The 123,711-nt window shown below is 32.6% G+C and overlaps 6 protein-coding genes and 1 long non-coding RNA gene across 13 annotated transcripts in view; 4 read left to right on the forward strand and 3 right to left on the reverse strand.

The window, feature by feature from the left end:
* The window catches only part of LOC139498315 (heat shock 70 kDa protein 12A-like), a 7,584-nt gene extending 6,760 nt beyond the window's left edge, over positions 1–824 (forward strand). For 2 of the 3 annotated variants that reach the window (XM_071286686.1, XM_071286685.1), the window contains exon 6: positions 1–824. This exon is cut by the window's left edge and continues 452 nt beyond it. In XM_071286686.1, coding sequence (XP_071142787.1) covers positions 1–603 — 603 coding nt within the window. In that variant the 3' untranslated portion in view covers positions 604–824. The other variant, XM_071286684.1, reaches the window with a different exon arrangement.
* Positions 825–6,574: 5,750 nt separating this feature from the next.
* LOC139499546 (heat shock 70 kDa protein 12B-like) lies at positions 6,575–42,088 on the reverse strand. Its single transcript, XM_071288269.1, has 5 exons — positions 42,011–42,088; positions 13,136–13,469; positions 11,083–11,301; positions 8,083–8,236; positions 6,575–7,741 (listed from the first exon to the last, which is right to left on the reverse strand). The coding sequence occupies exons 2-5, from the start codon at positions 13,448–13,450 to the stop codon at positions 6,687–6,689; spliced, it is 1,743 nt and encodes a 580-aa protein (XP_071144370.1). The 5' UTR covers positions 13,451–13,469; positions 42,011–42,088; the 3' UTR covers positions 6,575–6,686.
* A 3,674-nt stretch (positions 42,089–45,762) lies between these two features.
* Positions 45,763–65,924, reverse strand: LOC139498318 (ER membrane protein complex subunit 2-like). The gene is made up of 10 exons (XM_071286687.1): positions 65,834–65,924; positions 61,011–61,124; positions 60,101–60,165; positions 51,507–51,592; positions 51,107–51,164; positions 50,295–50,380; positions 49,426–49,567; positions 48,803–48,913; positions 47,242–47,352; positions 45,763–46,275 (listed from the first exon to the last, which is right to left on the reverse strand). The coding sequence occupies exons 1-10, from the start codon at positions 65,856–65,858 to the stop codon at positions 46,183–46,185; spliced, it is 891 nt and encodes a 296-aa protein (XP_071142788.1). The 5' UTR covers positions 65,859–65,924; the 3' UTR covers positions 45,763–46,182.
* A 22-nt stretch (positions 65,925–65,946) lies between these two features.
* Positions 65,947–77,910, forward strand: LOC139498319 (33 kDa inner dynein arm light chain, axonemal-like). Its single transcript, XM_071286688.1, has 6 exons — positions 65,947–66,111; positions 71,766–71,908; positions 72,668–72,837; positions 73,411–73,589; positions 74,812–74,976; positions 77,696–77,910. Exons 1-6 carry the CDS (start codon positions 66,031–66,033, stop codon positions 77,732–77,734), a joined length of 777 nt encoding a protein of 258 aa, XP_071142789.1. The 5' UTR covers positions 65,947–66,030; the 3' UTR covers positions 77,735–77,910.
* LOC139498317 (uncharacterized) lies at positions 66,716–68,299 on the forward strand. The gene is made up of 2 exons (XR_011657883.1): positions 66,716–67,248; positions 68,065–68,299. It is a non-coding gene; the product is annotated as an uncharacterized lncRNA (long non-coding RNA).
* A 4,014-nt stretch (positions 77,911–81,924) lies between the features above and the next one.
* LOC139498320 (methenyltetrahydrofolate synthase domain-containing protein-like) lies at positions 81,925–103,428 on the reverse strand. Of its 3 annotated transcripts, none has more exons than XR_011657885.1 (8): positions 103,293–103,428; positions 100,984–101,056; positions 98,801–98,904; positions 98,143–98,256; positions 95,296–95,409; positions 88,819–88,909; positions 83,699–87,147; positions 81,925–83,538 (listed from the first exon to the last, which is right to left on the reverse strand). XR_011657885.1 is itself a non-coding variant. In XM_071286690.1 (7 exons), the coding sequence occupies exons 2-7, from the start codon at positions 101,027–101,029 to the stop codon at positions 85,988–85,990; spliced, it is 1,629 nt and encodes a 542-aa protein (XP_071142791.1). In that variant the 5' UTR covers positions 101,030–101,056; positions 103,293–103,428; the 3' UTR covers positions 81,925–85,987. The 3 variants fall into 3 exon arrangements, 1 of the variants encoding a protein (XP_071142791.1); XR_011657884.1 differs by having other exon boundaries at positions 81,925–83,553; positions 83,683–87,147; XM_071286690.1 differs by having other exon boundaries at positions 81,925–87,147.
* A 75-nt stretch (positions 103,429–103,503) lies between these two features.
* On the forward strand, positions 103,504–116,489 carry LOC139498321 (hydroxymethylglutaryl-CoA lyase, mitochondrial-like). Of its 3 annotated transcripts, none has more exons than XR_011657887.1 (11): positions 103,504–103,610; positions 107,551–107,619; positions 108,667–108,774; positions 109,738–109,833; positions 110,813–110,871; positions 111,809–111,898; positions 112,391–112,454; positions 112,681–112,869; positions 113,696–113,821; positions 115,046–115,638; positions 115,779–116,489. XR_011657887.1 is itself a non-coding variant. In XM_071286691.1 (10 exons), exons 1-10 carry the CDS (start codon positions 103,542–103,544, stop codon positions 115,148–115,150), a joined length of 975 nt encoding a protein of 324 aa, XP_071142792.1. In that variant the 5' UTR covers positions 103,504–103,541; the 3' UTR covers positions 115,151–116,489. The 3 variants fall into 3 exon arrangements, 1 of the variants encoding a protein (XP_071142792.1); XR_011657886.1 differs by having other exon boundaries at positions 115,046–115,288; positions 115,569–116,489; XM_071286691.1 differs by having other exon boundaries at positions 115,046–116,489.
* Positions 116,490–123,711: the final 7,222 nt, after the last annotated feature.

A 123,711-nucleotide genomic window follows, 5' to 3' on the forward strand; every position in this document is an offset into this window, starting at 1 on the left:
AAGGTAAATTACAAAAAAGTCGGAGTGATTCTGTTAGTCGGGGGTTTTTCGGAGAGTAAAATTATTCAAGACAGTATTAAAGCAACCTTTCCAGACAAACGTGTGATAGTACCAGACGATGCCGGATTAGCAGTCTTAAAAGGAGCTGTGATATTTGGACACAGACCAGAGTACATAGTATCAAGAATTGTAAGGTATACATACGGCGTATCAATCACCAGCCCTTTTGATCCGGATATCCACGATCCAGCGCGACGAACTATGGTGCGCGGAAAAGAAAAATGTTCGAACCTTTTTAAACTGTACGTTACAATTGGTTCCGTGGTAGAGCTAGGGTCCCAGATAGAAGGACGACATAAAACCATAAATGAAAATCAACGTTTTGTTAATTTTCCCGTGTACCAGTCTACAAGTGAAAACCCTAAGTATACAAATGAAGAAGGTTGTACACTTTTGGGAACCTTAAGGATTGAAATCCCCGATCCATCAAAAGAAATCCGTAGTCTACGCGTCAATCTTATTTTTGGTCACACCGAACTAAAGGTTCGAGCGTATGATGTCCAGTCTGGTGCAGAATGTGAAACAGTGCTTGATCTGATCTAGCGGATAAAAAATAGCAAAATCTGTAGAAATTAAGTTGAACAATTGTTGTCTGGCAGACTGGAACCACATTTTACAAATCAATTAATTTAAGAATTCTACGAAAAATAGTAGTTTTATAGAAACATATGTTGATATTAAATTGTGCTGAAAAGTTTCATGTTCATCGAAGCATTTCCATTAATATAAATGGTATGCTATTTTTTTTTGATAAACTCATCATAGATTAAATTTTGTAAATCATTCAATAACCTTCATTTTGTGATTTGTTTTACTCACTCATTATACCTTACGTTTGTATATTTTATCTGAATATACAGGTTACATTTTACTCGTAGTTCGAAGAGATACAGACAAAATCATAGCCAAAAAAAAGAAAACCGACGAAAAGACAAACAATAGTTTACCAAATCTTACATTAAAGATAATGACTAAACAACACCAACCTATACTACAAATAACTATTCAGAAAGGATGAGTAAATCCTGTTTGACAAGAGACAACCAGAATGTTACTCATGGTAAAGACACATTCAGTAACAATCGAGGAAAAGAGGCGAATGATATGTCAAAAATTTAACTCATCAAACAAACGAACAACAACTGACTTGGTAAAGCATTACCTTATGTAGAAACTGAAATGGTGGATTTAGCCTGGTTTTATAGCTAGCTAAACCTCTCATTTGTATGACAATGGCATCAACATTTATTGTGTGAACAAAAAACAGACATAATAGAGGTACACATTTCAGTAATATGGAAACTGTCGTCAACATTGTGTTATAATCCCAATAACTATAAAAACAAAGAAATATGTCAACAAAGAAATACACAAAGGCATATTGACAAAACACATTATTAAGTAAAAACACAAGACAAGAATACAAAAAATTACCAGGATAGCACAATTAACATTGCTGTGAAGCGCGAGGTTTGGCTAGCGACAAAACCAGCTTTTATCCACCATTTTGCCTTAACTGTGTCAGGTCAGGGAGATGGCAGTTGTTATTTAATAGTTCATGTCTATGTATGTTTGATTGCCGTTTGTATTTTGTTGCACCTCAGTGTTCTATTTTTTCGTTGTTTTCCTCTTATAGTTGATCTGTTTTCCCTCAATCGATTTATGGCCTTTGAACAGCAGTATTCTACTGTTGCCTTTATATCTGTGACCGTACCACAAACAACAATGAGAAAAACCTGTATCGTATAGTCAATTTTATCTGTCTAATCATAGTAATTAAAAATGTGACACATTATGTTCTTCACCGACCCTCATTATAAATGTGTATGTACAAACTATTAAGCAGGCTAAAAAAAGAATTATTTATGGTTAAGACATTTTGTACTTCTTTGTTTCATATTTGATTGTTTTTAAGAGATTAAGATGGTAACACAATATTGACTGCGGCTGTCATCCAAGTGAGAGGTTTACCTAGCTTTAAAACCCGGTTTGATCCGCTATATTCTACATTAAAAAAAAGACTGTACCAGGTCAGGAATATGACAGTTGTTGTCCATTCGTTTGATGTGTTTGATCTTTTGATTTTGTCATTTGATTAGCGACTTTCCTCGGAGTTTCGTTTTTTTGTGATTTAATTTTTTTCTTATTGTAATATAAATAAATACATTTATTTTCAAAATTTGCCCAAGATATTGTCTCTTGATCATGATATAAACAAAAACGATGTGGTATAATAGCCAACTTGCGACAAGGGACCAAATGATACAGAAATTAACAACTCTAGGTCACCGTTCGACCTTCAACAATCATGAGCAAAGCCCATACCGCATAGTCAGCTTATAACGACCCCGAAATGACAATGTAAAACAATTCAAACGAGAAAACTAGCTGCCTAATTTATGTACAAAAATTGAACGAAAAACAAATATGTAACACATAAACAAACGCCAACTCTCCTGACTTGGGACAGACACATACATACAGAATAAACCTGGGACAGTGGTGTAACAGTTCAACATAATAACGAACTATAAAAACCAGTTGAAAAAGGCTTAACTCATGAGATGGATGCACATGTACATACTACATAGGGGGTACGTGGCTGGGTACTTGTATATCGTTACAATAAAAAGACACTAAGTACAGACCTGAGAGCAATCACGTTACTGTGTCTAGATAGGCATATGCAAATAGCAAATTAAAGAATAATCGACCGAAACAATTTTGAATAGCCTTGGTGTTTTTTAATAAATGGACGTAATGAATAATAGTGGGAAAAACCGCCACGTTATTTCATTATTTCGTCACTTTGTCTCTGGTAGAGAGTAATTTCATTGGCAAGATTAATAGAAACTATAGCAATTAAAACTGTTTGATTTATTTTTATCTAGTTTACTTCTTAATGAACTAATGTACCGTTCTGATGTAGAAACGTACAGTACCCACTATTGCTGGAATGACATGACGTATTATAAGAGATTTAGCATAAAGCGGGAACAAAAGTATCAATTTAACACTAGTATATGATATGATGAAAAACAAAGTAGATGTACTGCAGTTTATATTTATAATTTTAGTATATCAGTGTCTGTCTTTAAAACAAAGAAATGTAAATTACGCTTTCTACAGTCCTTGAACCAATCGGTTAACAAGAAAGTTACATAGCTACATGATTTGCACTTACTTTTACTAGAGTATTGTAAAAAATTCTAGGAAATATTGTTGGGGAATTTTTACAAGTGAGTGCCTCATTGAATCTGTATTCATATTACCTTCAATAAACCCCCTCTTAGATGGAATGGAGATTGGTTCAGCAAGTATTATGCGTCTTTAGCTATTAAAAGGAAAGGATGTCAACATTAAAAGTGAAAAATAGTTTTGACAATTTCGTAGACTGATTCGATCTACAAAAGCGCATTCTTTTACATGCAAAAACGATGATTTAAATATTTTTCAACCTATGATATGAACAGACCAAGTTAAAATAAAAAAAGCAATTGTTCGCTATCTACATATCTGTATTTATGTTTAAATCGGGTTATATGACCTTCGGAGGTCACGTTGATTGTTAACAAGATGACGTCTAGACTAAAATACACCCCAAAGGTACTTTATATTATCTATTCCATGATTCGTAAATTGTTTATTTTAGACTTCTTATAACTTGGATATACGTTTTAGTATTTTATAAATCAAATACTAGTTTGAGAATTTGAGTCAATAAGTGAAAATAAATTAGATTGTCTTAGTATACTTTTGCAAATTTAACGTGCATCAACAATCCACATGTAATGGTTACTTACGACGACGCAACAAGAGGCTGTATGTCCAATCCTTAACTGTGAGTACGCCAGACGCGCGTTTCGTCCATAAAAGACGTATGAGTGAATTAGTTTGAAAGGCCACATAAAGTACAGTCTTAAAGAGCGTTATCTCGGGTTGTGTATTGTCTACTCTCTGTGTCGAGCAAGGGCATGGTACAAGTGTGATTTTGAAATCCCACTGATACAGTCACTTACTATTTATTTTTTGCTGGATAGTTGTTTCATTTGTAGTCATACCACATCAGTATCATAGGTTTTCACTTTGATAACATATTTGCAACATATCTGCAATGATTCATACGAATTTGCACCAATCATATTAGAACCAATTATTTCCACTTCTGGGCTTCTTGCTTTTGTACTTGAAGGAAAATAGGTCAAGGAAGTCTTTAAACTCACAGAACATCGTATAAACTAAATCAAGATAAAACTGAACTTATCATATTCACACCGAAACATCTGAAGGCAAGTGCAAATCTCCAACTCAAAGTCGGCGATACAGTGATAAGTAGTCTATCCTGCGTGAAAAACCTAGGTGTAAACTTTGATCAACACCTTACGATGGAACGGCAAGTTTCTGCCATACTAAAATCTTGTCATTTTCACATCAGTAACATTGGACGTATTCGCAGCTTTATAACAACATCCGCTTGCAAGATACTAGTGAACAGTCTAGTAACATTCTGACTTGATTATGGGAATATGCTGCTGAACGGTATTAATAATATTAATAATTCTTAATAATAAGACTACGATGAACAGATTACAAAAAGTACAAAATACAGCAGCTCGTCTTATCACCAGGACAAGAAAACATTAACATATTACGCCGATACTTGCCGATTTACATTGGTCACCCGTCCAATACAGACCACAATTCAAAATACTTACTTATGTGTACTGTGCTTTGAATGGCATTGGTCCTGCTTACATTCGGGAACTGGTCAATTTTCACGTACCAAGCCGATCTCTGCGTTCAAGTTCAACTAAACTACTTACCGTTCCAAAACTGCGGACAAGGACGTACGGTGAAAAACAATTCGATTGAGCAGCGACATCTCTTTGGAATAATCTCCCGAACAGTTTAAGACAATGCAAGTCATTAGAGTGTTTTAAATCTAAGCTAAAACCCATTTCTATCGCATTGTTTTTTTTAATCAGACTTTTTCCTTTCTCTTTTACGGTTTTTCTTACTAGTTCATGTAGTTTTGTATAAGCTTTTAATGCATTTTGTTTGTATACCTCTTTTAGGATTTGTGCTTGTTTGGCATGCTTTTAACCTAGATTGATATTTATTTTTTAATTTGTTGTTTAACAATGTGTTTTTGTATCGACCTTTTATATTATGGTAGGCATTTTTGTTTTATATTTTGTGTTAGTACTTGAATCTAACACAGTGTATGTTTTATGTTTTTGTCTTTGATTCGTTTTAATTACCATGCTGAATGTACAGCGCCTAAGAGTAATTTTTATTTTTTATATAGGGCGCTTTATAAATTTTCATTATTATTATTATTATTATTATTATTATTATTATTATTATTATTATTATTATTATTATTATTATTATTATTAGAAAAAGATGTGTGAGTATTATTGTGCTCACAGTTCCCTATTACAATCTGTATCATAGCCGTGCCCCCCCCCCCACACCACCACCATTACCAGAAATAAGATATATAAACAATATATACCTACAATGAAATTATAACAATAACATGAATAATAGCCAACTCCACGGTCAATTTAAAAAGGGGAAGTCCATGTAAACTGACAAAATCAAATACTTTTAACTACCTAAACGAGTGGAAAACAACTATCATATTCCTGACTTCGCACAGCAATTTACCGAAGAAAATAGTATGTCAAACCTTGTCGATTAGATATATTTTATCTCCAACCTACATGACATATGTTTACGATCCTGTTATATTGACAAAACTGAGTGATTAACAACCCAAACAGGCAACATAGGTTAATATGAAAATAATTTGGACCCAACAGGCAAAACTAAACACTTAACTGAAATCACATATCTAGGTTTTTAAAGCTCCAAATGTATTCATTCTAATTTCTTTGGAAAACCCGGTCAGTTTAAAAAAAAAATAGTATTAATCACCTTTATTGTGTGAATGTATTATATATCTTTTACTGTTTTCGTATATGTTTGTCGCAAATAAAGTTATGCGAAAGTCAATGTTTTTGGTTTAATCGCTTGAAAGTACATAAACCTATTTGGTAAAAACACTTCTCAGAAGAAGTGACTAATAGTATTATTCATCGTTATTAGGAGAATGGTACAATGAGTAATAATTGATGTGTGGTCCTTTCATGTGAAGTTGTCATTTAAGTGTTATATTTAACATTGCCATGAAAGTGGGAGGGTTTGCTAGCTATAGCCACAGTCATACTTTTAAACCAACCATTTTTTCTTAAAATGTCAATTCTTATCTTAAAGTTCGTTTCTGTGTGTGTTGCATTGTCGTCTGTTTTATGTTGCACTTTGGTATTTCTGTTGTGTCGTAACGGTTGTTTTCCTCCTATATTTGACGTCTCTCCCTCAGTTTAAGTTTGTAACCCGGATTTGTTTTCTCTCAATCGATTTATGACTTTCGAACAGCGGTATACTACTGTTGCCTTCATTTATTGTATTCAATACTGAAAAAAAACAGCATTATCCTGTTTATAAGAAATTTTATGTAATTTATATATAGATATGGATCATTTGAGTCTGATATAAAGATTAGTTTATCTAATGTTATGTATAAACATACAAAAGTACTTCTGTCTTTTCCTGACACTCTAGATCAGATCCAAGACAGTTTCACATTTTGTTTCAGATTGAACGTCGTAAGCTGTTACTTTGAGTTCAGTGAGACCAAAAATAAGGCTGACACGCAAACTACGGATTTCTTCTGAGGGATCGGGGATGTTAATTGTGAAGCAACCCAACTCTGTGCAGCCTTCTTCGTCTGTGTATTTTGGACATTCACTTGTTGATTGAAATACCGTAAATTTAACATTCTTCTGGAATGCCTTAGTGGTTTTGTGTCCTCCTGTTATCTGAGAACCTAATTCTACCACTGATCCAACCTTCACATATAGTTTAAAAATGTTTTTGCACTTTTCCTTTCCATCTATAATAGTACGCCGAGCAAGCTCATGAACTTCTCGATCAAAAAGGTCATTGACACGAATCCCATATGTATATCTGACAATTCGGGATGCAATGTACTCAGGTTTGTGTCCAAATAGCACAGCCCCTTTCAAAACGGCTAATCCAGCGTCTTCTGGCACTATAACGCGCTTTTCTGGAAACCTTGCTTTTATGATTTCTTGAACTATTTTACACTCGGAGAAACCGCCAACTAAAAGAAGTACCGAAACATCGCTAGATTTTACTCCAGCTAAAGCGTTAGCAATTAGTTGTATGATTTTGTCTGCTGCCTGTTTAAAGAGATCAGTAATCAGGTCTGTATCAACACGCATTTTGTCGTACCGAATGACGATTCGATCTTTATATGGAGTCGTCTCAATAACTCCTGCGAAATCCTTACCCAAATGAGTTTTGCATATATCATCGAGAGCTGCTCTTGGGAAGGACATTGTAACCTTCCCTTGTGTTTTTTCATCTATCGTTCTTTTGACAGCTTCTAATTCTCTAAAGATATCCAGATGGGCAGATGGGTCTGCTCTTTTTAACGCACTTAAATTTGCATCTCCGAGAAGTTTGACGAAGATTTCATAAAAGGATTTATCTACCGATGTACCACCACAGTCCCCACCGGAAGCTCGACATACCTCCCTTAGTTGGCCTTGGCATATTTTAGCATGAACCGTTATATCTGCAGTTCCACCTTAAATTGAAATGAAATATATTCATAAAAGTTTTAAAATAAAATCCTTATAGATACCAGGCTTTTATACGCCTGACAAGCGTTTAAAAATCTAAAAATCTCTCAAACGTTATAAGGCCAAACGGAGTACAAAATTTTTGAACATAAAGGATCAAAGATTCGAGCATATTTTTTTTTAAATATAAACACAGGTAATCTATTCCTAGGTTAGAAAATCCTAAATATTTCAAACAATTAAAAATTTTACAATCTGACTTTTTGGAGAACATTGACACGATTTGTAATTCGATGCAAAATATTGTAAATCATTCACCTACATCTGGGTAAATTAAAACGCATACCTCCATTATCTACTACCATGTAATTTGTCCCATCCTCAGTCATTGAGAAACCTTTTTCTGCACCTTGAAGTTTTTTTATTGGTAGGTACTGGCAGTAAATAGAAGCGGCCTCTGGCTCTAGTGCAATCAATAGTTGGTTGTCTTTTATTCCAGCCTGCAAAAAAATCAGTTTAATCAATACGTTTATATCGCCTGAATTACAATGTTATATAACGATATTATGTATGCTGAACAGATATATCATGTTAAGGAGGGGTATTTGCGAAAAATACCAGTCGAAAGAATGTTAAATTTCACGAGCCGTAAGGCGAGGGAAATTCATTCTCAAGTCTGGTATTTTTCGCAAATACCCCTCAAGAACATGATATATCTGTTTAATTACACCGAATGTTAATGTACTAAAACGCATTGATGATCGTTACGTTACAAGCGTCCAGTCGGATAGAGTATATTTTGGCAAATACCACGGCATAGAGGGTAAAAAAGGCATATCCTTTTAACAAATACCCCGACGGCGTTAAAAATGAACGATATCATTTGATAACAGTAAATTTGTGAAAAATACACTGGCTATCAACCAATCAAAACCCCAGATTCTTACATAAGGTGTAATTATGCATATGACGGACGAGTAAGAGCTAGAAATAATAAAGTAAAACGACGTCGATTGTATTTGTCTGTGTAATCTCAACTCAATATTGAGACGTTTTAAATATTTTACAAAATAAAAAGTGACATTAACAATGGGGAATTGGAAAACAATGTCTAACGTCACAATAACGTTTGAAGTTATTATACTGTCTCTTAATCATTGACATTGTCATCCTTATTGGGACTTCGGCATAATTAAGATCATCCCGTTTATAGGTTAGATAATACGTGCTCCTGTTATATATTTCCAATGAACACAAAAGTCGGAGAACGTGTATGGCACGCCGTTTTTATATTTATTCAAATTTGAAGATATCTTATTTATTTAACAAGATATCTTATTAAGTATTAAGATATCTTTAATTTTTATAAGATATCTTATTTAATTTGAAAGTAAATAAGATATCTTATTTAATTTGAAAGTAAATAAGATATCTCTATTAGTTTATAAGATATCTCTATTAGTTTATAATATATCTCTATAAGTTAATAAGATATCTCTATTAATTAATAAGATATCTTATAAAGTATATAAGATATCTTACTTCTTTATAAAGATATCTTTTAAATACATACTTTATAAGATATCTTATTAATTAATAGAGATATCTTATAAACTAATAGAGATATCTTATTAACTTGTGGAGGTATCTTATATATTAAATAAGATATCTTTATAACCAGTTAAACAAGATATCTCTATAAGTTAATAAGATATCTCTAAAAGTTTATAAGATATCTCTATTAGTTTATAAGATATCTCTATAAGTTAATAAGATATCTCTATAAGTTAATAAGATATCTCTAAAAGTTTATAAGATATCTCTATTAGTTTATAAGATACCTCTATAAGTTAATAAGATATCTCTATTAATTAATACGATATCTTATAAAGTATATAAGATATCTTACTTCTTTATAAAGATATCTTTTAAATACATACTTTATAAGATATCTTATTAATTAATAGAGATATCTTATAAACTAATTGAGATATCTTATTAACTTATGGAGATATCTTATTAAGTAAATAAGATATCTCTATTATTAACTATATAAAAGATATCTTATATAGTTAATAAGATATCTTATAAAGTTAATAAGATATCTTATAAAGTTAATAAGATATCTTATAAATTAATAGAGATATCTTATATTTTAAATAAGATATCTTATATATTTAATAAGATATCTTTATAAACATTTTAATAAGATATCTTATTTAATATATAAGATATCTTATTTTATATAAGATATCTTATTTTATATAAGATATCTTATTTAATATATAAGATATCTTATTTAATAAATCAGATATCTCAATTAATATATAAGATATCTCATTTTGTTATTAAGATATCTCAATTAGTTTATAAGATATCTTATTTAACTAAATAAGATATCTCGAAATTGAATAAATATAATAACGGCGTGCCATAGTTACGTTTCAACTGATGAATTATGAGTGTCTCCACCAAATTTTATCAAGTCCATTTTTTATTTATCAAACCTAACTCCACACTTGATTTGGTTACTGTAATAGATGAAATGAAAAAAGTTAAAAGCTTAACATGCCAGATTATTTCATATTTTGTTCACATTGAAAGAATTACTGGTATTCCTAGAGAAATTAACATATTTAAAAAAAAAATGACTAATGAAAAGACTTACTGACAAGGGAATATATTTAAGGTGATATGGGTGTCTTTCGCCATCTTGGATTGTAAAAATCAGAGAACCTTAGGTCCACACTTTCAATCAAGTTACCAAAATTTGATACAGGAATGCAGATGTGATTTTCATTTAAAAGAACATATGTAATTGATTATAACTTATAAATATTAATATTTGTACAAGTGTAGATTATTTTAAATTGATTATTATTTTTTTTTAAATTGGCATCTTAAGGGGTCTTAAATGGTGCGTTTCCTGAAGGAATCTACATGGATTTTTTCTATTTTTCGCATAATGATGTTTAATCCTGTTTAATCCATACAAATGTGTCATTTTGTCAAAACCTGTAGCTTGAGAAAATGCGCGGTGATCTTTCATTTTTATTATATTTTTGAACATATATATCAATAAAAACTACAGTTTGGCAAAGTATGAACACATTCTATCATTTTTAATTTAGACAACCATACCACCTTAAACCCGTTAAAGTGAATAGTTGAGCTCATCATGGGTATCCGGCCTAAGGCAGCAACGAATAAAAACTTTAAAAAGATGATATTAAGTTGTTTATTTTACAATGACTACCATACAGATTTATTATGTATTAACATAAATTTTAGACAAATGCATTTGTATATCAAAATATCAAAAATAATATGTTTTTCAAATCCCTACCGTTTCAGCACTTTTTCTCATGAACTGTTTAGCCGCATCAGACCAAATAGCTGGCACTGTCAGGACCCATCGAATTTCCTTCTTTTCTATTTCTATCCCTCTTTGATCGAAGATACCAAACAAATGCTGCATTAATGCTTTGATAGATAACGCAAAGACCTTCATCGCTGTGACCGATTTCCCCGTCACGTCTTCCATTATCATTTCCCCCTTGATCTTCTGAAATTATACTTATCATTTTATTCGCAAAAAGACATGTTAACTCATGATTATCATGATGATATATGAAATATTCATAAATAGTTTTGTCACTTAAATCAAAAGCCAAGTGTGTTACCTTTGAATTTATAATTATATATATCTGATAAAGATTATTAAAGCAAAGGGACATTCAAACTCGACAATACCATGGCAAAAAAAAAAACCAAAAGACAACAGTATACAAAACACAACAGAGAAACTTATGACCGTGCAATGTTAACCCCACCAAAAACCGCAATACATCTCAGGTGTTCTACCGTATATCTATCGTAAGCGGTAGTTTGGTTTAAGTCTAACAACATAATGGTTTCATCAATGATTCATTTACGATATCCGAAATTAATGTCATGAAAACATAAGAACACCGTTCCCTAGGGTTGACGGAATGGATCTAGCTCGTAAGTCTTATTAAGTGCCTTTTGATGATAGTTTGTATCTCTGGTTGCCTCATGAGTGGCTGTGTGTTTAAACGCCAACAAAGGTGTGCCAGTGAATTCAAGATCAGCATCGTAACAATTTTATCGACGAAACAAGAATGTGTCCCTAATAAACGGATTCCCAGTCCGCACTATCATTTTCTATGTTCAGTGGACCGTGAAAAGGGTGTAAGAACTCTAATTTGGCATTACAATTAGAAAGACAATATCATATGGAACATGTGTAATAAGTTTCAAGTTGATTGGACTTCAACTTCATCAAAAACTACCTCGACCAAAAACTTTAACATGAAGCGGGACAGACGGACGAACGGATAACGAATGAACGGACGGACGGACGCACAGACCAGAAAACATAATGCCCAGAAATGGGGCATAAACAGCAAATAAGTTTGACAGTTTAATATCCGAGGACGAACTTGGCGGAGAACTTTGTTGTTTTTCCCATTATATGTTTTCTTAGTTTAAATAACTATTTGTAGTCGTTTTACACTTTCGCAATTTTAGTAGAGCTGTTAGTTTCCTTGTCAATATACAAGTTCACAGTTCTACAAATTTCCTTAAAGATTCGTCGATGGACTTTTAACCTCCAATCCCGCAATTTTCTTTCTGCTTTAATATCATTTGATTAATTATTTATCATTCTCTATTAAATTTTTTTAAAGTAGGAATGACTTTTGTGTGACGGCAAAACGAGGGCGGGGTTAAACATATTTTGTGAGATCTCAACCCTCCCTTTTACATCTACACTGTAGCCAATGTTGGGTATTCAAACACACAGAAACACGTACAGTAAAACTTAAGTTTAGAAGAAATCAAGTCCAATGTGAGAGTATATTACTAATAGTGCACAATGGTTATTTAAAATAAAAGGATTATCAAGCTCCACCAACTGTACATTGTTTGTTTTTTTTTTAATTTTGATATGCAATCAAATGATGCCCAAAATCTGGATAGAGTTTTTATAATAAAATAGTGCAATAATGGGCAAAGGGTACGTGAAAAAAGGACTAGAATAATACAGAATATAGAATGTTAAAATATAAGTAACAGATACAAGAGATAATAATGAGCAAAAATGATATGAATGAATAAAAATTACAGACCCTCGTTAATGTTCAGTGCAATATTTTTTTACTACAATCAATATATATATAACGCACTTGACAAAATCAAAAAGTCCTTATATATGTATATGAAAGTAAAAAGCAGTTTAAATGTATGATATATAATACTAAATCTTTCAAATTTTCTTCACGCGTTTAAGTTGCTTATATTATCATAAACTATTTAAATTGTTTTGAAAACTATTATGGTTTATGGACGTTTTGTTTGTATTCTTTATCATATCTTACTTGATTTTTATAGAGCTGCATTTTAAATCGTTGGAAAAACAGGTATTTGTTTTGTTCACGATCCATGACAATGTCAGTATATCTATTTTCTGCCTCGTACCCAAATGATACCAGTTCTTCGTTGTCATCTAAAAGTAAACATGTAGGTGTCTTCAATGAAAAGTGTCTTTGGCTTCCAGCATTCCAAGCCTGATTTGAAATAATTTTCAGTGGCTCTTTTTTGAAGTCGTCTCTTGATGAAAAGGCATAGCCAGAATATGTTGTACCGAAGTCTATCGCCACTACAAACCAGTAGTCATCCGATAATGTCGACATTTCTATGCAACTCTTTGATCTGAAAAAGGAGAGACGGATTAATCATACTCAGTTCCATTGTAATAATTCATGAATAAAATATGGAAGCGCATATGGTACACCCCTTGTAAAGTTATTTTGTTGCTAGTAAGTCGGAATTATTAGTTATGTTGTGTGTTATAAGCTGGAATCTAATCATCAAGTGGAGTCAACTTGTCGGAATGATGAAGAAATAATTGCATTACAATGTCGACTTGCTAATATAGATGTAATGACATAGTAACAAGAAGTCGACATGATGAATTCAACTTGTTAATTGATTGTTTATTTGAAGATGAGGTAAAACCACATGACTATTTTGGAAAAACATAGGTCTACTTTTAAATCGATTTCCATATTTCGTTTGTTTAATGTGCTTCGGTTGTGCGAGTTATTTTGAATGAAAAGGGGGAACGGCAGTCAAATATCAGAAAAAAGTACTAAAAAATAACAATATTTCGGACATAAGGGGGATATACCCCACCATTCAGTCAGACCGTTTATTTTCCTTAGTTATCACTGAGACTACTAAAGTAGTCTGAGACTACTATAGTAGTCTCAGGTTATCAAATGAAATCATTATAATGATAACTCCGTGAAGGATTCAACGGAACCTTCTGTTGTATAAGATTGCTGCTGGCAGTGTAAAATTTTTATGTAAAAGTCAATTGTTTTGTAACATACAAGATTTGAAAATAAAAAATATTTCTGTAGTGCTTTATTTTGATCTATTACACCAAAGCTTCTACAAAAAATTAACATTATTTTTAATCTTGTATGATCTCAAATATTAACTTCTATAACAATTCATGGGGATTTACAAAACAGTTTTACTTTTTGCAAAACAAAATGTGTCCTGATCTCTAGTATCTATGTAGAATCGCAGTGAATTATATCGAAGGAAGCGCACGGGGAGAGATCCGCTAGCTAAATAAAATAAGAAGATCAGCAAAACCTTTACCGCATAGTAAGCTATGAAAGAATCCGAAATGACATGTCAAACTACAAAGGCGGGAAACCTAACAATATAATGACGAAGACGCCGACGCCCCTACTCAATAGAGTTGTAAGATGTGGTGTGATAGCCAATGAGACAACTAGCTACCAGAGTTTAAATGCAGAGGATGTCAGCAGTCATAGGCAGTCGTACGGCCTTTAACAAATCGTATAGTCGGCTATAAAAGACCACCACGTGAAAATGTGAAACAATTCTAATGAAAAATGTATCGGTCTTAATTATAACAAAACAATTTACAAAAAAACAAATATGAAACATTTGAACCAAAGGCAACAATTGAATTACAGGCTCTTAACTTGTGACTGGCATATGAAGAATGTGGCGGAGTTAAACATGTCTGTGAGCGCTCAACCCTAACTCAAACCTGGGATCGCCGTGTCACAGCACAATAAAAACCATAAAAAAACAGTTGCAGCTGGATAACTCAATAGATCGATATTACTGGTCAATATAAATTCATCAAAATCCGGCGAAAATCTCGAAGAAAGCGCTGATCCTGCTCAACGTAAGTCGCCTGTTGTGTTATATTACAAACCCAGTGGTTTGGTCGAATGCGGAAGGAATTATGGTTACGACAATTGGAACATATATTATCCGTTGTTTCCCTGTAATTGAGTGCATGTGAGATGATTAAAAGTGTTTCATTTGTTGACAATAACGTACTAGTCATTTGATTTGTGTCGAGCCTGTGACATTAATGTCACGGACATGAGACAAAGCAAATTTTTATTCAGTTCTCGGTATCAATGGCGTCGGCGTATTCGTGTTTTAGATTGTTATGTTTCTCATTTTTTTCACATTTATCATTTCGGGATCGTGCAAAGCTTACTATGCGGTAGTTTTCTTTTTCATTGTTAAAGAACATAAAGTGACATATCGCTGTTTACTTCTCAGTGATTTGGTATGTTTTGGAGAGATGTCTTATTGGCTATCATACGGTACCATATCTTCTTATTTTTATAGAACTTAGTATAAAGAAAGAAGACGTGGTATAATTGCCAATGAGATAAATCTCCATAAGAGACCAAATGACACAGTAATTTACAATTATAGGTTACCGTACGGCTTTCAACAATGAGCAAAGCCCATACTGGCTAGTCCACTATAAAAGACCCCGAAATGATAAATGAAAACAATTCAAACGAGAAAACTAACGAACTTATTAATGAACAAAAAGTGAACGAAAAACAAAAATGTATCGAACGACAACCACTGAATAACAGGCTCCTGACAGTGGACAGGCACATACATATAGAATGTGACGGGGTTAAACATGTTAGCGGGATCCTAACCCTCTCCTAACCAGGGACAGTGGTGTAACATTACAACATAAGAATGAACTTTAAAAATCAATTGAAAAAAAACTCATCAGATGGATGCAAATAGAAATAATACACAGAGTGGACATGGCCGGGAACTTGTATATCTCAACAACAAAAAGACACGAAGAAAAATTCTGAGAGTTTTGTTTTGCATTTAATAAAACTTTTCTGTCCTGATTAATGTGTAAATCTCCATTTATGTTATTAACCGTGTATCGTTGTATAGGAGTTTATCTTTTAGATCAAGATAAACCATCTACAGAAAAAATCTATTTTTAAATCTTGTATATTACAGCAAAAATGAACTGTTTAGAGTCAACAGCAATCTCAGCCGAGACAGAGGGTTCCGTTGAATCCTTCACGAATTTAGTATAGTACTGATTCCATTTGAGAACTAAGGAAATTAAACTGCCTCACTAAATGGTGGGTGTATATCCCCCTTATGTCCGAATTATTGTTATTTTAGGTACTTTTTTCAGATATTTGACTGCCGTTCCCCCTTTTCATACAAAATAACTCGCACAACCGAATCATTAAACAAACGAAATATGGAAATCGATTTAAAAAAAGAGACCTGGTTTTTTTTTCAAAATAGGCACGTGGTTTTACCTCATCTTTAAATAAACACTAGAACACACCCGTGATATCGCGGGTCCGTGACTGAATTAAAGTATATAACTATGCGCAAGCCTTATTTTAGTATTACTTTTTATCTTATAAAGTCATGCCGATTATAAGATGCACAGTTTTCTCTGCTTTCAAATCTTTCTGTTTGAACCCGTCGAACTGGAACTTATCAATTATTGTAAGTATTTTTTAATCAACAGCATTGTCCTATGTTAGTTATAAATAAAGTTGAATTCTTTGATTCACTGTTTTATGACAAGCCCGCTAACAAATTGAAAACGGTTCCTATATACACCTTATTTTTAGTCCAGATTTTTAGTATTCGTATTGTTATCTTAGAAAGTCTTACTGATTAAAATACTACAATAGGTAACAATTTGACAATGATTGAATTTAGTAGTGTCAACCCTGTGATTATGATCAGTGTATATAGCATAATCCTAAATACACCGTTTGGTGGTGCACCTGTTAGATGCGGAACGTACAGATAAGGTAATAGGTAACAGGTGAATATACTTTTGGTATCGGTATCGGACCTGACCCGGAACTTCTTAATTATTGGCAATATTAATTACGTGGAAAACAAAAGGGCCTGGAGTGGTGTAATTTTTAATCTACACCTTTGTACTATATTAGTTATATATAAAGCTGAATTCTTTGATTCGTCGTTTTTACGTGATGACGGCTGACAAATTGGACCTCGTAATTTTAGTATTATAGAAGTTGTCGACTTAATCAATTAACAAGTTGAATTCATCATGTCGACATCTTATTACTATGTCATTACATTTATATTAGCAAGACGACATTGTAATGCAATTATTTCTTCTTCATTCCGACAAGTTGACTCCACTTGATGATTAGATTCCAGCTTATAACACAACATAACTAATAATTCCGACTTATTAGCAACAAAATAACTTCACAAGGGGTGTACCATATGCGCTTCCATAATAAAGGGAAAAATATTGTAATAAAATTGAGAATGAAAACGGGGGAATGTGTCATTTATATGAAACAACAACCCGACCAAAGAGCAGAAAACTATGGAAGCGCATATGGTACACCCCATCCACGTGACTACTTTGGAAATACATAGGTCTATTTTTAAATCGATTTCCATATTTCGTACATTTAAAGTGCTTCCATTGTGTGAGTTATTTTGTATGAAAGGGGGAACGGCAGTCAAATATAAAAAAAAAAGGTACTAAAAAAATAACAATATTTCGGACATAAGGGGGATATACCCCCACCATTTAGTCAGGCCGTTTATTTTCCTTAGTTCTCAAATGGAATCAGTATTATACTAAACTCGTGAAGGATTCCACGGAACCCTCTGTATCGCCTGAGATTGCTGCTGACTCTCAACATTTTCTTCTGCAACATAATAAAAATAGATTTTTTTCTGTAGATGCTTTATCTTGATCTAAAAGATTAACTCCTATACAACGATACACGGTTTATAACATAAATGAAGATTTATAAATTTATCAGGACAAAAAAGTTTTGTTAACTTCAAAACAAAACTCCCAGAATTGTACTTCGTGTCTTTTTGATGTTGGGATATACAAGTTCCCGGCCATGTCCACTCTGTGTGTTATTTCTATTTGTATCCATCTGATGAGTTAAGTCTGTTTTAATTGATTTTTATATGTCATTCTTATGTTGTAATTTTACACCACTGTCCCAGGTTAGAGGAGGGTGAGGATCCCGCTAACATGTTTAACCCCACCACATTCTATATTTTTGTGCCTACCCACTGTCAGGAGCCTGTTATTCAGTGGTTGTCGTTTGATGTGTTACATATTTATTTTTTCGTTTGCTTTTTGTTTAATAATAAGTTCGTTAGTTTTCTCGTTTGAATTGTTTTCATTTATCACTTCGGGGTCTTTTATGGTGGACTGGCCAGTATGGGCTTTGCTCATTGTTGAAGGCCATACGGTAACCTATAATTGTAGATTTCTGTGTCATTTAATCTCTTATGGAGAGTTGTCTCATTGGCTATTATACCACGTCTTCTTTCTTTATACTTATATAAAAATAAGAAGATGTGGTATGATAGCCAATAAGAATCTCTCCAAAACATACCAAATCACTGAGAATTAAACAGCTATATGTCTTTAACAATGAGCAAAACCCCATCCACATAGTAAGCTATGAAAGATCTCGGAATTATAAATGTGAGAGAAAAAAAATGAAAAACAAAACAATCTGAAAGACAAAGACGCAATTAATACCGACGACTGAATAAAGATTTGCTTTGTCTCGCTTCCGCGACACTAATGTCGCAGGCTCGACAAAAATCAAATGACTAATACTTTATTGTCAACAAATGAAACACTTTTAATCATCTCACACTCAATTACAGGGAAACAACAGATAATATATGTTCCAATTATCAGAGGATGACCTACCGCATTCTACCAAATCACTGGGTTTGTAATTTCACAAATAATACGGCAGGTGACTCACATTGAGCAGGATCCGCTCACTCTTCGATTGATGAATTTACATTGGCCAGTAATACCGATCTTCAACTGATTTTTTATGATTTTTGTTGTGCTGTGACACGGCGGTTCCAGGTTTGGGTTAGTGTTGAGCGCTCACAGACATGTTTGACTCCGCCACATTCTTCATATGCCTGTCACAAGTCAAGATCATGTAGTTCAATGGTTGCCGTTGGTTCATGTGTTTCATATTTGTTTTTTTGTAAATTGTTATGTTATAAATAAGACTGAAACATTTTTCGTTTGATTTGTTTCACATTTCCACGTTTTCCGTACGAATGCCTAAGATTGCTGACATCCTCTTCATTTACACTCAGGTAGCTACATTGTAGTTGTCTCATTGGCAATCACACCACATCTCACAACTTTATTGAGTAGTGGCGTCGGCGTCTTCGTCATTTGGATTGTTAAGTTTCTCGTCTGTGTAGTTTTACATGTCATTTCGGATTCTTTCATAGCTTACTATGCGGTAAAGGTTTTGCTGATCTTCTTATTTTTATTTAGGTAGCGCATCCCTCCACGTGCGCTTCCTTTGATATAATTCACTGCGATTCTACATATATACTAGGTAACAGGTCGACTTTTTATAGTCAACATTACAATTGTACACTGACAGCAGCAATCTCATACAACAGAAGGTTCCGTAGAATACTTCACGAATTTATCATTATACCGATTCCATTTGAGAACTAAGAAAACATAAACGGCCTGACTAAATGATGGGGGTATATCACCCTTATGTTCGTAATATTGTTATTTTTTAGTGGTTTTTTTTTCTGATATTTGACTGCCGTTCCCCCTTTCATACAAAATAACTCACACAACCGAAGCACATTAAACAAACGAAATATGGAAATCGATTTAAAAATAGACCTATGTTTTTCCAAAGAAGTCACGTGGTTCTACCTCATCTTCAAATAAACAAGTTGTCGACTTAAATAATCAACAAGTTGTATTCATCATGTCGATTTCTTATTACTATGTCATTACATTTATATTAGCAAGTCGACATTGTAATGCAATTATTTTTTCATCATTCCAACAAGTTAACCATGTTAACTCCACATAATGATTAGATTCTAGCTTATATAACACACAACATAACTAATAATTCCGACTTATTAGCAACAAAATAACTTTACAAGGGGTGTACCATATGCGCTTCCATAGAAAACAGCCAAAGGCCACCATTATAGATAGTGTGATTAGCAGATGGCAGTTAGGTCCGCTGCTGTATGCCCTGAGGTAATCGGTGCCCTCAGGTAATCGTGGCAATAGTGCCCATATGCGTAGTAATAACATGATCTAAAAATAGAATAAACTAAAAATACATCATTGTACTTTCTATTTCGACTGACAGTATATGTGCGAAAAATAGGAGAAAACAGGAACACATACAATTTTTTACAATTATAAGTTACGACAAATAATTCACGAAAAAAATCCAAATATTTGGTTAATTTGTGATCATTGCAACGTGAACAGATAGTTATTTAGTGAAACGTAAATGACTTAAAATAATTAAAATGAAAACACTTTTTGAATGGCGATTTAAACTTTTATAATGATAGTTGTCAAAAACTGGTTTCATAGAGATTTATGTAAATAAATGTATACAATTATTTTAACTAACTATTAAAGAATGAAAGTTATCCACACATGCCTAAGGCAGCAAACATTTGATTTTCGGGGGGGGGGGGGGGGGGTCTATGGATTTTTTTCCTTCGGCTAAAGACAATTTTTTTGGAGACAGGTCGAAAACATTTTTTTCTTTCATTTCAATTTTAGCATTACGTATAGTGGCAGCTGAGGGTGAAACAAACAATTTTTTTTCTCAGGGTCAAAAACAAGTTATTTGTTTCTCAAACAATGAGAAACAAACTTTAAAAAAAAACCATAGCCACCACCCCCCCTGAAAATGAAATGATTGCTGCCTAAGTTTCGTGAATGTCCTGTTGGAACTTTGACTATCATTGTGTTTGGTAATATATGACACTTACATATGGACAGATTACGCATATATTGATTTTGGTTACTTCTTTTAAAGTAACATAAGTAGAAAATGATAACATTTAATAGATAGGTTATTAAAATCAGTCCATCTTGTCCGACTGCATGAGGGGCAGTGGCGGATCCAACTATTTTTTTTTTAAAAAGGGGGAGTTCCCAATCCAGGACACAAGGAGGGGGTTCCAACTATATGTTCCCATTCAAATGCATTGATCTCCAAAAAAAGGGTTCCTATCCCCAGAACACCCCATGACCCGCCTCTGAGCTGTTACAAAAAATATCGCTATAAACTGTCACGGCAATATTTGAATTTAAGTGTACTGCATGCATCTTGCACTGTAAGATTAGTTAGCATTAACACTAATGCAAAATTGTTAAATAATAACCACTTTCGTTGGTTTTTTCTTATCTTTGTTTGAAATGTATTTTATTTAAAGCTTCTTTGTGTACCATTCTTTGTTTATTCGAAAGGGGTAGTAGATATATATATATATATATGTATATATATATACAATTAAAATAGAAGAACCTAGATAACGATATGTATGCGTTCAATAATGATACATATAAAAAAGAAGCTGTGGTATAAATCCCAATGAGACAACTGGCCACAAAAGGACACAGAAATTAACAATTGTAGGTCACCGTACGGCCTTCAACTATGAGCAAAGTCCATACCGCATTGTCATCTATAAAAGGTTCAGAAATAACAATGAAAAACAATTCAAACGAGAAAACTAACGGCCTTAATTATATAAAACAAATGAACAAAAACAAATATGTAGCACATACTAGTAAACAAACGACAACCACTGAATTACAGGCTCCTGACTTGGGGCAGGCACATACGTTTTTTTTTCATAAAAGTTGTACAAACAATCGATATGTGAAAAGTATTCCATCAATTATATCAAAGTATAAATAATCATAAATCTTTATCATTTAAGCAAAGCATACATTTATAGATCCGTATTTTACTCGATTGGCTTTAAAATAGTTAATAATATATGACACTAACATATGGACAGATAACGCATATATTGATTTTGGTTACTTTTTTTAAAGTAACATAAGTAGAAAATGATAACACTTAATAGATAGGTTATTGAAAATCAGTCCATCTTGTCCGACTACACGAGGGGCAGTGGCGGATCCATCCATTTAAAAATAAAGGGGGGTTCCCAATCCAGGACACAAGGAGGGGGTTCCAACTATATGTTTCCATTCAAATGCATTGATCTCCAAAAAAAGGGTTCCTACTTAGAACACCCCTGGACCCGCCACTGTCCATTGTTCAACTACTAAATTGTCTGTTTTACTTACTAGTACACTTGGTACAATAAAAAACCTGATAATAAATTGTTCAAATAAGTCCTTTGAAAATAGTGGAATTAATTACTTTTGGAGTGTCAAAAACTCGTTGGAAGTACTTGATAAATTGCATGCATATATTGGTGATTTTAAATCTGTTCAAAGTTTTGATTTTTCTACCCTATATACCACTTTGCCTCATATTCTAACTAAGAAAAAATTCACATCCCTAATTAACTGGGCATTTAAAAAGTCGGAATGCGAGTACATATGTTCAAACTCTTTGCGCTCATTTTTTAGTAGCAATAAACAAAAGAACTATGTCAATTGGACATGCTTTGATACTATTTATGCGCTTGAATTTTAACTTGATAACATTTTTGTTCGCTTTGGAGATTCCGTATATCGTCAAGTTATTGGAATTCCAATGGGGACTAACTGTGCACCACTTATTGCGGACCTGTTTTTGTATTGTTATGAGTTACAATTTATGACTTAAATTAGCAAAGACCCATCAAAACAACATTTGATACAAAAATTTAACAATACTTTTAGATATTTGGATGATATATTGGCTCTCAATAATGACGACTTCCGTATGTATACTAAAGAAATTTATCCTGTAGAACTTACTTTAAATAAAGCTAATGATAACAATGACCACTGCCCTTTCCTCGATCTTGATATCTATATCATAAACGGGAAGCTTAATACAAAAATGTATGATAAGAGAGATAATTTTTCATTTCCTATTGTTAATTATCCATTTGTAGATGGTGACGTTCCCTTGTCATCATCTTATGGTGTTTATATATCTCAACTTGTACGATTCTCTCGTGTATGTAACAACGTATTAGATTTTAGCGAGAGAAATATATGTATTACTGAAAAATTATTACACCAGGGTTTTCGATATCACAAACTGGTCAAAACATTTACTAAATTTTATCATCGGTATAAGGAAATAATTCGTAAATATAACTCAACATGCAGACAGCTTATACGTTCAGGTATTTCACATCCAATTTTTTATGGAAATATTCTTTATAAAGAACAAAAATGTCAGTATTCTCCTCAGAAACTAACAAAACCTTTAAATAGACTTATTAAAAAGGGATATAGTTACGATACTGTTGTCAGGTCATTAAAGATTGCATATTTTGGCTTTAATATTGATTCACTGATAGAGTCTTTGAATCGGAACTAAACACATCTATTTCTTAAAAACAGTTGTTGGCATGACACGGGTTATGTTCTTCTCATATACTTTATGATAGTATGATACTAAACCCCTAACGGGAGGGATTGTGCCTGATATTCATATGATGAACACATAATCTTTCAATCAGTTTAATTGAGGTCTGGAGCTGGCATGTCAGTTAACTGCTAGTAGTCTGTTGTTATTTATGTACTATTGTCATTTTATTTATTTTCTTTTGTTACATCTTTTGACATCGGACTCCGACTTTTCTTGAACTGAATTATAATGTGCGTATTGTTATGCTTATACTTTTCTACACTGGCTAGATGTATAGGGGGAGGGTTGAGATCTCATAAACATGTTTAACCCCGCCGCAATTTTGCGCATGTCCCAAGTCAGGAGCCTCTGGCCGTTGTTAGGCTTGTATGATTTTATATTTTAGTTTCTTGTGTATAATTCGGAGTTTAGTATGACGTCCATTATCACTGAACTATTATGCATATTTTTAGGGGCCAGCTGAAGGACACCTACAGCTGCGGGAATTCTCGCTACATTGGAGACCCATTGGTTGCCTTCGGCTGTTGTCTGCTCTATGGTCGGGTGGTTGTCGCTTTGACATATTCACCATTTCCTTTCTCAATTTTAATAACTATGTTTCTGATCTAATTTTGTATTCTATAAACGGCATCTATATATTTACACTACAAATCTACAACTCTCAGTCTATGGCTACACGTGCTGATCTTATCTATATTCATGCATAATATTCATTAGCTGTGTATGAGTATCAAAATCGTATCATACGCGATGATGACCAGCCAGTACACACTGTAAGGATTTTATTTACCAGTATTAAAAAAGAGAAACATTGCAGTACGAACAGTAATCTATTTTTTTTTCATTTGACATTACTTTGAAAGTAAGTAGTTACAAGCACAGGTTATATAGTATATAACTGCTTTTTTAAAATGTTAATTGTCTTAATTAATCTTATTTGAGAGATGTTGGATATTTTCAAGGAAAAACCTCACATCTCCAGTGTACTTTTGTACATGGCCAGATAACCTTAGGTCATCTCTAAATTACTGTGTATTTCCTGTATCTCAGATCATATCTATGATTGCTCACATGGTGAGGTTACCTCAGTTCACCTCTGTATGATGGAACATTGTGAGGTTACCTAATATTACCTCTGTATTGCTGTACATGGTGAGGTTACTCTGTATTACTGCACATATTCGTATTACCACAGTTTGTATAAACTTTACAAAACACTATTTTTTTAGTTTTCCTCAGGGCACTTCTGCATTTCTATACATGGCCAAGTGCACATGTTAACTAATGTCATTTCTTAACTACTGTATATAAATATGTAACCTCTGTATGTTAGAATATGGTGAGGTTACCTAAGGTCACAACTTCATGGTCATTGTACCAGCTGCATGTTACCACAGATAAACTTTGCAAAACGCTAATTTTCTACAAACCTCAGGTTACCACAATTGAATGTTCATAACTCCCTTCGTCAGCTTAGTCCAGATTACATCTATGTTCTTTTTTTTTTCACGGACAGGCTACCTCAGGTCATCTGTAAATTACTGTACATGACCAGATTACCTCAGGTCATCTGTAAATTACTGTACATGACAAGGTTACCTCAGGTCATATGTAAATTACTATACATGACCAGGTTACCTCAGGGAACCATTGTACTACTGTACATGGTCAGGTTATCTCAGGGAATCATTGTACTGCTTTGCATGGTGAGGTTACCGCAGGGAACCATTGTACTGCTGTGCATGGTGAGGTTTCCTCAGTGAACCATTGTATTACTGTGCATGGTCAGGTTACCTCAGATAACCATTGTACCCGGTGCATGGTCAGTTTATCTAAGATCACCACTGTACATGGTCCTTGTACCAGCTGCATGTTATCATAAATAAGCTTGACAAAACGCATATTTTCTGAAAACCTCAGGTAATCACGATTGATTTACATGGTCATAACTCCCTTCGGCAGCTTAATCCAGATCACATGTATGTGATTTTGTGAACGGAGAGGTTACCTCAGGTCAACTGTAAATTACTGTACATGACCAGGTTTTCTCAGGTCATCTGTAAATTACTATACATGATCAGGTTACCTCAGGGAACCATTATACTACTGTACATGGTCAGGTTACCTCAGGGAACCACTGTACTACTGTGTATGGTCAGGTTATCTCAGGGAACCATTGTACTACTGTGCATTGTCATGTAACCTAAGGGAACCATTGTACTACTGTACATGGTCAGGTTACTTCAGGGAACTATTGTATTACTGTGCATGGTCAGGTTACCTCAGGGAACCATTGTACTACTGTGCATGGTCAGTTTATCTCAGGGAATCATTGTACTACTGTGCATGGTCAGGTAACCTCAGGAAACCATTGTACAACTGTGCATGGTCAGGTTACCTCAGGGAACCACTGTACTACTGTGTATTGTCAGGTTACCTCAGGGAACCATTGTACTACTGTGTATTGTCATGTTACCTCAGGGATCTTTTGTACTACTGTGCATGGTCAGGTTCGCTCAGGAAACCATTGTAATACTATGCATTGTCAGGTTACTCAGGGAACCACTGTACAACTATGCATGGTCAGATAACCTCAGGAAAGCATTGTACTACTGTGCATTGCCAGGTTACCTGAGGGAACCATTGTACTACTGTGCATGGTAAGTTTATCTCAGGGAACCATTGTACTACTGTGCATGGTCAGGTTACTACAAGGAACCACTGTACTACTGTGCATGGTCTTGTTACCTCAGGGAACCACTGTACAACTGGGCATGGTCAGGTAACCTCAGGAAAGCATTGTACTACTGTGCATCGAACCTTTGTACTACTAGTATTGTGCATGGTCAAGTCTCCTCAGGGAATCATTGTTCTACTGTGCATGGTCATGGTCCCTCAGGGAACCATTGTACTGCTGTGTATTTTGAGGTTACCTCAGGGAACCATTGAACTACTGTGCATGGTCAGGTTACCTCAGGGAACCATTGCACTACTGTGCATGGCCATGTTACCTCAGGGAACCACTGTACAACTGGACATGGTCAGGTAACCTCAGGGAACCATTGTACTAATCTGCAGGGAACCATTGTTCTATTGTGCATGGTCAAGTCTCCTGAGGAAATCATTGTTCTACTGTGCATGGTCATGGTACCGCAGGGAACCATTGTACTGCTGTGTATTTTGAGGTTACTTCAGGGAACCATTGAACTACTGTGCAGGGTCAGGTTACCTCAGGGAAACATTGCACTACTGTGCATGATCAGGTTACTTAAGTGAACCATTGAACTACTGTGCATGGCAGGTAACCTCAGGGAATCATTGTACTACTGTGCATGGTCATGTTACACCAGGTAACCACTATACAACTGGGCATTGTCAGGTAACCCCAGGGAACCATTGTACTACTGTGCAGGGAACCATTGTACTATTGTGCATGTTCAAGTCTCCTCAGGGAATCGTTGTTCTACTGTGCATGGTCATGGTACCTCATGGAACCATTGTACTGTTGTGTATAGTGAGTTTACCTCAAGGAATCATTGTACTACTGTGTATGGTCAGGTTACCTCAGGGAACCATTGCACTTCTGTGCATGGTCAGGTTTCTTCAGGGAACCATTGTACTACTGTGCATGGTAGGAAACCTCAGGGAATTATTGTACTACTCTGCATGGTCAGGTTACTTCAGGGAACAATTGTACTACTGTGCTTGGTAAGTAATTAGGGAATCATTGCACTACCGTGCATGGTCAGGTTACTTCAGAAAACCATTGCACTACTGTGCATGATCAGGTTACTTCAGGGAACCACTGTACAACTGGGCATGGTCAGGTAACCTCAGGAAAGCATTGTACTACTGTGCATCGAACCTTTGTACTATTGTGCATGGTCAAGTCTCCTCAGGGAATCATTGTTCTACTGTGCATGGTCATGGTCCCTCAGGGAACCATTGTACTGCTGTGTATTTTGAGGTTACCTCAGGGAACCATTGAACTACTGTGCATGGTCAGGTTACCTCAGGGAACCATTGCACTACTGTGCATGGCCATGTTACCTCAGGGAACCACTGTACAACTGGACATGGTCAGGTAACCTCAGGGAACCATTGTACTACTGTGCAGGGAACCATTGTACTATTGTGCATGTTCAAGTCTCCTCAGGGAATCGTTGTTCTACTGTGCATGGTCATGGTACCTCATGGAACCATTGTACTGTTGTGTATTGTGAGTTTACCTCAAGGAATCATTGTACTACTGTGTATGGTCAGGTTACCTCAGGGAACCATTGCACTTCTGTGCATGGTCAGGTTTCTTCAGGGAACCATTGTACTACTGTGCATGGTAGGAAACCCCAGGGAATTATTGTACTACTCTGCATGGTCAGGTTACTTCAGGGAACAATTGTACTACTGTGCTTGGTAAGTAATTAGGGAATCATTGCACTACCGTGCATGGTCAGGTTACTTCAGAAAACCATTGCACTACTGTGCATGATCAGGTTACTTGAGGGAACCATTGTACTACTGTACATGGTCATGTTACCTCAGGGAACAATTGTACTACTGTGCATGGTCAGTTTATCTCAGGGAACCATTGTACTACTTTGCATGGTCAGGTTACCTCAGGGAACCATTGTGCTTCTGTGCATTGTCAGGTTTCCTCAGGGAACCATTGTACTACTGTACATGGTCATGTTACCTCGGTGAACCACAGTACTACTGTTCATGGTCAGATTACCTCAGGGAACCATTGTACTACTGTGCATTGTCATGTTACCTCAGGTGACCATTGTACTACTGTGCATGGTCAGGTTTCCCAAGGGAATCATTGTACTACTGTACATGGTCAGGTTACTGCAGGGAACCATTGTACTTATGTGCATTGTCAGGTTACCTCAGGGAACATTTGTACTACTGTGCATGGTAAGTTTATCTCAGGGAACCATTGTACTACTGTGCATGGTCAAGCTACCTCAGGGAACCATTGCACTTCTGTACATGGTCATGTTACCTCAGGGAACCCCTGTACTACTGTGCATGGTTAGGTTACCTCAGGGAACCATTGTAATACTGTGCATTGTCATGTTACCTCAGGGAACCATTGTACTACTGTTCATGGTCAGGTTTCCCCAGGGAACCATTGTTCTACTGTGCATGGTCAAGTTTCCTCAGGGAACCATTGTACTACTGTGCATGGTCAGGTTTCCCCAGGGAACCATTGTACTACTGTGCATGGTCAAGTTTCCTTAGGGAACCATTGTACTACTGTGCATGGTCAGGTTTCCCCAGGGAACCATTGTACTACTGTGCATGGTCAAGTTTCCTCAGGGAACCATTGTACTACTGTGCATGGTCAGGTTACCTCAGGGAACAATTGCACTACTGTGCCTGGTCAGATTACTTCAGGAACCATTGTACTACTGTGCATGGTAGGTTTCCTCAGGGAACCATTGTACTAATGTGCATGATCAGGTTACTTCAGGGAACCATTGTACTACTGTGCATGGTCAGATTACCTCAGGGAACCACTGTACAACTGTGCTTGGTCAGGTTATTTCAGGGAACCATTGTGCTTCTGTGCATTGTCAGGTTTCCTCAGGGAACCATTGTACTACTGTACATGGTCATGTTACCTCAGTGAACCACAGTACTACTGTTCATGGTCAGATTACCTCAGGGAACATTTGTACTACTGTGCATGGTAAGTTTATCTCAGGGAACCATTGTACTACTGTGCATGGTCAAGCTACCTCAGGGAACCATTGCACTTCTGTACATGGTCATGTTACCTCAGGGAACCCCTGTACTACTGTGCATGGTCAGGTTACCTCAGGGAACCATTGTAATACTGTGCATTGTCATGTTACCTCAGGGAACCATTGTACTACTGTTCATGGTCAGGTTTCCCCAGGGAACCATTGTACTACTGTGCATGGTCAAGTTTCCTCAGGGAACCATTGTACTACTGTGCATGGTCAGGTTTCCCCAGGGAACCATTGTACTACTGTGCATGGTCAAGTTTTCTCAGGGAACCATTGTACTACTGTGCATGGTCAGGTTTCCCCAGGGAACCATTGTACTACTGTGCATGGTCAAGTTTCCTCAGGGAACCATTGTACTACTGTGCATGGTCAGGTTACCTCAGGGAACAATTGCACTACTGTGCCTGGTCAGATTACTTCAGGAACCATTGTACTACTGTGCATGGTAGGTTTCCTCAGGGAACCATTGTACTAATGTGCATGATCAGGTTACTTTAGGGAACCATTGTACTACTGTGCATGGTCAGATTACCTCAGGGAACCACTGTACAACTGTGCTTGGTCAGGTTATTTCAGGGAACCATTGTGCTTCTGTGCATTGTCAGGTTTCCTCAGGGAACCATTGTACTACTGTACATGGTCATGTTACCTCAGTGAACCACAGTACTACTGTTCATGGTCAGATTACCTCAGGGAACCATTGTACTACTGTGCATTGTCATGTTACCTCAGGTGACCATTGTACTACTGTGCATGGTCAGGTTTCCCAAGGGAATCATTGTACTACTGTACATGGTCAGGTTACTGCAGGGAACCATTGTACTTATGTGCATTGTCAGGTTACCTCAGGGAACATTTGTACTACTGTGCATGGTAAGTTTATCTCAGGGAACCATTGTACTACTGTGCATGGTCAAGCTACCTCAGGGAACCATTGCACTTCTGTACATGGTCATGTTACCTCAGGGAACCCCTGTACTACTGTGCATGGTCAGGTTACCTCAGGGAACCATTGTAATACTGTGCATTGTCATGTTACCTCAGGGAACCATTGTACTACTGTTCATGGTCAGGTTCCCCAGGGAACCATTGTACTACTGTGCATGGTCAAGTTTCCTCAGGGAACCATTGTACTACTGTGCATGGTCAGGTTTCCCCCAGGGAACCATTGTACTACTGTGCATGGTCAAGTTTCCTCAGGGAACCATTGTACTACTGTGCATGGTCAGGTTTCCCCAGGGAACCATTGTACTACTGTGCATGGTCAAGTTTCCTCAGGGAACCATTGTACTACTGTGCATGGTCAGGTTACCTCAGGGAACAATTGTACTACTGTGCCTGGTCAGATTACTTCAGGAACCATTGTACTACTGTGCATGGTAGGTTTCCTCAGGGAACCATTGTACTAATGTGCATGATCAGGTTACTTCAGGGAACCATTGTACTACTGTGCATGGTCAGATTACCTCAGGGAACCACTGTACAACTGTGCATGGTCAGGTTACCTCAGGGAACCATTGTACTCTTGTGCATGGTCAGGTTACCTCAGTGAACCACTGTACAACTGTGCATGGTCAGGTTATTCATAAAGATAGACAAGAATGAGATTTACAATTAATTAAGAAGACTGAATTTTTTTCTGAACTCATTTTTTTCTGTTTGTTTATAGGTTTATGGTGAATGGAAACATAAATATAGACTTTTTAAAAGATCTTGCATCTTTTGGGGATATCATCCAGGAAAGTGAAAGGATATCATGTTTACTTGAAGGGTGAGGTCTAGTAAAAATAGCAAACAGAAAGTAGAAAAAAAATTAGTTGACTTCAGGATTGCGTAACTTTTTATTTTTCGTGGCAAGACCCCCTTTTTTTCAATTAAATCACAATTTCACTTTGGTACATACATGATATGAACATGAATTTTTTTTTCTAAGTTCAGCTGTTTTGCATGTAAGCCTATGGAGCAGTCAATAACAAGAGTGCAACCTTATGTTAATTTGATTTGAATCGATTATATTTGTTGTTATTTTTTGGGTTACCTGAGGTAATCCTGTTATGAAAGAATACTTCGTAGATACTTAGCTGGTATATGCATTTATGCTGTAATTACACAATTTCTTAATTTAAAATGTAGGACTTCATAGATTTGTATTGTTTATGCGATTATATGTAAATGTTACCTGAGTTCACTTGAGTTAAATGGGTTGTATTTGGTGTTATAATTGGGGTTACCTGAGGTAACCCTGTCATGAATGAATACTTCGTAGATACTTTGCTAGTCTTTACATTAATTGTAATAAACCAACTTATTCATTTTGAATGTAGGACTTCAATGAAGTTATATTGTTTATGGGATATATATGTAAAGGTGATCTCAAATAACTTCAGTTAAGTGGGTTATATTTGTATTATATTTGGGATTACCTCAGGTACCCCTGTTATGAAAGAATGATTTTTAGATAGTTTGCTAGTGTAAACATTTATGTTGTAATCAAACAATTTCTTTATTTTACATGTAGGACTTCACAGATGTAAATTGCTTTTGCGATATTTAGAAAATGCGATCTGTCTTAACTCGATTTAAATGGATTATACTTGTAGCTATTTGATGGGTTACCTGAGGTAACCCTTTCATGACAGAATACTTAGTAGATACTTTGCTAGTATCTGTATTTATGCTGAAATAAACCAACCTCTACATTTTCAATGTAGGAATTCATTGAAGTTATATTGTTTGTGTGATGTATATGTAAAAGGTGATCTGAATTAACTTGAGTTAAATAGGTTGTAATTGCTGTTATTGTTTGGGTTACCTCAGGTATTCTTAGTAGATACTTTGCTAGTGTATACATTTGTATTTTAGTTACACAATTTCTTAATTTAGAAATGTAGGACTTCATAGATTTGTATTGTTTATTTGATGCATATATATTTAAAGGTGCCTGAGTTAACTTGAAATAAAAAGGTTATCTTTGTTGTTATTGTTATGGTTACCCGAGGTTATCCTGTCATGTAAGAATACTTCGTAGATAGTTTTCCAGAATATACATTTAAGTTGTAATAAACCATTTACTTTTTTATAAATTTGAACTTAATAGATGTGTATTTTTTATATGATATTTAGGAAAGGCGACTTAAGTTAACTTGATTTTAATTGGTTATATTTACTGTTATTTTTGGGGTTACCTCAGCTGTTATGAAAGAATACTTCGTAGATACTTTGCTGGTATATGCATAGATGTTGTAATTACACAATTTCTTAAATTTAAAATGTAGGAATTCATACATTTGTATTGTTTATGGGATGTATAGATATATGTTACCTGAGTTAACTTGAGTTAAATAGGTTGTATTTGTTGTTATTATTGGGTTACCTGAGGTAACCCTGTAATCAATGAATTCTTCGTAGATACTTTGCTAGTGTTTACATTAATTGTAATAAACAAACTTCTTTATTTCAAATGTAGGACTTCATGAAAGTTGTATTGTTTATGTGATGCACATGTAAAGGTGACCTCAGTTAACTTCAGTTAAGTGGGTTATATTTGTAATTATGTCTGGGGTTACCTCAGGTACCCATGTTATGAAGAATGCTTTTTAGATAGTTTGCTAGAGAAAACATTTATGTTGTAATCGAACAATGTCTTTGTTTAAATGTAGGATTTCATAGATGTGTAATATTTATGTGATATTTAGAAAATGCGATTTGTCTTAACTCGAATGGATTATACTTGTTATTATTTTATTGGTTACCTGAGGTAACCCGGTAATGGCAGAATACATTGTAGATACTTTGCTAGTATATGCATTTATGGTGTAATAAACCAATTTCTTCATTTTCAATGTAGGAATTCATTGAAGTTATATTGTTTATGTGATGTATATGTAAAGGTGATCTGAATTAACTTCAGTTAAATTGGTTGTAATTGCTGTTATTGCTTGGGTTACCTCAGGTAACCCTGTTATGAAAAAAATATTAATAGATACTTTGCTAGTGTAAACATTTGTATTTTAATCACACAAATTCTTAATTTAAAAATGTAGGACTTCATAGATTTGTATTGTTTATTTGATGTTATTGTTATGGTTACCCGAGGTTATCCTGTCATGTAAGAATACTTTGTAGATAGTTTTCCAGAATATACATTTAAGTTGTAATAAACGATTTACTTTTTTATAAATTTGAACTTTATAGATGTGAATTGTTTATATGATATTTCGGAAAGGCGATTTAAGTTAACTTTATTTGAATTGATTATATTTACTGTTATTTTTGGGGTTACCTGAGGTAACCCTGTTATGAAAGAATACTTCGTAGATACTTTGCTGGTATATGCATTGATGTTGTAATTACACAATTTCTTAATTTAAAATGTAGTACTTCGTAGATTTGTATTGTTTATGCGATGTATAGATATATGTTACCTGAGTAAACTTGAGTTAAATGGGTTGTATTTGATGTTATTATTAGGTTACCTGAGGTAACCCTGTCTCAAGTAACCCTGTAATGAATGAATTCTTCGTAGATACTTTGCTAGTGTTTACATTTATTGTAATAAACAAACTTCTTTATTTCAAATGTAGGACTTCATGAAAGTTGTATTGTTTATGTGATGTACATGTAAAGGTGAACTCAGTTAACTTCAGTTAAGTGGGTTATATTTGTAATTATGTCTGAGGTTACCTCAGGTACCCATGACATGAAGAATGCTTTTTAAATAGTTTGCTATTGTAAACATTTATATTTCTTTGTTTTAAATGTAGCACTTCATATATGTGTATTGTTTATGTGATAAACCGGAAAGGCGACTTAAGTTAACTTGATATGAATGGATAATACTTGTTGCTATTTTATGGATTACCTGAGGTAACCATGTCATGACAGCATACTTAGTAGATACTTTGCTAGTATATGCATTTATGGTGTAATAAACCAACTTCTTAATTTTTAATGTAGAAATTCATTGAAGTTATATTGTTTATGTGATGTATATGTAAAGGTGATCTGAATTAACTTGAGTTAAATAAGTTTTATTTGTTGTTTTTGTATTGGTTACCTCAGGTAACCCTGCTATGAAAGAATTCTTAGTATATACTTTGTAAGTGTATACATTTATATTTTAATTACACAATTTCTTAATTTAAAAATGTAGGACTTCATAGATTTGTATTGTTTATGTGATGCATATATACAAATGTATTTAAAGGTGATACCTGAGTTAACTTGAGTTATATGGGTTGTATTTTTTGTTATTATTGGGTTACCTGATGTAACCCTGTAATGAATGAATTCTTTGTAGATACTTTGCTATTGTTTACATTAATTGTAATTTACAAACTTCTTTATTTCAAATGTAGGACTTCATGAAAGTTGTATTGTTTATGTGATGCACATGTTAAGGTGACCTCAGTTAACTTCAGTTGGGTGGGTTATCTTTGTAATTATGTCTGGGGTTACCTCAGGTACCCATGTTATTAAGAATGCTTTTGAGATAGTTTGCTAGTGTAAACATTTATGTTGTAATCGGACAATTTCTTTATTTTAAATGTAGGACTTCATAGATGTGTATTGTTTATGTGATATATCTGAAAGGCGACTTAAGTTAACTTGATATGAATGGATACTACTTGTTGCTATTTCTTGGGTTACCTGAGGTAACCCTGTCATGACAGAATATTTAGTAGATACTTTGCTGGTATATGCATTTATGGTGTAATAAATCAACTTCTTCATTTTCAATGTAGGAATTCTTTGAAGTTATATTGTTTTTGTGATGTATATGTAAAGGTGATATGAATTTACTTGAGTTAAATAGGTTGTATTTGTTGTTATTGTATTGGTTACCTCAGGTAACCCTGCTATGAAAGAATTCTTAGTAGATACTTTGCATTTGTATACATTTATATTGTAATTCGACAATTTTTTAATTTGAAATGTAGGACTTCATAGATTTGTATTGTTTATGTGATGTATATATATAAAGGTGACCTCAGTTAACTTGAGTTAGATTGGTTATCTTTGTTATTATTGTTATGGTTACCTGAGGTAACCCTGTAATGAATGAATCCTTCGTAGACACTTTGCTAGTGTTTACATTAATTGTAATAAACAAACTTCTTTATTTTAAATGTAGGACTTCATGAAAGTTGTATTGTTTATGTGATGCACATGTAAAGGTGACCTCAGTTAACTTCAGTTAAGTGGGTTATATTTGTAATTATGTCTGGGGTTACCTCAGGTACCCATGTTATGAAGAATGCTTTTGAGATAGTTTGCTAGTGTAAACATTTATTTTGTAATCGGACAATTTCTTTATTTTAAATGTAGGACTTCATAGATGTGTATTGTTTATTTGATATTTCTGAAAGGCGACTTAAGTTAACTTGATATGAATGGATAATACTTGTTTCTATTTCATGGGTTACCTGAGGTAACCCTGTCATGACAGAATATTTAGTAGATACTTTGCTAGTATATGCATTTATGGTGTAATAAACCAACTTCTTCATTTTAAATGTAGGAATTCATTAAAGTTATATTGTTTATGTGATGTATATGTAAAGGTGATTTGAATTAACTTGAGTTAAATAGGTTGTATTTGTTGTTATTGTATTGGCTACCTCAGGTAACCCTGCTATGAAAGAATTCTTAGCAGATACTTTGCTTGTTTATACATTTGTATTGTAATTCCACAATTTTTTAATTTGAAATGTAGGACTTCATAGATTTGTATTGTTTATGTGATGTATATATATTTAAAGGTGACCTCAGTTAACTTGAGTTAGATGGGTTATCTTTGTTGTTATTGTTATGGTTACCTGAGGTAACCCTGTAATGAATGAATATTTCGTAGATACTTTTGGTAGTGTTTACATTTATTGTAATAAACAAACGTCTTTATTTTAAATGCAGGACTGCATGAAAGTTGTATTGTTTATGTGATGCACATGTAAAGGTGACCTCAGTTTACTTCAGTTAAGTTAAGTGGGTTATATTTGTTATTATGTCTGGGGTTACCTCAGGTACCCATGTTATAAAGAATGCCTATAAGATAGTTTGCTAGTGAAAACATTTATGTTGTAATCAAACAATTTCTTTATTTTACATGTAGGCCTCATAGATGTGTATTGTTTATGTGATATATCGGAAAAACGACTTTAGTTAACTTGATATCAATGGATAATACTTGTTGCTATTTTATGGGTTACCTGAGGTAACCCTGTCATAACAAAATATTTAGTAGATACTTTGCTAGTATATGAATTTATGCTGTAATAAACCACTTTCTTCTTTTGTTATGTAGGAATTCGTTGAAATTATATTGTTTATGTGATGTATATGTAAAGGTGATTTGAATTAACTTGAGTTAAATAGGTTGTATTTGCTGTTATTGTTTGGGTTACCGCAGGTTACCCTGTTATGAAAGAATGTTTAGTACATACTGTGCTTGTGTATACATTAATATTTTAATTACACAATTTTTTAATTTAGAATGTAGGACTTCATAGATTTGTATTGTTTATGCGATGTATATATAAAGTTACCTCAGTTGACTTGAGTTTAATGGTTGTATTTGTTGTTATTATTGGGGTTACCTCAGGTAACCCTATCATGAATGAATACTTCAGATCATTAATTGAACTTTTATAAAAAAAAAAGTTTATAATTTTACCAGCCATCCCCACCCTACACGTACATACGAAATGAATGATCGGTGAATACAAATAATAAAATCATTTGGGAAGTTTGTTGACCTCTTTGGTATTTGGTCACATTAAAATTTGGTATTAAGATCTATCTAAATAAGAACTATATTTTCGTGCGTATTTAATCAATGACGCATTACCACGATTACCTCAGGGCATACAGCAGCGGACCTAACTTCCACCTGTGTGTGATTATCAGTCAAACAAGGATCATGGGAAGCAATTACTATATTTAATTGCTTCTTCTGTAGAACTTTTTATTTCCATATGCGGATTTAGGGGGGGGCAGGGGGCCCGGGCCCCCCTTTTTGGGAAAAAACTTGGTTGCTTATATATGGAATCACTGAAGCGTGACTGGAGCGGGCCCCCTCTTAGGTCAGTCAGTGGGCCCCCACTTATGAAAATTTCTGGATCCGCCACTGATTTCATCGCAATAATGCAGATTTGATTCGATTCAGCAACATTGAAAACTATATTCGTTTTTGCTTTAAATAATTGGTTAGTGGGTTGTATTGTAAATTTGTTATTATAATTATCCTATTCATCGTGTTATAAAGATTTGTTCATACGATGCAGATACATCGTACGAACGATAGTTTTTCGATGTGTCAATGTTCCTGAAATAGTCAAATCAACAAATTGACTAATTATTATTATTATAATCCAAACAACGCAACTAGCAATATGAATGTGTGTCTTAAAATCAATATGTGCAGTACTTTACGAATGTATGGTTATAAGATACGCTGCATTAAAAAGTATATCACAAAAATACTGAACTCTACGGAAGCCTATTAGGGTCCCCTTTTTATTTTTTATTTATGTCGTCATTACGCAATAGATATCTCGTAATTACGAGATAATCATTGTTTTATCTCGTAATTACGACATACTAATCGTGTAATTACGAGTTAAATATAGCGTAATAACGAAAAAATTATCGCATAATTTCTTGAAAAATATCTCGTAATTATGAGATAAAAATTCATTTTGGCAAGTAGATTAAGAGGAGATTTTTGAAAAAGATTGCAAAAATTTACGAGAAATAGTGAAAATTTACTTAATTGCAGAAATAACTTTAAAGGGCAATGACTCCTTAAGGGCTTAATTGACAATTTTGGTTATTTGACTTATTTGTAGATCTTACTTGGCTGAACCTTTTTACTGCTACAGTTTATATTTATCTATTATAATATTCAAGAAAATAACCAAAAACTGTAAAAAAAAAAATCATTAAAATTACCAATTCAGGGACAGCATCTTAACAACGGGAAGTCTGAAAATGTTTACCCTGTCCTATTTGCTCTAAACGCTTTAGTTTCAGAGATATCAACCATAAACTACATTTTAACCCCCCCACCCCACCCCACCCCACCCCCCATGTTCTATTGTAATCCATGGTGGCCATCTTGGTTGGTGGGCGGGGTCTTTGGATACATTTGTTAAACTAGAAACACTAAGGATGATTAAGGCCAAGTTTGGTTATATTATGCCCAGTGGTTTCAGAGGAGAAGATTTTTGTAAAAGTTAACGGACGACGACGGACGCCAAGTGATGGGAAAAGATCACTTGACTTTTTAGGTCAGGTGAGCTAATAAAAACGGGCGTTTCATTTGGTGCCCCGGAAGGGTAATCATGATCTGTATATCTATATATATATATATGTAATTTTATCTCTTAATTATGAGATAGTTTTCTCGTAATTATGCAATAATTATCCCGTAATTACGAGATAAAAAAAAGTCTTAATAAATAGTTATTATCTCGTAATTACGCGATAGTTTTTCGTAATTACGAGATAAATAAAACAAGTTGCTTTCTTAAAAAAAAAAAGAAAAGCAATACATGAACCTAACACCGCTGACTGCCGGGTCACCAAATTTAAAGATTGTTGCTGAATTTGTGTTTGCTTTTGAATTGAAATAATTGACTGTGAATAGAAGAAGCCAGTTGAACGTACTTATTTACAGCTTCTATTTGAATAGTTATTTTAAAGCTCGACTATTTTATATATTACTTGGGAATGTACATATTTTCATTGGCAAATCCTAATTTCTACTAACCGGATGACTTATGCAAATTACACAAACCTATCGCAATATAAATTTATGCACTCAGTTTGCTTTATAATCTGGAATTTTGGATGCATTTATTTTATCTATCATATCTTTATATTTTGTGTCCTAAATGAATGCCTTTATATTCTCAACTCGTATTTGAAGCTGTCTTTACTCATGGTAGATGTTGTATTTGGTTAAACCTGTGGCATGCAATTGATTGGGACGCTTATGAAGAGACTTATTTTGGTCTCATAAAACATCTCAGATTTTAAGGATTTCCTGGTTTTACTTAAATCCATTCAAACATTATACAGAGAAACTTAGTTTTGCCAAAGAATTTTTAATTCAGAAGTTTATGAATACCTGTACACACTTTCAAAATAACCAATTTATATAAAAAGGTATGTAGATATAAAAAACGCAAGACACGAGTTAAGTCTTCAAAAAAAAAGCATCAGTGACGCTCGACTGATGAAAAAAATTAAAAGGCTAAATACATTACAAAGTTAAAAAATCTATTCCTTGGGTAGACAATCCTCGGCTTTTTGAAAAGGTCAAAGTTTATAATAGGACAGTGACTCAAAAAAGAAACAAAAGAGAAACAACTCGAGGTCAGAATACCGTTAGAAATGATGACCGTGCTTGAAAGTCACATGTAAAGCTCTTTCTGTCGTGTCCTGAATCAGATAACGAAAACGAAAAAATCAGCTTCCACGAGTGAATTTAATAGTATTGCATGCAAGTATTATTTTAGCGCACGAAATAGTAAATAAAAAAGCATCTCACTGATACTCAGGAAAAGAATACGCATTTGCATCATCACAGATCTTAATCTAATAGTTGAAATCGAATGCATGCCAAACGGCCTACATTAAATGTTTTGACTCCGGATTAATTGACATTTTATCCGGAATTTTTGAGAACGCAAACCGATATATATAGTGAGCTTTTGAAATGTGAATGAAGCAAGACGTGTAGGATAGTTGGTCAATACTAACAGTATAAAATAATCAACATTGGGGTTGTAATTAAATTTTGTTGTAATTATTGTAAATTATTTGTACGGTTCAGTGTTGTGAGCTGCAAGGATTTAAAATCATGCTTTATGAATTGAAAACACACAAGTATTTTTATTCACGACTGTTTAAAATTTAAATATTTAATAAATTGATCTAACTTTCCGTTTTATGGATATATTACAATACAAAAAATAAATAATATTTACTCATAAAAAATAAAAACAAATATGGTATGAAATAATTAATGTAGAAATATAATGATTATAATTGTTTATACACATTTTTTTTTGTAGGATGCAAGAATTTATTTAGATTTAATTCTTATGTTTCCTTTACAAATGAATATTTGTACCCTCAGGGGGTTCATGCAAAAAATTGTGAGCCTAATAGTCTTTCGTGGAACTCCGAGAAAAATTCAAAACGGAAAGTCCCTAATCAAATGGCAAAATCAAATTATTAAAGTTTATCGTGACATCCATTCTTACATCATTTTGTACATCATTCTATTGGGTTCAAACTGCGTGTTAATGGTAAGATCACAATTTAAACAACGTACTACTTAACAATAGTGTGTTTGTTCTAAAAAAATCGTTTATTGTTCCGTCTAGTTTGTTTTACATTTGTCATTTCGGATCATTTTATAACTTGCTATGCGGTATGGGTTTTGTTCATTGTCGAAGGACTTACGGTGGCCTATATTTTCTACCTTCTTCGTCAGCTCTGGTGGAGTGTTGTCTCATTAGCAATTATGCTACACCTTCTCAATTTCATATAAATTCCTCTGAATGTACAAAGATACAATAGATATAGGAAGATGTGGTGTGAGTGCCAATGAGACAACTCTCCATCCAAATAACAATTTAAAAAAAGTAAAACATTATAGGTCAATGTACGGCCTTCAACACGGAGCCTTGGCTCACACCGAACAACAAGCTATAAAGGGCCCCAAAATTACTAGTGTTGAAATATTCAAACGGGAAAACCAACGGTCTACATACTTTAGTATCACCCAATCTGTACAAATCATTTTAGACGTGGCCATGGTTCTGTCAGTTTTTATCTGGACATTTCTGTCTCATTAGGACATCATAACCTAATGTAAGTTACTTGATGTACCCGTGCATATACCATGCCATATCTAACAGTTAAACTCATGCCGTCTGTTTGACTGTGCGTGATTTATAAAATACGTACCAACATACAGTCGAATTAGGAACATTACAAAAAATGCTTCTGATGGAAAATTGTTAAATTATTTGAAATTTAAACAAAATGTTGTTTATGGAAACGTATATATCTGATCATTCGCTTCTAATTGAATTAGAAATGAAATAATTTGCCAAAAATGCTCATATGGCCTTGTTGGAGATGTTTTGTTTTAACATCATGTGAAAAATTTAACTCTGATAGAGATGATCTTAATGACTTTGTTTACCAAAAAAATCCAATTTTTCTATACCGTACAAATAGCAAAATAATCGTTCATCTATAAACCTAGCTGTTGAGACAATAATACTTCACGGATATAAAGGGGGGGGTCCTACGGCTGCATGGGGTACCGTCCCTTTTTTCATCGGAAAATTTGGTTGAGTATATAGGGAAAAGCTGAAGCATGACTGTAGCGGGCACTCTCTTATGGAATTCAGTACCCCACCCACTTATAGAAAAAGTTCTGAATCCGCCACGGTTTGTTTACATCCACGAAATTTGGTCAGTGGTAGATAGTTGTCAAATTGGGAGTCATACCATATCCCTTTATTTTTATGTTGGACAATATTTTTTTCCTAAAAATTGTATGAGTTTAATATTGATACGTGTCATCACAACGAGGTCATAACAGAAACGAAACTGAAAGTCACAGTTTCGACCTGTTCAAATTTTAATTGATTTTTTTTATCCATTGCAAAAAAAAATACCGCATCGAAAAACATATTTTAAATATTCAAACCTTTCAATCTGTTCTCAATATGTCAAAACTTACATCCAGGCTAGGACGTTATATATTACTTTTCCAGGAACCAGGATGTTTATTTCACTGTAACCTGTAGAAACGACCTTACTGTCGAATACCTTTTTTAAGCTATTGTTTCAAGCTAGTCTTAATATAAATACGTTTGTATATTACTAAAAGCAGGACAAAAAAATATATATCAGCAGCTTTTCTTCATCAAGTTCAATGCGTTATTGGTATGTTAATGACTTATGTATGTTTACCAAAGAAAACTTTAATTAATGCAGTTGTAAAAACAGACAAGGTGTTCTGGTTTAAATGGCATGTACGAGTGAAAAGGTAAAGTTTCAATCCATGCAGCAGTCTCGATCTTTTTTTTCCTTCTTTTATACTAAATGGCATCCCCCCTTTTTTTTCTATCGGCTCTATCAAGTATAAAATTTGTTTTTTTTAACGCGGAGTGTACTTCTAACCTTATGAATCAAGTTTATAAATTATGTTCCAATTAAATACAAAATTGAGGCTCTAAAGTTTGTTTAATCGTTGGTTGCTCAACTTCCAGTGGTAAATATTTCATGCACGTTCAGGACGATAAAGGAGCATAGTAATGGGCCGGGGTACCTTCATGACGGTTGAATAACGGGAAAAAAAATTGCCAAATGACGTTAACGGTAATTTTTGGTGCATGACGATAAGATATATATACACTTTCTTTTAGACGTTAAACAAATCGACTGATTTTGACTAATCCCGTTAATTTTTTTCTCCAAAAATGACGATAACGATAGTTATTTGAGACCTCTGACGATTCACGATAAGGATATATTGACGAATCACGGCAAAAAATTAACCAATTTGACGCTAACGGTAGTCGAAAATGACCGTCTGACGCCTGACGGTAAAGGGCATTACTACCCTCATAATTAAAGGCTTAGAGCCGGCTGTGTCGATCACCTAGTTATATGTGCATCTACAAAAATAAACATACTCATAAATTGAAACTAGATTAGATTTTATGACACAAATCTCTTATGGTTTATGTATTATTATTCATATTATATATTGAAAACCTACCTGAGACCGCTTAAATGAGGATGAGACCCTTCTGGTCTTTTAAAGAAAAAAAAATTAGGTAAATACAAACCCGACTAAAAGGAATTTGGGTACACTTCCTGTCTTTTATGTTAAGACCAGGGGGGTCTCACCCTCATTTAAGCGGTCTCATGTAGATTTTCACTATATATTTCTTTTTTTGGGCTTTCCATAAATATTTTTATTTTTATATAGCGTGATCGGTTTTACTTTTTGTTTTAAGAAATATCATATATAAAAGTACATCTTTGAGGTTCCATTTTTGACAAAAATCTATATTACATAAAGACAAATATGCCAGTTAGAAAAGGGTTTATATTCGAGATTTTCAACTAAATTTTGAATATCCAACCGACTGCTAGCAGCCGGTTGGCTATTGAATATCGAATATCGCCGAATAACGAACCGGCTGCTAACTTCACATACATTCATTTTTGCTATTTAAAAAGGTATTCTATCTGTAACATGGTAAAAAGATTTGAAGAAAAAGGCAAAAATACTAAATATGGGTAAAAATGGTGAATCAAGAGCAACAGCTCCAAAAAAGGAGTCAACTGACGATTACAACTCAACTTTTTGATCAATTTTGCAATTTTAAGTTTTTAACTATCTAGTATATTAAGACAAAAGCGCATTAAAAATATTGTATAATTTTCAATAACCCCAATAAGGAGCTGGTTGGCAATTATGGTCATGGTGGTTTATTTGTAGACTTTGTCTTGCTTATCATTTTTGCTATTTAAAAAGTGTCTCTCTATCTATAATAGTTTTCAAGATGATTGGAAAAACAGTAAGTTTGGTGAAAACGTTTACTACAAAAAGGAGTTGACATACGATTTCGAGAATGTAGACTTATTTGTAGATCATGACTTGCTGATCATTTTTGCTTATTTATGTTACACTATCTATCTAAATGTAGTTCTTAAGATATGAGGCAAAATCACAAGAAATTTGTATATAAATCACAAAATTTTGAATGTTAAAATAGAGAAAGGAAATGGGGAATATGTCAAAGCGACAACAACCCGACCATAGAGCAGACAACAGCTGAAGGCCATACATGGGTTTTCAATATAAGAGAAACTCCCGCACCCGGAGACGTCCTTCAGCAGGCATATAATTTAAACAAATATGTATACTAGTTCAGTAATTATGGAATTTGATCCTGCCAGAATTTCTTTATTCATAGGGATTTTCAAGATAAAAGACAACTATTTTAGCCAAGTCAGCTATGTTGACTGACAGGCTAAATCATATATGACACTTTTTCAAACTAGATACTCCAATGATAATTTTGGCCAACTGTGGTTAAATCAAGTCGTTTCAGAAAAAGAAGTATTTGAAAGTTAAAGAACGCAGGGTGCCAAGTAATGAGAACAGCTCACTTGGCCCTGAGGGCTAGGTGAACTAAAAAAATAAAGTTTATTTTTCCAGGTGATACCTCAAAAGTTTTCACATTTGATGTATTCATATCTGTTATCATAAATATCTGCCTGCATCTAACTGTACTGCTTTAAAAGACCAAACTTCGCGAATGGAAAACCATGTGCCAGCAAAATATTCAATATTTTATTTCACTGTGGTCAGATTATAAAAGAATAATAGAATTCATTGTGCAAAAACAGCTAGATATATGCATAAAGATGATAAATTTGAACTTATATAACATTCAAAGTTTGAAAATTAGTTCCAATTAAACTGACCCAATCACAAACTTTTTAAAACAAATCCCAAAAACCTGAAAAATACACAACTAAGTGTTGCCTCCTAACACAAAAATAAATGGGTTTATAATGGATAGATACTTGTAAAGACAATTGTTTACATTTGACCTCAGCACTGTATGAAAAGATACTTTTTTTACACTAGTCATTTTGGCGCTCTATAGCTTGCTGTTCAGTGCATGCCAAGGCTTCGTGTTGAAGGCCTTACAAATCATTGTTAACTTTTTATAGATTTTGACTTGGATAGAGAGTTGTCTCATACCACATTTTATTTATATTGAAACTACTTATAGTGTATGTCAAAAGTCAGACGTACTTAATATATGAATATTCTGCAGTTATACTGTATGAAATCTGGTGTGCACTATTTCTTAGACATATCAGGACAAGGGGCTTTAATAGCTGTTCTACATATTGCAATCAACAAAGGAATGCAGTGCACAATACTTACAGCCAGAGCCAGACATAGATAATCCATAGCCTTCAGCAGTCCTTTCTTCTATGAATAATTTAAGTTGGGGGGGAGTATGTCAATATGATAAATATCCAATGACACCAATACCCATAAACGGGTGTATAAAAAGCAGACACAAAAAAAAAGAAATATGACATTAACAACATTTATTTTTAATATATTTACGTAACTGACTTGCAGTTAAGTATAAATTCAAATTTGCAGATTAACATTGCTAATATAATTTAAAATGGTTCTGTTGTAATTGGTTGAACATATGAACAATTATAAATAATATCAGTAACAAAGAAATGATAAATATATGTTAGAGCTGTTTAAAAAAGTAAATGTTATTATTTAAACTTATAATAATTTAAGCATGGTGCTTTTGGAATGATAAATAAAATATAAAAACAGAAGTTAATTGATGGTGATTTTTTTGCTTATAAGAATTCCCTTTCATTAATTCATTTTTAGATCAGCTCTCACACATAATAATCAGAATACATTAGAATTTTCTATTATCTTACTTTGGAGTAACACAAAATGAAGCATGATTTTCAAAGATTGAATTTTACCAATTATCTATCTGTAGGATTTACAAAGTATATGATGTTTAAGACTAACTGACTTAGAATATGATAACATGTTCAATGGTAATTTTTTCATATGTTACTTTATGCATTAAATCGTTTAATATCAGTTGGATCTTGATCCCAATAAGATAAAATATTCCAAAGAAGATTTTTCGATTTGACCAAATCTCTTTAATATCGAAACAACTCAATGTTTACAAAGATCCACAATCATTCTATTTATAGAATAAATGCCCAGAATTTGAACACTGTTTATTTGCAGTTTATATATTATAATCTCTGAATATATCTCTTTAGTTATGATCAACTAGAAGTCTTTTCTGTTAAAGATTCCAAGACTTTCTCAATGGCTTCTACAACCCTTGTTTCTTCTGTCATTTCTTTTGGCTGGTCAGTCTGAAAAAAATGAAACAGTGTATCACTAACAGAACAATTTTTGGTAATTTGCAATTGTTTTCAAAGAATTGTACATACAAGATGTCTTCCTCATTTTAAAGATATGGTAAAGTCAATATTTTGTGAACAAAAAATGGGACCAAAATGGACAAAATATTCACGCTTGATACAGATCTGAAAATGGATTGTAAATATTAAATATAATACAATTATTACCCAATGTATTTATCCTTGTTAGACCCCATACATGATGAGGCTGATTAAGGGGGGCCTAGCCAGGGTTTTTGATGGGAAAATTTAGTTGATTATATTGAGAATCACTACGACATGACTGGAGCAGGCCCCCTCTTATGTAAATTTCTGGATCCTCAACTGACAAGGGCTAAAATGATTATATAACAATGGTCCATAGGCTAGAAATAGAGATGAATTCACTTGATTGGTTGATGTGATTGCATCACATAGTATTTTGATTTCTATATTTGTTATTTTTTAGATATTTATAAACAAACGTGCAATATCACTTTACTATCTAGTGTTTTAGTCTAGCTTTGAAAATACAGTTGAGGTGTAACTTTTTCTGATATCAATCAAATAAATAAAAATGTTTAATCCCGCTGCAATTATTTGCACCTGTCCTAAGTCAGGAATCTGATGTTCAGTGGTTGTCGTTTGTTTATGTGGTTCATAAGTGTTTCTCGTTTCTTAAATAGATTAGACCGTTGGTTTGCCTGTTTGAATAGTTTTACACTAGTAATTTTTTGGGCCCTTTATAGCTTGCTGTTCGGTGTGAGCCTTGGCTCTGTGTTACAGACCGTACCTTGACCTATAATGGTTTACTTTTATAAATTGTGACTTGGATGGAGAGTTGTCTCATTGGCACTCATACCAAATCTTCCTATATCTATAGAATATAGAAACTTATAATAGTATACCCCTTTATTCCAGAATGCCAAGTTAACATACCTGATATCTCTCATTGAGCTGTTGTGCTGCCCATGCAGCATTTTTGATATTGTTTTGTTTCTCTTTGCCACCTCCTCCTTTGGATGCTGTAAGTGCTAGATTACTAGAGGACTACAAAATACAAATACAATTATTTTATAAAAGTGGTTTGGTCTAAAAAAAAATTAGATCGTATTATTTATAGAAAAACAGACTTGGAACTACTGTAAATTCAGCATGCATTTATTATTGCAATTTTTTCATTTAAGACCAAAATGTAATTCTAATATTTTGCGATATTGAGAATAATCCTGTTAAATTCATATAAACCAGAATCAGTCCCCAGAACGGACGAACAGACAGACTAATGGACCCACAGACCAGAAAACATAATGCCCCTCTACTATCATAGGTGGGGCATAAAAATTTCAAAACCTGAGTTTAAATTATTGCGATAATAACCATGTCCCTTTTTTTGCAATAATAAAAACATCGCCACAAGTTCTGAATTTACAGTAATTTAACAATTTTTGAAATTACTAATTTTGTTAAAATCAAATATAATGATAAATATACCATGTTAAAAAAAAACTGGTGCTATCATAGTGTTGATCTACTTTACTTAGTAGATACTAATTAAATTATTTGAGAAAAAGATAGTTTCTGTCATATAGAAATGCATGATTTACATGTGACGATGATGTGTCAACACTTTTTTTTATCAAAGAAACTCAAAATCATTGTTTTATACAACACTTCAATCAGTGATTTGGAACTATAATGAAAATACTACAAATCTTAGAATTTCTTAATGTAACCTTGGTATTAAACATCACACAATAAATAAATTTTGTGTTTTTACTGTCTTCTGATTGGTTAAATTATTAGTTTTATTTTCAATGTTGTCAATTTTGATGGCGACACGCCCACTTTGACGTTGTGTATTCATACGCCAACATGTGTGTACGTTGTTATTGTTAATATAAATAATATTAAAAGTTCTTTGAGCCTTAGTTTTGATAGAAATCTATTTATAATGAATGGCAATAATTTATTTTGATTTTATTGAACCATAAAACTAATTTTTTACTCTTCACATTTTACATAATCCGCTTCGCAGATTATTCAATGTGAAGAGTCAAAAATTAGTTTTATGGTTCAATAAATTCAAAATAGATAATAGCCATTCATTAATTGATATTGGAAATACTGTAAAAAAAAAAACTACCTAGGTTTAGTCAAGCAAAGAAAATAATCATTTATGGGGCAGTTCGTGAAAATAGAAAAAATAGAAAGTGGATTGTTGTTTGAACACAGAGAAATAATATCAATTCCATAAATTCATCAAGTACATGTGAGGAGCATGACCTGCTCAATCTTAAAAGCACCGGAGAACAACCACTGGTTTTTGTAGGGTTCATGTTGGCTCAGTTTTTAATTTTTTATGTTGTCTGTGTACAATATTGTTTGTCTCTCAGTCTGTACATTTTTGTTTTTGGCATGGTGTTCTCAGTTTCTCTCTGTCAGATTAATAAAGTAAAACATTTCTTCAGTATCTTCTGCTTATCTTCTATAAACTTACAAGAAATAATCCATATAAAGCTCTAACATTTTTAGGATTCAGTTTTATGGCCTGTGCATAATATGATCTTGCCATGGCCATACTCTCTGGATCTCCCATGGTGTATTTTATCTGTAAACAAATAACAACTATTATCATTTTATGCATAGGGTGAAAATTTCAGGTCAGTCCTGAAACCCAAAACACACATTTTTTTTAGCCAAACAACTACTCTTATGTAAATGATGTTGTACAGTCTAGGCATGCTCATAATTGATAAATGGTGATAGAACACCAAAAAGAGCAATCAATAACATTCCTAAGATACAATTCTATTTTAAGATATGCTGTATTGCTATGTCTTTAGCAGAGGGTGTAGTTATTCGTAGACTTGTTAGTTTTTTCATTGCTTTCTACTTGACAATGTGATTGACAGTTTTTCTTTACTTTATAAATTATAGTTAAGGATTTATATCTTCTCCTTCTGTTGTTTTTTTTATTTGCCAACTGCACAACAGGATCTGATTTTTGGCTGAAATTCCAAGCTCTTGTAAATTGTTCTTGAAAAGTTACAGGGCTCATACTTATATAAACCAGAGGGTATATTTCCAAAGATTTACAGAACAAATCTAATATTGACATACCTCAGCAAACTTCTGATAAAACAAGTGGTTGTGTGGATTTGACATGATTAATTCTTCCATACAATAACAAGCTTTTGAGTAGTCCAACTGTGACAAATACAGATCACACAACTCCAACCAACCTTCAAAATCAGTCATAAATCTGAAAAAAACATAAAAAAAATCCAATAGTTTAGAACTTGTAAGTACAAAATTTAAATTAAGACAGCAAAGGTTATTCCATTTAAAAAAAAACTCATTACAGACACATGACCGAGGACCAAAATTAAAACCGTATAAACTTTTCAGTTGCAATTTAAAGGCAGTCATGCAGGAACAAAATTGTTATGGTTTGAAACCCAGTGTCTCACCTACTTTTGCTGTTAGTCGCAGGACCAATAAAAATGGAGAACAAATTATTAAAATGTTTCCTCAAGATACTACCTTTTGATTGTAAGAAGCTTCTGTCCAAGTTTGGTGAAAATCCATGATGGTTTATGAATCTAATAAATGTTTTAAAAAAGTCCATTCATATGTAATATATGGAAAAACAGGGAATATTTTTTTACAAGATTTCTAGATAATAGCTTTTGATAATGAACAAGCTTCTTACCAAGTTTGGTATAAATCCAGGATAGTTAAAGAAAGTTATTAAAATTTTAAAAACTTTAACCACAGAGAGAATGTAATGTCACTGAATGGTAACTGGCCAAAATAAGTAAAACTCAGAAAAAATGGATTTTTCTGTACAAAATTTACTTCTAGATACTATCTTATGATCATAAATAAGCTTCTGTCTAAGTTTGGTTGAAATTCATAAACAAAAATCTTAGTACTATTCTAGGAAGTGGCAAGGGTGTCCTTGAATGAAACTATGCTAATTTACTTACTGTTCTAAATATTTATTTAACAGTTCAATAGCTTTAGTTACTTCATTCTGTTCCTTAGCTATAGTCACCAGTCTTTTCCTTACAAACTGAAAGTAAAAATTCCAGATCTCTCAAACAAAAAAATTATTTACATTTAAGTTTCTCAGGCAGGAAAACTACAATTAGTTTCAACAAGTCTATATCATTTTATTTAATATAGAAATTAAGCTTAGAATTGATGTAAGATTTTTTTTTATGTCATCTATCCTTTCTCCTTATTCTTGTTTTTTTTTTAAAGCTAATTACATGAAATATAATTCAAAATGCCAATTACTGAGGTTGTTGGTCAATAACCCTATTTACACTCTTGGTATTTAGCTGTATTTTTCCTCCAAATGACCTTAAATCTAAGGCAGCATTCACTTATTAATTGTGATGTCATATGTTTTGAATTATGAGGTCAAAGTTTATTTTTTATTGATACATACTGCATATTCTGTATTCACATATATATAAAGTTACAAACCTCATGATCAAAACATTTTTGATGAGTATCTGGATGGGATTTACAGAATAGAGGGCGAATCGATTTTACAGAAAAAGAGCCAAAAGTATATTTTGAATACAGAAAAATAGGCCAAAAGAAATAAAGAATAGAGAATGATGGTTTTAAAATAGGAGGAATAGAGCATAAGAGGCCAAAAAAAGAATAAAGAATAGAGAAATTGGACTATAAATGTAATGAATACAATACTGGGGACCCCCCTCCAGACCCTCATGCATTATGTATAACAGTAAGTAGAAGTCCATAGAATCAGAAATATATCTCTTACCATGTTAGATTCATCTTTGTCAATAATTGCCTGGTATACTTCTTCAGCTTTCACAAATCTGAAAAATAAGTCCAGTGAAAAGTCAAAGTTATGATATTCTTTTGATCTGGTTTATTGCAAGGACAGAAAGACATTTGAATACATACATGACATAGGATGATAATGTTTCGAGGATGTACTCATGTCAGGTTAAGGAATTTTGTCAAGTGTTTGGACTCCTTGATTTTTTTGTTGCTATGAAACAGGGTAATATATTTTGCCTCATTAAACCCATCATTCATCCCTCATAAAAGGTCATATATTATTATATACCAAAATTTAAGCAGATTCTATGTAATTACAGGGAAATTTATTTACCAAAAAAAAATTAAAATTAAAAGCATCATTTATAATTTCTTACTTTTTTTCTGCTTCATATCTCATTCCTAATAATCTTTTAACTCTGACTGAATCTGGAAATTTGTTGTGTAGTAATTCTAAACAGATCTACAAATAAAAATAATAATCGTCAAATGCATTATTAAAAAAATACTCAATAAAATATTGTAAGTAAACAGACGGTAATTATGATGCAATCTTTAATAATAATATTTCCTAAAGCAGTTGTTATGCACGTGTTGATCACATTTAAGCTTGAAAAAACAGAAATTTTAAGTTTTAGTTGCTCAATACACAATCCTGACTCAACAAGTTAGCAAAATTGACCTGGTGGAAAATGACCATAACAGTTTAACCCTTTCGCCGATGAGTCCCGGTTTACCGGGATTCACGCTTCAGACAACTGACGATGAGTCCCGTTTTACCGGGATCGGAATACATCTTTTATGTTTCCCGCTCAAAATAATGCAAACAAGCATGATAAAATACTAAGACAATTTACTGGAGATGTAAACTTAACTACTGGTGTTGAAATAGAAAATACCCATACCTTTTTTCATCATGCTGGAAATTCATCCTCACAAATAGATTATATACTTGTACAAGACAAAAACTTAGTTGCAGAGTATACAATTGAGGACAAATCAAGTGCAAATACATCCGCACATACAATTGTAAAGATGGAAATAACCTGCCAGATGACAAATACCAGATATTCTAGTAAGAAAAACAATAAAGCAAAATTCAAAATGCTTTGGGAGCAAATAGACAAAGAAAGCTATAACAACGCTATACAGCAGGATATCAATTTAATTGAACAGGAAAAAGATGTCAATATTCAATTAAAAGTATTAAAGGGATAATTCGCGATTTTTCACTTTTCATCTTATTATGTTCATAATACCATAAAAAACATATTCACCAAGTTTTATTTTGATATGAAATCTAATAAAGAAGAAAATTGGGAATTATTAATTTTATTTTTTGAAACTTCCTGACTTATGTGACGTAGTTTAAGTCTTTGATGCATGCCGGGAGTGAAAATATCTCATTTAAGTCTTGTTCGTTAACCATCTAATAACGCGATTTAAAGCGCATCGACGACTTTTGGTGTAGCTATTAACCAACGAAAAATAAGTGATAGCCATGCAACTTTTAAAATAAGATCGTGTGGATTTTTTAAAACGAATTTTAATAAAAAAAAGTAAATCATACAATAGAACATTTTTATGATTTTTTTTTCTAAAAATACTTTAAACAAACATACGAAACTGACATGATCGATAGTGTATTAAAAATACATGTTTGTATTCTGACCTTTTTGCTTCATTCCAGCAATCATTTTCACTTGCTTGTACGGTGGAAACAATAAAATGTGTATTGTTTTGTGACACCTAAAGAATGTGGAATGCGTAGTTTAACTCAAGGTAATTAAAAGATTAGCATTATGTAATTCTAATCTTTTGATCCTCATTCAGTGAATTCTAGGCGTCACGGTTCACTGGCATTTCAGGTGTGAACAACATTTCGTATCAATTGTAAACGGGAGTCAGACAAAGTTTCAGACACATGAATGTAAAAAAAATTAATTAAAAATAATTAACGGGAATAATAAGATCGCACAATAACTGGATAGCTGTATATTTTTATATTTTGCATAAGATCACTTTTAATGAATTATGACTTTTGATTACTTTAGTAACGATAAAATACTGAATTATTTTAATTGAAGAATTTATAAATAAAAATAGCCTTCTAAACACGAGTTTATGAACTAAAAATTGTACTATTTCAAATTAGGAACGGCAGCCTTAAATGTTTCAAACAGATCATTAACAATTGCAATTATATAATTTAGTCCATCCAAAGTGATCTTTAATTACCTATTTAGAAATTAAACTGCTCATCAAAATATTTTAAATCTCACAACACATGAATACTTCAGATATTTGAAAAAAGATATTTTAAAAGATTGACAGGAAATTAAAGGATCTAATTGGAATGGAATCAACAAATTACGAACAGATATGCTTTTCTAGTGTGAAAAACATCAACAAAATTTATACATAATCGGGAATGTCCTTCTTAAAATACTCTTTGTCTCACACCGTAACTATATATAATACTTTAGCTATTTGACCAACGATGTATTAAAAAAAAATGAACGAATTAAATGTCATCTTTCCCTATTTTTTAATGTAATTATAAGTCTGTTTCAACTGGCAAGAATACCACTAAAACGGACAAGCAGTTTATTCTTTAAATTGCTGTCATTGAATATCAAGAGAGAAAATAAATCCCGAAATTGATTTGAAACTTTGATACTCTATAGTTTTCCTGGAAAATATTCACATCCCTCGGTATTAGTGTACTTCCAGTTGCGTATATATTACATGCATGTCGGAACAATTGTGATGATGGCGAATTTCTTCCTTTTTTCGAGAACAATCTAATTGATATATATAAATGTCCATAACTTCGATGAGCCAAATAAAGTTATATATCGACCTGTATTTAAATCTCTTCTTCTTCTTCTTTTGGTATACTATAGTCTATCGTCATTTGATGATTGCATACTGTTGGCATACGTGGACTTGTCATTTTACAAAACTTTTACCCCAATTTACGCAAAATGTATGTTTCTTTCTTATGTTCTATGTATACATGTATATGTTTTAATTTGCTCTATAGGTCCGTAACTTATAATCCAGGCGTATATACGAATGGTCGACAAGTGCGTACATTTTTTTAAATCAATATTTCTGGCCTTCACCATTGACAGGTAAACGGACAGAAAGTCACAGGACAAAAAGTCACAGGACATAAAGTCACAAATTTGATAGGACAAAAAGTCACAGGACAAAAAGTCACAAATAATTTTTTGACAATTGTTGGAATATATAAGAAAAATATCTTGAAAATATTTACTTTTTAATACATTTATTCATATTAAAGTTAATGGAATTTATCATTCTACTTGAAAAATGAAGATTTATTTTATTGTAATCATGCAAAGGACATATTTCTTGGCACCACGAAGCCATTTGAGTGCCAATCTACTTTGACATTTTGTTTTCTTAACAATAATTTGATCATCTTTGCTATTTTTTTGATAAATTTTGCTTACAAAGTTGGTTAATATACAATACATCAAGAAAAACACTAAAATATTTTTGTAAAAATAAGCATTTTTTATTCAAAGAAAATAATCAGAAAAAATGAATTGTGACTTTTTGTCCTGTGACTTTTTGTCCGTGACTTTTTGTCTGTGACTTTTTGTCCTGTGACTTTCTGTCCTACATTCCATTGACAACGGGTATATATTACATTTTACCAAATTTTTCCTTGGAAAAAATACGTATATAGATTTTTATTTCATCAAATCTGTTTGGTTTTTTTTTTGGTATTATTTATATTTTTATAAACAATTTTCTTTTCACCAGAAATGTTATTCATAAACAAGCGTATGAGTTTAGTAATATCACTTTCGGACACGCAAGATAGAGATGTATATTATACACCTAATAGTTCAAAATGGAAAGTTATAAGTAATACACTAAGAAGTGAAACGATGCATGAATTTGCAAACTCGACAGGAAATCGCTTGAATACCTGGACGTGTCACCTCACACCCCCTACAATATCTTTGGAGTAATACCTTTAGCCATGCGGGTGATCAGTGGAGCGAAGATCCTAATTTATTTGAATAAAGTTTATTACATAAAAGAATTATGAACTAATTAGATTTCCGAAAACAATTCAAGTTTCACGGAAGAATTATTTATGATTTGAAATTTTGACTTTTTCACTATTAAATTCCTGATTATCAGTCTAAAAATAACAGATCATGGTTATTTAAAAAGAAAAGAAGAAAATTTTCCGTATCAAGTTAGTTAACTAGTTAACTAGTCGGATAAAACAACCGTACGATTGACGAGATATCGACACGCAATTACGACTACATCGGGTTACTGTAGTTTTGGTCCTTAGACATATCGTGACTGCAAATCGGAGAAGGTGACAAAATGGCTGACAGCAGAGAATTGATACTCTAAATTTAAAATCGATGGTGATCTCTTATCTAGCAGAATAAAACTTTAATGTCTATGAATTTGAGCATTTTTATACAGAATAAACATAATATCAATTTTTGATTTTTTTGCGAAGTTTCCCTTTAATGGAAACACTAAATAAGGCAGGAAAAAGATCAGTTCCAACTAAGCTATTACAAACCAAGGGACCAAAATGGAAAGCCTCGCCAGAAGTACTTATAATTCTGAAATCATGTAGGGAAATATATAAGAAATGGCAAGACATAGGGAAACCAAAAGAACACCACCTAGCAATTGAATTAAGAAATGAGAAAAAGAAATTAAGAAGTAAGCAAAGAGCAGAACATGCAATAGATAGACAAACATTTTACCAACAAATAATGGATAACCCTAATACTCAGCTTTTTTATAGACTGATAAAAAGAGGCAGAAGCAACAGCCGAACTACAACCAATTGTCTGAAAATAGATGGAGAGTATATATTTTGTCATGAAGATCAAAGGAAAAGATTTGCACAATATTATGAAGACCTCAGTGTCCCAAAAGAAGAAATATATGACAATTCCTACCTAAATCTATGCAAAATTCGACAAAACTATGTACAAGAGGCCTTAGAAGAGTACGAACACAATCCTGAACTCTTTACAGACACAGACATAGAGAAAGCAATAGATTGTCTCAACACCAAAAAAAGTCCGGATGAATTTGGACTTACAGCTGAGCATCTTAAATATGCCAAGAGCACAATAGCACCAGCGATGAAGACAATATTTAATAACATTCTGATACACAGAAAGGTACCATTATTTTTCAAATCTGGTATACTCACACCAGTACTTAAGAAAGAAAAAGACCCAACAAAGACCAGTAACTATAGAGGCATAACAGTAACACCAATAACTGGGAAAACCTTTGAATACTCATTTCTAAACAAACTGATGATAGAGCCAAAAACAGACCTCCAATTTGGATTCACCAAAGGTCTATCGCCAATCATGGCAAGCTTAATTATTTCAGAAGCTAGATATGAGAAGAAAAAGGGGAATGACAATTTTTATATAAATATTCTGGATGTAAAATCAGCATTTGATGTAGTCCAACACACTATACTGATGGATAAAATGCTCAATCAAGAAATCCATCCAATATATTGGAAAATATTAACAGAATTATATTCTGATCTAACTACAAAAGTTAAATGGCTTGATGGTATAAGTAAACCCTTCCAAATTAAACAAGGTGTAAGACAGGGAGGAATATTATCAACCCATCTATACAAAATCTTTGTCCAAGATCTCCTAGTAGAATTAGAACAAAATTCAATAGGATACCAATTAGGAAATATATATGTAGGATCACCAACTTGCGCCGACGATATAGCCTTTATATCGAATGACAAGCATGAACTACAACTAATGCTAAATGTGCTTGGAAGATATGCAAATGAACACCACTACAGCATACATCCAACAAAAACCCAAATCATAGATTGTTCAAAAACAAAAAGTGATTACAAATGGACACTTGATGGAAATGATGTAACAATTGCTAAATCAGGGGTACACCTTGGATTAACAAGAGCTGAAAACAACGAAAGTCATATAAATGTACAAGAGAGAATAAAATTAGCAAGAAGAACTAAATATGCTCTTATGGGATCAGGGTGTCATGGTACAAATGGTCTAGACCCACCAACCTCATTTCAAATCTACAAAACTTATGTCATTCCAAGGTTAATTTATGGATTAGAAGTGTTACCTCTAACCAGATCTGATATAACAGTTGGAAAGATTTCATAGAAAAAATCTTCGCCAGTTACAATCTCTTCCAGAAAGAACTGCCAATTCTGCAGTGTTACTACTGTTAGGAGCACTACCAATAGAAGCAGAAATTCATAAAAGAGTATTGTCTCTCCTACTTGCACTACTAACATGTGAAAATGAAAAAATACATCAGCTTATAGAAAGACAAATAACAACAAATTTTGATAACAAAAATAGCTTCTTTTCTAGAGTTATGGATATCTTAGATCTGTATGAACTTCCAACCATTATACAACTCAAAAGCAATGTTCCAAAGAAAGAACAATGGAAAAGAACTATCAAACTGAAAGTAGACAAATTTTGGAAGGACAAGACCTTAATAGAATCTGAAAGAAAAACTAGCTTAAAATTCATGAATACGGAAAACTTCGAGATCAATAAACATCACCAAGTCTGGAAAATAAAGCATTTGCCTCGTTTTGAACTTAGAAAAGCAATAATCAAGACTAGAATGATAACTGGAACATACATACTTCAGGCAGATCAACATAAATTCACTCCATATACAGTAGATCCAACTTGCCAATTATGTAAAACTGCCAATGAAGACATAACTCATTTCCTGACAACATGTCCCATACTCAGTACTATGAGAGAAAAATATTTCCTTGATATAAGAAAAGAGATCACTAATAAAATCACTCCAGCAAAATGGAACTGCACCTTCATGAGCAAAACTGCAATAGTACAATTGCTAATAGACTGTTCAAAATACAAGGAGGTGTTTGATAGCTGTGAAAAATTCATGGAAAACATTGAAAACAAAACTAGAAACATGCTATTTCAAATGCACATAGAGAGACTGAAAATTTTAGACAACAAATAGAAACACATAATGTGCATATATATATATATATAGTTATATAAAGATACATATATCATAAAGTGGAAGAACTGACAACCAAATGAGAACAATGATTATCATAAGTAACATATATATAGTACCAACACAGAGTCTGTCATTTAATTTAATAATAATTGTAAGAATCTTAAATATTTAAAGATCACTCCTATCCTCAACAGCCTTATACATCTATTATATGGTGCTTATCATTTATATAACCTTTTAAAATCTATTGATGGTGACAAAACAAGTTTTTATAACTTTTTAAAAATTTTAATATACAATTGATCATGAAGTACATATAACATTCCACTGAGAAAATCTGCCTTTTTAGATTTTATTAAATTCTTACATCTTAAACTATTATTATTTTAATACATAGATCTTATTAAATGAAACCTCCTTTTAATGTACATTTTATGCATATTAAAAAGCAAATTCAAATGAAACATAATTTTAAATATAAATAAAACTAAGTCACATACTTAAGTGAATATACTTGTATGGTTTGTAATAAAAAGGTCCATGTAAATATGCCTTGCATGACATTTCTATTGTTTATTGTTTATTTATATGTGCTGAACATATGTTGGAAATTTTGTTTTATCATTTTAAAAAAATTTTAAGTTAAGGGAAAACTCCATATATATTTGGAGGTGCTCCTAATTAAAGGAGGCTTATACCAAGAAGAAGAAGAAGAAGCAAACATGAGTTATCTTTCTTTGATGAATACCCGGATGAAAGTGTAAACATGGTGCTTCCGTTTGTTGAAAACCGTGTCAAAATCAGACTAAATTTACGGAATTTACGAGAATTTGAAATGAGGGAACATTTTTTTTGAAAGAATATGGAAGAATTGAAGCCAAACTAGTATACTTTTTTGACATAAAATGTCGTTTTACGTACAAAACACTTGGAATGGACATCGTTCAGTGTGAGGAATTTGTACAGCCTCATAAAAATTTTCAAAAGTTTGCCGTTTTGGGTTAAAAAATTACGATTTGGGGTCAAAGAGCAGAATTTTGAGAATTTCACCTAGAAAATGCCGAAAATTTGAAAATTTGAATATTTTATGAGGAAAAAATTATCAAAACATGAATAAAACTGTGAACATGGTGTTAGTGAATGAAATAAATACATAAATAACTACAAACAAGTTTTTATTGACATTTATTATGAAGATCTCCCACTTGAGCAATAGTAGCCAGGGAAGCCATCGTCTCAGAGTAGCTTCTGTCTGGGCAGCAATCGGTGAAAGGGTTAACTGAGAACTTTGCTTCTTTTGGTTATTTATTAAAATTGGAAAATGATTGTCAACTATACATATAACCAAAATGTACAATTCAATGTACAATCAACTTTCATTTTTAAAATTCCAAAGTTATATATATAGCATTATAAACCCCATGATCAATCAGACATGTGCACACAATTAGAATACAGCCCCATCATTTCCCATGTTTGGAATCATAGATGAATCAAAAAGTAGGGGACTTTGAAACCCTGTTTAAAAATGTCCATATTTGTGTAAAGAAATTTTCATTGTTGCATAATAAAATATCAGTCTTTGGCACTATTAATGTTGTTCAAACTTATTAATTTTTCTGCTTCATGTTATGTGAACTGTTTGATTTGGTTTAATTGTTAACACCATACTAACAGCCTTATCAAGTTAATTTTTTTTATGTCGAATATGTTTGTTAGAGTTAGACATCACTTTTATACATTTATACATTTTCATGCAGTTTTGTCAAAGATTACTTGTAATGAATGTAAACCAAAAAGGAGTGCTGTGAACTATAAAATATTCTGACCCATTGTGGTATTTTATGTTCTCTATCATGTCTATATATTTCATGGTCTAAAATATGTTTAATATGCTTTTACTAGGTTTTACCTCAGATAAATCTAATCTTTGACAATCCAGGGCAGCAATACAAACTTGTTCATATACAGTCCATACTGAAATAAAAGTACATTAAATAATTATTTCCACTATTCAGGCATAATGTAGGTCTGGTTTTATTAAATCATTGGTCTTTGTATATGTAAACTTAATAAAAAAATTCAAGTCACTAAACAATAAATTTTTGTTTATTATATAAAAGAAAATTCTAGTGACAAAAGATTTCTTTGTTTGCATCCATTTTAGTATGGAGATATTTTTATTTTATCCTGATTTAGAATACAGTAAATTTTTACAATTTCATTGGTTTCTCCTCTCCCGATATGAATTTTATTGACCCGATAAACATTATAAATTCTCTTATCATGCTTATTATGACAATTGCAAACTGTGTAACTATTATCATGAACATATTACAACAGTTACTATACATATATGGCATGTATGGAAAAAATAATAATCTAGGAATTGCTGGTGTTTGACTTCATAGGCCAGACATAAATTAGGCCTTTTTCATGTTTGAATTGTTTTACATTTGTCACTCAGGGCCTATTATAGCTGACTTTGTGGTATGGGCCTTACTCATGTTACTCATTGTTGTTAATTGTTGTATGGCGACCATCACTGACCTATGGTTGACACTTTCTGTTACATTTGGTTGCTTGTGAAGAGTTATCTCATTGGCAATTATACCAAACTTTCTTTATTCTATATTTGGACTTTCTTAATTCATTTTTTACTTTTATAAATTTTAAAGTCCCATGCATGTATGTGATCAACAAAGATTTGGTATGGTACATCATTTGTCATGTTTGTAATACAGTTAGATTCAACATAACTTTGGAAATCTATATTTGTATGTTTATTATGCTTATCATCATGATCATGTTTATAGTATTACATTCATCTCCTAGCTTTTCTCTGTGATTCATCAAACATTCTTCCCAAAGTCGTACTACCAGTTCACTGTCTCGAACATGATCCTCTCTCAATCGTCTCAGGCAATCTCTGGAACCTAAAAACAAAAGTTAATAAGTTACAAAGTCGTACTACCAGTTCACAGCTGTCTCTAACATGATCCTCTCAGACAATCTCTGGAACCTAAAATCAAAAGTTAATTAGAAACAAAGTCGTACTACCAGTTCACTGTCTCTAACATGATCCTCTCTCAATCGTCTCAGACAATCTCTGGAACCTAAAAACAAAAGTTAATAAGTTACAAAGTCGTACTACCAGTTCACTGTCTCTAACATGATCCTCTCTTAATCCTCTCAGACAATCTCTGGAACCTAAAAACAAAAGTTAATTAGTTACAAAGTCGTACTACCAGTTCACTGTCTCTAACATGATCCTCTCTCAATCGTCTCAGACAATCTCTGGAACCGTAAAACAAAAGTTAATAAGTTACAAAGTCGTACTACCAGTTCACTGTCTCTAACATGATCCTCTCTTAATCCTCTCAGACAATCTCTGGAACCTAAAAACAAAAGTTAATTAGTTACAACAGTAAATATTTTGTCAATTTGATGTATTAAAGAGTCCATTTTCTCATTTCTCGATCGGTGTGAGAAAAAATATTTCTTCTCATTAGTAAAAATTTTGCATAATTGGGCGGAATTTATTTATGAGGTAAAACTGTCCAGGTTTCTTCTGAATTTCCTACTGTGATGAAATGAAAAAAAGGCGACCATGTCTGATGGTGTGACGTGTCACGTAAAGAGAACACAACTTTCTGAAAATCTTTGAAAACGAAGGAAACAAATCATTAGAGAAACAGATTCCAACACTTATCATGCTTATAACTCATGTTTTATTATAACTCTCAATGTTCAGTTAAATTTTAATTATTTGAAAAGCTTGGCAAGCCCTGCACTTTAAATATTAAAACTGTCTTGAGTGGAGAAATATGATCACACACTTGTTGCAGTGGTTGAATACTCTATATCTTCCTCTCTTCCTGACTTTGCACAAAGATGAGTGATATTCAGGATTTACTACTAATGAAGCTATGAATATGCAATCCTAACTATAAAGTAATAAATAAATACACCTTTAATCGATATTTGGATGCCATTACTAGACACCAGGTTCCTGTAAAATTTGGACGTCACAATAGAAAAGTTATATTGTTGTATAATGTCAATAGTTTGTGTAGGTTATTTTCTGGTCGAGTACATGTATCAGATTCCCCAAAATTTGGCACATTTCCACCTACAAAATGTCATGCCTTCATGTAGTCCAAATAATTATGACGTCTTGAAAGGCTATTATAATTTTTTTCTTTGACGCCTTACTTCAATGTCATAACGCCAAACTCATATTTTCAGTTGGACTTTGAGAGGGAATTTACTGCTTTATTTAAACGTTTAGCTGATTTCTCCTCAAGATGCTTCATTTTAGGAGTATAAAATATATTTTTGAACCAAACTCGGTACATTTTGACGGACCTGAATTTCCGGATAATGTAAAAAAAGGTTCTGGAAATTCGGGTCTGTCAAATTTTACCGAGTTTGGTGTAAAAATTATTTTATAATCTCCTAAAGAGAAATCAGATAAACGTTTTAAAAAATGCAGTCGACATGTTCCCGCCTCAGATGGAATTGTTACTTATATTATTATTTCTGTAGGGATTAATTGGAAATTTTTTGCACAAACAAACACATAAAAGGTAAGAATTTTTATATATATGCAATTTTTTTAGCTTCAATGAAAATTTAATGGCTAAATTGGGTGTCGAAGTTGAGAGCAAAATATGCTCTCAAAGTCCAACAGAAAATGGCGACTTCAGCATTATGACGACGAAGTCAGGCATCAAAGAAAAAATTATAATAGCCTTTCAAGACGTCATAATTATTTGGACTAGCCTTTGTGTAGCTGCGGAACTGTCCGCAAATAGTCAAAAAATAACATTAGGACCTAAGAGGTCCGGTTCCGCAGCTAGCCTTCATGCAGCTGTAGCCCCACAGGACGCAATTACGACTGGACACAATTACGAACGATTTCAAATGTTTGCCCTCTAAGATCATATTTATTTATATTTATCAATAAATGTTTTTATAAATAAAAACCCTATTAAAATTCCCTTGTTTTCATGATAATACAATTTATGTGCCATTTGTGAATGTTGAAGACGATGACAAAATCATTCCGAAAATATTATAAGAACGGCAATCTGGCCTGCAAGTTATATATAAAAAAACATAAAGGTTTAAGTGCATATTGCCTTCTTTTGTTAATATATAGAAAGAAAAATATCTGCTGATTCTGTTCAGTGTTCTCCCCAGGATTTTTGGATAGCACCAGGGTAACGCGTGACGAAATGAATTTTACAATATTGTGTGTCGCGTTGTGTCGCTTCTTTTTTTCTTGTTAGTTTTTGTCATTGCCTTTTTGACTTTGTTTTGTTTACTATGGTACTGTGTTGTATGGACTTTGGGTCAGAACATTATTGGTAGAAAAAGTAAATCAATAAAACAGTTTGTATACTTTAATATCTTTGAAAAAGAAAAGAAAGCACAATTAGTCTTTAAACTAAAGTCACTTCTTATATTTTGATCAAGCCATTTTGTCCCAATACTTGTAGTTACACTACACATTCCCCATGTTAGATTTGACCATAACAATGAACTTTGAACAAGATTAATTTTTGATACAGAATCTTCAGTAAATTAAAAACTTTCTTTTCTTTTTAACAACAACAAATTTATTTCTTTTCTTATGCATATTAGTTTTTACATTAAATTATTTATATATAGTTAAAATATTTTATTTCAAATATGAAAGTAATTTTAAAATTTATATTCCTATTAAATTTAGGCATTAAGCTTTATAACCATTACAATTGGAAAATTACTACCAATTTGATATAAAAGTCTGTGTATCAATAAAGGTATGATTCTCTAAAATAATTTGCAAAACATTTTTGTTGGTATGTTCTACGAAAGTTGTTATCCTTAATGTAACATTCTAATATAATTTTGCATTCAATTTGTACTTTATTTTAATTTTCAATGAGAAATTATATGTGAGGAGCATTTATTTGTAATAAGCAAAATCAGGGGAAGTAACTCCACAATTAATTTCTAACAGGCAAATTATTTTGACTAAAGACTGGCGTAATAGAGTTCATTAACAAATGTCTGCTTGTCCCCTATTACAAGTCTGTTATTAAAAATATGATCTCTTAATTAATTAAAACACAAGAGAATCATGTACATCGATTAAATCCAATCATCAAGGTTAACCTCAACAGGTAAATCGATCACGTGGTGTAAACAATCTACTTGTCAATACTGGATTAAACTGGTTAGAACTGGTCAATTTTCATGTAAAATTTTAATCCTCACTGAAAGTTGAAGTCATCTGAAACTTTACCGATTTTGATACGATTTTTTTACCGAAAACTTTAGCACCACGGAGAAAAATTATACATCGCGGCAAGAACGATACCACCGCGGTAGAAAATTATACATCGCGGGCCCGTGGTCCTTTAAGGGCCTGGGGAGAACACTGCTGTTCATATGCGTGATGCCTTTTATCTTGCCCAAATCACCCCACAATTGACGTTTTTTAGACTCTTATGACCCTATTTATGGTAAAAAGCAAATATGTTAATTTTATTGAAAAGTCCAGAGAACTCCGAAAAAAATGTTGACCTATATAAAAAAAAAATCAATAGATGAATAAGTACACAATCGAGATGGATAAACTTTAATTTAGTGCTCCTTTAAACATTTTAAAGGAGGAACTTACACAAAAACAAAAAAAATCAGAAATCTTTCCTTTCCACATGACCGACATTTCGTCTGCAACCACTGCTGAAGTAATTGAAGGAAAAAACAAACTTGTGAATGTTATTTTCCTATGAAAATGTGTTTGAGATAAAGATTAATGTATGCTTTATCAATCTAGACTGTTGTCATCATGGTCATTGATTTCTTCTGCAAGATATATCAATATAGTGCTGTTCGGAATTGCATCCATGTGTGGCTCTCTTGACCCGTAAAACGAGGTCACGCAAATCTTACTAAAGTATCCTAACGTGAATAAAAAATTATGTGGGATATGATGCAGAATGGAAAGCCTTCATATATCTTAAATTCAATGGTATAAACAATTCAAGCAAAGTAGTCTACATAAAAAAATATTAATCACAGTTCAAAAATCATTCGTAATTATGTCCGGTGAGGCCAAGAGATTTGGAAAACTTTATTGATCTCAACTCAAGATGCATTTGTTTTGTTCTTCTTCTTCTTCCAGTTAGCGGCCACCGTCAACTGGTTGACTATTCTGCCACATTTATGGAGTGTGCGCATGTATAAAAAAAAAAAATAATTTAACAAAAACAAAAACTAGGTGAATTTTATATACAAGTGCAAATAAAAACATGTCAATTGTTGACCGTCATGACTGAACATTGTTGATTTGTGGACTCCTTTACATAAAAAAAATGTATATCTAACAGGGACTTGTTTCTATCGATTGGAAGGTCGACTATCCATTTATATAGCAGTTATGGATAGATCTTACCAGGCAATAATAGAAACAAGTGCCCGTGGCTGTGGACCGGAGTGTGGTACACCATCTCGGTCCCGTTTTTTAAGTTCGAACGAAAACAAATGCGGATTTGGAAAATCTTAGATTTCCAACAGACAATATATTTAAAAGGAGAGCTTTATCTTAGCAACGTAGGATGGACAGTTAACAGTAAAATGTAAATAATACCTTCCCAGTTTAACCGGCGAGCCATCGAATCAGAAAATAAATTAAATTATCTCCCTTCCGGAAATCTCGCAAATCGTCCGAGAGAGAGCGAGATATTTTTTGACGCATGAGCAAACGTTTATCTCCTTGGCGACAGGTAAACCGAATAGATTGTCGAAAGTTTCTGTTTCATTTCAACGGTGTGGTAAACAAACAAAATGATTCCTCCAAACGCTTCTCTTGTAAAATACGACAACCCTGTACTGGTTAGTCGAAACACAGACAAGAAAACACCGAGGGTAAGTATTTTTTTTCAACAGAAAACGATATATTTTGCACAGACGACAACATTGTCAACATCCAATAATACTGTTTGGTTTTTTATATCATCGGTTAAAAAAAAGAAATATGTCAAGCAATATGAGGGAAGTCTCGTAACTGTCAGCTATTCATGTTCACACTTAGTCCAAATAATTATGACGTCTGGCAAGGCTATTTTATTTTTTTTCTGGGACGTAGGAACCCAGTCAGCAGACTAACAGTGGGCCAACGTTGGCAAATGGTCGGCCCGTTGGTCGACCGTTGGTGTTGGCTTCACAACATTGGCCCAACGTTGGCAAATTGTCGGTCCGTTGGTCGCAAGTTTATGTTGGCTGCACAACATTGGCCCAACGTTGGCAAATTGTCGGTACAGTACATTGGTCGCACGTTGGTGTCGGCTGCACAACATTGGCCCAACGTTGGTCTGTTGTTGTAAATTCATATTATTATCTCATGTTGGTTATAAATAATCGGGCAAATGTTGGCATTATGTTAGTAGCAACATAGGGCCGATATGAAATTTTATTAATAGAATTAATAATATAATATTTTACGCTTTATTTCTCTTGGGAGGCGGATAATTTCGATTGCAGCAGGCTTTATGAAAAGTTAATGTTATACCGAAAGTGTTTATCAACTGAAATTACATTTACAACTTTATGTTGGGCCAATGCTGGCCCAACGTTGCGTGATTATATATTATACTCTATATATAAGTCAGGTAAAATTTATACTGGAATATCATTACTGTAATAAAAAAAATGTATATCGTAAACATAGATTGCCTGGTTAAAAATTAAAATTTATTGCAATCATTATTTATAATAACTTTATTCATTAAACTTTGTGAAACATAATAATAGCAATTATATGCAGAGTGATATTTGATACAGCCAGTCTGTTAATCAAGCCCATTCTGATAGAAGGTTGACCATATGTTCGACAAATTTCAAAGATAGTTGCTATGGTAATTAAGTTTATAGGAAATCTGAATGTAATGGGATGGTCACTTTTGTGATTATTTCCTGTTGTGTATTTGTAAGAGAGCAGCGATACGAAGAAAACAAAAAGAGAAAATCATGTCATCTGAGATTCAAAGAGAAAGATAGTAACATGTAAGTTGTAACTTTAAAAAATCTGATATGTATATACGATTCAGAATGACAAATACAATATGATTTTTTAATCTGAGGGATGTTGTTAAAAATCAAAACATATATTAATTTCTATCATTTTATAATGCTGATCTTGAAGTTTATACGTTTCGGGCGAAATATTTTCTAGATTTTAAATCATTTCAATCCTATTAATTATCATGAAATATTTGCCACTGAACATTAGTATCTTCAAACAAATGGTAAAATATATAAATCTATAACCACAACATGTATGATCATTACTGAAGTTAATGGAATAAAATTGTCTTAAGATGTACCTTATTCCGTAATTTTTTCAAAAATGTGGTATAATGATTTCTACTTCATTAAAATATAAATGAATTTGTTAGTTTTATTGTATTTCTAAATCGCATGCAAACAGGTACGATATATTTGTGAAACCTAATCATATACACACTTGAATGTGTAACAGTGTTTTTATATATCAAATATATAACTGTTCATTAATACACATCTAAATTATTCTTTATATATCATGTATATTACGAATATATAAAGCATGATACTGAATTCTGAAATAATAGTAATAAGGGTTTGTTATACCTACAAATCCGTCTAATACTAATGAATTTCTGACCATTAGACAAATAACCAATATAAAACAAAATGGTTATTTAAGATTTTATTTTGTATTAAATAGTGTTTAAACTATTTAGAATATACATTAATTCATATTACATATCTAGAAGGGAGATTACGCACGCATGCATTAGGCAAATACGCAATTCAAGTTTACTTATAACTTTATTACAGAGTCGGTTAGAAAAAAAACATAGCTGTAAAGAGTCTTCGGATAAGGAAATAGATGATGCAGCTAAAGATTGGCGGCGCTTAAGCCTTGACAGAGAAGGTGGCAAGAAACAGAGAAGAGAAAAAAAGAATAACAATTATAAATAATAATGACACTGTTGAAGTTCAAATTGAGGAGGACACTAATAGTGGTGACGACCAATGATATTAAATTTAAAATAAATAAAGTTTCATCTTCTGAATTATTTAATTTTCATTCTGGATCTGGAACCAATACAACTAAAATTACATCTCCGAAAAAACTATTTGTTTGATCGCCTAACCATAAGCCATACGTCATTTGTTCTGTTAAAGAAATAAATGAAATTGATATGAAAAAAGAAGATGTGGTATGATTGCTAATGAGACAACTCTTTACAAGACACCAAATGACACAGAGTTTATCTGGTCGATCCATCAAACAGTGCCAAAGAAATATCTTAGCGTCACACAATAAATAAAATTAAAGAGGCAAAGTTCATGAAAAAAACAAGGACAGTAACAACAATGGGTAATACAAAAATACAGAATTGCTACCTTAAACTTTGGCAGTTTGGAATACAAAAAAAGATCAAATGCGCTCCGGGGTATTTATCATATACAGCTCCTCATGCAGCATCCGTTGTAATTTGGTTGAAACAATAGACCAACGTATTGCCAACATAAAAATGAGAAATACCTACCTTGGACCAACATAGTGCCAACATAAGAAAAGATATTTCTACGTTGGTCCAACGTTGTGCCAACATGGATTTCGTTTTTCATACAATGGGCCAACGTTGGCTCTATGTATTGCATATAACCGTACAACGTTGGGCCAACATGAAGCCATCATGTTGGGCCAACGTAGGCCCACTTTGCACTTATACGTTGGGCCAACGTTAAAATACAACGATGGGCCAATGCAATGATATACGTTGTGCCAATGTTGGGCCAACATACTCATGTTGTCTGGGAAGGCGTCCCAGAAAAAAAATAAAATAGCCTTGCCAGACGTCATAATTATTTGGACAAGTTCACACTTAGCGTCAAATTGGTTAAAATTTTACTGTGATTTGTAAAATATCCTCATTAATTATGATTAGGAAGATGTTTCAAAGATAAAATTATTGTCATCTTGTCATATATGTTTTCGTATCATCTTTAGTCTTTAGAAAATAAATTAAATTATCTCCCTTCCGGTCTCACTAATTAGCGACAACAAGAATTTTAGCGTCAACAAGCGACAACAAGAATTATTTTAGCGACAACAAGCGACAAGAAACTATTTAGCGACAAGAAAACATTTTTTTTAATTAAAATTAATTATTGCAATAAATATTAAAAGAATATGCAAAAGAAAATAATTTTAGCGACAAGAAAGTTAAAATTGATAGAAAAAAATGAAACATTATTTACATAATATTTTATCATCTATTATGAATAACAGCCAGTATTACGTTTAATTATTGTATTATGAGATGACTTTTCCTTGTGTTTTAGAACATATTATTTATCTTATAATTTGTATTTTAAAACTCTTTTCGTGCAATATGTATTAAGCTCGCAAAATGAATTACTTGTGCATCATTGTCCTGAAAATATTGACACAAATTGTGAAATACAAAGAACTGAAACCAAACAGGAGGAAAAGAAAATTGAAATGTGAATGTTTTCATCTTTTTATTTGTTTATTGCCTCATTAAACGATATTTATCATGTTTATTCATATTGATTGAAGATAAAAGGAAATTAATGACAATCTTGAGTTTTCAACAGGTGTTCACTATTTACTATGATTGTATAGTCTGGCGTGCGCCGTGTAATTGTATAGTCTGACGCGTGTACAAAGTTGAAGGTGTTAATTGGATGTTATTGTAGCAATAAAACAGGGGACACGCGACTTGTTAATCTCATTTGATGTTCCACATTGTGTGTACTGTTATTACCTTAAGGTGAAGCCACATCTAATGTTGTTCCTATCAAGAACAATGAATTATACTGTTAGAAAGGAAATAATATTTCATGTTTTTGTTTCAATAAATCCTTCAAAGGAACGTTGACCTTTTTTTTTTTTTTTTTTCCGGCAAAAGTACGTGATCTGTATATGGACCCCAAGGTAGAACCACGTCCTCGTTGTGGGGTCTGGAAACACGCTTAAATAATAAAGATGGCAAAGCGTGGCTGAGAGTTTTACAAATAAAGCATCGAATTGACATAACAAGATAACACTTAGAGCATAGTATTAAGCAAATGAATCAAAATATTATATTCCATTATGCCCGCTCCATATATATCTCCTTCCATTTATTCATACTTTGACTTTGATGAAAACAGATACATACATTATCTTATACATATTCTTCATATTTAAAAATAAAAAAAAGAAGCTCAATCTCTTTCTTTTTCACAAATGTTAAATTTCTTCATCTACCAATATACTAATATAAACTTCACAATCTCTTTCTTTCTCACAAATGTTTCATTTCTTCGTCTATCTATATATAAAACATTTAAATTAGACATATCTGCTCGTATATTTAAAAAAAAACCATTACATACAAATTTCTTTATATCTAATAAAAAAAAAAAAAAGTTTTCTTGTCGTTAAATAGTCTTCTTGTCGCTTGTTGTCGCTAAAATAATTTTTGTTGACGCTTGTTGTCGCTAATTAGTGAGACCTTATCATCCATATTTCATTTGAAACAACAACATAAAATATTGCAAAAAGAGGGGAAAAGATGTCGCATATTTCCCAAATTTGGCTAAAAGTAAAAGTAGAATTTCAATTGCTTGAAGTAATACCTGAAACTGTTTTAAATTTACATATATCTTTCAGTAAATCCAATGAAAATCATATGTCTTTCGTCTCATTTTTTGTAAAACTGCGTCAAAAACTTTGTGTAGAAAAAAAGTGTTTGTATTTAACATAACATTAATTTCTGTAACGATGGCCGGTCTACATGTAGCTATGAAAATACAGAGGGTCAAACAGAAAATAGTAGTGAGCCTTGACAAAAAAATCTAAATACCAAAAAACATTTGACAGAACATGCTTTTAAAATTTGAGTACACGTCAAGTCAATAAAAACTCAACATTGAAAACCATATATATATTATATATATAAGATGTGAAAATTGTTATTAGTACGAAAACACATCACACAAGGATAATTTAGTACTTACCGTTTTTTTAATTTTATATATATTAGAAGTACAATGTAATTCGCCAAAGTCAGTTGTTTTTTTATTGACGAAAAGAAAGTGCACATGCATGTTATTGTCTAGTTCCGCAGCTTGTTATTGTCATGCACCAAAAATTACTGTTTAGTGTTAATGTCATTTCGCAAGGTTTTTCTTTATTTGTCGTGAAGGTATAATGTACCCCATGCACCTTTTCACTAGTTGTCCGCAATTACTGGACATCACACAGGTTCTTTTAAAATTTTGACGTCATAATACAAAATATCTGATATGCCACAATGGAAAAGTGATTGTTGTATGACGTCAATAGTTCAAGGGGAACAGATTCTCAGGTCAGCTGGGATTAGCTATAAGGTGTATTACTCTTGCCACAAAATTTGTTTTTTTATCATTTAAATTTTATTTAAACAAAAAAATGTGATGGCAAACAAAACCCCTTCATTTTAGCAGCTTTTCATGTAACTTACATATATATATTTCAGGCAAGAGCACTAAAAGTGACACCAGCACCACCTGCAGGGTCTGGACCAGTACCTAGTCCCCCAGGCAAACAGAAGCTTGCTCCAGTTGATGCCAAGGCTGCACAGCAGACTGATGAAATTCTTAATTCTATTTTACCACCAAGGTTAGTCACTGACATTAGCTTTATGCTATGGCAGCTATAGGGAGATCAAGCTCTGCATCCTCTAAAATCTTTGTTGGTAAATTAATCAATTGTACAAATACATGTAGTTGACCCACACACATACATGTACAAACCTTTTTATTGCTTGGGTTAGCTGGTGTCAGTGAGTGATTCCATGTTTTTTTTCAATTTTAAAAAAAGATTTTGCGTCAGACTACCAAAGAGACAAATTGCCACCACAGACCAACTGACATAAATCTAAGAAACTGGTCACAGTGTAATTAAGCCATTAAAGGCCCAGACATATAATCATAAAAGGTAAAACGCTTGAAATGAGAAAACCATACCTGTTTATGCCAGTAAATTACTTCTCATGTATGTACATTTGTCGTATTTAGATCTCTTTCTAAGAGTCTTATCATAATCATAAAAGGATTCAACTTCAAGTAGTAGTAATTACTAAGCATACATGATATTACTTTGTTCCAGATTATTTCAAAAGATCGGAAATGATACAACACATACCAACTATGTAACTTACAAGTTACAATAACAGTGAAACAATTATTGATTTTATGTGTAAGGTTCAGACAAAAAAGATCACAAAATTAAAACCTCATCAAATTTTGATTTGGTCTTTAATCTGTAGTACTGTGTGGTGGATTGTCTCTGTTAATTTGACAGTCTCTATTCAAATTAATATAATGCTCTTGCTGTTGTGATTTATAAATTGATTATAATGTACCACTTAAATTTCAGGGAATGGACTGAAGGAGGACAGTTGTGGGTACAACAGGTCTCCAGTACACCAGCAACCAGACTAGATGTAGTGAACCTACAGGAAGAATTAGATAGACGATTACAACAGAGACAGGCAAGAGAGACTGGAATTTGTCCTGTCAGGAGAGAACTTTACTCACAATGTTTTGGTAGGTCTGAAAAGAAATTTAATCGGTTCATGATCAGTCATAGCATATAAGTATATTCAACAGGGTATAGTACATTCATTATAACCATGTTAATACAGTAATGTTTCAACATACATGTAGATACAATGTATAAGAAGATGTGGTAAGAGTGTCAATGAGACAACTCTACATCCAAGTCACAGTTCATAAAAGTAAACCATTTTAGGTTAAAGTATAGCCTACAACACAGTCTTGGCCCACACTGAGCATCAAGCTATTAAGGGCTACAAAAAGACTTGTGTAAAACCATTCAAACAGGAAAAACAATGGTCTAATCTATATATAAAAAACGAGAAATGAGAAACAATGTAAATATGCTAGCTAGAATGATCATCCTTTTAAACTGCAATTTGACTATTCTTTTTTAATTGATTTGTATTGTTCAACCAAGTTGTAAATATTTATTAACATAAAAAACATTTTAAGTTTCTTGTTCAGAGCAAGGGTAGATAATCCAGAATTAGAAATGAAATTTCCAATTTATTTTATCCTATAATATATGGTGTATCTAACCCTTTTTTAACCTTTTTTCAGATGAATTAATTCGTCAAGTTACAATCAACTGTGCAGAGAGAGGTTTGTTATTACTCCGTGTTCGTGATGAAATCAGAATGACCATTGCAGCTTATCAAACATTATATGAAAGCAGTGTAGCATTTGGTATGAGAAAAGCTCTCCAGGCTGAACAAGGCAAAACAGACATGGAAAAGAAGGTGGGTTAAAAAAAATTAATTATTCAAAGCATGCTGTACAGCTGTAGAATGGAAGACCCTCGATATTGATTTAGAAATATATTGAATGTCAACAAAAAATCTCATGAATTAATTCTTTTGAAAGTTTTTTTTTTTAAACTCTTAAAAGTCTCTTTAAATTTTTCTCTGTTATAATTTTTTATATCAAGCTTCTTGACTAAAAAGTAATATAACAAAAATACCAAACTCTAAACAGAAATTTCCTTAGTAAATGTCAAAATCAAAAGCTCAAACACATCAAACTAATGGATAACAACTGTCATTCCGTAAAATTGATTCTCAAAGGAGTTTCACAGGATCATGGATCTCATCTCAAGGCTGATTGTCCATCAATAAGATAGTAGCCTAGAACTACTTTTTAATGTTTTCAAAACTATAGATATTCTTTAAATGCAAAAGCAAATGCTATTTAAAAATATTTTCATACATGTGGAAAATTGTACCAAAAGTTACAAAAATTGACACAGTTATTATTCTGAGTCTCAGGATACATGTATTGTGATCAATTTATCTCAATAAACAAATGGTTTGCTAACTGGTACTTATACATATAATTTGAAACGAGGCAAAACATTGACTTACAAAAAAAAGTCTCATGCATTTTGGCAAGTAAGTTAGAAAAGATACCAGTTTGTTATCATTGAACTGTTTTAATATTTGTTTTGTTTAGTTGATTCTTGACAAAGAAAAACTGAAAGTCAAGGTAAAACAAATGTGACAATGTTGTCAATGACACAAGTAGAAAGTCGTCAATCACATTGCATGATTGTCTGGGTTCAACACAGAAGATTTTTATTACAGATGATCTTAAATGATCAGGAAAACATTTGTAATAAACTTGAAGTACTTTGTTTTGTATGTGTACAATTTGTTTATTATATGTCTACATGAATGTAACATTTGGAAGTCAATGCACACAGTCACAGCATTGCCGCTTAATGAGATGCCTGCCAATTGTTTTACCTAAAGTACTTTCCTAAAAAAGTCTGTCAAAATCAGAGCCAAATCATTGTATGTTATATATACAGGCACCATTTCCACTTCTAATTACAGATACAAAATTCTAATGTTTAGAATAAATTATGTAGTTTATCAAATCAATACCTGGATTTTTTTTTTAAAGTAAGAAATAGAATTATACACTTAAACATGTAGTAGTAAAATATGTGTTATATTATTTCAGATTACAGAATTGGAACAAGAAAAGAGAGATTTAGAAAAACAAGTAAATGAATGGAAAATGAAATGTGAACAGACAGAAAAGAGAGCAGCTGAACAGAGACAAGTGGAAGAAAAGAAACACACAGAAGAAATCCAGTTCTTGAAACGAACAACACAACAACTGAAGGTACAAGAATATTGAGATCGGAAATTGTGAATGTGTCAAAATGATAACAAAAGAGGGACGAAAGATACCAAAGGGACAGTCAAACTCATAAATCTAAAACAAACTGACAACGACATGGCTGAAAATGAAAAAGACAAACAAACAACAGCACACACGACACAACATAGAAAACTAAAGAATAAACAACATGAACCCCACAACCTGTTCATAGAACAGAAACAGCATAAGGCCATTAAATAGCTGCTTTAAAAAAAGGAGATATTGTATAATTGACAATGGTACAACTATCCTCCAGGGTTCAATTGAAGTGGAAGTAAGCAATTAAAGGCCACCATACTGTCTTCAACAATGAGAAAACCCAAGTCAAAGTGAACTGCAGTTATTTAGCAGTTTATTAGCATTCACAGTTCCCACTTGACAGCAGTTATTTGGCAGTTTATTAGCATTCACAGTTACCAAATATAAGGCAATGATTAATTTGCATAAAGGCATTCCAATAGCATTCCGTAGCTGTTTCTTAGCAGTTTATTTAGCCTTCACAGTTCTTTGGCAGTTATTTTTAACGAAAAATTTAAATGAGATCTGAATATTCATGAGAACTGCTATAATAACAGCTATCAAATAATGAATATTCATGAGAACTGCTATAATAACAGCTGTCAATAATGAATATTCATGGCAACTGCTAAGTTATACATCCTTATATGGTTTTATAAACTGCTAATAACTGCTGTGGAATGCTATCAGATCTGCCAAAAGTTGCAATACAAAAAGGTGACACATGAATACCGGTTATCAATATACAGTGTACAAGGTACAAAAGCAAAAATATTAAAATTCTAATATTTTACTGTTAGTCTTTGTGAAATTTCAAAAAGTTGTACTTAAACTTATATTTGTAATTAGAGCAGTAACTATCCAATCTAATAACAGACTTAATTTTAAGGGAATGTAAACAAAAATGTGAGAAGCACTTACTTTAGCTGGTCTTAGATTCCTAATTAATTATGTTAGACTATAGTGGCCGTAATGATATAGGAACAATTAAAAAAGCACTTTGATTATCAAGACATTTAAAAAAGCAACTTAATATTGAAGAGATATCACTGCTAAGAGGCTAATTTCTACCTTGACTAAGTGATTTTCAAATTAGAAGTTATTTCATTTATCATTATTTTATTACCAAACATGCCAAATGTACTGTTTTTATTCTATTAAATGTGGATAAAAAGACAACAGTTATATCCTCTTTCTCTTTTGGAATTTTAAACAAATAAATTCTTGATACATGTAATACATATTATGTTTCTTTTTCTGAAACAAACTAAAGTAAAATTATATATTATAAATTAATTTCATTAAATGGATTGTTTGGACAATTTTAACCAATCAGCTATTCACAGTCTACTAGTTTACCTCCCCCTTTTTTCAACTCTTGAATATGATAAGATTGTTTTTTTTACAAAATAATAGATGAAAATAATATTCATATCTATTTTTTTCAAATAACATCTTGAGCTGTAAGTATATATATATGATTACATTCTATTACAATCCTGTCAACATCAGAAATTCTATTTAAATAAACTACAATCCCCCTTTTTTGGGCTTTCTGTATGATTTCTGTTTCCCCCTTCAAAGTTATGTCAGAATTGAGAATATACACAAGCATTAACTATAACTTTCAACTTACTGTACTGCAGGTGTGTAAAAGTATTAAATTCATCCAAAATTAAGCTTATATTGATAAAAATACACTTTTTCACTACCAAGTATTTCCACACAACATGGAGCCAAAATGCACATTTGAAAATGATCAAATTATCTTCAAATAAATGTTTAACTTCAAGCTGAAAACATAGCCAGATCCAAGCATTTTTATAACAAAGATTAATAGGTCAACTGCTATCGAACTGCTGTCATAACTGTTGTCCCGACTGCTAAGAGGAATGCTAAGATGAATGCTAAGACGAATGCTAAGCCGAATGCTAAGACGAATGCTAAGCCGAATGCTAAGAAATGGTGAAATGTGGCAGTTTTTCAAACTGCTATTAGATTGAATGCTTAGAACAGCTAAAGGACTGCTAAAAATATGAAAAACTGGCAAATAACAGCTAAAAAACAGCTAATAATAGCAGTTCAGTTTGACTTGGGAACCCATAATGCTAAGTCAGCTTTAAAAGGCCCAGAAAAATGGGGAAAAGTTTAAATTTTAAATATAATGCCATAATTTATATCGAAACTTATATAAAAACAAAACAAAAATGAAAAACATGATCCAAACTATTACAGGCTCCTGACATGGGTAAACAGCAGGTCTTAACATGTTAATGAGCACCCAACCCTCCCCTTACCTGAAACTGGGGTGCGACAACACAACATAAATCACAAAAAGTACTGTTAAACTTGAACTGAATAGCGCTGTGCTAAAACGGCCTGGGGAGAACACTGGTTAAAGAAAAAAATGTTATAAATTATAAATTGAAAAAGTTATATAAGTCAGTCTGCTAAAAAAAGGCATTTCAGACATCTTTTAAACCATGCAAAGGTTAAATCAGATCATTTAGATCTTGCAAAATAAGACTAACTATAAGTTTGTCCCTTTTTGACAGAAATGGTTGTAATACAACCCTCATTAGAATGAATATGCTTAGATTTTTAAGGCAGAAAGATATTGAATTAAAAAGATAACTCAGAAATAAAACATCTTTTTTTTCAGGGTCAATTGGAAGGACTTATTACTCCAAAGAAGGCATAGTGAAATGTGATACAAACTCGTCAAAACGCATTTTATTGGACCACTTGACTTTCATTCCATTTTCGTTGAAGGACTTTATGGTGAACATAAAATTGAAGATGTTCAGGAAAATCTAAACCATTATTGTATTGTAAATTATAATGTTGACTATTTTATTTAAGAAAAATAATCGTATACATCTTTTTGTTTATTTTTTAATTTACAAGGGTCTGTCCCTCTTGATTTCATGTAATTAACAAAATATTGTATTTTTGGGATTATATATTTATGAATTTGCCTAATAGACTGAAATGGTTGTGGTACACACCTCATTAGAATGAAAATGTTTGGATTTTAAGGAAAATGAAATAGATTAAAAAATGGGAGATAACTAAGAAAATTTGAACTTCATAGAACATTTGATTTACCTTTACCAAAACAAATTGATGGACATTGGTATCCCAACAGTTATTATGAGTACACAATAATCAGTATAAAAGTTGAGGTTTCAGAGTAAGATACTGACCCCTGCTTAATTAATGCTTAAACAGGAACCACCAATTATAACACAAAATCTGTCATCAACTACCTAAAATAAACATTCAACAAATATCAACTAATAACACATATTCCAGATAGCCTGACTATAGGCAATACTGTGGTCAGCTTGAATTAGTTTTATATGAGGCGGTACCTATATGAATAAGAAGTTGTGGTAAGAGTGCCAATGAGACAACTACTCATCTGTGTCACAATGTATAACCAGATGCTTTGAAGGGTGCAGCTTTAAACGACCGCAGAGGTCCAACCCTGAACAGTTGGGGCAAGTAAAAGGACTTAAAAAATTTAAATTGGACATTTACCTATTATGGTCCATTATTCAAAATCTAAATACATGGTTAGATTCAGCATATCAGAACCCCAAGAATTCAATTTTTGATGAAATCAAATAATGTTCAATTTTAGACCCTTTAGACCAATTTGATAACCATGCCCAAATATTAAAAATCTAAATACATGGTTAGATTCAGCATATTGAAGAACCCCATATATTCAATTTTTGTTGAATTCAAACAAAGTTTTTTGACCCTTTGGACCTTAATCTAGACCAATTTTTGCTATTGCCAAATACTGTGCATTTTAAAATTTATAGCTAATGCACAATACTTATTATAATAATTTTGGACCAACATGAAAACTGGGCCCATAATCAAAAATCTAAGTACATGTTTAGATTCAGCATATCAAAGAAGCCCAAGAATTCAATTTTTGTTAAAATCAAGCTAAGTTTAATTTTGGACCCTTTTGACCTTTTGATGTAGACCAATTTGAAAACAGGACCAAAAATTAAGAATCTGAATACACGGTAAATAGATTTGGCATATCAAAAAACCCCAATAATTCATTTTTAGATGAAATCAAACAAAGTTTAGTTTTGGACCCTAATTCGTTGGGACCAAATTAAACTCCCAAAATCAATCCAAACCTTCCTTTTGTTGTCATAAACCTTGTGTTAAAATTTTATAGATTTCTATTAACTTATACTAAAGTTATTGTGCAAAAACCAAGAAAAATGCTTATTTGGGACCTTTTTTTTGGCCCCTAATTCCTAAACTGATGGGACTAAAACTCCCAAAATCAATCCCAACCTTCCCCTTGTGGTCACAGGCCTTATGTTAAAATTTCATAAATTTTTTTTCTTATACTAAAGTTATCGTGCGAAAACCAAGAAAAATGCTTATTTGGGCCCTTTTTGGACCCCAATTCCTAAACTGTTGGGACCAAAACACCCAAAATCAATCCCAACCTTCCTTTTATGGTCATAAACCTTGTGTTTAAATTTCATAGATTTCTATTTACTTTAAACTAAAGTTAGAGTGCAAAAACCAAATGTCTTCGACGACAACGACCACACTTACGCGATACCAATATACGACCAAAAGTTTCAATTTTTGCGTCGTATAAAAAGTAAACAATTATAGGCCTTCAACACAGAGCCTTGGTTCACATTGAAAAGCACGTCATAACACGCCTTAAAAAGACTAAATGTCATGAAAAAAACACAATAAATCAAACTTGTACACTTCTTTAAACCATAATAAGGTTAGATGGTTGGTGCTTTCCATACAAACCTTGACAAATTTGAACTGGACTTGAAATTTGGTATTTGCTGCTTCTCTCCTTGTCGCACTGCATTTAAAAAAGCAAAGATTGTTCAGTTTGGAATCAGAGAAAATTCAGTTTGGAATCTAGGATTACGCCTTTCCCCAGTTATTTTAAATTGTGAACTATTGAGTTAAATTTCTAGCTCATTCAAATGGTCTGTTACTAAGAAGGCTTTATCTTCATATCACAAAAGATGCATGGGATATTTGTTACTGGCTAGACATTTTTAACCCTTCTCCATCCATCCTTCAATTTCCTACCATTATTTGGCTTGTAATAACTCAACTTGGAGATGCAGCAGCAAACACTTTTAAACCCTGCTGCATTCTGTATGTGCCTGTCCAATTCAGTTTTTGTTGAGTCTGCAACTTTTGTTGCAGAAAGCTCGACAGGGATAGTGACCCGGCGGCGTTAGCTCACTTCTTAAAAGCTTTATATTTTAGAAGGTGGAAGACCTGGATGCTTCATACTTTGTATATAGATGCTTCATGTTACGAAGTTTCAGTCAGTCACATGTCCAATGTCCTTGACCTCATTTTCATGGTTCAGTGACCACTTGGAAAAAAAGTTCAAATTTTTTGTAATGTTGTATTCTCTCTTATTATAAGTAATAGAATAACTATATTTGATGTGTGCGTACCTTGCAAGGTCCTCATGTCTGTCAGACAGTTTTCACTTGACCTCGACCTCATTTCATGGATCAGTGAACAAGGTTAAGTTTTGGTGGTCAAGTCCATATCTCAGATACTATAAGCAATAGGGCTAGTATATTCGGTGTATGGAAGGACTGTAAGGTGTACATGTCCAACTGGCAGGTGTCATCTGACCTTGACCTCATTTTCATGGTTCAGTGGTTATAGTTCAATTTTTGTGTTTTGGTCTGTTTTTCTCATACTATATGCAATAGGTCTACTATATTTGTTGTATGGAATGATTGTAAGACGTACATGTCTAGCGGGCAGATGTCATGTGACCATGACCTCATTTTCATGGTTCAGTGGTCAAAGTTAAGTTTTTGAGTTTTAGTCTTTTTATCTAATACTATATGCCATAGGTCAACTATATTTGGTGTATGGAAATATTTTATGATCTTTATGTCAGTTGCCCAGGTTTTATTTGACCGTGACCTCATTTTCACGGTTCATTGCACAGTGTTAAGTTTTTGTGTTTTGGGCTATTTTTCTTAAACTGTAAGTAATGGGTCAACTATATATGTTGTATAGAAGCATTGTTAGCTGTACATGTCAGCTGCCTGGCATGGTTCATCTGACCTTGACCTCATTTTGAAGGTTCATTGGTCTTTGTTTAGTTATCTTGGTTAATGTTAAGTTTATGTGACAGTTGTAATAAAGCTTAGCTTTATACTTAGGACTATCAACATAATATCAATGATTAGTATAAAAGGCGAGACATTTCAGCCTGTGCACTCTTGTTAATCTAGTTATTGCACTGCATTCATCCTGTTATAGGATTTGACACTCACTACTGGATCAGAGTGGATTCGACTGCTCACAATCTAAAGACCTGGCTGGTCTTTCTCTTTTATTCATGCAAATCCCTTTCTTCATTTGTAATCAAGATTTCTTTTGATAAGCTTGTAAAACAAAGAATAATAAGTGGAACCTGAGATCTATATGACTTGCCTGTTGGCATAAAATTCAGAATAGGCAATCTTAGGGACAGCCATATTGCTCAATTATTAAAAGTTACTGGACAAATGTTCGTGAACTAGTGGACACTGAGACAGGGTCTCAAAATGGCAAACAAACTGAGATGTACAGACAGTAATATTACAGAACCACTGAAAAACATTTAAAGGTCATTTAGTAGTCTGGTACATAGTGAAGCTGTATCAAGCGTAGCCTTTTTTCAGTGGTAGATCAAATTTGCAGAAACCTCCCCATCACATGTAATGTTAAACTTTTCTAGTTCAGAATTCAAATTATTCTTAAGCAATATGATAATGATCATGTCAGAAACTTCTGCAAAAGCTAGAAAATTTTGTTGTGATTCATAGCTAGAGAAATGGCAATGAAAAACACAAATTTCAACATCACAACTGTTTTAATTAAATAGAATTATAACAAGAGCAAGTCTCCCAATGTATGACTATCTTAAGTAATACAATTCTGAGCAAAGACTATCAACCATAACACCAACGGTTCAAATTATAAGCACTAAATGCACAGCTGTATTATTGGGTAATAAATAAATTATGAATCTACACATGGTTCAATTAATATTGCAAAAAAATGTCAATCACATGTGATTTAAATTGTCAAAAAATTGTAATTTATTTCACAGTATTAAAAATGGAACACCAAATTAAATAATTATTTCATTTTTTAAACTCAGATTGCTTTCTTCTCTCTCAAATCAATCCAAACTTAACCTCACTTGTTAATAAGAAATGTCTAACCTCTTTTTTATGCTTTTATAGAAAGCTGAAATTAACAATATTAATGACAAAACAAATTCAAACAGTGATGGTATATTTTACAGTATTTTTAAACCATGTATAAGTTGAATTGGTATAATGTATAGATAACAATAATATCAGAGGCTATTAAGTCCCATATGTAATCAATATAATAGTGATATGAATTAATAAGATGAAAATGACCTTGACATAATGAAAATAAATTGCATTTATAATTATTTTCCTGGGACTCTAATATCAAAATTTGATTTTTGTCTGCATTAAACATTAAGAAATTTGTTATTTATTTCATCTATTTAAGTAAAATGTTTAAAAAGGATTACAGGATTTAACAAAACTATTGGATAGTACAACCACCATAAAATGCCTCCTCCAAGGAAATAGGGATCACGCATACATATAAATCTTTTTAAAATTCCTAAGACTTAATCTTCTAGACTGTGCTTCACAAAAAATCTCAAATAACAATTAATTGTACACATAATTTATTATTCATGAATACAATCAATACAAGATTTTTTGAGAAACAAAAGTTCTGAAATGTAAATATTTGATATTTTCCTCACATTCCCCAAGTTTCAAAAAGTATTTGGAACAGAATCATTATTCTTCAAACTCAATTATATTTTTTTTCTCAGTCTGGGTAAAAAATATGCCTTTAATATTTTATATCTCAATTGTTTTCATTTACACAATGTCCATTACCATTTGGACAGGAAAGTTTGGATGACAAATTAAGCCCATTAAAGAGAAAAGGTCAATCTTATCAAATTTATAAAAGTCTAAAACAGCAATATCCCTTCTATAAAAGTTCTTATAGTTAACACCTGATCTATTCAACACCTATTGAGGATATACTTTTGGTTGCCAAGAATGAAAAAAATTGGCAAATAGAAGGGTAGAAAGAGCCCACCCATAATGCATCTGTTCTTTAAATTAATTTCATTCCTAAAACTTTTTAACCTTCCTTCGAAAGTGTCTTTACATAAAATATCAAACTTTTAGATTACAGATTACATTTTTAGTACATTTCTAGTATATAGTCCTTTAAAAAGTAGTTGGCACTGAAATCAAATTTTATAAAGCAAGTTGAATGAAAATGAAAATAAACAGTAGAGTGAAAAATTCTGAAAATTAAGTACCTGAGTCTAAGATTAAGCTATTTAATATTTGTTATATAAAAAAATTGCATAAATTTGTTGCAAAGATATTCTTACGGCTGTTCCAGAAAATACTATGTCCCCCCTAGGGATGGCATTTTTTTTTTAATGTGGATGGCTGTATTTGAAGTAACAAAATTCAAAGGGAGTGTTGTTCTTATTTAGTTTTATTTCTGTTGGTGGTGGGGGTTAAAAAATAGAGCCGTCAATGGGGGGGACATAGTATTTTCTGGAACTGCCTTATAATAAAATATCTTCACCCTGTACTGACCGATATGTCTTCATTAATTTTTAACTACTTAGCTGCAGAATTCAGAAGATATAATATATCATATTACATTAATTTCATATACATTATAACTACAACTCAAGAGGATTTGTGCTTTTTCCGCTAATCCAGAGTGGATTAAATAATAAACTACTAAACAATACACAAATCTTTGCTCAGATAAATGTCTATAAATTTACTTGTTTTTCTTGCCTCTCTGGCGTTTGAGTGATACAAAAATATACTTTAATTATTTCACTCATACTTAATTTTCACAAATATCACACATAAAATATAATGGTCTATTTACAATATTACACACAATCATTTCTCAAATTAAATATTTGTAAATGTATTTTTCAATTAAAACAAAATGCCCAATAACCATGGTTATTTCTTAAGTTTAATAATTCATTAATGTTTCTACTGATTTCCATAATTTATCTAAAGGCACTTAATCCAAAATCACAATTTTTGTTTATGTTGCAGACGCTATTTACATCAAGAAATGTTCCCCACCTTTCAAACACCCAAAACCCATATCTGGTAAGCATCTATAACTAAATTCTATATACTGAACTAAGGAGAATTTTACAACAGAGATCATTGATTGAAATATTAATTTTTTGCAATGTTTGCAAAATTTTCTTCCTTTTTTTATGAAAAGAAAATATATTGAACAAAAACAATAACAAAACCTGCAAGGTCATCCAAAAGACTTGACAGAAATCTATATTTTTTTCAATCTCTGTAAAAATGTTTGCCAGTTTAGAAGGTATTTTTTTTTTTTTTAAATAAAAACATTGAAGTGTAAAACAATTTTTTTTTCAAAGTGTTCAATTAAAAAAAAAAAAGAAGACAAAGGCTGACTGCCTGAACCAAATTTTAACTAAAATGAAAAGATTATTTTTAACAGATTGAACAAATGATAAATAAATTGCTTAGACACACACATATTGTGAAATTTGATTTAATGAAATGGTAAGTTTTAAAATTCATGAAATTATGAATGAAAGCAATGTGATATGAAATTTACATACACAATCAAAATGAGACATATACAACAAAACAGAAAATATACAAAGGACACATTTTACGTAAAATAAAACAATAGTGAAGAGAGAGAAAAATTGAAGAAGAAAAATTACTCCTTTTTAACAATACTGCTTTGGCACCAGTAAAATCAAATTTCAATTATAAATTAGTTCAAATAAAAAATTCATTCAAATAATCTCAATTCTCTAATTTCCATAATAAATTGTTTAAACACATAAATATTTTGATTATTTAATAACAATATTCTTTCATTTCATAGTTGCAGTTTTAGAGTCACTTAAAAGAAAGTCAATATCTTTTTGTTTCCAATTCAAATCAAGCTCGAAATTGCACACTAATTAAAACACTAAACACTTGATGGAAAACTGGACAAACCTTCACCATATTTAAAATGGGTGATCAATTCTAAAGGCAGTGTGTGGATGTTACAGAAATGAACAAAATAATTTGGCCTCAAATAATTATTTCTTAAATAATACAAGCTATTAACAAATTATGCTTTATGGATACAAAACTTGGCTAAAAATGGAATGAAATTAAGACTTTTAAGTCAGCTTTTTAGCATATGCTCTGCTAGGGTTCATTCTGGCAACATATTAAAAATACACTTTAAACATGTAGTTGAGAATTATAGTTATTTAAATATTTGTCATTTTCTGATTAACTTCACTAATTATCTAACTAATGCTCAATGAAAAAAAAAAATCAAATATATAAGTTAGCAGGAATAGTTTTTAAATAAAATTGATACTAAGTCAATTTTTTTTTTTGTGTATGAAAATAAATATGTAAATTCATTGTTTTAAATGTAACAAGATTATCTCCCTTTGAACTGACAAGGGAGATAATATATAGTATTCATAAGAACTTTTCACAATTCAACAATAATCAATATTGCAAAAGAATAAAATTCATTATCTCAAATATATCAATGAACAAATTTAATTAAACTTTAACATCAGTTCTTAAACAATGAACAAATACTGTGTTTCCTACCCATACCAGATTACAAAAGTTCAAAGTTCAATCTGATATGCTACAACCCTTTATATATATAACCAACATTAGATATGTGGCTTGAAACAATGCCAAATACATCATTCACACAAAACATGACAAATAATTAGCTTCTTGACAGTTATCTTCTCAAGACATCTGCTGTTATTCATAGGGGTAATGCATGTCTAGTTTTCTGGCTGATCTTCAACAGCAACTTGGGCTTCTCCGTCTCCTTTGTTTTGCTCCTCGTCGATGTATTGTTTGACTCGATTTGAGATCTCAATTTTCAGTTTCTTGCCGTTCATTTCAAAGTCTTGTAGTGTGTCAAATGCAACCTCCATCTCATTCATCTTTGGAAACTGTAGCAGAGCATAGCATTTAGCTCCATTCCAGATAACTCTTAATGGATTCACATTTTTCTCACGGATTTTGGATTTCAGTTCACTAACACGGACAGACCTTTGAACACTACCAACAAAGATAGTAGGTATTGGTGTTCTTGGGGGTCCACGTCTACGTCTTGGAGACTGACCTTGTTGGTCCTCATTCTCGTCTCCCTCACTGCGTCTGTTGTTAGGTCTGAATCTCCTCCTTTGTGGCTGGGGTCTACGTCTCCTTGGTTTTCCCTCGTCACCACTTTTACCCTCGTCATTATCAGCACCGTCAGACTCACCAACACTTCTACGATTTCTTCTCTCATCACCACTTCTAGGTTCTTCATTCTCCTTATTTTCACTTGTATTTCTCCTCCTCCTATTAAATCTACGTCTTCTTGGCTGTTGTTGACGCCTTGGACGCTGATTTTCTTCATCGCCACTCTTGGCCTCTCTTTCACTCTCGTCTCTTATGTCACCTTTTCCATCTGTATCATTTTCACTATTACGATCTCTTCTAGGTCTTCTGTTGTATGGACGTCTTGGACCACCCCTAGTTCTACGATAGAATGGGCGTCTTTGATAATTTCTGTCTGATTCTTCTCCTTCATCTTCAGTTCTTATCTCAGGAGGTGGAGCACCTTCTTTAAGGGTAACATCTTTCCCTTCTGCTTCTTCACGCTTGAGTAACTTCCTGAGAATTGGAACACGACGGAGTTTCTCAGGTGTAATCTTAGACCAGATAATACCAGAAGGGTTCTTTCTCGTCCTATTACATTTAATGATTTCTGTTGGTGTTATGATGTAATCAACAACTACATCATGATCTTCAATCAGACTCTCAGGGAAGTCAACTACCTGAGTGTCGTGGACTGTGGTGATGATGACGGTGTTCTCATCCACAGCTTCCATGCTTCTCATCATAGCATACTCCATATCAGCATATCCCTCTCCTTTCCCTATTCTCAAACCTGCAAATATATAAGTTTATTTTTCTGATTAGTAGATATTCCACTTATACAACTTATTTGAAAACTGAACAATATTAATTTGTGTAGAGGCCCATAATTAAATTCATCACTATTTAACGAAATTTTCCTTTGATCTTACTGACTGATAATTTCTTTTCTCGGCACAGTAGTGTGATATGGAAATGTCAATTGAATTAACAACATCGTCCAAAACAGATTATCAATGGTCATCTCAACTCAATTGCTTTCTCTCTTTTGCCCTACAGCCTCAACAGAGAAAATCATGTCATTAATATGATCAACTATAACTATCAGTGTAATATGTTTCTGTAATCCATTCAACTTGAAACTAGAGGCTCTAAAGAGCCTGTGTCGCTCACCTTGGTCTATAGGAATAACAAAGGACACAGATGGATTCATGACAACATTGAGTTTTGGTGATGGTGATGTGTTTGTAGATCTTACTTTACTGATTATTCTTGCTGCTTACAATTATCTCTATCTATAAGGAACTTGGCCAAGAAGCTACAGTGGAAAATGCTAGTAAAAATTTACATATATTTTATGAAAATTGTTAAAAATTGATTATAGAGGGCAATAACTCCTTAGGTGGTCAATTGACCATTTTGGTCATGTTGACTTATTTTTAGGTCTTAGTTTGCTGTACATTATTGCTGTTTACAGTTTATCTCTATCTTTAATAATATTCAAGATAATAACCAATAAAAACGGCAAAAATTCCTTAAAATTACCAATTCAGGGGCAGCAACCTAACAACGGGTTGTCCGATTCATCTAAAAATTCCAGGGCAGATAGATCTGGACCTGATAAACATTTTGCCCTTTGTCAGATTTGCTCTAAATGTTTTCGTTTTGAGATATAAGCCAAAAACTGCATTTTACCCATATGTTCTATTTTTAGCCATGGTGGCCATCTTGGTTGGTTGGCCGGGTCACCAGACCCCTTTTTATAAACTAGATACCCCAATGATGATTGTGGTCAAGTTTGGTTGAATTTTGCCTCGTAGTTTCAGAGGAGAAGATTTTCGTAAAAAATTACTAAGATTTATGAAAATGGTTTAACATTGACTATAAAGGTAAATAACTCCTTAATAATAAGTCAACATGACCATTTTATTCGTAAATCTTACTTTGTTGAACATTATTGCTGTTCACAGTTTACCTCTATCTATAATAATATTCAAGATAATAACCAAAAACAGCAAAATTTCCTTAAAATTACCAATTCAGGGGCAGTAACCCAACAACGGGTTGTCCGATTCATCTGAAAATTTCAGGGCAGATAGATCTTGACCTGATAAACATTTTTACCCCATGTCAGATTTGCTCTAAATGCTTTGGTTTTTGAGGTATAAGCCAAAAACTGCATTTTACCCCATTAGTTTCAGAGGAGAAGATTTTTGTAAAAGTTAACGACGGACAATGGATGCCAAGTGATGAGAAAAGCTCACTTGGCCCTTTGGGCCAGGTGAGCTAAAAATAAAGATAAGATAAAGATAACCTTGACATTGTTTGGTCTCTAAATCTGACAATCATACCACATCTTCTTATTCTTAAAGCATGCAGAAATATGACCCTTCCCTTACATTTTTTCCTGGAAAAGTCTATTTCATGAAGATTTCATCTATGTCCTCCAAGACAAAGCCCTTACCTGTTTTTGTGACTGCTACTGATCCAATAACAACTAAATCTACTTTGATTTTTGTTTCCAGTCCAATAGGTTCACTGTGTTCTCTAACACCCTGAAAATATACAATGATCACTTAGTGTATAATCAAAGTACTCAGCTGTATTCATGGAAAGATGTTTACACCATGAAAACATACAATAAAGAGGGGGCTTGAAAGGCACATTATATTAATTAATAATACATGGGTGATGGGTATCAGAGCAACTTTTCACACTATAATGCACTATAATTCTCAATTACAATTGTCTGGGTGGCGAGTGCTGACAAAAACTGCCTTCCAACCCCCCATACATTTTTTCCGGAATAGCCCTTAGTTTAATTGTGTGTTTTGATGTGTGTTTGTTTTTTCTACATTGGCTAGAGGTTTAGTGTGTTTGTGTGTGTGGGAGGGGGAGATCTCACATAACATGTTTAACCCGTCCACATTTTTAACCAAGTCTGGCCTTCACTAGTCTTGTATGATTTTTAATTTTAGTTCATTTATATGTTGTGGAGTTAAGTGTGACGTCCATTTTCAATGAACTAGTACATATTTTATGCTAAGGGATCCACTGAATACCGTGCGGAGTTAAGTGTGACGTCCATTTTCACTGAACTAGTACATATTTTATGATAAGGGATCCACTGAAGCACTCCTCTTGGTGTAGAATTATCTCACTGGGTTGAAAGACCTATTTGTGGCCTTTGGTTGTTTTCTGCTCTTCGGTCAGGTTGTCGTCTCTTTGACTCATTCCCTTATTTCCATTCTCAATTTCATTTGGCTGTACCGTTACCTATAGTTTGTTTTTTGTTTTTGTGTCTGTTTAGTTTTATTGCACTTTCGTTTAAATTTACAACAACATTCTTTAATTGTTTGAGGAGAAATGTCCAGGTAAATTTTGGTACTTCATGTATAAATCTGAATATTCTTTAGTGGCCTAGCCAAGATCAAATGTGCATTTCATATTGGGTCTATGTTATAGGCTTGTAAAGACAAGAAGATAAACTTTACATAAGTAATACATCTTTGAACTGAAGAAGAGAATGAATATCAAATATCATGTATAGGTGTTACCGTTTTGAAAAAAAACACTAAAATACACGCTGAAAATGGGCAAAATTACACGTTATGTTGTTTCATTTAAAATTTACCTGTTTTTATCAATTGATAGTTAATAAGTGAACTTAATTTGAACTACATTATTGGTTCACTGTTATAGACAATTTATTCTTCTTTCTTTTACTGGTTGTTGCAACAAAAAATCTTCAGTGGTTACAAAGTTATGATAAAAAGTTGAATACTATGCGCTTGTTATGAAATTTTGTACTTTTGTTTTTAGCTTGCTCAGTGTAGTGATAAAAGAGAAAAATAAATCAAATTTATGCTAATATGTGTTTTGTTTTCCCTTCTAGTATATACATTATCAATTAAAGAACCTTAGTGAGCACGCTCACATACCCCACGTCCCCACATTGTCATTGGAGAAATTAAATAAGTATAAGAAAAAAAAATTGTATAAGAAAAAATATTGAATAATAATTTCCTGTCAATATACATAGTATGTCCTTATTATCTACAAAATTTCATGAAATTCTGTTGTGTGTTTTCAGAGGAGTTGAGATGACAAACTGTTGCAGAAGTACATTGAAGCAAATAAGTTCAAAGGGGCATAACTCCTAGAAAAAAAATTGATCCGTAATTTCCTGTTGATATGCACATCTACATAGTATGTCCTTATTATCTACAAAGTTTCATGAAATTCTGTTGTGTGGTTTGAGAGGAGTTGCGATGACAAACTGTTGCAGTAGTACATTAAAGTAAATAAGTTCAAAGGGGCGTAACTCCTAGAAAAAAAATTGAATCACAATTTCCCGTCGATATGCACAACTACATAGTATGTCCTTATTATCTGAAAAGGTTTCGTGAAATTCTGTTGTGTGGTTTGAGAGGAGTTGCGATGACAAACTGTTGCAGTAGTACATTAAAGTAAATAAGTTCAAAGGGGCGTAACTCCTAGAAAAAATATTGAATCGCAATTTCCCGTCGATATGCACAACTACATAGTATGTCCTTATTATCTGAAAAGGTTTCGTGAAATTCTGTTGTGTGGTTTGAGAGGAGTTGCGATGACAAACTGTTGCAGTAGTACATTAAAGTAAATAAGTTCAAAGGGGCGTAACTCCTAGAAAAAAAATTGAATCACAATTTCCCGTCGATATGCACAACTACATAGTATGTCCTTATTATCTGAAAAGGTTTCGTGAAATTCTGTTGTGTGGTTTGAGAGGAGTTGTGATGACAAACTGTTGCAGTAGTACATTAAAGTAAATAAGTTCAAAGGGGCGTAACTCCTACAAAAAAAATTGAATCGCAATTTCCCGTCGATATGCACAACTACATAGTATGTCCTTATTATCTGAAAAGGTTTCGTGAAATTCTGTTGTGTGGTTTGAGAGGAGTTGCGATGACAAGAAACAGGACTGACGGACTGACGGACGGACGGACTAAAGGACGGACGGACTGACGGACGGACGGACGGACGGACGGACGGGTCAAAAACATTATACCCTCCGCAACTTCGTTGCGTGGGGTATAAAAACTACCTCATTTATCAAAATTGCAGTACCATAGCTGGAGATATATGCCATCAAAGTTGGATATACAAATAAAGTGAAAAAATGTCTTGTACGTCGACATGCATTCCCTAGCAAACTGGAAGCATAATTACATTAATGTTGCATTGCTAAGTTCCTGTTCTTTTGTAGATATGAAAACACTACTAACATTTTTTTCTACCATCTATTAAGGGGTCATCCATAATTGTCAACCATTTTCCAAAGTGTACAAAACGTACACTTGGGGGGAGGGGGTTAAAAAATCAACATTTTTACCGTACGCTTTTTTTTCTATTTCCGGAATTTATATCGTTTCCGTAGGGAAAGTCGATTTATAAAATCGAGAATTGGCTTGGGTGTGTTTCTCTTCTTATTTCTTCTTTATTATTTTCACTTTGATGATATTGATTTCGATATCGTAGTTCTACTCAATCGGGATTGAACGATAAAAAAAGATCAAATCATATGAAAACGAAATTATTCAAAAAGGTGAACTAGTAAAATTATTTTAACAAAAAGTTTGCAAGAATTTCTCAGTACCCCCGATTTTCAATTTCACCTGCTTTATTATTGATCGATATCGTTTTACTCTGTTTAATAAACAAAATTGATTGAAACACTAAATTCTTTGAATGTTTTGATTTTGACAAGACCCCATTTTGTGAAAAGATTTTGAACTGGTCCTTCCATTAATTTCCTTGTAATGCATTCCAAAATAGTAAACCAGTAAACCGGAAGTAAACTTATTTTTCTTAGTAAAAGCCTCCTTCAATTAGGAGGACCTCCATATGAAGTTTAACCTTAACTTAGAAAATATCCAATATATGTACACGTTACAGTATATATACATAAACGATAATAGTGCCATGAATGGCATATTTACAGGGACCATTTAAATAGAAATACAGGCGGGAAATTTAAAAACTCAAAATGTTTTAAAACATTACACTTTTATTGATTGCTGTCTTGAGCTCTGATTCCATCAACAACTGTCAGTCCATACTCATGATACTTTACCAATGCAATAAAACCATGCATTTCCCTTTCTTTGATTCTTAGCATAATTTATGTGCCCTTTTGTTAACCTTTTGCATGCTCTAGGTGCCCTATTTTATTGGAGTTACCATTTCCACTGTGTGATAGGGGAAACACTAATCTTTGTACTCTTTATTCTGACAAAACACAAACATCACAGATAGATGTCATCAAATAAAACAGTCAGATATGTTTTAGTTTTTTTTCAATGCAAAGTTCAATATTAAACTAAAATATAATAGACAGGATCTTCTTTTTATTAAGAATGACTGATTCTTCTCTTGAAATCTGAAAATGGTTGATGTACACTTTTTGAGGGAGGGTGGGGGGTCTGATAAAGTGTACGTTTTGTACACTTTGGAAAATGGTTGACAATTATGGATGACCCCTAATAGAGGAAAAAATTCAAAAATATGTCAGAATGTCTTGTCCGTAGACACATGTCTTGTCCGTAGATATGTCTTTTTATCAATATTGCTTGGCTTTATGGGTCTTCATTAATCCTATGTGTTGTTTAAACTTAGAAATATCTTATTTTTAATAAATAAATGGTAATTTAAGTGTTCTCAATTTTTGTAAAATTACTTTATAGGAGTGGATTTTAAAAAGTGTCAGATTATCAGTCATAAAAAGCATACCTTATTTTACTTCAATATTGTTTATTCCAGTTGATGCATACCTTAAAAGATTAACTAAATCAAATGAAGAAAAAGTATTTCTCTCTCTCTAACTTTATCTTTTGCATTTCAGTATTAACAGCAAATGAGGAAGTGTCTACGGACAAGACACTTGTCCATAACAAGTATTAAATTCAATTATTTGTCTGCTATGGACCTTAAATCTTATCTATAGGTGATGAAAGTTATCTATTCAAATTAAAACTCAGTATTTTCAACATGAATATAGTCACAATTAATTCTAACAGATTTTTTTTTTAACTGAAATTGTCTTGTCCGTAGACATTACCACAATATATTTGTATCCAATTTCCTTGATTTCAGCCTAATTTGATAGGTAAAATGTATGTTATTTTTTAAAGAGAACACATTCAACTATGTCAAAATTGAGTTTTAATAATAGTTTGATTGTTTTAAGCAGTCAGATATATGGATTTCAGTTAAAAGAATGTGTCTTCAGTTTGGCTTAATCAGTAAATTATTGAGATATGTAAAGAATTATGTGTACATTTATATATTTTCCAAAATTAAAAAAACACAGCTTAAAATTTAATTAATAACTTTTAATCTTAACTTTAACAATCATCTTTGAAAGCATTTAATTGAATATCAATAAAATGTCTTGTCCGTAGACATCATCAAAATGTATTTGTTTCCATTTTCCTGGAAGTAAAGCATCATTTGATAGATAAACCTGATAAAATGTATGTTTTTTTTTCAAGAGAACACTTTCAGCTATATCAAAATTAGGTTTTAATAATGCATTTCATTAAATATGAATACAATGTCTTGTCCCTAGACAAAACATATAAATTGTATTGCTAAGTTTGATTGTTTATTGTAAGAATATGCATCAAGTTATTTTAATGTTCTATACACCAAAAGAAAGGTTTTTTTTGGAAGTTTTGTTATTTATAGATAATTTTAGATACAGTTTTATCAGATAAGATTAATGATCAAAGAAAGCTACTGTTGTTTGAAATAACTGTGAGTTAAACATGTTCTTGTCATTTTTTTTTCAATTAAAATGTTTGATATTCAATAATTCTAAACATATTTTGTTGTCTTTGTCATTGACCAAAAATCTGACACTGGTGACCATGTCTTGAAGCCAACCATTAAAGAAAATTATACAGTTTTTAAACACCATTTATTTAATAAAAATATTAAATATTTCTTCCAAAAACTGCATGTAATTATATAAATGCTTCCAGTGTTAACCTAACGATAGCAATTTTTCATAATTTAAACCATTTTTGAACCAAAATATCAAAAGAGTTTTTCCCTGAGGTGATACTCATTTTTGACTTCATGTGAAAGACAAAATGCACATCTGATCTTGGCTAGGCCGTAAGCTTTCTATTGATATTTATATTTACCCATGTTGTGACACATACCATGAGAATGTACTTATTAAAAGCTATAGCAGTAATATTCACATTTATCGGACCACAGATGAATTATCACGTTGTGATTGGTTAAATGCCGTCACGTGGTGACCCCCTATGAGACCGTATGGGGTTAGTAAGTTTCATATGGGGTTCATGACGCGTAAATGGCGACGTCATCTATTAATGTTATTGTGTTTCATTGTTTATTTTTCAACAAAACGCCGCAGAAAAAGACCAGCGTCCGATAAATTCATTATACGGTTAACTACTGACCCCCTACGCATTGCTACGGATCCATAGAGGGTGAATAAAATTCATAGGGGACTCAGCCTCCGGCCTCACCCCCTACACTGCCCTATGGATTTTACTAACCCTCTATGGATCCGTAGGGGGTCAGTAGCGAACCATATAACTTATATTACTGTGGCACAAATATATCCAAATTTATCCTTGTCACAACCTTCTAGTGGTTCCTATCTCTTTGTGTTGTGGATCATTATCAAAGATTCTAATGTGGATTCATTTATTTTTTCGTGGATTGAGCAAAAATTGCATTTTTGTGAATATTTGATTTTTGTAGTTTCGACAAAGTCTCAATTTCATGCTTGTTGAAAATTTGTATTTCATTACATACTGAAATTTGTGGTTCACCTGAATCCACAACTTTCACAAAAATTGGTGTTCAACAGTTCAACGAATAATGAATCCACAGTGTCTAACTTGAATGTGGTATTTCTTACCTGTGTTGTGGCACATATCCTCAAGATATCCTTATTACAACCCTCTGGTGGTACTATTTTATTGAATAATCCAGTCCTTAGCCTGGGTGTTGGCACTAACAATGTCTTATCAGCCTAAAATAGAATTACACAGATGTACAAAAGATTCATGAATCAAATGCAGATCACATAATATACAAGAGCTGTCAAAATGACAGTAAACCGGATTCTTTAACATTTATTTGTGTTCTGGCATTTATCAATATTACAAGGACCAAAACTCCTAATAGGTAAAATTTATGATTATCAATATCAAACTTGACTTCCATGTTGTCAACAATAACAACATATAAACTAGATTTATTAAACTTGACCTCCATTTTGTTGTCAGTAACAACATATTAAAATTTTAAAAGGTTTGGTTGACTGGTTCATGAGTAAATGCAAGGACACAACATTTTTTAAACTTTCAAGAACCGTAACTCCTGAACGGTAAAAGTAAAAATCGTCATTATTGAACTTGACCTCCGTTATGTTGTCAGTAACAACATATTAAAATTTTAAAAGGTTTGGTTGACTGGTTCATGAGTAAATGCACGGACACGACAATTTTTAAACTTTCAAGAACTGTAACTCCTGAACGGTAAAAGTCAAAATCGTCATTATTGAACTTGACCTCCATTTTGTTGTCAGTAACAACATATTAAAATTTTAAAAGGTTTGGTTGAACGCTTCATGAGTAAATGCACGGACAACATTTGGTTGCCGCCCGGCCGCCCGCCCGCCGTACATCCCCAAATCAATAACCGACATTTTTGACACAAAAATCCGGTTAAAAATTGAGAATGGAAATGGGGAATGTGTCAAAGAGACAACAACCTGACCATAGAAAAAACAACAGCAGAAGGTCACCAACAGGTCTTCAATGTAGCGAGAAATTCCCGCACCCGGAGGTGTCCCTCAGCTGGCCCTTTAACAAATATATATTAATTCAGTGATAATGAACGCCATACTAATTTCCAAATTGTACACAAGAAACTAAAATCAAAATAATACAAGACTATAGTATTTTTTAAAATACATAAACAGCTGTCATACAAAGTGCTTGTGAGCACTGAAGGGTAAAGATTGCTTTGGCCTAAAAAAAATAATGTTGTGTTTCCGATCACCCTCTTGAAATTTTGAAGGGAGGGTAGGTAGGGATTTTTTTTTTTTTTTTTTTTTTTTTTTTTTATATAATATTATGAAATAAGCTTAAGTTATATAAAACTCAATTTCCAGTTACCAGACAAAAGTTTGGGATTTAATAGAAAGAGATTGATTACCCACTTTAAAAATCTCCCCGAGATAACTTTTAGTTTACCCCTTTTAAAATCCCCCTGAAATAACTTTTAGTTTACCCCCTTTTAAAATACCCCTGAAAAAAAACTAAGTCCAAACTTAAAAAAAAATTGGGCAGCACTTCCTCTAGGAAATTAGCTTTTTAAACCCAATTCCCCTATTTCAGGACCAAAAGTTTGGAATTGTCAGAGAAAGAAGTTGAGAAGATGTGGGGCCGATTCATTTATAGGAACATGAACCAAACATCATCCCAAACCTACAGATAGACAAATATATTATATACACTGTTCCCTGGCAGGACACTTTCTTTTGGCAAAGCATCTGTTGCTTTTCATCAGAATGTCTAAAGCGTTGATTGGCTGACCAGTTTCAGATGGATTAATATCTGGTTCATTTTGAAGAAGGGTCTGGCATGAAAATTTGATAAATTTAATTCCAAAAGATTGCATTGTTCCAACAGTTGTGTTACAGTCATTTTTGACGGTGGCCGAGCACAAAATTTGTGTTGTGTATTTTTTTTCATCGATGTTAGACATTGGATGAATTTCATTGCTAATGTCAAAAAAGGTGTTACTTTCTGTAAAATTTAGAAATATTTTTTTCTCCGCGAAATGGTCACACTTTCCGCATTGAACATTGAATAGGACGCGTTGTGTTGCCATGTTCAAACACTGACAAACGAAAATAACTACTGCACATGCTCCCGGATATATAATTAGCCAAGAAGATTCCACTTTCTAGTACATTCTAAAAATAAGCCTCGAATTAAAAATTAGCGTTGTTTTCTTTTGGGGCGATAAAAAGATCGAGGGACTTAGTCGGTAGGTATACAAATTAATTTTTTTCCCACATCAGCTTTAAAAACTGTTGAGTCGGGGGTCTGAAGGACAGTCGGTCGGGTGACCGGAAACACAACATTTTTTTTTTAGGCCTTTCATTATGCAATGGAAATATAATAATAAACACAAACCGTATTGAGCAATATAATACGTTTTAGGAGAACACATACTTATTTTTATATTGTTAGTTACATGAAGATCCTGAATTTAGCATATCATGCTCAGATGACAAAATAGTGTAAATGCTAAAGCTTGTGCTGATGTCACACTTCCAAAAAAATCAACATGATTTGACTACCAACTTTCTTAAAGTTTAGATATTGACCATAAAAAAGAATAGGTTTGTTTGCCCTAATCCTACCTACCCAGAAAATAGCTGCCTACTCAAAATCTTTTATTGACTTGATGTGAAAATATTTTTTTATTATTCAGATTGAACTGAAGACTAATAAAAATCTGATACTTAAATTTCCCTTTATAAAAAAATTATTCCCTTTATAAAAAAAAAATAATAATGCCTACCTACCTACCCATAGTCTCAATGTTTGGGTAGGGTTTGGGCAAACCAAAATATTTTTAAGTGTGGCCTCAAGTATTTAGGAATCTCTGATTAAAACCTTATTTTTTTTATTTTCTATATACATGATATAGTTTTAATTAATTTTTCAAAGTCTATAAATATGCTTACTTCAAGAGTTAGAAACCTAGCATTTTCCTGTGGTTTATCTGGGTTTATTTTCACAGTCTGTGCCTTCTTAAACTCATCCAATGATGTCATCTTCTCTGCTGCAGTTGCTGCTCCCTAAAAAAATAAAAAGAATAAATTTTATTCAAAATCAGGGTCAATAATAATGAATCCTTATATTTTGAATCTGAAAAGGGCATCTGACTTATAGTTAATAGACATGATAGACTTGTACTTGAGTACCAAAGATTTTTCCCTATTAAATTTCTAAAATACTTGAGTCTCAAATTTGGCATTGTCAGTTTTCAACCAGAAAAATGTGTGGTGCTTATGTATTTAAGTCTGGTAAAAATTGTAAGGCCACAATTAAAAATATTTTGGTTTGCCCAAACCCTACCCAAAGGTTGAGACAGTGGGTAGGTAGGTAGGCATTTTCTTTTTTTTTTTTCAGAGAGAAATTAAAGTATCGGGTGTTTATTAATCTTCATGCCTATCTGATTAAAATAAACTTCTTCAAATCAGGACAATAAAAGAATTTGAGAAGGCAGCTTTTTTCTTGGTAGCTAGTGTTTGGGCAAACAAACCTATTTTTTTATGGCCTAACTAAAGAACATTTAAAAATGGCATTAAAGAATTTGTAAACTATTTATTTTACACAAACCTTGACATTAGGGATTCTACGATAGCATGGTCTTGGAAACTCCACAAGATCATTCTTCTCAATGTAGTCCCAAACAATCTGACGAATGGCTCCTTTATTCACTTCTGAAAATACAAAAAAAATATCAAAATGTAAATTTTAAGAAATATACTAGTACAAAAGTTCACTACTTTTTCGTATTTTGGTGCAATAACATGTACTACTGTACAGATTCTGAAATTATTGTGAGGTTTTGATAAATGCAATTTCTTAGACTTGACAAGTTTGAGTATAGCAATAATTAGAATTATGCATTCTCATATCTGACATAAAGGGGATTAATGTAAACTAAAACATCATTTCTCTTTAGGTTGGATCATGAAACCTTGTGTGGGATTTGCTTTTCTTGATAATCAATGAAAGTTTTATTTTGAAAAAAATTTAAAAATTATATAGCACTGCAACTAAATTAACAATGTTTTTCTTCACTTTTAACTCTTATCTGTTACTGCATTTTATAATCATTAGTTATATATGTTGTGTATTTTGCATACCGCTGTTCGTCTTTTGGTTGTTTTCAGGTTTTTTTCAGTGTTCTCCCCAGAAATTTTGGATAGCAACACATTTTGCGTAAACAAAAATAAACTATTTTTTTCAATGTCATTTATCGCGTAGTGGCGGTGCTCAATTTCCTTTATGTTATATATTTTGTTGTTTATTACAAAATGTGTTATATTGTTTGTATGCTATAGGCCCTTAATTGGTAAATAAAATGTTCTATTCCATCCTATTCTGTGTGTTTATATTGTTGAATTCTTTACTGAGAATACAATTAAACTATAACCATATGCATGATACCAGTATGTTCAGTTTATGTTTTCTATATTCATTTATAGTTACTCAATTATTTTTCACCTCTTGGGCCAAATAAAAATATATGTGTGGTTCCAGTTACCCTACCTACCCAACTAAATGAATGAATGGGTTATTATAGTGCAACCTGTATAGATACAATTATACTAAATATCTAGGAAAAAACTGGTTCTTATCCAAAGAAAAATAAGAGAAGAGAAAGTATCATATAGCATAAAAAATTTAAATTCAAAAACTTCTTCTTTATCATGTCTATGAAATATATTGGTTCATGGTACTCAATGAATTAGTTCCAGTTGTTACTTTTTATCATAATGATATATATTTTAACAAAGTTATCTAATAAATAGTCTGTTAATGCATAGTTTTCTCTTTAGGTATTATTTTTTGTGTCTATTGTGCCATTTGTGCATCTGTAGCTATTATTGTAAATGCAGATTTTTTTCATATCTGGTCCTGTTATGATCAGTAGTTTACACTAAAATATCCAATGGCCACCGAAGGCTATGAAAAATACGAAAATAAATAATGTTTGACAAGAGATTGGGAATGAAATATTGTGTTTTTAATGCATTAAATGGATGAAACATAAACTTAAGCCAATTATCATGATTATGATCACTTTCTAAAGAAAGACCAAAACTTATTTTAATAGCTCAAAATCAAAATTTTGGCTCTCGATTTACAAGTACAGGAAGAGAGAAAGAGAGTAATTTTTGAAAGTCATAAAAAGATACGACAAAACCTCTTTTGAAAAGAGAAAAATTGTTTATTTCTTTGAATTTCCATTCTGCAAACATATATTTCGATTTTTTTTATGAGTTTCTGATTACATTTTCTCCTTGTCGAAATTTGCGATTGCAGACAACGTGGTAATCATGTCACAAGTGTCAGCTTGGTGTATTCGTATCCAAACAGTTATCCCCAATAGAGCAATTAACACCTATTTAATCACCCTAAATTGCCTTTATTGTCCGACTTGAAGGGATTACAATTGAAGGTGATATAATTTTTATGATCACAAGCGGTAATTATATGAAAGTTCAAAATTTAGGACATGGCTTTGCAATATATTATAGAGACAGGAAAAATAACATCCTAAAAATAATTATAGCGTAGCGGAAATTATTATAGCATCACGGGAGGAAAATATAGCGTTGCGTCATTGGACGCTAAAACAGCCTGGGGAGAACAGTTTTTTGACATGGTTTTGTTAGTTTGTCAACAATATATGTGTTTGCATCTGCTTTTGGTATCTGCTTTTTTTTTACAAATTCATGCATCATCAGGATTTCTTGACTTTTATACTGGTTATAAATTTCCATTCTTACCTTCACCTAATTCACTGACAGATTCTGCAGGTGTTTTGGTTGACATGATTGCTTGTCAAAACTAGAACACACTCTGAAATGAAAAAAACAAAAAATAAATCACCTAAAAAAGTAAAATCACCAAAATACTGAACTCTGAGAAAAATTCAAAACAGAATGTCCCTAATCAAATGGCAAAGTCAAAAGATAAAACACATCAAACGAATGAACAACAACTATCATATTCCTGACTTGGTACAGGCATTTTCAAAGCAGAAAATGGTGGATTAAACCAGGTTTTACAGCGCATTTACCTCTCACTTGCACGACATTCACATCAAATTTAATAATATTGATCATGGTGCGTGAAGAAAACAAACAGACACAGTCAGTAAAAATGTCACAAATAAAGGAAAAAGTCTAATTTGGTAGGTCACATTCGTGAAAATGAACATAATTGTAGTTACTACATAAGGAACATATCCTATATCATCTATATAACAGATATTCCATAACTGATAACGGTGAACCAACTCATGATGGCATCCGTACAATTTACAAAGTGATGATTTCAGCTTCCAAAAACTTGACCCTCATGGTCAATTTCTAGATATAAATCCTAATCAAGTGCTCAAACACATCAAACGAAGGGACAACAATTTATCTATTAATATTTTCACATTTTATCATGTCTAAAATTACTCCTGTTACAATGGTGTTTCCTGCAGATTATTTTGGCATGCAATGGTGCCCTGCCCTTTTGAAGTTAGTGGGTGATATTTTATAACTTTCTTATACTATTTTGGATTTGTCCCAAACTTTGACCATGTTGACAGAAGCTTGTTTATGATCAAAAGCTAGTATATCTAGAAGGAAATTTTGTAAATAAATAAATCTATATTTTCATATTTTACTTTTAAATGGACTTAGATTTGCTGCCAAGAAACAACACATTCACTCTGTGGTTAATTTTTTTAAAATTTTAATAACTTTCTTATACTATTTTGGATTTGTACTTAACTTGGACAGACAGAAGCTTGTTTATGATCAAAAGCTAGTATCTAGAAGGAAATGTTGTTTTCTTCCGGTTAACAATACATTTAGTCTGCAGTTAAAGCTTTTAAACATTTATTAGATTCATAAACTATCCTGGATTTTTACCAAACTTGGACAGAAGCTTCTTAAATCAAAAGATAGTATGATAGTATCATCAGGAATATTTCATTGATTTATTTCCTCATTTTTGTTGAGCCTGCGATTAACAGAAAGATTAAGCGAGACACTGGGTTCCGCGGAACCTTTAGAAACAGTAGAAAAATCAATAAAAAAAAAAAAAAATCAGGAAAATTTTCCCGAAATTTTCATTGTACTAATGACATGAATGAACTCAACATCATTTAATTTTTTTGATGTCATGTTTTGAATTTCCGCATCTGCGCAGAAATCTACAATGTACTTCCTTTTTCCGGTCTCGTTTGTATGAAACTTTGAGTAAAATATATATATTTGTCGGTTTAGTATAAAATAGGAAGTAACGAAATACCAATTTCATTTTAAATAATTCCTTGATATGAAAAAACGTTACCTGTTGATAGCGTTTCTTTGTTCACATTGTACATGACTTTCATAACTTTATTAATGTCACAACTAAAATCCCTAAGGCCAAATAAAAATATATGTGTGGTTCCAGTTACCCTACCTTCCCTACTTTTTCGGCTTAAAAATAGCCTACCCTAAAGATTTTATTGTCATTTTTCATTAAGCACTGTTAAAGTCAGAATGTTGCTCCCATAGACTCAATGTAAAAAAAAACATAAAATAAAAAAAATCCCTACGGTACCTACATGTACCTACCCCAACTTTTTTTCAGATGTAACTGGAACCACACATACTTTTTTATTTGGCCTAACAAAAGAAACCAAAATCGGAAACGTTACCCGTTTCTGTTTCTTTTTTTTAACAAATATTTACAAAAAATAATTCATACAGACTTTGTCCCCATTTACAGGTAATGCCTGCCTCATATTACTTTTGTTGTATTTACAGAAGTCTAGTGATGCATGTTGGACGAATGAATTTATTTTGAGCTCAAATGTTTTGAAATGTCTCGTGGTTAAGTTTAGGAGTTACCCAGTAACTTACTAATCCTATTTTGACAGATGTTTTACATAAAGTTTGATAAACAGAGAAAATCCTAGAAAAATTACCAAATTTGGATTGGAAGCCAGTTGATAAATTTCAGAAGTCATATTGAAGACACTTGTAGCAAAAAAATCTAAAAATCTATAAAACGGATTCCCTTTTTAACAAATTTCCAATAATTCAACAACCTTTGACGCTGTCTAATCTCAAAACTGTTATCAAACTGACTATTTCCCAACGTGGCAAATGGAGGCTACCATATTACTGTCACGCAACAAATAATTTTTTCCTAAATTTTAAATGCTTACAAAAATCTTCGAATGTATCAGATAATTTTTCTATGTGCAATTAAATGCTTCTGTTATTATTTAGCATGACAAGTGCAAGAAAAGTGTAAAAAGGTTAAAATTTAGTGCCGTGAAATTCACTTCCGGGTTATGGCTGTCCGTCGTCTTCTCAGTTCCAAATTCTTGGAAAAAGTGTCCAAAAATTACTCCCAAGCAACAGTAAGCTATGTTTAAAGACATTTAACAATAGCGTTAAACACAAAGTTCCCACTGAAGGTATTAGGTTAATGTGTTACGTTTCAATTCAATAAAAAGGTGCATATGATTTGGACATGAAATCAGAAATAAACACACAATTTTGAGTTTAACTTTCAGTTTAAATCACCCATTGTTGTCACATATCTATTTTCTGAGGATCTATCGATACTCTTTTTTCCCACTATCAAAACAGTTCAATACAATTATTACCAAAGGGGAAGTCCTCAAACATCTTTTCCAACTATTATGTTATTTTTTGGAAGCTTCTGTAACATCAGTAGTCCATCTAATTATGACTTCTTGAAAGGCTGTTATATTTTTTTTCCTTGACGCCTTACACAATATATATGGCATTATTTTTAAGCCCCATTTTTATGCCTGATTTATCATGTTTATGGTCATTATGTTTTCTGGTCAGTGTGTCTGTCTGTCCTGCAGCAGATGTTCTTGTTTTAATGATTTTTTAGACCTGATTAAATGGTGAAAAAATAAAATGAAATAACATAGTGTTATTAACCGTCTGTTTCTGTATTGGCCCTGTTATAGATTTGAGATCATCTATCTGTATATTGGCCCTTGACTTTTCGAGTCTCGGGTCCCAATACTGCTGATCGAGAATCTATAACAAGATCAATTAAGGAATAACAGTACTGTAGTTGAAGAGTTGCCACCGTCAATTGTAGATTTGACGGTCGCAAATGCAGTGGCAACTCTTCAACTGCAGTACTGTTATTCCGATTCTAATGCATTACAAAAAGAAAAGTATGATAAAACTTTAAAAAACGTCTAAATTTGACAAATAGAAAAAAATCTGCGAAACTTCATCTTAATTAAAAAAATATTTACAAAAGTTTTTATCAGTCAGGGAACTTAGTAATACTTAAATGAGTGATTTTTAAATCACTTATTTGAGTAGCAAAAGCATAGGTTTAAAAAATATCTTTTCATTAGTAAAATTATAAAAGGATGAATTTTTTGCATCTTTTAAATATCAAGATTTAAAAAAATGTATGCCTTTGATGCTATCATTTAGCTGCAAATTCTATTTTAGTTGATAAAATGCTATAATAATGGCTTTACAGAATGAACTGATACTTTCTTAACAGATTTTTGCCAGCAGTGGGAGTATTTTTCCTGTAAAGTTCAAGGTTTCATCTTTCAGATTATGTAATAAAATTCTACTGTTCGCGATAAAAATTTCACTGTTCGGGGGTGTTGAAATTAGTGGGGGTTATTAAAATAATGATACTTAAAGAAGTGATTTTTGTGAAGGAAATTGAGGTGTGATGCTTAAACAAGTGATTTTTATGTCATTATCCTAGATTCAGTACAAGCTAGGTCATCACCTGAAATGACCTGGTCATCCTAGACAACACAGATGTTGGTTCTGATAAGTTTAGAAACATAATTAGTCCCTGGATCATTAGTATTCTCTATTTAAAGCTTCAGTAAAATTAAATCACTTCTTCTAGTGATTATTTTGTACCTACTTCAATAGGTGATAATTAAAGAAAGACAACTCTTACTTTCAACCTTTATTGAAAGAATTTTACTTGAATCAGTGATTTAGAAAATCACTTATTTAAGTAAGTCCCCTGACTGTTTATGCATAACAATACCAAAAACAGTTAAGTAATGGCGTAAGAAAATTGTGAACGTCCTGTATTAACCCATGGGCCAATACATTTTTTTTTTCATATTGGTCCTGTTCAAACAGCAATATTAACTTTTGATTTACATGTATACCAACAGTGGAACGTTTTCAGTATTGCTCATGCTGATTTACTTGTAGTACATGTAGTAGGGCTGTCTTGCTCATATCATTTAATAATTACTCTTGTGTCTGAAGTGATTTTATAGAACTTATAAAATTCCTCTGGAAAAGTTTGTAAACATGGTAAACATTATGACTGTTTTGTTTTTTACCCAATGACATGCCCTGTATTTTACTTTCAGAAGTTGACAGCTTATATGCTAAATAAAATTTAAAACATTTGGACTAGTTTTGTGTCATCAAATCAGATTGCAAACCAGATAACTGAAACTTCTCAGAAAGATTGCAAACTGGGACTACGTTTCCCAAAATGTCTTATGACTAAAATTGATTAAGATTGAATCATTCATGATTTACAATAATCATTCTTATTTTCAATTTGCTCCGTTAGATATGCTTTTGCTTTGACTATGTTGATTAAAGATCTGAAGTGGGTCTCATTGGGGTCTAAGCGTGACGTGGGATTGCCGATTTTTTGTAAGCGTGACACGTGAAATGCAAATTATTGTGCCTGGAAAACGGGAAATGAATTCCAGCGGGACACAGGAAATTACAAATAAATGAGAACTGCTTACGTACATGGTGTAAGCAGGACACGGGAATCTGACAAAACAGAAAGCGGGATCCGGGGTCAGAAACCCCAAATGAGACCCCCTTTCAAGTCCAGTTCAAATTTGTCAAGGTTTGTATGAAGAGAAGAGGACCAATAAATACATCCCATCATGTTTGAATGACCTCTCAAATCCCTTAAAATCTCTACCTTCATTTCAAAAAGTCTAAGAATGTTTTTCTATGAACTATCAAATGTATTGTTGGGCAATCTTTGCAATGTAACTTATGTGACAGGATACCATAGGACGGCTCAAGCTTGTCTGGCAAAACAGCAGTTGGATGTCAGAGTAATAATAATAATAATAATAATAATAATAATAATAATAATAATAAATTCTTTATTTAAAGAGGGTAAACTCAGTTAGTTACAATAAACTAATCTTCCCTGAGGCCCTCAAATTACAACAAAACAGATATTTACACATATAGTTAATTTACAGTCAGTCATGTAGTTCAATGTCATTAACATAAGATATAATGCTGTTTACAATGTATACATGAAACCACAAAATCAAATGAAAATAAAAAATATACAAATACATTGTAGCAAACATTTCTTATCAGGGTTGTGTTAGGTACTTCTTGATACTTTGCTTAAAAGTAAAAGTGTTTTGAGCTTTACGCATTTTGTGTGGTAGTCCATTCCATACTACTGATCCAGAATAAGCAAAGGATTTCTTAAAAAGTTCATCTTTTGGCTTAGGAACTATCAGATTACCTTGAGTGACACCTCTTAAGTAGTAAGGATTATTAATCTGATTTCAGTTTAAACTTTTGAACTAGGTACATTGGTGCTTCCATATGCATACATTTATATAGAAGTAATTATATAAATATTTGTGGTATTTTATTCTATTGTCAACTGTCATCAACCCAAGTTTTTTAAATAAGGGGGTTGAGGGGGATAAAGGATCTGCATCTAGAATTAATCTTGCTGCCCTTTTTTGGAGTTTTAAAATTCTTGTTATCACTTCATTTTTACATTCACTCCAAATAATACAGCAGTAGTCAATTAAGGGAAGAATATACCCATTGTAATATGTTTTCCTTGCATTTATATCTAAAAATTTCTTTATTTAAGAAAGAAGGTATATTCTGGATGATATATTAGCACAAACTTGGTCAATTTGATTATTCCAGTTAAGTGTGTTCGTCAATTTTAACACCTGAATTATTTTTCATATGAAGAATTTTGTAATACTTTTGAATTTATTAATCTCCGACTATAACTTCTTTGTAAAATTATCCAAATTTAGCATTTTTTAAAGCGGTGCATTTTAAATTATTTTGTTTGTTTTATAAATTAATAAATGAGAGAAATGATTTTATTACATATCATAAAGTTGAAATTTTGATTCAATCATGTCAATTGTGTTACAAATAGTAATCAAAGAACCAGCATGTCGAAAGGTGTAACAGTTACCTATATGTATATACATTGATATAGTTGTTAATATCTGTGTCATTTGGTCTCAAATATTACAGTCATTTGAGTCTTTGATTCTTTTTTTGTAGATTGCTGGGTTTCCATCATTTGTAAAGATTGTTGAAGTTGGACCAAGAGATGGGCTTCAGAATGAAAAGGTAAGACTGTAGATTCATTATTATTGGTGTGGTGCATGTACTGATTTTCATGGATTATTTGGGGTATATATGGTATAATCATGATAGTAGGTGAACCATGAACTTAGATAATCAATGAAATGCAAACTACATAAAGGGCTTGGTGAGGTACTGATTTTTAGGGATTTGGGAGGAGGGGAGTGGTATAGATGAACCATGAATTTGAGGAAAAGTAAAAAATCCAATGGCTTTGGAGGTTGGTGACTCATGAATTGAATGAATAGTACAAATTCTGAATAGGCTTCAGGTGAGGTTCTGATTTTTAGGCAATTTTGGGGTTATGGGTGAATCACTGAATGAATAACAATGAATAATACAAATTCCAAATAAGCTTGAATACAGAATTTGTGACATAACTCACATGAGATCAATAGTTTTTTTTTTCCTGAATTTAAAAAAAAGAATGATACCCACAAGTTAAAAAGTGCAGAAAAATGATTCAATAAATATAACATGTATAAGAAAGATGTGGTAGGAGTGCCAATGAGACAACTCTCCATCCAAGTCGCAATTTGTAATTTAGTTAACCATTATTTGTATTGTAGCTTAAACTCAAGACAGGAACTACAGTCGTGACAGTTATTGATTCAATGCATATTTAAGGTCCTGTCATACAAAAAATTTATTTAAGCATGTCAATATACTTCCGTTTTGAAACGCAATGTTGTCCTTTAAAAAAGGTTTAGTTCTCATAATTTGGATATTTTGAATACTTATATGCTGGTCAGTGGTAAATATGTTTTAGAGTTCTCGAAGAAGACTATTGACCTGTTTCACTAAATTTTACAACACAAATTGATCGTAAGTCAATTACTATTCAGTATATTTTCTTGCTGTGTTGAAAATCCATTGTTGGCCATTGGCTGATTTCTGCACATTGGTCAGGTTGTTGTCTCTTTAACACATTCCCCGTTTCTATTCTCAAAATTATATGATTAAATATAGCCGTAACTTAATTGAAATACATGTAAGATACAATTTTGACATTATTGATATTATTTTTAACAGGCCATAGTTCCAGTACAAACAAAGATTGAGTTTATCAACAAATTATCAGAAGCAGGATTGTCTGTTATTGAGGTCACAAGTTTTGTGTCACCAAAATGGATTCCTCAGGTTTGTTTATATATGTCAAAAATGTCATGTCATGCTTCATTCTAGATTTTAGCAGTCAACAGCCAATCAATGATAGTCACAGGAACCTGTATTACAATTCTCTTTAACAGCTAAGGCCAAATAAAAATATATGTGTGGTTACAGTTAGCCTACATACCCTTCTTTTTAGTCTAAATAATAGCCTACATTAAAGATTTTTTCATTTTCTATTAAGCACTGTTAAAGTCAGAATGTTGCTCCCATAGACTCAATGTAAAAAATAACATAGAATAAATAAAAATCCCTACCTACCTACCCTAAAAAAATTAAAAGTAACTGGAACCACACATACTATGTTATTTGGCCTAAGGGGCCTTGGTCTTGATGATCGAGTGTTCTAAGTAGTTATCACTTTTATCACTAGACAGTCAACATTGAGGTTGTGAGTTTGAACCCCTCTCATGTGGGTGCACTTGTCTCTAATTTTAATTGAATAGGATTGACAGTTTTCCTATCAAAGGTCAGTGGTTTTCTCCAGGCACTCTGGCTTTCTCCACCGATAAAAACTGGCAGCTGCCACGTAATAGCCAAAAGCAGTTCTTGAAAGCAGCATTAAAACACATAAAATAAGAATGTATTTAAAAAAAATTGTATAGAACATGTACATGTTTAAGTTTATCATATAGTGGGAAGAGGGAATTTTGAATCACCACAAACAAAACAGCCATCACCAGATACATTATTCAATTTCCTTATACATGTTATACATTGTGAAGAAACTTGGCCCATTATTTATTTTTATTATATCAACACAAACCTGTTCCATTATAAAAATAACAGTTAAAGTGAAGATAGATAATTTTTAAGATTGTCATTTTCATGATTATTATTTTCATGATTATTATTTGTCACAGAAGGCTGCCCATGCAAAAGTGATAACCTATGATTGCTATTATGATAATCATGATTGTTTCTTTGCGACAGATGGCCGACCATACAGAAGTGATGACAGGAATTAAGAGACACCCTGGAGTGATATATCAGGCACTTGTCCCAAATGTTAAAGGATTTCATTCTGCTGTAGGTAAATCAAATGGTTATAGATGTGGTTTATGGAATACATGATTATGGGCCATAACACATCAAATGGTTATAGATGTGGGTTATGGAATTCATGATTATGGGCCATAACACATCAAATGGTTACAGATGTAGTTTATGGAATACATGATTATGGGCCATAACACATCAAATGGTTATAGATGTGGTTTATGGAATACAGAGGATAGAGAATAATTCAATGATTGAATAAAGAATAAAGAAAAATGAGCTGATTTTTTTTTTACAGAAATGAAAAAAAAACCATCCAGACCTGCAGACCTTAGCCACTTTATCTACTGTGCCAAATAGAACTAAATGTAGAAAAAAAATTTCAATAGTGTATCTTGATTGAAAAATGTAACTGACAAACCTGTCATCCAACCAACATGACTGCCATTGCTAAAAAAAAAAAAAATAACATTGGTTTACTATAGAAGACTATTGGTAATGGGTAATTGTAAAAAATACAATTAAAAATGGTCACAACTTGAAAACTAATTTAAATAATGATAAAGGATCTTCAATAACTACTACAATACTGGGATTACCTGCTTTTAATTTAACTACAGGGCCAAAATAAATCAGACTTTGCCTCAATCATTATTAGGTTATCTAATACTATTCATTATCATTTTAATCTTATTTTACATGATTTCCAAAACCACAGTCATGACAATAGATACAGGGGTTGAAGTCATAAAACTTTGCTCAGTGCTCGGAGCACAAAAATCATACTCGAAACATGAAATCCAGCATTTTGATTGGTTGAATTTCGAGTACGAATACAAAAAACTGACTCGAAAGTTTTATAACCGCAAGGCCAGGTGAGCAATACAGGTGAGCAATAGTATCATACAGGCATTAAAGCTTCCAGTTATCAATAGCAATAACTTGTTAAGGCGAAATTACTCATGATGATCTTAAATTACATGAAAATCTAATATTTTTTTTATTTCAGATAAATGCCAAAGTTAATGAGATTGCTATATTTGGTGCAGCATCAGAATCCTTCAGCAAGTAAGCCAGGACTAATAATATAAGCTGTAATAGATTTATTTGTATACCCCTACTCTAAAAGGACTATGACAATCTGTATATCCAACAATTTTTTTTCTCTCACTCTCAGAAATTACTTAATATTATGACTGTACATTATGTCAGCAGCTCAACAGTGATGATTTGTAAACTTTCAGGATCTGACAGTTAAAACAATTTTTCTGTATGCCTAGCATGATACCTGTGCAATGATTTTAGTTAATGGGATAGAGATCAAAATAAGGGCTGTTCAATTACAACATACATGGGACCAAGGGACGGCACTTTAAAAGAATTTAATCACATATAGAGGAAAATTAAAATTTCACTTACATTCCCATTATGCCAAAAAAATGGTTGACACCCAACCATAGTTGAGATTTGGAAATGCTATCCCTGGGTCTTATGCATGTTTTTTTATAGAACAACCATTATGCAAGCATTCAACTTGTGGTTGCTAGTGATTCGAGAACAGTTAACACTTTCAGAAAATCTATGTGTACTCCTAGGTCTTTTTGTGTGGGTTGTGTACAGCAGCTATATTTTATTTGATTCTCTGTAAAGTTTTGTGGTCATCTCAGTCTCCTCTCATTAATTTCTTTTACCAATGTGGACTCCTGTTTTTTTTTCAACTCATGATATTTCATTTTCCCGTTGATATTTTTTAAATGGACATATTTACACTTTTGGGTATTAAGGTTAATTTAAAAAAAAAAATACCCTACATTTGTCTCCTAATAACCTTCTGGCGTTATTCAACAATCACTGTTTGATTTTGACGTCATGTTTTAAATTGCACTCAAAATTTTACAGGAACTTGTTTTACATTACTTTATGGCAGACTAAATTTGCATATAAGTGTATAAATATATATGTTTTTCTACCAAAGTGTAGTGTAAATCTCTTAACTTTTTCATAGAAAAAACATAAACTGCAGTATTGAAGATAGTCTGAAAAGATTTGATGCAGTTCTAGAGGAAGCTAAGAAGACTAATACACCTGTCAGAGGGTAATTTACACTTTAATTCTTGTGTTTAATGTGCCAGTTTAAATCAAATGTATTTTTAGTTAAGAAAAGATTTTATATGACAAAACATTTGTACAAAAAAAATCTTCAATAATAACCAAAAAAAATAAATTGAAATGATGATAATAGAAAAGTGTTGACAAATACTTCCACAAAATCACTATGGTATCTCCATATCAATATAATGGATATAGATATTTAAATGTAAACAAAGCCTGTATTCAAACTCATGCTACAGAGACATCATGGCAGCTAATCACCTTGCACTCTGTCCGATGCACAAGACCACTGGACCACCTAGTCTCTACAATAATGATATATATATATATAGATATACATATTTGCACTAGAAAGGAAATACACTCAACAGGAGTTGCAATTTCAGCAATAAGGATCCACTCAATAATATATATATATATATATAATGTATTTTTATGTTTTGCTTATTTTCTTTTATGTTTTGTATATGAACAGATACGTATCCTGTGTACTTGGTTGTCCATATGAAGGTGACATTGACCCAGAAAAAGTGGCCTGGGTGAGATTTTTTTATTTTTCTTGTTGAATTTTTTTCAGTAATATAAAAATGAAATACTGTAAATTCAGAAATTATTGTGTGCATTTAAGATTTTTAGACTCAAATGCGATTTTAATTTTTGCGATAATGAGAAAAATCCTGTTTAATTCATATGGAAATGAAAAATTATAACATCACAGTAATTTCTGAATTTACAGTAAATAAATATTTTTATGTTATATTTCAGGTTTCCAAAAAGATGTTAGACATGGGATGTTATGAAATATCACTAGGAGATACCATAGGTGTTGGTACACCAGGTAAAATGAAGACGCTGATATCTACGGTATCAAGAGATGTACCAATAGAGAAGTTAGCAGTACACTGCCATGATACATATGGTCAGGCTATTGCCAATATATTTGCTGCTTTACAGGTGACTAGATTTGTTGCTTAAAATATGCACATAATTTAGACTTTCTGCTTTACTAGTAATATAAACTTAGGCACCAATACTTCATTTTTTAGGGGAAGGGACACAGGTTTTTATTAATAAATTTACAACATTAAATTAAAAAAATGTTAGTTTGTTTTTAATTTTAATCAAACTAAAATAAAAGATAATTTGTCTTAGAAAAATGACATAATTTTGTGAGAAAAAAAATATGAGAAGATAGCTCTTATAAAAAGCTTTTAGTAAATGAAAAAAATGTATTCTCTATTTTTATGCCCAATTTATTATTATCCCCCATTTAGGACCATTATGTTTTCTGGTCTGTGGGTCTGTTCGTCCATCCATTTGTCCGTCTGTCCGTTCATCCCGCTTCAGGTTAAAATTTTGGTTGAGGTAGTTTTTGATAAAGGTGAAGTCCATCAGCTTGAAACTTGGTACACATGTTTCTTATAATATGATCTTTTTATTATTTTAATGCCAAATCAGAGATTTCCCCCCATTTTCACGGTCCATTAAACATAGAAAATGATAGTGCGGATGGGGTAAACGTGTACTATGAACACCAGTGGCGGATCTAGAACTACATAAGGGGGGCCCTCTCCAGTCTTGCTTTAGTGATTCCCAAAAAAATCAACTAAAGTTTTCCCATGAAAAAGGGGGCCGGGCATTTCTTAAAAAAAAGTCTCTGAATCTTCTCCCTTTCATTCACCTCAAGCTGGCCACAATGAAATACCCAACAGTGCTGAAGTTGCATTGATCACCAATCAATCAATCAATACAATCTTTGCCGTCTTTTGCTATTTTACAGATGGGTATCTCGGTGGTGGACAGTTCCGTAGCAGGTCTTGGAGGATGTCCATATGCCAAAGGTGCCAGTGGAAACGTATCCACAGAAGATGTAGTCTATTTAATGCATGGTTTATCAATTAAAACAGTGAGTTATAATTCTGTTATTGTTATTCTCATCAGATGAATGAGGATATGAAAAATGATTTTTATGAAATATAAATTCATATTTATTAGGGTCTTGATTTATATACTAGGGTCTTGACTTTGAATGAAAACAAATGTACAATTATTGACTGTTCTGCGCACAGTAAATAATAATTTCTTTCCTTATTGGAGATTAATAACATAGGTTTGACTCACTAATATATATATTAATTGATTTTGCCATGTGGGAGCAATATTTGTGAAAGGACTTTTTTTTTATCTCTACTGAATCTATGTCATAAATTAAGGAGATGTGGTATGAGTGATAATGAGACCCACCACAGTTCTCAAAATAGGTCCCTTTACAGTTATTTCGGTCATATTGTATAGGGGCAGATTTTTACAATGGAGGTATAAATGGTCTGAAAAATATGGGAAAATTTCATTAAAACAGAGCAGTTGCTTGGAAACATGCATAGGATTATCTCTACTATTATACTATTTCCTTTTTTTTCAAAAATATCTGCCCCTATTCAATATGGCTGAACTTACCATGAAGTGGCCTAGCTATTAGCAACGGACCAACGGGTCATGTCCTGTAAAAATAAGTTTGGTTCTGTAGATTTTGATAACAAAAATTTGAAGAATTTTCATTTTGGTAAATGCCAAATACCAATTTCTTTTGTAGTCAACTTACTACAAACTTACAAACTCTGCATTCAATTGTTAAATTGAATTGACTTGTTTAATTAATTTCTAGTGCTCTCCTGGGTCTAAATAAATTATCTACAAATATCAGTAGCCTATCCAACAACTATAACTAGCCTGTTAACATTGAGGCTGTGAATTTGAATTCTGCATTTGGCAGGTGCTTTTGACATTATTATTTTTCCTCATTAAGTCTCCAGTGGAGAGTTGTCTCAGGCCTAAAATAAAATATTGTTTGTTTCCCCAATCCCGACCGACCCTGCAAAATTGGTGCTACTCATAAAATTTTATTGTCAAAACTAAGTGAAATATTATTTTATTCATTTTGGATTTTCAGGCTTGCCGGATCGTCCGATAATGTCAAGCTTTTTGGAAAAATAAAATTATTTCCCTACCTACCTACCCACACCTGGCTTGGCAGGGTCGGATTGGGAAAACAAACAATATTTTAATTTAGGCCTCACTGACAACCAGTAACCTAAACTTCTTTGAATTATTTTATTTTTTCTATTTTCAGGGTGTTAATATACAAAAGTTGATAGAGGCCGGTAATTTTATATCGTCTGCTATAGGACGACAAACTCATTCAAAAGTGGCACAAGCAACAAAATCAAGTCTTTGAAATAATGAATTTCTAGATCTGTTTTCTGAATTGTGCAATCTGTGAAAAGTAAACATCATCATGTGTGACTGGCTGTCACATACATTCGCTGCAGTCCAATGTAAAAAATGTGGACTTTAATGAGTCTATTTGTGTGAGGTCTAATATCACATACATTCGCTGCAGTCCAATGTAAAAATGTGGACTTAAATGAGTCTATTTGTGTGAGGTCTAATATCACATACAGTCGCTGCAGTCCTTTGTGAAAATGTGGACTTTAATGAGTCTATTTGTGTGAGGTCTAATATCACATACAGTCGCTACAGTCCTTTGTGAAAATGTGGACTTTAATGAGTCTATTTGTGTGAGGTCTAATATCACATACATTCGCTGCAGTCCAATGTAAAAATGTGGACTTAAATGAGTCTATTTGTGTGAGGTCTAATATCACATACAGTCGCTGCAGTCCTTTGTGAAAATGTGGACTTTAATGAGTCTATTTGTGTGAGGTCTAATATCACATACAGTCGCTACAGTCCTTTGTGAAAATGTGGACTTTAATGAGTCTATTTGTGTGAGGTCTAATATCACATACAGTCACTTCAGTCCTTTGTGAAAATATGGACTTTAATGAGTCTATTTGTGTGAGGATTAAATCTAGAGCACAAAATCTATGCAGGACAGGACTGAAATGTGTTGGACCAGTGAACAATCAAAAGTGACTAACCTCTCATATTCATAAAGATCAGTATAGAGCCAGATTAGATGTCTGATACCAGCAGGCCTGAAGCCAGGATGTTTCTGGGGGCAAGGGTTAATTGGAAGCATGTCCATATGACTTTGATAGTAAAATGTTTTACCCTAAGCTTACAAATCAAAAATAAAATAGTAAACAAAATTATTTAATTTGAAAAAATATAATTCAATCTAATTTTGACTCCCATATTCTTTCATTTTATTGGGTTTTTTTAGGGAGTGGGGGATAATCTATGGTTGTGAGTTATGGGTACATGTATTATTTTTGTATTAACAAACTGGTTTCAAGCAAAGTTCAAAGTTATTCATATATCATTCATATCTCATGTTTAAGGCATTTACTATATCACATGTATATATATTGTTTTCATGCCAGTTGATAGCTTATGGGTTAATTTTCTATGGTCAAATGGGCCTATTTTGTCATGGTTTTTATACATTTCATTTTTAGGGTTACCTAAAATTATGCAAGTTAAGATATGGTTGATATTGTGTTATTATTTTGAATCTTTTGATAAATGTTACATACATTAACATAAATGTGTTCAAAAACATAAAAAGTTTGGTGTGTATGGTGTGTCAGAAATAATAAATGTTACATGAGTTTGGTTTTTTTTTACCCTGGCCTGTATGGCCTGAAGCTGCAAATCCTATCCAGTTCTTCAGACAAAATTTCACATATCATTTTCATTGCATATAAGACAATAACTATCACTGGAACTTTACCAATAAATTTTTCACCTTTTAAGGTAGCACTACAGTCTAACAGTGATTAACAGTGATTTTTTTAAGATATTTTTTTTATCATATCACAACAGGGAGTAAATTGATAATGAACTTATGTAAATAAAAGCACATAGTAATCAATCTAAAGATATAGGCATTTAGGAGGGACCAATATGTCAATCATCTGTTTAATACCAGTGTCCAGCTGTTAATCCCTGACCACAAGGTAAATAGTGTGGTCTTATCTCATTGTATCATGTGTATTGCAACAAATGTAATTTATATAACATGGAAGTAAATAAAGAAAAGGGAAAAGTTATGAAAAAGAGAAAGTCTAAATGGAAAAGATCTAGCCAAAATGAACAAAACTATATATATGGATAAGAGTGTGAAAGCATCTTTGAAAGCCTCTGACAAACATTAAACTTTTAATGTTCTTACTACAAATAAGAAGAATATTTCTTCTGTTAGGAGTTTAATGCACTTTAACATATTTCAAGTTTATGTGACATTTTTCAATTCCATAAAACTCAAAAAATCATGTGGGACAGTCTATTTTCAGGAAGGGATGGTCTTGCTCTTTTTTTGAACATGTCTTTTATTGCATAATTTTAATGTTGTAGCTAATCTCATAGCATATTTCTTTTTAAAATACAAATGAAAATGATTCTTTATAGTGATAATAATGATGTTAGATATTCATTATATCATGTATATGTAGCTGGTTACTCCTGTTCTCTTATCTTAGACTGTCTGGACAGAGGCAGAGTTTTGTCTATATTTAATTACTACATTATAGATGTTGGTCAAATCTGTGACGTCAAACTCCCGCCAAATGCCAATTTAGTGTTGGTCAGTGCACATATAATTCAAAATTTACATTATCAGAGCATCAAAGACACACATTGTGTGGTTCTATTGATAACATAATGGTGTCTGCTGTCAGAACCCAAATAGAACTTTATGGATACCTCTTTTGGTTTGCCTTTGATATATGTGATTAAAGGGAGTATTTTCTACAATACTGTGTCCCAGTTTTTGGATAATTTGTTTCTAAATGAATTTATAGGTGTCCAAAGATGAAAGGTGAAATGAAGTTTGGCACCCAGCAGTTAAATCAATATATCTTACTTGAGGCATATGCGAGCTTTTAGTGAGCTACTACACCTGTTTCGAGCCGAGTACAAATGCAGCTGATATTTAAAGACACTAAACAGTTATATTGTCTTATCCTGCAATTAATTCTGTATATTACTTGTGTTTTGAAAGACACAAAAACACATGTTTTGCATTTATTTTCGATTTGAAATCCATTGAGGCCTGTGTAGTAATATGACACAGTTATCACATATTCAGCTGAAGACGGCCGGGTTCGCAAAAAAAGAAGGCTGCCAAAAAAGAATCTCGAATGGTCAACAATAATACATCGATCACGGTGAATAATTATCTATTTTAACATAACTAATATCAACAGTAAAAACAAATAACAAAACATTGTCCAATTTGAAACAGGAGTGTACAAGTTGTTCTACGCTTCAGACTCGACATTCAATAAACATGATTGCTGAAATTGACATGGTTGTTTTAATTTGTTACACAATCATACACATTTAAGTTTTGAAATCGATAGTTGTCATCGTAGAAAAGACTGCTGTTCATGTGTGTATGTTATCAGACAATTGGTGTGATTCTTATTGCTCTAAAAAATATTTGAAAACAAACAGAACGTATAAAAGTAATCGTTAATTTGCAATTGCTCGTCATTGGAATACGACTGCAATACACATTCTGAGGTCATGCAGGTTCATACAATACTCAGTCCGGCAGTGGGCAGAGCTTTAAAGCGATATCTTTATATTAGAACGCCCAATTGCAGGATAAAGAAATTTATAAATGTAAATATATGCTCAGATATTCAATCCACAAAACGATGTTACACCTGTCAAGAAAATAACATAAATTTTGCAAGATGCTGGAATCTAATCTCTGTTCTAAATATATCAGTGATGTCATTATATAATTGTTAAAGCCATCTTCAAAAATTGAAGTTATCTCCCATTGTCCAGAATTGTAGTTTAATCAACTACAACCAAGTTTATTGATAATGCAATATTTAATTTTATTGCATAGCAATATAATATTTCCCACAGAAAGTAACCAAAAGTTAACGTGCAATAAATTCTAATTTTGCACTAGTGCAATAAATCTTCAAAAAATCATGACGTCATCAACGATAAAATCTTCCTTTAAACCAATTTTTACTTTCAAATATTATACTGCTATACAATAAAAGGGTTATTGCATGAATATTGGGGAATATTGTCCCTCGTAGAACATATATTGCACTCGCATGCCAATATAAAATTCTACTCGGGACAATATTCATGCAATAACCCTATATTACTTCCCACTGGCAAATTACCGCAATAATTTACCCATACAAGCACGTACGTTGATTCATGTTTTGAAATGGAATTGACGTTCGTTTTCGACTTGAGTTTTATCTACACAATATGTTATGCGTTCTCATACTGTTTAAATTTATTTAAGTTGGAAAGAAACAAAATTACGGCGACGTTTTCGGATTGCATTTGAGTGATAATTTTGAGGGTGCTTTTGGTGATTCAAGTTAAATTTTAGTTGTCTGATTTTGTGCGTGTTATTTTTTATAATGGTTTTGTTTTATTTTGTTCTCCGAAGATTGTTACTTTGATACACTGTAATATTCAGAAGTGCATGTCGTTTTATATAAGGTCGTATGATATAAGGTTCAAAGACTTTTAACCTGAGAGGAGTTGGATGACACAAGGTTGCTCATTTCCTAAATCCCGCTTTTTTTATAATTATTTCCCTTTCCCCCTTTTCCCCATGATCTTACTTTTGTTACCCCTTATACCCTTATATTCCCACTTTCTTTTACCCCTTTCATCCCACAAGCCCACTCTTATACCCTTACACATCCTCCCACATTCCCACTGTTTAACCATTATATCCCACATCATAAAACGTACATTTGTGTATTTTTTTCTTGGTGTGGTTCGTTCCAATATGATGACTCCAGACTTTTACTCGTATAGTAGAATAGTACTTATTGTTGTGTGTTGTTTTTGTCCTAATAAAAATAATTCTTTATTGTCATATAAGAAAAATTATACTTGTGACCACAGGCACTTGTCTCAGAGTCCCCCCCTCCCCCAACCCCTAATATACCTTACTATAACAAGGTATATAGCATAAGGTGGGCGAATGACATTTGCGCCGATTTTGAAAATTTTCATTCTTTCATTTGCGCCGATTTCATTTTTTCATTTGCGCCGATTTTATATTTTCTCCTAATTGGATTTACAGGAAAGTTACAGGTAAGTTAATACTTTTACATGGGCTGAGCACAAAGTATAAAGACAAATCAAGAGACATTGGTAAATGACTATTCCATTTTTTGGGGTTGCCATTCCTTCCCCTAAATGAAATCGATGACTACTTCACATTTGACATTAAGTCTGACGCCCCTTCTGATGACAAATGTCATACATTCTTAGACTACGTACTAAGTACATGTACATATGCACAACGTCACGCTATCCATCTCATTTATGGGCTGCTGCACCCGTTGAGAACTGCAAGAGAACAAATAACGGCCCAGAATCTTTTCATTCCCATTGCAACGAACAATTTTATTCACACCACCCCAACATTTAAGTTTCTTTGATGTTATCAAGTTATATACATGTTATTATTGACAATTCATAACATTTGAACAACTGGCTAACGGAAGATGTCTTTAATGATAATTAAAACATAACATGACTGGGATGGAGAGTTGTATAATGTTTCATTGGCACTCATATCAAATCTTTTTAAAGCTTTTCACCTGTAATTTACCTGTAAAAAAATCGGCGCAAATGAAAACAAAAATCGGCGCAAATGAAAGAAAAAATCGGCGCAAATGAAATGCATATCGGCGCAAATGCAAAACGCCGCATAAGGTATATAGGGGGCAAGTGAAGTGCCTGTGCTTGTGACATAAAACAAGTTATAACAACAATAAAAAAATAGCTGATTAGAACTCATCTAAAATCTATAATAAAAGGTTTATATTTGAAGGATTTAGCAAGACTACTGGTTTTTTTTTCAGTATCAGACAGATTTGGAAATTTGGGATTATCTATAGTGGGATGCCATTAAAAAGTTTTATACGTAATATATTATTAATTTAACAAGTTTTTACAAGTTAGACATAAATAAGGTCGCAATCTAATTAAAACACAGAACTCGGATTTCGTTATGCTACATATACGATAACGAAATCCGAGTTATATATTTAATTTTAATTTTAAATTGATCAGGTGGGTGACCTATAGCTGCCCACATTTTTTTGGATAGCTTTTTCACTGCTAATCATAATACATCCCCTGGCTTAATTAAGGACATCCATTTTTACCTCAATATGAACAACCATTGGTCTTTCCGTCTGTTGGGTGTCTGCCCCGTCTTGTAGTGTCACACCAAAAGTAGGTTTAGTTTTGTAGATGGTCACAATTTCTAGAGGCAAACCTAAGTACTTCTTCTTTAGATTTGTTCATCAGAAAATGCCTTTATCAAGTCATTCAGGAATATGACAGTTGTTATCATTTCATTTGATGTGTTTGAGCTTTTGAATTTGCCATTTGCTTAGGGACATACTGTTTTGAATTTTCCTCTGCGTTCTATATTTTTTGTAATTTTACTTTAGAAAAATATTGTATAAATAATTAAAGGCTAATATTGTGTAAACAATTAAAAGAAAGGTCGACCGAAATCCGATGCTGGTGTACTTATATATTTCAAGCAATCATATTTGCATTCTATTTTCATTTCACCTCATCGGGATGATAGAAATATTGGCACTTTTATCTTCCTCCAACGTCAGTAAACCCTTCGCCTAAAGGGTTGGGGTGCTACTGGCGTTTGGTTGAGCGGGCTGTACAAGGTTATAGCCAATTTCGGTTATAATGAAGACATCAATGCACCATTTAAAGAGAGTGCATCACTCTGCTTGTTATAAGAACCTTTACAATAACTTTGCGCGGATGTGACCTGTTACCAGGACAATTTTTTGTCTCTGTTTTATGTACCCTGATTTTCCAATGACAATCAATTTTACCCCCTTCCTTTATCCCGGACGTTCCCAAATAAAAATTTGCCTATAGTAAGCCATTCTAATGATGTATTCTCGTCCTAAACATGCATGAATTATTTGCTACTGAACGTTAAGCAACCGACAATAAATCAATAAATTCCATTTCGGGGACCATTTTACAATCTTGATTTACTGGGGTTTATTCTTATATAAAAAAGAAGATATTGAATGATACAACTCTCCACAAGAGACCAAAAATTAACAACTATAGGTCACCGTGCGGTCTTCAACAATGAGCAAAGCCCATACTGCATAGTTAGCTATAAAAGAGACCGAAATGACAGTGTAAAACAATTCAAACGAGAAAACTAACGACCTAATTTTTTTACCAAAAAAATGAAAGAAAAACAAATATGTAACACATAAACTACTGAATTACAGGCTCCTGACTTGGGACAGGCAAAGTGGCGGGGTTAAACATGTTAGCGGGATTCCAAACCTCCCCTAACCTGGGACAGTTGTGTGACAGTACAACATAAGTAATGATGCATCTTTCATTTGTGTAGGTCTTTTCAAGAATAGTTGTTTTTCCTATACTCCATTCTTTTTTATGACATGGCCAGGGGCGGATCCAGCCATTTTAAAAAGGGGGGTTCCCAACCCAGGACAAAAATAGGGGGGGGGGGTTCCAACTATACGTCCCCATTCAAATGCATTGATCGGCAAAAAAGTGGGGTTCCAAACCCCGGAAACCCCCTCCCCTCCTGGATACGCCAATGCATGGCGTTGGTTGTTTTCCTCGTTTGATTGTACTTGTTTTTTTCCCATTTAGGGAACGACCATTTAACTTCAAGGGTGTTACGTTTTTCCTAAAAAAAAATATTATGATCCCAAATTTGATGAACAAAATATTCTGTTCAAGCCGAGGACAAAAAGAAAAATATTCTGAATCCAGATTTTAATTCTCCATACCTTATAGTGTTAAATATTGAACAAATTATTAGATTGATAGCGTGAAAAATAAAAATAAAATTCTGACTCAGTAAAAAGTCATAACCCCGCCCCCTTCAGTGAAGTTTAATGGTTGTTCCGTTAGTGTTTTCATCAGTCATGCATTCGGAAAAAAAAATTCTTATTTATATTACAATTTTATGCTATACCACCATGATATTAAGATTTTAATCAAGCTTCGATTTGTTTTTTTAATGCACATTGAAACATATGTTTCATATTGTCACATAGGGCATATATTGAATCAATTGTATTTTATTCGAAAGTAAAATGTGATATTGTAGTGTCTCGCAATTGAAATTAGTACAGGTGCTTTAGGGATTGTAATTTTGACGTGTGATATGAACCCTACTTTCTATGGTAGGGATAGATGAAAAATCTTACGAAACGCGCATCTAACGATGCAATAAATTGGTACCAACAGGCAAAGTTGACTTTTATTTAGATACCTTTAAAATAAGTCTATCACTAAAAGTTTCTTATAAAAATTTAAAAAACAAAAAAGTTGATTGATTAGCAAATTAGCATACTAAGGTTTGACCAGAGAAAACATTATTGTATTGTTAATTAATATACACAATCATTAGTTTAGGATCTCTAATCATTGGCCGAGACTACAAATTAATGAAAACCATGCTAATCAAGGGGAAATAATCAGTATTTGTACCAGGTTTTAAAACATACAATAATTGTACACAGTCAGCAGTCGGAAACCAGGTTGAAATGGAACAAAAGAATCGAAGCTCTTTGTTAGAGAAGGCGATAAATGTTTACTGTATTGTTTACTATAGTGACCAAATTTTTAAAAGTTAATAGAAACAAACAAAATTGCAGTTTTCTTCTCAATTACGAGGTGTTTTATTTTAAAAACACCATTTGCATAAGTTTTCAATTTATCTAGTACATAGTTAAGTAGAACAATTAGATATCAAGTCGACGACATGGGTATCTAATTCTTTCAAGTTGGATG

Source organism: Mytilus edulis, chromosome 12 (genome assembly GCF_963676685.1).
Source record: "Mytilus edulis chromosome 12, xbMytEdul2.2, whole genome shotgun sequence".
NCBI lineage: Eukaryota > Metazoa > Mollusca > Bivalvia > Mytilida > Mytilidae > Mytilus > Mytilus edulis.

Excerpts from the sequence above, each read along its gene's own strand:
- LOC139499546 (XM_071288269.1), bottom strand. The coding sequence starts at position 13,450 with ATGTCGACATTATCGGATGACTACTGGTTTGTAGTGGCGATAGACTTC. Across the intron at positions 8,237-11,082 it reads TGAGAAAAAGTGCTGAAACG|GCTGGAATAAAAGACAACCA; the intron begins GTAGGGATTTGA and ends ATTTTTTTGCAG. Across the intron at positions 7,742-8,082 it reads CATGGTAGTAGATAATGGAG|GTGGAACTGCAGATATAACG; the intron begins GTATGCGTTTTA and ends TTTCAATTTAAG.
- LOC139498318 (XM_071286687.1), bottom strand. The coding sequence starts at position 65,858 with ATGGCTCGCCGGTTAAACTGGGAAG. Across the intron at positions 47,353-48,802 it reads CTTTATATGGATTATTTCTT|TCCTCTAGTAATCTAGCACT; the intron begins GTAAGTTTATAG and ends TGTATTTTGTAG. Across the intron at positions 46,276-47,241 it reads AGCTCAATGAGAGATATCAG|ACTGACCAGCCAAAAGAAAT; the intron begins GTATGTTAACTT and ends CATTTTTTTCAG.
- LOC139498319 (XM_071286688.1), top strand. The coding sequence starts at position 66,031 with ATGATTCCTCCAAACGCTTCTCTTGTAAAATACGACAACCCTGTACTG. Across the intron at positions 71,909-72,667 it reads AATTCTATTTTACCACCAAG|GGAATGGACTGAAGGAGGAC; the intron begins GTTAGTCACTGA and ends CTTAAATTTCAG. Across the intron at positions 74,977-77,695 it reads GAACAACACAACAACTGAAG|GGTCAATTGGAAGGACTTAT; the intron begins GTACAAGAATAT and ends CTTTTTTTTCAG.
- LOC139498320 (XM_071286690.1), bottom strand. The coding sequence starts at position 101,029 with ATGTCAACCAAAACACCTGCAGAATCTGTCAGTGAATTAGGTGAAG. Across the intron at positions 98,905-100,983 it reads TGTCAGTGAATTAGGTGAAG|AAGTGAATAAAGGAGCCATT; the intron begins GTAAGAATGGAA and ends TTGTATTTTCAG. Across the intron at positions 87,148-88,818 it reads AGTAGCAGTCACAAAAACAG|GTTTGAGAATAGGGAAAGGA; the intron begins GTAAGGGCTTTG and ends ATATATTTGCAG.
- LOC139498321 (XM_071286691.1), top strand. The coding sequence starts at position 103,542 with ATGGCTGTCCGTCGTCTTCTCAGTTCCAAATTCTTGGAAAAAGTGTCC. Across the intron at positions 107,620-108,666 it reads ATGGGCTTCAGAATGAAAAG|GCCATAGTTCCAGTACAAAC; the intron begins GTAAGACTGTAG and ends TATTTTTAACAG. Across the intron at positions 110,872-111,808 it reads GCATCAGAATCCTTCAGCAA|AAAAAACATAAACTGCAGTA; the intron begins GTAAGCCAGGAC and ends ACTTTTTCATAG.